This window comes from Heterodontus francisci, chromosome 9, assembly GCF_036365525.1.
Source record: "Heterodontus francisci isolate sHetFra1 chromosome 9, sHetFra1.hap1, whole genome shotgun sequence".
NCBI lineage: Eukaryota > Metazoa > Chordata > Chondrichthyes > Heterodontiformes > Heterodontidae > Heterodontus > Heterodontus francisci.
In genome coordinates, this window is record NC_090379.1 from 18,641,749 (window position 1) to 18,785,927 (window position 144,179).

The 144,179-nt window shown below is 42.8% G+C and overlaps 1 protein-coding gene across 2 annotated transcripts; it reads right to left on the reverse strand.

Moving 5' to 3' along the window:
- Window positions 1-26,000: 26,000 nt before the first annotated feature.
- papola (poly(A) polymerase alpha) lies at window positions 26,001-121,174 on the reverse strand. 2 transcript variants are annotated; one of them, XM_068038612.1, is made up of 23 exons: window positions 120,890-121,173; window positions 108,799-108,969; window positions 97,830-97,896; window positions 96,795-96,876; window positions 86,891-87,000; window positions 86,753-86,806; window positions 86,178-86,289; window positions 85,322-85,411; window positions 82,305-82,443; window positions 79,406-79,478; window positions 78,675-78,795; window positions 78,345-78,429; window positions 62,064-62,117; window positions 52,757-52,876; window positions 52,427-52,536; window positions 51,871-51,992; window positions 50,550-50,671; window positions 49,858-49,967; window positions 48,559-48,764; window positions 45,273-45,377; window positions 32,648-32,725; window positions 32,332-32,388; window positions 26,001-30,879 (listed from the first exon to the last, which is right to left on the reverse strand). In XM_068038612.1, exons 1-23 carry the CDS (start codon window positions 120,895-120,897, stop codon window positions 30,784-30,786), a joined length of 2,292 nt encoding a protein of 763 aa, XP_067894713.1. In that variant the 5' UTR covers window positions 120,898-121,173; the 3' UTR covers window positions 26,001-30,783. The 2 variants fall into 2 exon arrangements, with proteins under 2 accessions (XP_067894713.1, XP_067894714.1); XM_068038613.1 differs by lacking the exon at window positions 45,273-45,377 and having other exon boundaries at window positions 120,890-121,174.
- Window positions 121,175-144,179: the final 23,005 nt, after the last annotated feature.

A 144,179-nucleotide genomic window follows, 5' to 3' on the forward strand; every position in this document is an offset into this window, starting at 1 on the left:
TCTCCAGCTCCCTTTCTCAGATGACTCAATTTTTGTAAAAGATTGAATCAGCACCTCCTTCCTCACTGCACTGAATTCCTACACTTAAATTCCCAAGCTCATACTGTCTGGGTGTGCACTCAGTCATGAGCTGTGGAAGGCAAGACTGATTAAGTGACAAAAGGGATGATGGCGTGGGGCAAAAGTGGGTGGTAATTCAACGAGTAAAGAAACAAAAGGTGGGTCCAGAGGTGGTCTAAATGGTTACAGCAGAACCAACACCAGCTCTTGCTGTCTGAATAGATGAGAATGGTGGTTATGATTGATTCAAAAACTAGAGCCTTCACTGGGGCAAGGTGGAGATGACACTCTCCATCACAGAATATTTTTCTGCATTCTTGGTGTTTTTGCTTACTGAAGGAGTGGTCTGATCTTTCTCTGCAGTCTTTCATTTAGCAACATAGGAACAGGAGTAGGCCATTCAGCCCTTCAAGCCTGCTCCTCCATTCAATGAGATCGTGGCTGATTTGGACTTGTGCACAGCTGACTCCATGGCCAGGTCAGTCTTCAACTTTGTTTCCCAAATACAACTGCCAAGGTTACTTGGAGTTTAGACAGTTCAAGGTCCACTTGCTACTTAGAGAGTCGTACTTGTACCTTAATATGGCACTGAGTCACATGAACCAGAAGGGGCTTTGCTGGTCTCTGTGGCGACCAGCATTTGGCCACTCCAGTTGACTACAGTCCCTCAGAGCAATGGAAGAGAAGTTGTTCTTGCTATTGATCGGTGTTCCATTTCCCCTGCTGAAAAGTGTTGGTAATGCATACCAGGGGAGGAAACGGTTAGAAATCAAAACAGAAAGATGCTGGAAATTTTCAAGTCAGACAGCACCTGTGGAGAGAGAAACAGAGCTAACGTTTCAAGTCAGTGATCTTTCATCAGAACTGTAAAATGTTGGAGATGTAACAGGTTTAAAGCAAGAACAGAGGCAGGGGTAGGGGAAGGGGGAATGGTGGTTGTGGGGGGGGGGGGGGGGGGGGGAGCGGGCGGGGGGTTCAAAAGAACAAGAGAGAAGGTCCATGACAGGGTGAAAGGCAGGAGAGATTAAACAGGAGAAGGGAAACAATGAAGATGAACAAGGTAAAAGAGACAAGCAAAAATACACAGTCAGAGAAGAACTTTATTCACATTACCATTAATTCTGTTTCTCTCTTCACAGATGCTACCTGACATGCTGAGCACCTCTAGTATGTTCTGTTTAAATTTCAGATTTCTAGATCCGCAGTATCTGACCTTTGAGGAAACAGTTATATTAGGCTGTGATGACTCCTATGGTCAAACAGCTAGTCAATATATCCTACCTGGATTTTTTCAGTGATGTAACAGAGGGATGTTGGCATCCATTAACTTTCCTGGAGGCGGAGCACAGTGGAAGAAAACTGCAGGAGAGGAAACCAAACAAGAGAACCTGCACCATGCTAATATCTAACTAACTGGTTATTGAAACTTTTACCCAATTTATTGCTTCCTTTGGTGCCTGGGGAAATTTGTGACCCTGGAGCCACTGAGAGGGAAAGAGATGGTGTTTGGGGGTGGGGGTGTTGGTGGAGGATGGAAAACTGTCAGAGCTGGTCACTGTCCTCTATACACAGCCATGGCGTTGTCTGGGCCCTTCCCTAAACGTATGAAGCAGAACCTCCGCTTTGCAATAGGTGGAGGGCCAACATAGTGAGGCAGGGGAGGACAGCTCCTGTAATGTAAAGGGGCTACCTCCCTCCCACTAGAAAGTGCCTCATCTCCAGAAGGCCAGGTTGAGAATCAGGGATTCACTGCATGCTTAAACAGGTTGGGGGTGGCGGACACAAGTCTCACTGCTCCTAGGCAGTCCTAATTTATTTGGGGGTGGTGGCGGGGGGAGGGGGGGTGGGGAGGGAACAGATGGTGTAAACAGAAAATCTTCATAGCTACATGAAATAATCTTTTGCGTAAAGGTATGGACATGGAGAAACTGTCATTGAATTGTGGCTGTGATGTTCAACTTCGAAACTTCCAAACCCAAACCTCCACCACCTAGAATGTCAAGTGCAACAGGGGCATTACCTCCAAATCACACATTCACCCAACTTGGACAAATATCGCCATCCCTTCACTGTTGCTGGGTCAAAGTCTTGGAACTCCCTCCTTAACAGCACTGGACTGCAGCGGTTCAAGACGGCGGCTGTTCACCACCACCTTCTCAATGGACATCGAGCGATGGGCAATAAATGTTGGCCTTGCAAATGAAGTCCACACCATGAGAATGAATGAAAGAAAGAATGTTTAAGGCAACTGCTCTCAAACAAATCCAGGTCATTGCAGGGATGAATCAAAGGACAGTTGTAACTGATTGGAAATTTCAGGCTGTGGGTCAAAAACTTCAGTTCTTTTTAAAATAAAAAAGGTTGTTTTAGATCATAATAAAGTGCATAACTTGGATATAATATGTAATATAGCCTTGCCAAATATCAATACTGTTACAAGGAGAGATGCTGGGATGCTTCCTTTAGCAGGCTGGGATAGATTTCGTCTGTGCCTGGGGATTTATCCATTTTCAACTATGCTAAACACCTTAATATTTCCTCCTTCACTACGTTTATCCCATCCAATATTTCACACTCCTCATTAGCTACAATGTCTGCTTCATCCCTCTCTTTTATGAAAACAGATGCAAAGTATTCATTAAGAACCATGTCCACATCTGTTGCCTCCACACACAAGTTACCTTTTTGGTCTCTAATTAGCCTCATTTTTCCTTAGTTATCCTCTTGCTCTTTATGTATTTATAAAACATCTTCCAGTTTTCCTTGACTTTAACTTGCCAATACTTTGTCATGCCCTCCCCAAGTTTTGCTAATTTCCTTTTCAATTTCACCCTGCACTTTCTATTACTCCTCCAGGCTTTCAGCAGATTGAGCTCTTGGCATCCAACATAAGCTTTATTTTTGTGCCTTTCCTACTTAGTGTGCTCTTTGACATCCAGGTGGGTCTAGATTTGGGAGTCCCACCTTTTTTTCTTTGAGGGAACTTATTTGTTCTGAACCCTCTATCTCCTCCTTGAATGCCTCCCACTGCTCTGACACTGAGTCAACTTCAAGTCCACTTTTGTCAAATCACTTCTCAGCTTAGTAAAATTGGCCTTTCCTCAATTTGAAACTCTCGCTCTATTTTTGCATAACTACTCAAAATCTAACTGAATTATGATCACTAGCACTAAAAAGCTGTCTCACTGATACCCCTTCCACCTGCTCAGATTCATTCCCTAAAACTATCCAGAACTGCCCTTTCTCTTGTTGAGCCTGCTACGTACTGGATAAAAAATGCTCTCCTGAATACATAAAGAATTCCGCGCCCTCTAGACCTTTTACAATGAATTTATCCCGATTAATATTATTGCAGTTGAAATCTCCTATTTGTGGTCGACTGTCCCTCAATTAAAGGATGTTGCCTACTCAAGGTTGCAAGTATCTGCCTTGGGTCTTCTTGTGACTGAACAGGCCGATTCTCGATCGGCAGATCATTGGGCACATGGGGCAGGATGTCTACGAGGTAGTGGGATCCGGGATACAGGATTTGCTTCCTTTCGTTTCCTTTCCTTCTCTGCTGCCGCTCTGCCTCATCAGTAAGGCGTTGGGACTCAAAGCATGATGCAGCTTGATGGACAAGTTGTTGCCATTTTGAACTATTGGTAGCAAGCTCCACCCAGTCATCAATGTCAATGCTGCTGCGCTTCAAAGAGAATTCCAGAGTGTCTTTGAAAGTGTTTTCTTTGTTCACTGGAATATTGGCCAATTGAGAGTTGAGAAAACAGGACCGGGGCGGATAGGGGGGCAGGGAGAAAGAGACTGTTTTCGGCCATCCGGACATAGTGTCCAGTGCATAGCAATTGATTTCGGAGGAGTTTTGCCTGAATGCTTCAAGAAGGAGGACACTAGTGTTTGTTCAACAGTCCTCCCATTGAATCTGGAGGACACAGCAGAGGCATTGCCGATGGAATTTCTCTAGCGCTATGTATCGTTGATACACAGTCCAGGTATCACTGCAGTACAGGAGTATGGTGACGACAACTGCTGTATACACTAGGACTTTGGTTGACTTGCAGAGGTCTTTGTTTTCAAACACTTGCTGATGTAGTTTGTAGAAGGCTGAGCTGGCGCAGCTGATCCAGTATGGAATCTCATCATCAATGGCGGCCTTTTGAGAGAGGTGGCTGCCAAGATATGAGAAGTGCTCTTCAACATGTAGGGGAGGTGGAATATTTGGCTGACCAGGTGTGGATTGATATGAGTTTTGTTTTGGAAACTTTCAAAGGACAGGCCGAGATTCTTGTATGAGAATTGAAAAGATCAAGAGTGGCTTGCAAATCTGGTGCAGAGTAAAGGCTGGCTTGGGTCTGCAAGTGAAACCCGACCCGAGCCCGACAAAACCACATCCGACCCGAGCCCGACCGGCCAGAGTCCTTTCATTTTTTCCCGCGCCCGTCCCAACCCATCAGTTAAACTACCTTCCGTTTTTCACTTTGTTACTTATCTGCACAAGCTTAAAAAAAACTGTAACTAAACCACCTTTCTAGTCCAAAAAGAACATTAACATTGGAGCCACTTATAGAGCATGTCCAACCCGACTCGAGCCCGAATGCTGGACCCGGAAGTGCGACCCGACCTGAACCAGACACGTCGTCGGGTCTGGGTCGGGTAGCCATGCTCTAGTGCAGAGTGGGCAATAACACTGCAGTCATCCGCAAACTGTAGAGCATGCAAGTCTATAGTGGTCACTTCAGTTTTAGCACAGAGGTGACTGAGGTTAAAGAGTTATTATCCCTAATATTATTGCCCTTTCATTTCTGCACTTCTTAGCAATTTCCCTACATATCTGCTCTTCTATCTCCCTGACTGTTTGGGGGTCTATAGTACACTTCCAGCAGTGTTATTGCCCCTTTCTTGTTCCCCAGTTCAACCCATATGGCTTAATTTTATGTCTCATTCCTCCTCACAGCTGATTGTTTCATTAATCAATATTGCAACTGCCCTTTCTTTATCCCTTTTTCTAACCCACCTGAAAACCATAATAAGGAATGTTGAACTGCCATTCCTGCCCTTTAATCTACGTTTCAGTAATAGCTATGATGTCATACTTCTAAGTGTCCATATCTGTACTCTCAGTTTATCTGCATTATTCAATAGATTCCTTGCATTGAAGTATATATTACTAATCATTGAACAACTCCTCTGTTGTCTATTTTCTTTCCTTTGTTTCCTCTGCCTTCCATACTGGCTAACTTTCTATTTCCAGTTTTGTTCTTCCTTCTGCATCTACACTCAGTTTCCCATCCCACTAGGTTTAAACTCTCTCCAGCAGCATCAGCAAACCTCCCTGCCAATATATTGGTCCCGGCACAGTTGAGGAATAACCAGTGCTGCTTGTACAGCTTCCACCAAAATTGGTCCCAATGGCCCAGGCATCTAAAGCCTTCGGTCCTGCATTATCTCAGCAGCCATGCACTCAGCTGCACTATCCTCTTATTTCTGTACACACAGTACATGACACTTGATTACTACCTCTGAGGTCCTACTTTTTAAATTCCTTAAACTCCCTGAAATCTGGCTGCAGGATCTCATCCCTCTTCCTACTTATTGTCACACTCAGAGGAAGTGCAGCGATGGAAATACAAAAATATACTAAAGAGTGAGAGAGAAAAAAAACAATTTACAAAAACTGGTCCACTTGCCTTCAACAAGATGGAGGACAAAGTCACATGACACATACCTTCCCCTGCACTGAAATACGCATTCATGTCTGCCAGAACTGAAACTCATTAACCCCATCTGCATTGAAATTAAACAGCTCATTACACATGGATGTGAACTATCCACAAAGTGAGCTAAAACAAAGGCACAAGCAGACTCTCTGTCTGCAGCTACAATCACGACAATAAAGTGTGAGCATCCCTCACCTTATCAAAATGGGCTGAAATCAGAAGCTATTTTATAGCCCCAGATGGGCAAAACTAACACGATGCAATTTATATTTAAAGGTAACCTTTTTTTGAGAACAAGGAGTCATTAGTAGATCATTCTGAGATTTCCAGCAACAGAGATTCCAGCACAAGGCTGAGAGGATGCTATCAATTCCAGCTAAGACAGTTGAACCCTGCTGAGGGGAGTTGGCAACCAACTGCAGCAGAGAAATGAGAGTGCCTTTTGAACAACTCCACCTGTGAAAATTGAACTAAAATAACTGCAAAGAACAAAGAACAAAGAAAATTACAGCACAGGAACAGGCCCTTCGGCCCTCCAAGCCAGTCTTGGAACTGAAGACTTCAGCAGACCAGCAAGGGCAAGACAACCAGCGAACAGGCCTGCAACTTTAAAAACTTACCTTCCAAGAGGGTCCCACAGGTTTTTGCCAAAAACAGACTTTTACACCATGAACTCTTACGCCTCTTACCCTTTTACTTCTTTTCATCTTTTCTTGAGTGTGAACGCATGCGTGAGTGGTGTTGTGAACATTTCGGATGATTATTATTCAATAAATATTTAATCTTCTGCTTTAAACTCGAGAAAACCTGTCACTGTTTGTTTACTTGGCTGACAAAACACAGGGACTGAAACAGTAGTTTTTTTTTGTTTAAACTAGCTGCGGTCAGTTGGGAGGTGACCAGTGGAAACCAGCCACACCATTTCCCACCTCTCCATAAGACCATGCTAATTGTTAAATTTGGAACCTGAATTGTTTCTTAGAATCAAAGAAATTTACAGCACGGAAGGAGGCCATTTGGCCCATCGTGCCCGCACCGGTGGACAAGTAGCCATCCAGCCTAATCCCACTTTCTGGCCCTTGGTTTGAAGCCTTGTAGGTTAGGGCACTTCAAGCGCATAACCAAGTACTTTTTAAATGTTATGAGGGTTTCTGCCTCTACCACCCTTTCAGGCAGTGAATTCCAGATCCTCACCACCTGCTGGGTGAAAAGATTTCCCCTCAAATCCCCTCTAAACCTCTTATCCTAAATCTATAGTCCCTGGTTATGAAACCCTCAACCAAAGGGAATAGGGCCTCCCTATCCACTCATATCTTAGGGGCAGCACAGTGGCGCAGTGGTTAGCACTGCAGCCTCACAGCTCCAGCGACCCGGGTTAAATTCTGGGTACTGCCTGTGTGGAGTTTGCAAGTTCTCCCTGTGTCTGCGTGGGTTTCCTCCGGGTGCTCCGGTTTCCCCCCACAGCCAAAAAAATGACTTGCAGGTTGATAGGTAGATTGGCAATTATAAATTGCCCCTAGTATAGGTAGGTGGTAGGGGAATATAGGGACAGGTGAGGATGTGGTAGGAATATGGGATTAGTGTAGGATTAGTATAAATGGGTGGTTAATGGTCGGCACAGACTCGGTGGGCCGAAGGGCCTGTTTCAGTGCTGTATCTCTAAATAAAAATAAAATATCTAGCCCTCTCAATTTTATATACTTAAATTAGGTCTCCCTTCAGCCTCCTCTGTTTCAAAGAAAACAACCTATCCAATCTTTCCTCATAACTATAATTCTCCAGTCCAGGTAACATCCTTATAAATCTCCTCTGTACCCTCTCCAGTGCAATCACATCTTGCCTATATCGTGCAGTACTCCAGCTGTGGTCTAACCAGTGGTTTATACAGCTCCAGCATAACCTCCCTGCTCTTATATTCTATGCCTTGGCTAATAAAGGCAAGTATCCCATCTGCCTTCCTAACCACCTTATCTACCTGTCCAGCCATCTTTAGTGATCTGTGGATGTGCACTCCAGTCCCTCTTCTCCTCTACACTTCAGTATCTTGCCATTTATTGTGTATTCCCTTGCCTTGTTTCCCAAATGCATTACTTCACACATATAATCACAGAATGGTTACAGCACAGAAGGCAGCCATTCTGCCCATCATGTCCATGTTCTCTCGGTTGAACTCCATTTGCCACTATCCACCCATCTGACTAGTCCATTGATATCTTCCTGCAATCTACAACTTTCTTCCTTACCAACCACCGCACAGCCAATCTTTGTATCAGCAAACTTTTTAAATCATATCCCCTACATTCAAGTCCAAACCATTGATTATATACCACAAAAAGAAGGGACCTAGTACTGAGCCCTGCAGAACCCCACTGGAAACAGCCTTCTAATCACCATTACCCTTTGCTTCCTACTTCTGCCAATTTTGGATCCAACTTGCCACTTTGCCTTGCATCTGATGGGCTTTACTTTTGTGACCAGTCTGCCATGTGGGACCTTATCAAAAGCCTTGCGAAAATTCATATAGACATCAAATGCACTATCCTCACTGACCCTCCTGGTTACCCTCTCAAAAAATTCAAATGTTAATCAGACACGACCTTCCCTTAAATCCATGCCTTTCTAAATAAAGATTTATCTTGTGTCTCAGTTTTTTCCAGTAATTTTCCCACTGAGGTTAGGCTGACTGGCCTGTAATTACTCAGTCTATCCCTTTCTCCCTTTTTAAACAATAGTACAATGTTAGCTCCAGTCTTCTGGCAACATGCCTTCTTCTCTCTCTTCCCTCAACAGCCCAGGACACATTTCATCCTGGCCTGGGGATTTATCCACTTTCAAAGATGTTAAAACTCTAATACTTCCTCCCTTACTATGCTGATTTCATCTAACTTCTCCCAGGTAACATCGATGTTTACTTTTGATAGTTTTATGCAAAAAAAATTTCAATGCTGCTAAAAATGGCTTTGTTGGCCTTTGTTATTTCCATTTATATAGAAGAGGAACGGACAAGCCGAACAACCAGCAAGAGCTGAAAAGCCACTCAAGTGTTCTACACTAATCGGAGGATTCCTGCACTGTCTGCCTCTTCCTACCCTGCTCGATGGCCATTCGCTTACTACTTGCCTGAACACAGAGCCTCCCATATTACCTACGCACATACAAACATACAAACAAATGAATTAGGAGGAGTAGGCCACTTGGCCCTTCGGGCCTGCTCCGCCATTCAATAAGTTCATGGCTGAACTGATTACTCCACATTTCCACCTACCCCCCCCCCCCCGAGAACCTTCCACCCCCTTGCTCATCAAGAATCTATCTACCTCTGCCTTAAACATATTCAAAGACTCTGCTTTTACCGCCTTTTGAAAAAGACAATTCCAAAGACTCACGACCCTCAAAAGAAAAAAATTGTCCTAATCTCTGCCTTAAATGGGTGACCCCTTATTTTTTAAACAGTGACTCCTAGTTCCAGATTCTCCCACAAGGGAAACATCCTTTCCACATCCACCCTGTCAAGACCCCTCAGGATCGTGTATGTTTCAATCAAGTCGCTTCTTACTCTTCTAAATTCCATCGGATACAAGCCTAACCTGTCCAATCTTTCCTCATAAGACAGCCCGCCCATTCCAGGTATTTGTCTAGTAAACCTTCTCTGTACTGCCTCCAACGCATTTACATCCTTCCTTAAATGAGACCAGTATTGTACACAGTACTCAGATGTGGTCTAACTAATGCCCTGTATAGGCGAAGCACAGTCTACTTCTGTATTCAATTCCCCTTGTGATAAACGCTAACATTCTATTAGCTTTCCTTTTTTTTCATTCATTCATGGGATGTGGGCATCGCTGGCCAGGCCAGCATTTATTGCCCATCCCTAATTGCCCTCGAGAAGGTGGTGAGCTGCCTTCTTGAACCACTGCAGTCCATGTTGGGTAGGTACACCCACTGTGCTGTTAGGAAGGGAGTTCCAGGATTTTGACCCAGCGACAGTGAAGGAACGGTAATATAGTTCCAAGTCAGGATGGTGTGTGACTTGGACGGGAACTTGCAGGTGGTGGTGTTCCCATGCATTTGCTGCCCTTGTCCTTCCAGGTGGTAGAGGTTGCGGGTTTGGAAGGTGCTAAGGAGCCTTGGTGCGTTGGGGAGGTGCATCTTGTAGATGGTACACACAGCTGCCACTGTGCGTCGGTGGAGGAGGGAGTGAAGATTTGTGGATGGGGTGGCAATCAAGCAACCTTTGTGCTGGATGGTATCGAGCTTCTTGAGTGTTGTTGGAGCTGCACCCATCAGGCAAGTGGAGAGTATTCCATCACACTCCTGACTTGTGTCTTGTAGATGGTGGACAGGCTTTGGGGAGTCAGGAGCCGACTTACTCACCGCAGGACTCCTAGCCTCTGACCTGCTCTTGTAGCCACGGTATTTATATGGCTACTCCAGTTCAGTTTCTGGTCAATGGCAGCCCCGAGGATGTTGATAGTGGGGGATTCAGCGATGGTAATGCCATTGAATGTCAAGGGGAAATGGTTAGATTCTCTCTTGTTGGGGATAGTCATTGCCTGGCACTTGTGTGCCACAAATGTTACTTGCCACTTATCAGCCAAAGCCGGGATATCGTCCAAGTCTTGCTGCATTTCTACACGGACTGCTTCACTATCTGAGGAGTCACGAATGGTGCTGAACATTGTGCAATCATCAGCAAACATCCCCACATCAGACCTTATGATTGAAGGAAGGTCATTGATGAAGCAGCTGAAGATGGTTGGGCCTGAGGAACTCCTGCAGTGATGCCCTGGAGCTCAGAGGATTGACCTCCAACAACCACAACCATCTTACTTTGCGCTAGGTATGACTCCAGCCAGCAGGGGATCCCCCCCGATTCCCATTGACCTCAGTTTTGCTAGGGCTGCTTGATGCCATACTCGGTCAAAGAACAAAGAGAACAAAAGAACAAAGAAAATTACAGCACAGGAACAGGCCCTTCAGCCCTCCAAGCCTACGCCGATCCAAATCCTCTATCTAAACCTGTCGCCTATTTTCTAAGGGTCTGTATCTCTTTACTTCCTGCCCATTCATGTATCTGTCCAGATACATCTTAAAAGACGCCATCGTGCCCGCGTCTACCACCTCCGCTGGTAATGCGTTCCATGCACCCACCACCCTCTGCGTAAAGAACTTTCCACGCATATCCCCCCTAAACTTTTCCCCTTTCACTTTGAACTCGTGTCCCCTTGTAATTGAATCCCCCACTATGGGAAAAAGCTTCTTGCTATCCACCCTGTCTATACCTCTCATGATTTTGTACACCTCAATCAGGTCCCCCCTCAACCTCCGTCTTTCTAATGAAAATAATCCTAATCCACTCAACCTCTCTTCATAGCTAGCGCCCTCCATACCAGGCAACATCCTGGTGAACCTCCTCTGCACCCTCTCCAAAGCATCCACATCCTTTTGGTAATGTGGCGACCAGAACTGCAGGCAGTATTCCAAATGTGGCCGAACCAAAGTCCTATACAACTGTAACATGACCTGCCAACTCTTGTACTCAATACCCCGTCCGATGAAGGAAAGCATGCCGTATGCCTTCTTGACCACTCTATTGACCTACATTGCCACCTTCAGGGAACAATGGACCTGAACACCCAAATCTCTCTGTACATCAGTTTTCCCCAGGACTTTTCCATTTACTGTATAGTTCACTCTTGAATTGGATCTTCCAAAATGCATCACCTCGCATTTGCCCTGATTGAACTCCATCTGCCATTTCTCTGCCCAACTCTCTAATCTATCTATATTCTGCTGTATTCTCTGACAGTCCCCTTCACTATCTGCTACTCCACCAACCTTAGTGTCGTCTGCAAATTTGCTAATCAGACCACCTATACTTTCCTCCAAATCATTAATGTATATCACAAACAACAGTGGTCCCAGCACGGATCCCGATGGAACACCACTGGTCACACGTCTCCATTTTGAGAAACTCCCTTCCACTGCTACTCTCTGTCTCCTGTTGCCCAGCCAGTTCTTTATCCATCTAGCTAGTACACCTTGGACCCCATGCGCCTTCACTTTCTCCATCAGCCTACCATGGGGAACCTTATCAAACGCCTTACTGAAGTCCATGTATATGACATCTACAGCCCTTCCCTCAATCAACTTTGTCACTTCCTCAAAGAATTCTATTAAGTTGGTAAGACATGACCTTCCCTGCACAAAACCATGTTGCCTATCACTGATAAGCCCATTTTCTTCAAGATGGGAATAGATCCTATCCCTCAGTATCTTCTCCAGCAGCTTCCCTACCACTGACGTCAGGCTCACCGGTCTATAATTACCTGGATTTTCCCTGCTACCCTTCTTAAGCAAGGGGACAACATTAGCAATTCTCCAATCCTCCGGGACCTCACCCGTGTTTAACGATGTTGCAAAGATATCTGTTAAGGCCCCAGCTATTTCCTCTCTCGCTTCCCACAGTAACCTGGGATAGATCCCATCCGGACCTGGGGACTTGTCCACCTTAATGCCTTTTAGAATACCCAACACTTCCTCCCTCCTTATGCCGACTTGACCTAGAGTAATCAAACATCTGTCCCTAACCTCAACATCCGTCATGTCCCTCTCCTCGGTGAATACCGATGCAAAGTACTCGTTTAGAATCTCACTCATTTTCTCTGACTCCACGCATAACTTTCCTCCTTTATCCTCGAGTGGGCCAATCCTTTCTCTAGTTACCCTCTTGCTCCTTATATATGAATAAAAGGCTTTGGGATTTTCCTTAACCCTATTTGCTAAAGATATTTCATGACCCCTTTTAGCCCTCTTAATTCCTCGTTTCAGATTGCGCCTACAATCCCGATATTCTTTCAAAGCTTCGTCTTTCTTCAGCCGCCTAGACCTTGTGTGCTTCCTTTTTCCTCTTAGCTAGTCTCACAATTTCACCTGCCATCCATGGTTCCCTAATCTTGCCATTTCTATCCCTCATTTTCACAGGAACATGTCTCTCCTGCACGCTAATCAATCTCTCTTTAAAAGCCTCCCACATATCAAATGTGGATTTACCTTCAAACAGCTGCTCCCAATCTACATTCCCCAGCTCCTGCCGAATTTTGGGATAGTTGGCCTTCCCCCAATTTAGCACCCTTCCTTTAGGACCACTCTCGTCTTTGTCCATGAGTATTCTAAAACTTACGGAATTGTGATCACTATTCCCAAAGTAGTCCCCTACTTAACGTCAACCACCTGGCCCGGCTCATTTCCCAACACCAGGTCCAGTATGGCCCCTTCCCGAGTTGGACTATTTAATACTGCTCTAGAAAACCCTCCTGGATGCTCCTTATAAATTCTGCTCCATCTAGACCTCTAACATTAAGTGAATCCCAGTCAATGTTGGGAAAATTAAAATCTCCTATCACCACCACCCTGTTGCTCCTACAGCTTTCCATAATCTGTTTACATATTTGTACCTCTGTCTCACGCTCGCTGTTGGGAGGTCTGTAGTACAGCCCCAACATTGTTACCGCACCCTTCCTATTTCTGAGTTCTGCCCATATTGCCTCACAGCTCGAGTCCTCCATAGTGCCTTCCTTCAGCACAGCTGTGATATCCTCTTTGACAAGTAATGCAACTCCTCCACCCCTTTTACCTCCCTCTCTATCCCGCCTGAAGCATCGATATCCTGGGATATTTAGTTGCCAATCATGCCCTTCCCTCAACCAAGTCTCAGTAATAGCAATATCATACTCCCAGGTACTAATCCAAGCCCTAAGTTCATCTGCCTTACCTACTACACTTCTGGCATTAAAACAAATACACCTCAGACCACCAGTCCCTTTGCTTTCATCATCTGCTCCCTGCCTACTCTTTCCCTTAGTCACGCTGATTTCATTATCTAGTTCCTTACAGGCTTTAGTTACTACATCCTTACTCTCCACTGACCTCATTTGGTTCCCATCCCCCTGCCACATTAGTTTCAACCCTCCCCAACAACGTTAGCAAAAGCACCCCCAAGGACATTGGTTCCAGTCCGGCCCAGGTGTAGACCGTCCAATTTGTAATAGTCCCACCTCCCCCAGAATCGGTCCCAATGTCCCAAAAATCTGAACCCCTCCCTCCTGCACCATCTCTCAAGCCACGCATTCATCCTGACTATTCTTTCATTTCTACTCTGACTATCACGTGGCACTGATAGCAATCCTGAGATTACTACCTACTTTTTAAACTTGGCTCCTAACTCCCTAAATTCTGCTTGTAGGACCTCATCCCGTTTTTTACCTATATCATTGGTGCCTATGTGCACAACGACAACTGGCTGTTCACCCTCCCCTTTCAGAATGTTCGGCAGCCGATCTGAGACATCCCTGACCCGTGCACCTGGGAGGCAACATACCATTCGGGAGTCTCGTTGTCGACCACAGAACCGCCTATCTACTCCCCTTACAATCGAATCCCCGATGACTATAGCCCTTCCACTCTTTTTCCCGCCCTTCTGAACAGCAGAGCCAGCCACGGTGCCATGAACCTGGCTACTTCTGCCTTCCCCTGGTGAGCCATCTCCCTCAACAGTATCCAAAACGGTATACCTGTTGTGGAGGGAGATGACCGCAGGGGACACCTGCGCTGCCTTCCTGCTCTTTCTCTGCCTTTTGGTCACCCATTCCCTTTCTCCCTCAGCAATCCTAATCTGTGGTGTGACCAATTCTCTAAACGTGCTATCCACGACCTCCTCAGCATCGCGGATGCTCCAAAGTGAGTCCATCCGCAGCTCCAGAGCAGTCATGCGGTCTAACAAGAGCTGCAGCTGGACACACTTCCTGCACGTGAAGGAGTCAGGGACATCAGCCATGTCCCTGAGCTCCCACATTGAGCAAAAGGAGCATGTCACGGGTCTGAGATCTCCTGCCATTTTTAATCTTAAGCTTAAACTTAGTTAAATGAAAAAGGAACGAAAAGTTTTTTACCAATCACACGATAAAAAAAAAAAAGAGAAATAGAAAAAGCCTTACCTTATCTACACACCACCGAGTCCTTTTTCTTGGTTAGAGGAGGAGGGTGGGTGGGAGACACTACAGGTGTAGTGTCTCGGTTTCAGAAACGGCCCAAATATATAGGGTTTTACTTACCCAGCAGCCCCCTGGTCTCCGCCGAAAACCAAAGGAAATTAAATTTACTTTAAACTGACCTTCCCAGCTGCTCACTCGCTCGCACTCTCTGCTCCCGAAAAAGCTGCTGGAATGAAAAATGCTGCCGTGAAGTCAAGGGCAGTCACTCTCACCTCACCTCGAGTTCAGCTCTTTTGTCCATGTTTGAACCAAGGCTGTAATGAGGTCAGGAGCTGACTGGCACTGGCGGAACCCAAACTGAGCGTCACTGAGCAGGTTATTGCTAAGCAAGTGCCGCTTGCTTGGTGGCACTGTTGATGACAATTGCCATCCCTTTGCTGATGATTGCGAGTAGGCTGATGGGGCAGTAATTGGCCGGGTTGGACTTGTCCTGCTTTTTGTGTACAGGACATACTTGGGCAATTTTCCACATTGCAGGGTAGATGCAAGTGTTGTAGCTATACTGGAACAGCGTGGCTAGGGGTGCGGCTAGTTCTGGAGCACAGATCTTCAGTACTATTGCCGGAATATTGTCAGGGCCCATAGCCTTTGCAGTATCCAGTGCCTTCAGTCGTTTCTTAGTATCACGCAGAGTGAATCGAATAGGTTGAAGTCTGGCATCTGTAATGCTGGGAACTTCAGGAGGAGGCCGAGATGGATCATCAACTCGGCACTTCTGGCTGAAGGTTGTTGCAAATGCTTCCGCCTTATCTTTTGCACTGATGTGCTGGGCTCCCCTATCATTGAGGATGGGGATATTTATGGAGCCACCTCCTCCAGTTAGTTGTTTAATTGTCCACCACCAGTCACGGCTGGATGTGGCAGGACTGCAGAGCTTAGATCTGATCCGTTGGTTATGGGATCACTTAGCTCTATTGCATGCTGCTTACGTAGTTTGGCACGCAGATAGTCCTGTGTTGTAGCTTCACCAGGTTGACACCTCATTTTGAGGTATGCCTGGTGTTGCTCCTGGCATGCCCTCCTGCACTCTTCATTGAACCAGGGTTGGTCTCCTGGCTTGATGATAATGGTAGAGTGGGGGATAAGCCAGGACATGAGGTTACAGATTGTGGTCAAGTACAATTCTGCTGCTGCTGATGGCCAACAGCACCTCATGGATGCCCAGTTTTGCATTGCTTGATCTGTTCAAAATCTATCCCATTTAGCACGGTGATAGTGCCACATAACACGATGGACAGTATCCTCAATGTGAAGGCGGGACTTCGTCTCCACAACGACTGTGCGGTGGTCACTCTTACCAATACGGTCATGGACAGAAGCATCTGCAGCAGGCAGATTGGTGAGGACAAGGTCAAGAATGAATTCCCCTCTTTTTGGTTCACTCACCACTTGCCGCAGACCCAGCTCGGTCAGTAGTGGTGCTACCGAGCCACTCTTGGTGATGGACATTGAAGTCCCACACCCAGAGTACATTCTGTGCCCTTGCCACCCTCAGTGCTTCCTCCAAGTGCTGTTCAACATGGAGAAGTACTGACTAATCAGCTGAGGGAGAGCGGTAGGTGGTAATCAGCAGGAGGTTTCCTTGCCCATGTTTGAACTGATGCCATGAGACTTCATGGGGTCTGGAGTCAATGTTGAGGACTCCCAGGGCAACTCCCTCCCGACTGTATACCACTGTGCCGCCACCTCTGCTGGGTCTGTCCTGGCGATGGGACAGGACATACCCAGGGATGGTGATGCAAGTGTCTGATACATTGTCAAGTATAATTCCGTGAGTATGACTATGTCAGGCTGTTGCTGGACTAGTCTGTGGGACAGCTCTCCCAACTTTGACACAAGCCCCCAGATATTAGTAAGGAGGACTTTGCAGGGTTGACAGGGCTGGGTTTGCCGTTGTCGTTTCCGGTGCCTAGATCGATGCCGGGTGGTCCATCCGGTTTCATTCCTTTTTATTGACTTTGTAACGGTTAGATACAACGGAGTGGCTTGCTAGGCCATTTCAGAGGACATGCAAGAGTCAACCACATTGCTGTGGGTTTGGACTCACATGTAGGCCAGACCAGGTAACGACAGCAGATTTCCTCCCCTAAAGGAACCAGATGGGTTTTTACAACAATCGACAATGGTTTCATGGCCATTAAACTAGCTTTTTCATATCAGATTTATTAATTATTACGTGCTGTACTTGCATACCAACCTTTTGCGATTCATGCACTAGGACACCCAGACCCCTCTGCATCTCAGAGCTCTGCAATCTCTCACTATTTAGATAATATGCTTCTTTTTTATTCTTCCTGCCAAAGTGGACAATTTCACACTTTCCCACATTATACTTCGTTTGCCAGGTCTTTGCCCACTCTCTTCACCTATCTATATCCCTTTGTAGCCCCATTCTGTCCTCCTTACAAGTTACTTTCCTACCCATCTTTTTGTCATAAGCAAATTTATCAACCATACCTTCGGTCCCTACATCTAAGTCATTTATATAATTTGTAAAAGTTTGAGGCTACAGCACAGATCCCTGTAGCACGCCACTCATTACATCTTACCAACTAGAAAATGACCCATATATGCCTACTCTGTTTCCTGTTAGCTAGCTAATCTTCTATCCATGCCAATATGTTACCCCCTACACCATGAGCTTTTATTTTCTGCAATAACCTTTGATGTGGCACCTTATCAAATGCCTTCTGGAAATCTAAGTACAATACATCCACCGGTTCCCCTTTATCCACAGCACATGTAACTCCCTCAAAGAACTCCAATAAATTGGTTCAACAGGATTTCCCTTTAACAAAACCATGTTGACTCTGCCTAATTACCTTGAGTTTTTCTAAATGCCCCACTATACTGTCTTTAATAATAGCCTCTAACATTTTCCTTAAGACAGATGTTAAGCTAACTGGCCTGTAATTCCTGCTTTCTGTCTCACTCCCTTTTTGAATAAAGGAGTTACATTCACTATTTTCCAATGTCACAGAACCTTCCCAGAATCTAGGGAACTTTGGAAAATTAAAACTAATGCATCAACTATTTCACTAGCCACTTCTTTTAACACCCTAGGATGAAGTCCATCAGGACCCAGGGACTTGTCAGCCCGCAGCTCCAACAATTTGTTCAGTACCACTTTCCTGGTGATTGTGATTTTCTTGACTTGTAGCTAATACTGGGATGTTATTTGTATCCTCGATAGTGAGGACCGATGCAAAATATCTGTTCAATTCACCTGCCATCTCCTTATTATCCATTATTAATTCCCCAGACTCACTTTCTATAGGACAACGTTCACTTTAACTTTTAAAAATATCTATAGAAACTCTTACTGTCTTTATATTTCTAGCTAGCTTTCTCTTGTACTCTAATTTTACCTTCCTTATCAATCTTTTAGACATTCTTTGCTGTTTTTTTTATATTCTAATCTTCTGACCTGCCTCCCATTTTTGCACAATTGTAGGCTTTTTCTTTAAGTTTGATACTATCTTTAACTGTTTTAGTTAACCACAGATGGCAGGTCCCACCCTTGGAATTTTTCTTTCTCGTTGAAATTCATCTATTGTGTATTCGGAAATGTCCCCTTAAATGTCTGCCACTGCATCTCTATTGACCTATCCCTTAACCTGATTTGCCAGTTCACTTTAGTTAGCTCTGCTTTCATGCCCTCATAATTGCCCTTATTTAAGTTTAATCCTAGTCTTGGACCCACTCTTCTCTCCCTCAAACTGAATGTAAAATTCAATCATATTATGATCGCTGCTACCTAGGGGCTCCTTAACTATGAGGTTATTAATTAATTCTATCTCGTTGCAGAATACCAGATCAAGTATAGCCGCCTCTCTGGTTGGCTCCAGATCATATAGTTCCAAGAAATTATCCCGAAAACATTCTATGTACTCTTCATCTAGGCTACCTCTGCCCATCTGATTTTTCCAGTCTACGTGTAGGTTAAAATCCCCCATAATTATTGCTGTACCTTTCTGACAAGCTGCCATTATTTCTTCCTTGATACCCCATCCTACAATGTGGTCAATGTTAGGTTGGCTGTACACCACTCCCACAAGTGCCTTTATGATTTCTCATCTCTACCCAAACTGCTTCAACATCCTGGTCTCCTGAACTTAGGTCACCCCTCTCTATTGTGATAATACCATCATCAATTAACAGAGCCACCCCTCCACCTTTTCCTAGCTTCCTGCCCTTCCTAAATGCCAAATACCCTTCAATATTCAGTTCCCAATCTATGTCGTACTGCAGCCATGTCTCTGTAATGGCTACCAGATCGTACTTATTTATTTCTATTTGTGCTCGCAGTTCATCTGTTTTGTTTCGAATGCTACGTGCATTCAGATAGAGTCTTTGTTGTTTTATTATTTTTGTAACCTCTAGCCTTATCTGTTGATTTACTCAGATTTGTTCGCTCTGTCCCTTCCCGCCACAGCCTATCATTTCCTATATTAATACCTTTCTCTCTTGCCTTGTCTCTACTCCTTGATTTACCATTTGATCCCTTGACCCCATTATTCAGTTGAAAACCCTCTCTACTTCCCTAGTTATGCAGCTCGTTAGTACACTGGCCCCAGCATGGTTTAGGTGTAGACCATCCCAACGGTACAGCCACCACTTTCCCCAGTACTGGTGCCAGTGCCCCATGAACCGGAACTCACTTCTACCACACCAGCTTTTGAGCCACACATTAATTTCTCTAATCTTATTTGCCCTATGCCAATTCGCACATGGTTCAGGTAATAATCCAGAGATCATTACCTTTGAGGTTCTGCTTCTTAATTTGGTGCCTAGTTCCTCATACTGACTATGCAGAACCTCTTTCCTTGCCCTGCCTATGTCATTAGTACCAACATGGACCACGACGACTGGATCCTCCCCCTCGCACTATAAGTTCTTCGCCAGCCCTGAGCAGATGTCCTGAACCCTGGCACCGGGCAGGCAACACAGCTGTCTGGACTCTCGCTCTTTGCTGCAGACAACAGGGTCAATCTACTGTCCCCTACCACCACCACATGCCTTTTTTCCCCTCCCTCTACTTGAATGGCTTCCTGTACCATGGTTCTATGGTCAGGTTGTTCATCCACCCTGCAGCCCCCACTCTCATCCAAACAAGCTGAAAGAACCTCAAACCTGTTGGACAATCGCAAAGGCAGATGCTCCTGCACGCTGGGTCTCCTTACCTGCCTCAGCTGCAGCCATACTCACCTGTCCGTGACCACTGACCAAATCAGAAAACCCTATCCTAAGGGTAGACCACATCCTGGTACAAAATGTCCAGGTAATTTCCCCTCCCTATGCGCTGCAGTGTCTGCAGCTCGGACTCCAGCTCAATGACTCTGACCTGAAATTCTTCGAGCTGCAAACACTCACTGCAGACGTGTTTTCCCTGGATCACACTGGCATCCAGGAACCTCCCACATGCTGCAGCAGTGACATATCACCTGCTCTGCCATCTTTAATGTGTTTTAGTTAACAAAATTATTTTATTAAATTATATTTTCTTTTTTTAATATATATATTATTAAGCTTACCACTAGTGCCTTTACTATTTTAAATGTTCGGATTAGAATGGACCTTAATCACTTACCAGATACTCACCAAACAGGTAGCTTCTTCCCAAACCAATCATCTACCTGCTTGCCGGTGATGTTTGATGGTATGTTTGATTTAAATTAAATTAAAAGCTTACCTGTGTACTCACCCCGGCGGCTCTCTGTTTCCCTGCTCTCACTGTCGATTGAAACATCACTCTGATGTCAGTTTGATTTTTCCCTGCCGCTCCTGCCTTGCTACTCTCTCTCTCTCACCGTCTCCGACTCTGGGCTTTTGGTGCACTTTTTAAACCTCCACTCCCACCATGCTCCTCTCTCTCTCGCCCTGCAGTTACTCCAACTACTCAAGCTCAGAAACCATGAGCGAGTACAAACATCTGGAAGCACTTCCTGCACACATGGTTACCCAGGACATATAAAGCATCCTGGTGTTCCCAGACGGCACAGGAATTGCAGGAAACAGGTCTTAAGGTCCCCTCGACATAAAATATATAAAAGGGGCCTGGGGTATAAAGGCCACCTTGAAAAAAAAAGAAATAAAAGGAAACAGGTCTTGGCTGTCCGATTATTTTGCTTAAAAAATTCCATTTAGATCTAACTACTGATTTATATAGTTGCCTGGTAGAACAGAATTTGAGTATTGCTGACAAAAGGCAGCACAGTGGCGCACTGGTTAGCACCGCAGTCTCACAGCTCTAACGACCCGGGTTCAATTCTGGGTACTGCCTGTGTGGAGTTTGCAAGTTCTCCCTGTGTCTGCGTGGGTTTCCTCCCACATGCCAAAAGACTTGCAGGTTGATAGGTAAATTGGCCATTATAAATTGCCCCTAGTATAGGTCGGTGGTAGGGAAATATAGGGACAGGTGGGGATGTGGTAGGAATATGGGATTAGTGTAGGATTAGGAAATTGGGTGGTTGATGGTCGGCACAGACTCGGTGTTTCAGTGCTGTACCTCTAAACTGAACTAAAAAAAGACACATGCTGTCATAGCTTTTCATTGTGCACTCGAGGACAGATGCCAGAATACCAAATTTCAAAGGGAGGAACAATTTATATTATTTATATACTTACTGTTGCCCCTTGGTTTAAAACATTTAGCACCTCCTCCTCAACCACTCCCCCACCCCACCCCACCCGTCACCAGCACACTGAATTTCATTACCACTTGGTTCAGCAGGCTCCCCAGCTCTGTGCACACATTGAGGAAAGATCACCGATCTAAAACGTCAACATTTTCTCTCGTCATAGATGCTGTCTGACCTGAGTATTTCCAGCATTTTCTGCTATTATTACTCACTTATAGGTGATTAACTGTTATCTGCCAGTGACACAGTTATAATGTAAGATGTTAAATTGCAGTTTGATAACACACCATCTGCACTATTTATCCCCTTACCAAATTCCCGTTGCCACTTTGTATAGCAAGCCACATCAATTAGCACATAGTCCCAACTCTTCGTGCAACAAATATCCTAATATATATAAAACCTAGACTGACAATAGTAAACACCATTTGACATATTTCAAACACAGAAAATATGAATAGGATTTGATACTTGCGAACTCTGATATTTTATCTTACTAAAATAAAGTTTGTAATAATCCCAATTGAATTAATTGCCTCCACTTTTACTGGCTGCTCAAGCAAAGGAAGCAATGAGGACACGAGGAAAACCTTCATGCAGTGGTTAGGATCTGGAATGGAATGCCTTAAGAGTGTGGTGGAGGCAGGTTCAATCAAGGCATTCAAGAGGAAATTAGAGTTATCTGAAAAGCAAGAATGTACAGGGTTACAGGGAGTAAAGGCCTGCTACCCGCCCGGACCAAACGACATGTCGGGTTCAGGTTGGGTCACTCTGTCGGGTCCGGTTTTCAGGCTCAGGTCGGGTCCGGGTCAAGCCGGGCACACACAGAACTACCTTTTGCTCTGCTGGGAGAAAAATGGAAGCAAGCGTCAACATTTGAAAAGCCTGCCTAAGCTGGGAGTCTGGGACGTCAAGGAGGGAAATGTGCATCTGGACTACACAGACAGAGACTGCGCAGTGAGCGCCTCTATGATGTCATCGTGCTCATGCTGCAGCTTCCTTCCATTCCATCCAAAAGTGGTAAGTACAGTGAGTGCACCATGGTCGGGTCGGGCTCAGGAAAAAAATAGGACTTGGGCCGGGTCCGATGCGGTTCGGTCGGGTTTTTTTTTCCAGACCCGAGCAGGCCTTTAACAGGGAGAAGGCATGTGGGTGGGGAAAGGGAGTGGCACTACGTAAATTACTCCTTCAGAGAACCAGTGCAGACACGACAGGCCGAATGGCCTTCTCCTGTGCTGTAACAATTCTGTGATTTTGTGATGTCCCATACTTCTTCATAACTATTTTTCTCTGATTTTTACATCACATATCCCTACTTTTGACTTATTACTAGTTTAGTCAATCAAATGCAAGCATAACATATTTGCCAGAACACCTTAAATATGGCAGATAAAACTCTACTAAATGCAAAGAAAATTATACTTCTGAATTTTGGGCAGACCTACAGTTTGGACGCTAAACAATTCTAATTGCTTACATATGAAATAAGGGACACTGGAGTGAATTACAATTTTAAAAGTTTTTCACAAATCGCCTGTCCACTCTCATGCTTGGAGAATAGTGCACAACACATGGAACGGTTTACTGGGACCTAGGGATATGAAAATAACTGTTGGGGAAAGAGAGAAGCAAGGAGAGAGAATATTGAGAGCAGTAGCCCAGGGCTAGAATTTTAAATATCAGTCCATCGATTTAAGATTGGCCAATATTTAATCGTCAGCACTATGTTGCAATCGTCCTTACAGTACTTTTTACAGTTCTGGTCATCAAACTACAAAAAGGGTATTACAGCTACTAAAAGGAAAGATTTGCATTTATACAGTGCCTTTCACAACCTCAGGATGTCTCAAAGCACTTTACAGCAAATGAAGCACTTTTTTTTTGAAGTGCAATCATTGTAATGTAGGAAACAGGAAAGAGTAAACAAAATGATTGAGTGGATTGAATTATGAGCAATTATGTAAATTGGGCATCCTCTTACTGTAAAAGAGGTTGAGAGGTGGGATAGGACTGCTGTTCTTTAGGATTCTAAAGGAACTAAATAATGCAGACTGTCACAGTCCATTTCAAGGCATCCATGACAGTGGAACTAGAGGATATAACCTGAACTAGAAGGGGGGGGGTGTAAATTCAAAAATAATCTGTGTAAAGAAAATTTTAGTGAGCGAATGGTCAATCTTTGGAGCAGAGTTAGGGACACAGTGGGAGCAGTAACGTTTGATTCATTCAAATTAAAGATACCATTCAAAAAACACCATTTTGTGATAGTTGTATGATTGAGACATGAAATGTTCTAAAAGTGTAGCATGCTTGAAGGGAACAGACGACTTTGGACCTAAAGCTCCCAAAGCTCTTCATCAGTGGGGTTTTTGCCTGCCTCACATCTGGGTCTAGTGTAGACTAATTGATTAAGATTAATCAACAACTCCATGTTTGTTGAATCATACAATTACCAAAATAGTAGAAGGCAAATTAGATGGATTTTGGTTTTTGTCTCTCAATTCCCAAGTTATCAATGATTTTTTGCTCTTTGACATCTCATGCATTTCATGGACTTGAAAGTACAACTACAGCCCCTGGTGGCAGAAAGTCAAAACAACAGTGATCATCTTTCCCCGAAAGCTCTTCAGGTCACTTAATATTAATATTCACCTGCTTAAAATTTATTGACAGGTTAAATCAAGGAAGGTAGAAAACTTTTAACAGTTTACTGCCTTTCAGAAAAGAGAAACAGACCTGCAGTCAGTCTGGCTAGATTTAAAGCAGGTCCCTAAGATGAAAGAACTTGATCTTGCAGGAATGTAAAGGTGTGCCTGAAGGTGCAGATGAGTACATTAACCAAAAAAATGCTTCAGTGTCCTGACTTCAAAACCAAAATTTCAAAACCTCTCAACTTAAAAAAACTAGTTTTTCTATTACATTTTACAGAAGAGTCCTATTATTTGGGAGTAAAAGGAAGCACTATATAGCTTTTTAAAAAAAAAAATTGTGATTGACCGTGTAAGGAAGATTAGTTTATCTTAACTGAGATATTATTAGCATGAGGTGCTTCGATTTAAAATGTCTAAATAACAAAAAAGACAGATGCCATTATCATGCAGAAACTGACACTTCCTTCCATAGCACTTTCCAAACCAGTGACGCCATCCACCAGGACACCAGCAGCAGACATGAGAACACAACCATCTGCAAGTTCTCCTCCAAGCCTGACACCATATCGACGTTCCTGCACTGTTGCTGGATCAAAATCCTGGAACACCCTCCCTAACAGCACTGTGGGTGCACCAACACCAAATGGACTGCAGCAGTTCAAGAAGGCAGCTCACCTCCACTTTCTCAAGGGCAATTAGGGATAGCAACAAATGCTGGCCCTGCCAGCGATGCCCACATCCCATGAAACGAATAATGAAACAAAATCCAGTTATAAATACCAAACTAGCATAAGACCTGCTTTGCTCCTCATCTGCAGAAATATCTTGTATCATGGAAGAAAGCTAATTTACTCATCCCACTCTTAATGTGAGCACTGCAGCAGAACTCCTTTGTCAATCTGAATGGAAAACCGGTATTTCAGGACTCAACAACAGATGGCCTCAAATCCAAGGCAGCGGGACAGACACTAGACCAGGGACCTTTCTCCTTAGAGCAGTGAAGTTTAAGGGCAGATTTAATTGATGTGTTTAAAATTATGAAGGGTTTGACATTGTGAATAAGGAGAAATTGTTTCCACTAGCAGGAAGGTTGGTAACCAGAGGACACAGATTTAAGATAAACTGGTAAAAGAGCAAGAGGGGAGATGAGGTGAAATGTGCACATGGAGTGATGATCTGTAATGCACTGCCTGAAAGCATGATAGAAGCAAATTCCATAGTAATTTATAAAAGGGAAATGGATATATACTTGAAAAGGAAAAACTTGCTGGACAATGAGGTAACAGCAAGGGCGTGGACTTTCAAAGAGCCAGCACAGGCAGGTATGACCTCCTTCTGGGCTGCGTGATTCTAAGCAGCTTTGTGGTGCCTAGACTGTACCCAGTCTACTCGAGAGAGAAGAGCACAAGGGTTCAAAACTGCATGATGGACCCAATAGAGAATACTCAGGCTGAGGAGGGTATTACGTCAGCTTAACGTTGACCCTACACATACAACTGGGCCCATAGATGATGTCCCTAATTGAGTGAGAGTTGGACAATGAGAAACACATTTTCCAGCCATCACAACACTTGATGTGCACTAACTCAAAGCACTTTGCAACCCAATGAAGTATGTCTGAATTGTAATCACTGTCCTGTCAGAAACGCAGCAGCCAATTTGCACAGAGCAAGGTCCCACAAGCATAAGTTTAACTTGGCACCTTAAACAGTGCTGCACTCCCCCTTACAGTACTGCACTTGTGTCAACCGAGATTTTGTGCTCAAGTCTCTGGAACGGGACTTGAATTCACAATCTTGTGACTCCCAACTGAGCCATCCATGCATACGAGCCAAGGCTGAACCTGAACACAAAGAATCCACACGTCACTCAATTTTGTGCTGCATTTTTATTTTTTTATTTTAAATGAAGAAATACATCTCTATACAAAATAGCTTCTGAAAATTACTAGTGTACAGACACTATGAAAAAAACAGAACTCCATCTGTGAGCCGCAGAGTACAGCTTGCGAAAGCAACAGTTAAACTGTGAGGAAGGGAAAACTATGACGAGTTCACCAACAATGAAAAAAATAAAATAGTTTAGCACTCTTCTTGGCAGAACAACAGGTGCATTCACATGGAAGTTTTTTCAATTCTTGCTTGTCCACAAATAACCCGCCCAACCACAATCTGTGATAGCCTGATTTCACATTTCAGGCAGGTAAACAGAAACATTTTAATTCCTGAAGAGTGAGACAATTGCGACATCTTTCATGTTTTAAAAACTTTGATTCAGTAAAAGCCAGTTAATGATCACCCTGTTAAATGGGAACAGATCAGTCCAGCACCAATTCATTCATATGGAAAAATAAAAAAATGCTGGTTTATAGAAAGAACTGTTTTATAACCACTATTCATGCAGTGTGGCAATGGAACCATCAGTGGATTAGCAGACAAAAACATTCAAAACAGAAGCACAGTCAAAGGTTTCATTAAACATAGTTGGCTTAAACACAGTGAAAACAGAGCACTCATGAAAGCCCCAAGCAGATATTGTATCTAGCACCATTGAGCAGATTTCATATAACCTGCTGCTGCCATACTAAAAAGACCCAGTGTTATGGAGTTCAACAAGCCAATGTCTCACCTGGTCACCTACTGCAAACCTAAAAATGGGTTAAAGCTGTTAGCACATAAAAGAAATGTTCCGGTCAACCAGGATGGCACATATAATTTGTAATATTTTCTTCGTAGGAATGTTTGGAATAAAGGCTAAAGTTGTTTTTTGCGGGGGGGGTGGGGGTGGCGGGGGAGGGGAAATAGAAAGAGTTCCATTCTGTTAGATTATATATATTCCCAAAGAGGGAGCAAACTTCTCAAGAGTTTGCTATTAATTAATGGGAAGGGCAAATCAGCCTTGTATATATAGACAACTTACAAACCAGCAAGTACGAACCCTAGCATTCCTGGACCCTGTGATGCAAATGCACACTTACAGTAGAAGCGCATTTCATAACTCAAATGATATGACAGTGGCAGTAAAAGTGTACTGTACCAGATATATGGCAAAAAGTTACTCCCTGCTATAAGCTGATAATTGTGTTCAAGTTTTCTCCTCCTCAACCCAACTTCTTAAGATATTGGCAATAAAACAAAACAATGAGATCTCATCAATGTCTCCCCCAAGACTAAAAGAAATTGGCTTTATATAAATGCATGGCAAAAAGAAATTCAAATCAGACATCACCATATATACTACAATCTACTATGCAAGCACTTTCATGGTTAGTCAGTATACATCTCATTTCTCCTATGTAAAATTGGGATAACTCTGTCCCCACTACAGACATGCAACTAGTTGGGGTAGCTCCTTGTGTGGGAATGAGCAGGATAGCTATTTCTCTTTCCAATGCTCTGAAGCAAGAATCTGCTGCATTTACTCTCTACAACAGGAAACTCATTTAAGAGAGATATCCCTTTTTCTACAATGGCCAAAACAGACTTTCATGCAGAGAACTCACTTTCTTAACCCATTCACTAACGTTATTAGCCTGTAACTGTTCCTTGCTAAAAATCAATTTCAAAACCACCTGGTCTGCCAGAGTGAACTGCAGTTCCCAGCACAACACTACAAGAAAGCAGAGGGGAAAAGCTTCGAGGAACTCCAGTTCAACGGCAAGTCCACTGGAAGGGGAAATTCTGACTGTTTTTAACCTTAATTAAATAACTCCCATGCCTTAACAAAGGTGTTCAAAAGGAAACAAATCTAAAAAGTTTTTTTTATTACTAGAACCATCATATAAGCAGAATAACTCCTTTAACTTCAGTTTTATAAATTAACCAATAGCCATAACCAATATTTTCATATCCAAACTGGTGAAGGCAAGGCAGGCAAATTACAAGCAAAGCTCCATTTCCTGCAGAGACTGCACTGGTCAATCACCACTGAAGTTCTAATGGCTCTTTACAATTTTCATAGGATGCCTTTCTCCTAAAATGTTAAATACTTTGCATTACCACCATGCATATCAAAACATGGAAAAAACAAAGGTACATGACAGCACACTTCAAAATGAAGGCCTGGAAATTTCTGGGAGATCCTCTTAGTAAATTACTTGATAGATGATTGTTAAACAGACTTTAAACAATTACAGTGCATCCAAAGTTTAAAAAGAGCGCGACTTGAAAATGTCTGGAATTCCTGAAAAAAAAAATTAATAAACTTAATAGAGCACAGATAATTGACCTTGCATGTTTTGCAAGGATACATAGTTTAGCTCTGCCAGAGTGCATCAACCATTTCACAATTAGCAACATTTTCCAGGAAAAAAACAAGTTGTCTACAGGACCCAAGAGAGAAATGCACACGTGTAATTTAACACAGTTATGTATTTCAAATGCAGCTCTCCACTCCTTTCCCGATTCCAACTGGTCATATGAAGGAAATCTAATTATCCACACTTCAAGGTTAATAGGATTTGAAAATGTTTACCTTTTCAGCTAGTGGTAAAGTTTCAGTCACTCAGGCACTCTGTGGTGTTAGGGGGTGGGGGGTGGGGAGGCACATTTAAACTATTTAAATTTTAAAAATTAAAACAGTAAAATACATTTGCACTTTCTAAAGCGCTTCCCCATAGCCAAAAGTTTACATCATAACTCAGACTCGTTTTGATAAACAGATGAAAAATATTTTCAGAAATTGTTCAAGTCGATGAGAGCAAAAAGGATTCAATTCATGGAGGAAATCCTCCACCATCTTGTTAAAAACTCAAGCGCAGGAGTTATATAATGGAGAAGTGTAGGATTCTGACTCCTATCCACCAACAGATGATGTGCCCATATCTGGTTTAGTAAAGATAGACTCTTCGAGTGAAATGGTCATGGACTGAGCCAGTAACTTGTTTACGTTAAATGGCTCAAATTCCAGCACAGCAAAACTTGAATCCCACGTTCTTTCTCGATCTTTTCCTTTAAACAAATGTATATGTGCTTAACTCTCAGAACCTGCTTGTCCAGTACAGCAGGTAGCTCTTCTATAATTTGCTTCTATGAATAAATGCTAGCTGGACTTAACAAAAAATTATGTAAAACTTAAAAATGGCAAAATCATTTTGGACCGGTTTGAATGCATTAAATTTAAGGAAGAATCTGCTTTTTTGAACATTTTGTCATACGTATCTTGTTGTCATAACACGTCTCAAATCATAAAAGCAACAAAAAGATTTTCCTTCATGTAATTTTGAGACACGATTAAAACTGGACATTGATTGGTTATACAGAGATTTCAATTTACTTAACATCGTATACCTTGAGAATATCCATTCCACACACCCATTCTAGAGCAATTTAAAAGTGACATATACTGGAGGAGCAAGAAAATGCAGTTTTTTTTGTACTGAAAAGTAGTTTTAGTTTTTTTTTAAAATACATTGCTAATGGTAGTTCTGGGGAAAGGAAGAGTTATTTGCTTGTACATGGGGATACCTAAATGGAATTGCAAGGGCTGGGAAAGAATTAGTTAGCTCAATGATAACATGGCAAATGGGTCAATGTAGACAACAGTACAAGACAAACATCAGATTCCTAGTTAAATAAGAGGGGAGTTCTAAACCCACGTTGCCATGCTTCATGGATGCATAATGGCCATGCAGTTTGCAAACCCATGAGCCATGCAAAGCACAGAGTCTGCTTTTTCCAAGCAGGAGCAAATAGCCTAGGAGTTTCAATCAATTTCAAATATGGATGAGTTTTACATTGCGATTTCAAATTGACTAGGAACTGATTTAACATTGGTAAACGGTGACTCATCCCAGTGGCAGTAGATATTAAAGCCTTGATTTGAAACCAGCTCCAAAAAGAAATGTCCAGTGTCCTAACATGACATCCACCATCCTAAATTCAGTTCTGAACCAAAATAAGTCCCGAACAATCCCTGACAGTGGCATAAACTAGAATAGTCAAATCAATATCTAATGAGTCAAAAAAGCAGCACACAAACAATGGAAGCAATTGGGGGAAAAAAAACCTCTCAGAAGCTATTGCTCCTTTTCCAGGTCATAAATGCCCCAGAAACAAAGCTCTGATTTTTTTTGTTGCTATATTAGAAAGAAAAACAACTGGATCATATAGATTAGTGCCCTGAAATCAACAATGGCATGGCCAGGTACAAGAGTCCTTCAATATTAAATCTCTCAATACCATCACTAACGTAAATTTATAAATAATGCCCGTATAACTGAACAATTGGTCAACAAAAACTTTAAAAAATCTTTTCACAATTGCAAGGCAGTTTAAGAGCAAAGATGACAGGAAAAAAAAAGGTTCTTGGGGAAACAACGGTTTCAACTAACATAACTGTTGCCAACACATCAGCAGTACTCCGCCAAGATGCACTCGCTGCATGACCAGTCAGTCCGCAGTGCATCGTCATCACTGGTCAAGTTCTACCAGACTCCAGATTCAACAATGATCAAGTCTTATAGGACATGTTTAAAAAAAAATCTACAGCCTTTATCGTCCAACTTCACCATATACCACGATCACCTGCGTCCAAAGAACTTTTTAAAATGTTTCCACGGAGGAGGCTGTAGCCAGCGAACAGATGACAGGTGTTGTGTTTTCATGTGTGTGCATGTGTGTCCTGGTTATTTTTGTGTTCTCTGGCCCCGGGAGTGGTAGCAGTTCTACCGATTCAGCCTCAGCTTTATCGAATTTTTAACTACTGGAACAGGGTTTACAGGAAGGGAAGAGACATCAGAAAGTTCTGTGCTCGTTGGTTCCTGTATAAAAGAAAGATTCATTTATTCATGCAACAGTTTCAATAGAGTGGTGGCAGATAATGATAGTGCTAGTAAGTGCTGCACTTGCAACCAAGTATTCAACAGGTTCAGTATAGCCAGCGTATACAAAAACTTAGGAATGTACAAGCAGCATCCACACCTCCATAATTTCACTGGACAGCCTGTTCCATACGTTCAGCACCCCCCCACGTAAAGCAGTTAAATCTAAACTACTTGCTCACCTGCCCTCTTTTTTTTTTTTACTCTTTCATGGGATGTGGGTGTCACTGGCAAGGCCAGCATTTGTTGCCCATCTCTAATTGTCCTTGACAACTGAGCGCCTTGCTAGGCCATTTCAGAGGGCAGTTAAGAGTCAACCACATTGCTGTGGCTCTGGAGTCACATGTAGGCCAGACCAGGTAAGGACAACAGATTTCCTTCCCTAAAAGACATCAGTGAACTAGACAGGTGTTTAGGACAATCGATGATAGTTTCATGGCACCATTACTGAGACAAGCTTTTAATTCCAGACTTTTATTAATTAATTGAATTTAACTTCCACTAGCTGCCATGGTGGGATTTGAACTTGTGTTCCCGTGGCATTAGCCTGGGCCTCTGCATTTAGTTCAATGACATTACCACACCACCCTCTCCCCTGTGATCTTGAATCAGTGGCTCCTGATATGTGTTTATGATTATGTTTACACATTTTATTAGGATTGTTTATCAAAACACTTCCTTGCATTTTTTTAAAAAGACAAAAAGGGCAGGAAAGTATTGAAAAAAAATTAAGTTCACACTGCGGTGAATTGTTCATGGTGGAGGACACCGAAAAATTCCCAAGTGGCCTCTTGTGCATCGTGCTGCAAGATAAACTTATAGCCAAGGAAGGTTGACTTCAGTATTAGCAGCTTGTTGACACTAGCTGGTATCAATCAGGAGAGGAACAACAAAGCACTGGAACACAGCTCCTCATATGTAAGAATAATCTTCCCGCATCACATTCGCACTCAGAAGAAAAGGTTGGTAATCTGGCAGGTCCTCTATAGCCTCCCATTAGCTTTTCCGTGTTTAAGAACAATGTTAATTATTTTAGAACCCAAGCTTAGTGCCATCTAATCATGAGAAAATAAAAGGAAAAGACGGCCATGGTTCCGGCTAATAATCATTATCGTGGTTAGGTAATACACATGTAGGAACCAGTAGGACCATGCTGAGCTGTGATATTCCTCACAGTTACAAAGCCTGCGGACATCCACTGCATATCTTCTTAAAATGAAGAATGACCATTTAAGAGATACTGGTGGTGGCCAGTGTCTGTGGAACCATAATCCCAACATGAATAAGTGCCTTCAGGAGATTCATTAAAGCAGTGCCAATCTACTTGCAGTAATCACCAGAGCTAGCAGTGTATCTGGTAATTAAACGTCACGACATATCACAAATATTTACCTGCGAGGCGGAAGCCTTAGATGGGATTGGTGTCAGCTTTTCTTCAGACTCAACTTCCTGCACAAAAAGGGAAGCCAAATACAGTTTAGCACCTACCTTAATCATATTACAGAACTATATTAACACCTTGACCGGTGTGCACGAGATTCTTACAAGGCCACAAGTTCTAATTTTTCCTCCCTTCATAATTTCCAAGTTTAGAAAACTATTTAGTAGCAATTCCAAATTGATGTTTAGAGAGCATTTTGAATCTATTTTTTTCCCACACTGGTATTAAAATTCGAGTGTTGATGTTACATTAGAAGCCACATCTTACCTTCACATTTTCATCCAATTTTTTCTCACCGACAGGACTTTTTGAACAGTCACTCTGTTCCTTCACAGAGACTGATCCCTGGCAAGCAAGAACAACATTGAAGTTGCATTGATTGGTTAGTTACTCCAAATTCCAGTTTTTATGAACAGTTAATTGAAAAAAATGCTTTCACCTTTTACCAGTCCCTTTTTTTAAAAAAACAATTACATTTTGAAGCAGCGGAGGGGAGTGAACCAAATGCACAGGTGAAGAAGTAGGCATTTGAAGAGAAAAAGTTAACAAAGTGGTTTAGGGACAAAGTTTAAAAAAAAAGAGTAAAGAACTGGCAAAGATCGAGCAAACAGGAGGCAATGCATTAAGGTAGTATAGTGGTAATGGTGTGGGACTAGTACTCCGGGGCTATGATTTCAAATCCCACTATGGCAGCTGGGGAATTTAAATTCAATTAATTAATAAATCTGGAATAAAAAGCTAGTCTTAGTACTGATGATCATGAAACTACCAAAACTCATCTAGTAGGATAATAACCTTAGAATCATAGAATCACAGAAATTTGTAGCAAGGAAGGCGCCCATTTAGCCATCGTATCCACACCGGCTGACAAGTAGCCATCCAGCCTAATCCCACTTTCCAGCTCTTGGTCCGTAGCCTTGTAAGTTATGTCACTTCAAGTGCATATTCAAGCACTTTTTAAAATGTTGACGGTTTTTGCCTCTACCATCCTTTCAGGCAATGTGTTCCAGATCCCCACCACCCTCAATCTCCTACCTCTTACCCTAAATCTAAGCCCCCGGTTATGGACTCTTCACCCCAGGGGAATGGGGCCTTCCTATATACTCCAACTAGACCTCAATTTCATACACTTCAATTAGGTCTCCCCTCAAACTCAACTTTTTACAATTTATATAAATGGCTTAGATGAAAGGATCGAAGGTATGGTTGCTAAATTTGCTGATGACACAAAGATAGGTAGGAAAGTAACTTGTGAAGAGGACATAAGGAGGGTACAAAGGAATATAAATAGGTTAAGTGAGTGGGCAAATGCCTGGCAAATGGAGTATAATGTGAGAAAGTGTGAAATTGTCCACTTTGGCAGGAAGGAAAAAAAGCATATTATCTAAATGGTGAGAGATTGCAGAGCTCTGAGATGCAGAGGGATCTGGGTGTCCTAGCGCATGAAGTGCAAAAGGTTAGTATGAAGGTACAGCACATAATTAGGAAAACTAATAAAATGTTATTGTTCATCGCGAGGGGAATTGAATACAAAAGGTAGGGAGGTTATACTTCAGCTATACAGGGCATTGGTGCGACCACATTTGGAGTACTGTGTACAGTACTGTTCTCCTTATTTAAGGAAGGAAGTAAATGCATTGGAGGCAGTACAGAGAAGGCTTACTACACTAATACCTGGAATGGGTGGGCTGTCTGAAAAGGAAAGATTGGACAAGCTAGACTTGTATCCGCTGGAATTTAGAAAGGATGTTTCCTCTTGTGGGAGAATCTGGAACTAGGGGTCACTGTTTAAAAATGAGGGGTCGTCCATTTAAGACAGATGAGGAGAAATCTTTTCTCCGAGGGTCGTGAGTCTTTGGAATTCTCTTCCTCAAAAGGCAGTGGAAGCAGGGTCACTGAATATTTTTTAAGGCAGAGGTAGATAAGATACTTGATAAGCAAGTGGGTGGAAGGTTATCGGGGATAGCTGGAAATGTGAAGTAATCAGTTCAACCATGAACTTACTGAATGGTGGAGCAGGCTCGAGGGGCTCCTGCTCCTAATTCAGGGTCAAGGATGTCACTGAGCAGGCTGCAGAGCACTGAGGGGGGAGGGTGAACAGCCAGCAGTCGTAGTCCACATTAGTACCAACAACATAAGTAAAAAGAGGAATTAGGTCCTGCAAGCAGAGTTTAGGGAGCTGGGAATGAAACTTACAAGCAGGACCTCAAAAAGTAGTAATCTCTGGAATACTTCTGGTATCACGCACTAGTGAGGATAGAACAGTTGAATGCGTGGCTGAAGAGATGGTGCAGGACAGGGCTTTAGATTCCTGGGACCAGTTCTGGGGCAGATGGGACTCGTACAGGCCAGACGGGTTGCACCTGAACAGAGCTGGGACCAATGTCTTTGCGGGGCGATTTGCTAGTGCTATTGGGGAGGGTTCAGGAATCAGGAGGAAATATGAGAAAAAACAAGACAGCGCAGAGAATTGGGACAGACAGATAGCACAAGAGTAGAAAATAGTTAAGGTATTAGTTGGGGTCAGAGTACGAGGGAATGTAATAAGTTAGGGTTACTGTGCATGTATGTGAATGCATGGAGTGTGGTAAATAAGGTTGGTGAGCTGCAAGCACAGATAGCAACATGGGAATATGATGTTGTGGCAATAACGGAGACCCGGCTCAACAAAGAGCAGGACTGGGTTCTAAATATTCCTGGATATAAGATGCTCAGGAAAGATAGGTAAAGTAAGGAAGGACAGGCAACAGAAATGATTAAGCAGAACGTCATTGTGCTAGGGAGACATGATGTCCTAGACAGGTCAAGGACAGAAATTATTTGGTTCAAGCTAAGAAAACAAGAGGTACGATTACATTACTGGAGGCACTGTATAGGCCACCAACTAGTGGGAAAGATATAGAGGAACAATGCAAGGAAATTGCAAAGGAGAGGTGCAAGAATTGTACAGTAGATGTAGTGAGCGAGTTCAATTATCCAAATATAGACTGGGATAGTGATAGTGTAAAGAGTAGAGAGGGGCACGAGGTTCTCGAGTGTGTTCAGGAGAATTTTCCACATCAGTACGTTTCCAGTCCAACGAGGAAGGAGACATTGCTGCATCCATTTCTGGGGAATGAGGTGGATCAAGTGTCAGTAGGGGAATATTTAGGGGACAGGGATCATTGTACAAGGTTTAGGTTGGCCATGGAAAAGGACAAGGAGCAATCCAGAGTAAAAATTAATTAATTGGGGGAGGGCCAACTTTAATGGATCTGACCCAGATAAATTGGAATCAAAGACTGGCAAGCAAAACTGCAATAGGACATTGGCACTAGCCTTTAAAAAAGGAGATAGTTCAGTAGAGTTAAGGTACATTCCCACAAGGGGGAAAAAGGTAAGGCAAACAAATCCAGAGCTCCCTGGATGTGGAAAGAGATAAAGAGCAAGATGAAGCTGAAAAAGGGTGCATATGACAGATGTCAAGTGGATAATACAATGGAGAAGCAGGTTGAATATAAAAGGTTCAGAGGGGAAGTGGAAAAACAAAGAAGAACAGCAAAGAGATGATGAGAAGAGACTAACAGAGAACATAAAAGGGAACCCAAAAATCTTCTGTAGGTATATAAATAGTATAAGTGCGGTAGGACAAGGAGTAAGGCTAATTAGGGACCAAAAGGGAGATTTACACAGGCAGGAGGTATGGCTGAGGTACAAAATACTCTGTACCTGCCTTCACCAAGGAAAAAGATGGTGCCCAAGTCATAGTGAAAGAGGTGGTGGTTGAGACACTGGATTAATAAGAGACAAAATTAATAAAAGGAGGTATTAGATAGGCTTGCTGTACTTAACGTTGATAAGTCGCCAGGACTGGATGAGATGCATCCAAGGATACTGACGGAAGGAAGGGTGAAAATTGCAGAGGCACAGACCATAATCTTCCAATCCTCCTTAGATAGAAGGGTGGTGCCAGAGCACTGGAAAACTGCAAATGTTACACCCTTGTTCAAAAAAGGATGTAAGGATAAACCCAGCAACTACAGGCCGGTCAGTTTAACTTCAGTAGTGGGAAAACTTTTAGAAAAAATAATTTGGGACAAAATTAATAGTTACTTGGACAAATGTAGATTAATTAAGAAAATCCAGCAGAGATTTGTTAAGGGCAAATAGTGTTTAACTAACTTAGTTGAGTTTTTTGATTAAGTAACAGAGGGTTGATGAGGATAAAGCAGTTGATCTGGTGTATATAGTCTTCCAAAAGACATTTAAGAAAGTGCCACAGAGCAGGCTTGTCAGCAAAGTTAGAGCCCATGGAATAAAAGGGACCGTAGAAGCATAGATTATGAAATTGGCTGAGTGCTGACAGGAAACAAAGAATACAGATGAACGTTGTTTTTCAGACTGGAAGGTAGGTATATAATGGGGTTCTAAGGGGTCAGTGTTCGGACCCTTACTTTTCTTGATATACATTATTCACCTAGACTTGGGTGGTACAGGGCACAATTGTAAAATTTGCAGATGACAAACCTTGGAAGTACTGTGAACTGTGAGGAGGATAGTGATAAACTTCAAGAGGGCATGGACAGGCTAGTGGAATGGATGGACAATGATAGATGAAATTTAATGCAGAGAAGTGCGACGTGATTCATTTTGGTAGGAAGACTGAGAGGCAATATAAAAGGGGAGGCGGTGGCATAGTGGTATCACTGGACTAGTAACCCAGAGACCCAGGTTCTTGATCTGGCGACATGGGTTTGAATCCCACCACAGCAGAAGGTGGAATTTGAATTTAATTAATAAATATGGAATTAAAAGCTAGTCTAATGATGGCCATGAAACCATTGTCGATTGTTGTAAAAACTCATCTGGTTCACTAATTTCCTTTAGGGAAGGAAATCTGCTGTCCTTACCTGGTCTGGCCCACATATGACTCCAGACTCACAGCAATGTGGTTGACTCTTACATGCCCTCTGAAATGGCCTAGCAAGCCACTCAGTTGTACCTAACCGCGACGAAGTCACTAAAAAGGAATGAAACCGGACGGACCACACGGCATCGAACTAGGCACCGGAAACGACAACGGCAAACCCAGCCCTGTCGACCCTGCAAAGTTCTCCTTGCTAACATCTGGGGGCTTGTGCCAAAGTTGGGAGAGCTGCCCCACAGACTAGTCAAGCAACAACCTGACATAGTCATACGCACAGAATCATACCTTACAGACAGTAGGGAGAGAGTTGCCCTGAGAGTCCTCAACATCAACACCGGACCCCATGAAGTCACATGGCATCAGGTCAAACATGGGCAAACATGCTGATTACCACCCTCCCTCAGCTGATGAGTCAGTACCCCTCCATGTTGAACACCACTTGGAGGAAGCACTGAGGGTGGCAAGGGCACAAAATGTACTCTGGGTGGGGGACTTCAATGTTCATCACCAAGAGTGGCTCGGTAGCACCACTACTGACCGAGCTGGCTGAGTACGAAAGGACATATCTGCTAAACTGGCTCTGTGGCAGGTGGTGGGGAACCAACACGAGGGTAAAACATACTTGCGCTTGTCCTCACCAATCTGCCTGCCGCAGATGCCTCTGTCCATAACTGTATTGACAGGAGAGACCACCGCACAGTCCTTGTGGAGACAAAGTCCCGCCTTCACATTGAGGATACCGTCCATCGTGTTGCGTGGCACTATCACCATGCTAAATGGGATAGATTTCGAACAGATCTAGCAATGCAGAACTGGGCATCCATAAGGCGCTGTGGGCCATCAGCAGCAGCAGAATTGTACTCAACCACAATCTGTAACTTCATGGCATATCCCCCACTCTACCATTACCAGCAAGCCAGGAGACCAACCCTGGTTCAAAGAAGAGTGCAGGAGGGCATGCCAGGAGCAGCACCAGGCATACCTCAAAATGAGGCGTCAACCTGGTGAGGCTACAACCCAGCACTACTTGCATGCCAAACTCCATAAGCAGTATGCAATAGACAGAGCTAAGCGATCCCATAACCAACGGATCAGATCCAAGCTCTGCGGTCCTGCCACATCCAGTCATGAATAATGGTGGACAATTAAACAACTAACTGGAGGAGGTGGCTCCATAAATATCCCCATCCTCAATGATGGGGGAGCCCAGCACATCAGTGCAAAAGATAAGGCTGAAGCATTTGCAACAATCTTCAGCCAGAAGTGCTGAGTTGATGATCCATCTCGGCCTCCTCCTGAAGTCCTCAGCATTACAGATGCCAGACTTCAGCCTATTCGATTCACTCCGCGTGATATCAAGAAACGACTGAAGGCACTGGATACTGCAAAGGCTATGGGCCCTGACAATATTCCAGCAATAGTACTGCAGACCTGTGCTCCAGAATTTGCCACACCCCTTGCCAAGCTGTTCCAGTATAGCTACAACACTTGCATCTACCCGGCAATGTGGAAAATTGCCCAGGTATGCCCTGTACACAAAAAGCAGGACAAGTCCAACTCGGCCAATTACCACCCCATCAGTCTACTCTCAATCATCAGTAAAGTGATGGAAGGTGTCATCAACAGTGCCATCAAGCAGCACTTGCTTAGCAATAACCTGCTCAGTGATGCTCAGTTTGGGTTCCACCAGGGCCAGTCAGCTCCTGACCTCATTATAGCCTTGGTTCAAACATGGACAAAAGAGCTGAACTCGAGAGGTGATAGTGACTGCCCTTGACATCAAGGCAGCATTTGACCGAGTATGGCATTAAGGACTCCTAGCAAAACTGAAGTCAATGGGAATCAGGAGGAAAACTCTCTGCTGGTTGGAGTCATACCTAGCACAAAGGAAAATGGCTGTGATTGTTGGAGATCAATCATCTGAGCTCCAGGACATCACTGCAGGAGTTCTTCAGGGTAGTGTCCTAGGCCCAACTATCTTCAGCTGCTTCATCAATGACCTTCCTTCAATCATAAGGTCAGATGTGGGGATGTTCACTGATGATTGCACAATGTTCAGCACCATTCGCAACTCCTCAAATACTGAAGCAGTCCGTGTAGAAATGCAGTAGGACCTGGACAATATCCAGGCTTGGGCTGATAAGTGGCAAGTAATATCCGCACCACACAAGTGCCAGGCAATGACCATCTCCAACAAGAGAGAATCTAACCATCTCCCCTTGACATTCAATGGCATTACCATCGCTGAATCCCCCACCAACATCCTTGGGGCTATCATTGACCAGAAACTGAACTGACTACAAAAGCAGGTCAGAGGCTAGGAATCCTGAGGCGAGTAACTCACCTCCTGACTCCCCCAAGCCTGTCTACCATCTACAAAGCACAAGTCAGAAGTGTGATGGAATACTCTCCACTTGCCTGGATGGGTGCAGCTCCAACACTCAAGAAGCTCGACACCATCCAGAACAAAGCAGGCCGCTTGATTGGGACACCATCCACAAACATTCACTCCCTCCACCACCAAGGCTCCTTAGACAGCACCTTCCAAACCCTCGACCTCTACCACCTCTAAGGACAAGGGCAGCAGATGCATGGGAACACCACCACCTACAATTTCCCATCCAAGTCACACACCATCCTGACTTGGAACTATATCGCCGTTCCTTCACTGTCGCTGGGTCAAAACCCAGGAACTCCCTTCCTAACAGAACTATGGGTGTACCGACCTCACATGGACTGCAGCAGTTCAAAAAGGCAGCTCACCACCACCTTCTCAAGGGCAATTAGGGATGGGCAATAAATGCTGGCATAGCCAGTGACGCCCACATCCCATGAATGAACAAAAAAAAATACAATTCTAAACAGGATGCAGGAACAGAGGGCCCTGGGGGTATACATGCACAAATCATTGAAGGTGGCAGGACAGGTTGAGAAAGCAGTTAATAAAGCACATGGGATCCTGAGCTTTATAAATAGGGGCACAGAGTATAAAAACAAGGAAGTTATGATTGAAGCTATCTAAAACATTGGTTTGACCTCAACTGGAGTATTGTGTCCAATTCTGGGCACCATGCTTTCAGAAGGTTGTTAAGCCATTAGAGAGGGTGCAGAAAAAATTCACGAGAATGGTTCCAGGAATACTTCAGTTACGTGGATAGATTGGAGAATGCTAGATCAAGACGAAATTTGAGAGACGTTCAAAATGAAGAGGGGTCTGGATAGAAGAGATAGGGAGAAAATGTTCCCACTGGCAGAAGGATCGAGAACCAGAGGACACCAATTTAAAGTGATTGGCAAAAGAAGCAAAGGCGACATGAGGAAAAATTTTTTTTTCTGCAGCGACTGGTTAGGATCTGTAATGTACTGCCTAAGAGTGTGATGGAGGCAGATTCAATCATGGTTTTCTAAAAGGAATTGGATAATTATCTGAAGAGAAAATTTTTATCAGGGCTACAGGGAAAAGGCAGGGGAGTGGAACTAGGTGAATTGCTCTTGCAGAGAGCTACCACAGACATGAGAGGCTGAACAGCCTCCTTCTATGCTGTAATCATTCTTTGACTCTTAACTGCCCTCTGAAATGGCCTAGCACGCCACTCCTGTTGTATCAAACCACTAAAGAAAAGTTAAGAACAAAAAATGGACAGACCACCCAGCAACAGCCCAGGCACTGGAAATGTAAAAGGTTCACCCTGCCCTGCAAAATCCTCCTTACTAATTTCCGGAAACTTGTGCAAAAATTGGGAGAGCTGTTCCACAGACTATTCAAACAGCAGCCTGACAATCATACTCACCAAATCATAATTTAAGGACAATGGTCCAGACTCCTCCATCACCATCTTTGGGTTATGTCCTGTCCCACCATCAGGACAGACCCTGACGGCGGCACAGTGGTATATAGTCAGGAGGGAGTGGCCCTGGGAATCCTCAACATTGACTCTGGACCCCATGAAGTCTCGTGCATTAGGTCAAACATGGGCAAGGAAACCTCCTGTTGATTACCATCTAGCATCCTCCTCAGCTGCTGAATCAGTACTCCTCTATTTTGACCACCACTTGCAAGGGCACAGAATATTCTCTGGATGGGAGACTTCAACATCCTTCAGTAGCACCACTACTAAGTAAGCTGGCCCAGCCCTGAAGGACATATCTGCCAGACTGGGCTTGCAGCAGGTGGTGAAGGAAACAACATGACTTCATCCTTGCCAATTTACCTGTCACAGATGTGTCCATGACAGTATCGGTAGCAGAGACCACAGCACAGCCTTTGTGGAGATGAAGTCACGGCTTCACACTGAGTACACTCTCCATCGTGTTGTGTGGCACTATCATGGTACTAAATGGGATAGATTCAAAACACATCTTGCAGCTCCAAACTGGGCATCCATGAGGCAGTATGGGCCATCAGCAATGGCAGAATTGTATTCGACCACAACCTGTAACCTCCTGGCATATCCCTCACTCTACCATTACCATCAAATCAGGGGATCAACCCTGGTTCAATGAGGAATGTAGAAGAGCATGCCAGAAGCAGCACAAGGCATACTTAAAAATGAGGTGCCAACCTAGCGATACTGCAATACAGGACTATGGCCTGCTAAATAGCGGAAGCAGCAGACTATAGATAAATCCACAAACAGGACTGTCCCGGCAGACCCATTGTGTCAGCCTGCTCCTGCCCCACTGAACTTATTTCTTCCTATCTTGACTATCTTTTCTCTGCCGGTCCAGTCTCTTCCCACCTACATCCGTGACTCTTCTGACGCCCTACGTCACTGACAATTTCCAGTTTCTTGGCCCCAACCGCCTCTTCACTATGGGCATGTAATCTCTCTACACCTCCATCCTCCACCAGGACGGTTTGAGGGCTCTCAGTTTCTTCCTTGAACAGAGGCCCAACCAGTCCCCATCCACCACCACCCTCCTCCGCCTGGTTGAACTTGTTCTCACATTGAACAACTTCTCCTTCAACTCCACTCACTTCCTTCAAGTAAAAGGGTACCTTTTTGGTATCCGCATGGGTCCTAGTTATGCCTGTCTTTTTGTAGGATATGTCAAACATTCCTTGTTCCAGTCCTACTCCGGCCCCCTCCCCCAACTCTTTTTCCGGTACATTGATGACTATCAGTGCGGTTTCCTGCTCCCGCCCCGAAATGGCAAACTTTATCAGCTTTGCTTCTAATTTCCACCCTTCACACCTTTACATGGTCCATCTCCGAAATTTCCCTTCCTCGAATTCTCTATCTCCATCTCTGCGGATAGGCTGTCTACTAATATCCATTATAAGCCCACCGACTCCCAAAGCTACCTCGACTACACTTCTTCACACCCTGCCTCCTGTAAGGATTCCATTCCATTCTCCCAGTTTCTCCATCTCCGCGCATCTGCTCTGATGATGCTACCTTCCATGAGAGCACTTCTGATAGATCTTCCTTTTCCCTAAAGTGAGGACACCCCACCCCCCCCACTGTGGTTGACAGGACCTTCAACTGAGTCCGGCCCATTTCCCACACCTCTACCCTCACCTCTTCCCCCTCCCTCCCAGAACTGTGACAGGGTTCCCCTTGTCCTCACTTTCCACCCCATCAGCCTCCATATCCAAAGGATCATCCTCCGCCATTTCTGCCACCTCCAGCATGATGCCACCACCAAATGCATCTCCCCCTCCCTTCCCGTCAGCATTCCAAAGGGATCGTTCCCTCCGTGACACCCTGGTCCACTCCTCCATTACCCCCACCATCTCGTCCCCTTCCCATGGCACCTTCCCCTGCAATCGCAGGTGGTGTAATACCTGCCCATTTACCTCCTCTCTCCTCACTATCCCAGGCCCCAAACACTCCTTTCAGGTGAAGCAGCGATTTACTTGTACTTCTTTCAAGATAGTATACTGTATTCGCTGCTCACAATGTGGTCTCCTCTACATTGGAGACACCAAACGCAGACTGGGTGACCGCTTTGCAGAACACCTCCGCTCAGTCCACAAGCAGGACCCCGAGCTTCCAGTTTCTTGCCATTTCAACAACCCCCCCCCCCCCCCCCCCACCCGCTCTCATGCTCACATCTGTGTCCTGGGATTGCTGCAGTGTTCCAGTGAACATCATTGCAAGCTCGAGGAACAGCAGCTCATTTACCGATTAGGCACACTACAGCCTGCCAGACTTAACATTGAGTTCAATAATTTCAGAGCATGACAGGCCCCCCATTTTACTTTTATTTTGTTATTTTTTCCTTTTTTATAAAAAAAAAATTTTTTAAATTTTATTTCATCTTAGTTTGTTCAGTTTGCTTACCCACTTTTTTTTCATGTTTGTACTTGCTGCTGTTCAATTTTCAGTCCGTTAACACCCTATCTGTACTAATGCTTTGTCTTTCAACACACCATTAACATATTGTTTGCCTTTGCTCCACTACCTTCTGGTCAGCTATTCTGTGACTATGTTCCATCTACACCTCCTTTGTTATCTCGCGTCCCACCCCGGCTTAACTTGCTTATAACCTTTGACATTTCTAATATTTGCCAGTTCCGAAGAAGGGTAACTGACCTGAAACGTAAATTCTGCTTCTCTCTCCACACCTGCTGAGTATTTCCAGCATTTCTTGTTTTTATATGTTGTAGATAAAGATAAGTGATCCCACAACCAATGGATCAGATCAAAACTCTGCAGTCCTGCAACATCCAGTTGTTAATGGTGGTGGACAAGTAACCTATTAACCGAGGAGCAGGCTCCACAAACATCTCCATTCTCAATGACAGAGGAGCTCAGCACGTCAATCAAAAGACTAGGCTGAATTATTTGCAACCATCTTCAGCCAAAAGTGCTGAATGGATGATTCATCTTGGCCTCCTTCAGAGATCCCCAGCATCACAGATGCCAGACTTCATCCAAGTCAATTCTCTCCATGTGATATCAAAAAAACAGCTGTAGGCATTGGATACATTCCAGCTGCAGTACTAAAGATTTATGCTTCGGAACTAGTCACACCCCGAGCCAAGCTGTTCCAGTACAGCTACAACACTGGCATCTAGCCACCAATGCGGAAAATTGCCCGGGTATCTCATGTCCACAAAAAGCAGGATAAGTTCAAACCAGCCAATGACCACCCCATCAGTCTATTCTCAATCATCAGCAAAGTGATTGCAGTGCTTGGTACCATTCACAACTCCTCAGATACTGAAGCAGTTCATGCCCGCAAACAGCAAGACCTGGACAACATTCAGGCTTAGGCTGATGAGTAACATTCATGCCACAGAGGTGCCGGGCAATGACCATCTCCACTTGGCATTAGACAGCACTACCATTGCTGAACCCGCACAGACATCCTGGGGGTTACTATTGACCCAAAACATAACTGAATCAGCCATATAAGGGACTGGGAATTCTGTGGCAAGTAACTTACCTCTTAATTCCCCAAAGCCTGCCCACCGTCTACAAGACACAAGTCAGGAGTGAGATGGAATACTCTCCACTTGCCTCGACAAGTACAGCTCCAACACCACCCAAGAAGTTCAACATCCAGGACAAAGCAGCCCGCTTGATCAGGACCTTAACCACTTTAAACATTCACTTCCTCCACCACCAGCTGTGTGCACCATATACAAGATGCACGGCAGCAACTTACCAAGGCTTCTTTCACAACACCTTCCAAACCTGTGACCTCGGCCACCTCGAAAGATAAGGGCTGCAGGTGCATGAACACCTCCAAGTCACACACCACCCTGACTTGGAACTATATTGCCGTCCCTTCACCGTCACTGGCTCAAAATCCTGGAACTCCCTCCCCAACAGCATTGTGGGATTACCTATACCACACGAACTATCACAGTTCAAGAAGGCAGCTCATCATCACCTCCTCGAAGGCAATTAGGGATGGGCAATAAATGCTGGCCTTGCCAGAAACACATCCTATGAATAATTCAAAACATACGTCAGAGAAAAGCTTCAATAAGTGCATAATTTTAACGACTTGTACAGAGAATCAGCCACTTACATCCAGTTTCTTTCTCTTTGGTGAACCTTCAGATGCCTGTGTAGATGTTCTCTTCAAGTTTTGTGATGGATTTTGATCTATTGTTACACCATTTGTTGCAGGCTCCTAAACAATTACCAGAAAACATGACAGATGAGCTGCCTGTTGATTGCGAGCACTACCATTTGTAGGACAGGATGAATAACTGCCCCAATAAAAGAAAAACCCAAGTCTATATCTGAACACACAAACACTTATTTACTGATATATTCATGGGCCAGGCATTCACCTTATTGCACAACAATTAACTGTGCATACATCTGTACACTGGGAGGGAACATAAAAACACAAGAAACAGAACAGTCCCTTGAGCCTGCTCCAACACAATCATGGCTGATTTTGTACCTCAACTCCACTTTCCCAAAAAAATTCCGCACTTAAGATTCTGGTAAATCAAAATCGGAGGTCATAGGGTTCAGAAAATAAATACAAAAACCTGGAACTCATCACCTCAATGTACAAAGATTTCTTTTATCTTCGCCCTGGAACTAACTTGCCAGTGGTATTGCCCAAGCAACATTTAAGTAACATGACAGATGCTGCCAGACCTGCTGAGTGGTTCCAGTATTTCTTGTTTTTATTTCAGATTTCCAGCATCCGCAGTATTTTGCTTTTATTTAAGTAAACTGCATCTTGTTAGCCTACAATTTATTTGAAAGTCTTATTTAAATTTACAGGGTTAACACTTTTTGCAATTTTCCCATTGTACAAAGCATCTACAGTTTTTCGCAATTCCATTTTGTATGAAAGTAAAAACTGGATGAAAATAATCACTTAATGGCAGAGCAAATTATTTTAACAAAGAGGATAGTGGGAGTGGAGCTTGAATTCTGTTTCTGTATTCATTCTGTATCAACTTCCTGATATATATTAAGGAAGTAGACTTTTTTCCTGATAAATATTAATGACCTACACCTTGGGGTACAGAGCACAATTTCCAAGTTTGCAGATGATACGAAGCTTGGAAGCACTGTGAACTGTGAGGAGAGTGTAGAACTTCAAATGGACACAGACAAGTTGGCGGAATGGGTGGACAGGTGGCAAATGACGTTCAATGCAGAGAAATGTGAAGTGATTCATTTTGGTAGGAAGAGCATGGAGAGACAATATAAATTTTTTTTTAAAAAGTACAATTCTAAAATGGGTGCAAGAGCAGAGGGACCTGGGTGTATATGTGCATAGGTTATTGAAGGTAGCAGGACAGGTTGAGAATGCAGTTAATAAAGCATACAGTATCCTGGCTTTATTAATCGAGACGTAGAGTACAAGAGCAAAGTTATGCCGAACTTGTATAAGACACTAGGTTGGTCTCAGCTGGAGCATTGCGTCCAGTTCTGGGTGCCGTACTTTAGAAAAGATGTGAGGGCATTCAAAACAGTAAAGAAAAGATCACGAAAATGTTTCTAGGGATAAGGAACTTCAGTTATGAAGATAGATTGGAGAAGTTAGGACTGTGTTAGTCATAGAGTCAGAGAGATACAGCACTGAAACAGGCCCCTCGGCCAGAGTCTCCGCCAACCACCCATCCATACCAATCCTACATTAATCCCATATTCCCTACCACATCCCCACCATTCCCCTACCTACACTAGGATTAATTTACAATGGCAAATTTACCTATCAACGTGCAAGTCTTTGGCTGTGGGAGGAAACCGGAGCACCCGGCGGAAACCCACGCGGTCACAGGGAGAACTTGCAAACTCCGCACAGGAAGTACGCAGAACCGAACCTGGATCGCTGGAGCTGTGAGGCTGCAGTGCTAACCACTGCGCCACTGTGCTGCCCCCTTTTCCTTGAACAGAGGACTGAGAGGTGATTTGATACAGCTATTCAAAATCATGAGGGGTCTGGACAGAGTAGATAGGGAGAAACTGTTCCCACTCATGAAAGGATCAAGAACGAGGGGGCACAGATTTAAAGTAATGGGTAAGAGAAGCAAAAGTGACAGGAGGAAAAACACACACACCAAGTGGTTAAGGTTTAGAATGCACTGCCTGAGAGTGTGATGGAGGTAGGTTCAACTGAAGCATTCAAAAAGGGAATTAGACTGGTATATGAAAGGGAAGAATGTGCAGGGTTATGGGGAAAAGGCAGGGGAATGGCACTGTGAATTGCTGTTTTGGAGAACCGGTGAGCACACGATAGGCCAAATAGCCTCCTTCTGCACTGTAACAATTCCGTTAAGTGCTCAATGAAACTGCTGAGTCAGTTTTTCTTCTGCTTATCTGTCATACAAGACTTACATTTTTAAAAAAAAGTCAAATTAGCTGCTTTTCGTGGTCAAAAAACACTAATTCACAGCACCCTGGACTCATGGCCGAATTTCAGAACCACACAGGATGATAATTGCTCAAGCCATCGCCTGGACAGGTTACCAAAAATGTCAAGTTTGCCAGCTCCAGGATACAGCACATAACTACTTCCCAGTGTTAACAAACTGGCAAATGTTTTTACATGAGGGACACATTTTCAACAAATACATTTCAGATTTTGATCTGTGAAAAATAGTACTGAGTTGGGCTATAGTTTGACAAGTGGAGCAAAATAATAAAGTGTGAGATACAGAGTAAAAGTCCCTACTTAAACTATTTATAATTAGTAAGTAAGAAGAAAAACAGCTTCTCTTCGATCTTATAAGCTCCATACAACACTAGCACTTTCTCTGAGCTAACCAGCAATTCTATTTGGTCACCATCTCTTCAGAGTATCCATTCCAAACTACCAAAAAATCCACATAAGCAGTTTCTGTTTTCCTCATGTTAAGTGTAGGCACTCTTCCCAAGGGGAAGCAGAGATTTTATTCCACCCAACAAAGTTCGCAAGAGCCATGGTACAGCACAGTATGGATAAGAATTTAATTGGCTAAATCCAAGGTTACCAGCACAGAACACCAGTAAATTTCTCACTATTTGCCCAACTTAGGACAATCCCATCCATTAAATTTCAGAATTACCCAGAGGTGCATGGGAAGAATCCACATCCCTCCATGATATCTACCTCCTAGGTCCCATTATTGACAGAGAACCAACTCAGTCTTACTCTCATGAGTAGGCTTCCTTCTCTTTTCTTGCCCATCCCCAGAAAGACAGCAAATTAAACTCCGTTCGCGCTAACTAGCAAAAATGGCAAGAAAATAAGCTAAAACAAAAACAAATTTGTTAAGTTAGAATAATTCAAAAAAGTACTCATTTGAGATCCTTCAAATGTGGGAAATACAGAAAATCAGCACAAAAATAAATGTACAAACCTCTTTCTTTATCAATTCATTTGTAAGGGGTGATGCCGGTCTCTTTCCCCCAGAGACAACAGGACTGGATGCTTTTGTGGCTGCACTTGAAGGTTGGTTGCTGACACATGTAGACAAAACTCGGCTGACTGCTGACTTTGGCTGTGCAGTAGTTGCAGGTATGGGAGAGGCCTGAGGAATGTGTTCACTGGATGACGAAGATGAGCCTAAGAGAGAGAGGAAACAAATCCATGCTAGTTATTTAACTATTCACATAAACTGGGCTCAAAATAGCACATTTTAAGTTGAACCTTGGTCTTCATTTTCTCTCCTCCCACCCTACAGGTACTGAAAACTGAAGCACCCAATCTTTCACGTCTTCCAGGCATGACCCTTCCTATATTTAAGTCGGTTCGCAAGTCAAACTCTGTCATTGTGAACTTATTCTTCGAGAACAAGTTCAACCTCCACATACAATAAGGATAATGCTGCCCTCAGACAAGAGGTGAACACCAATCCCTTTAAGACATCCACAGTATGTGGTCAAGGAACTCTCCTCCCTCTGCATACAAGGCCTTGTCCTGGTCTGAGCTCCAAGTCTTTGCCTACAGCAGTTAGCACTGACATCCCAAATAGCAAGTAGCACACAAACACCACAATAATACAGCAGATGATCTGCAATCCAGACCCAATTAGATGAGAAACATGGGATAGGTTGGGAGGAATGTTCCCTCTAAGCTGTGCAAGTATGCAGCAGCTCAGAGCAATCGGGAAATTGCAGCACAGGGAACAAACAGGCCACACACAAGCAACATTCCATTCCAAGAGATTGCCTATTAAATTAACAGCTCTTTAGGAAACGACTAAATAGACGACAAACAGATGTGTTACCACATAGCTCTTACTCCATAAACCACAATACAGTAGAAAATACAATAGTGTATTTATAATTCTTGATTCCATAAAACACAAGCAATTCTTTTGTTGAGGGGTGGGAATAGATTAAAAAAAAAACATATTTGTGTATCTCAAGAGCACAACACCAAGTCAAGTTTATTTTATGACCAGGTTCAAGGCTACTGTCTGATCTCAAGCACAGGTACTGTACAGATTTAGGAGAAGCAAAAGATTTGGTCAAAAGAACCAAAATGATACAGGCACAGCAGGACTGTGATATGCATCTTGTGAAAAGATTCAACTCCAAAGTGGGGAGAAGTTGATATATCTTTCTTTCCCCCTCACCCCTCTATTCCCCACCCACCCCCCACTAACACATTCCTTCAATCAGCTTCTACACATCTAGAAAGGGTTGCCACTTACCCCCTGAGCTGGGAATGGAATTTCGTTTGGAAGGACTAGTCTCTGATTCCACCTGGGCTTCTGAATTCTGAACACTGATTGCATTCACTGTCGATGCAGCAGTAACAGGACTATATCAAGTGAGAAGAAAAATTACTCAACAGCATACTTATGCACGGCTGATGGCTAAGAAAACATGAGAATAATCCATAAAGGATCATGTACTGTGATTTATTTTTAAACATGACTTTCACTCTCCCTAGATTTCACATAACTTTTATAGAACAATTGTAGGTGAATATGTCATCAGGTATAGGAAAGGAGAACTGTATCCCTTACCTCAAACTTCACCTTCAAAAATACATCTGGGTAATTTAAGGAAAAAAATCAAGCTGAGCGCCAGTTATAGAATGAGGAAAACTGAAATTTATATTATCCAAAATGCTTTTCATAAAAAAAAACTCAATGCCATGTTCCTATATGTTCGTAGCTAGAATCCCACCCCATTCGATCACATGCATGTGACTTTAGCTATGGAGACTAACATTTGATCAACTCTACTGGAGTCCACCCCACCACAAATCCCGATCAATTAGTATGATGTGCAAAATGGTGGAAATATTTGAAATTTCCAAATGATAGATGATTCCAAGAAGACAGTTCTCCAACGAAACTGATTTTTTAAAAAATGGAGGAAGTAACATCTATGTTACCTCTGTGGACTGTTGACATTCTGTAATGGACTAGAAGGCACTAGCAGGCTATGGTCACTGTCCAAAGAGGCCTCCATGCTATTTTCATCTTCACAGTTGGCTTTGTTCCCTTCCAATGAATGCTTAAAAATGAAAAAAAATATTAAAAAAAGTTAGATACCAGATTCAAAATCTGCATTTCTTGGCACATTGTGTGTACCAACTATTTACATACATACAAACATGCAAGCTAGGAGCAGGAGGCGCTATTCGGCCCCTTGAGCCTGCTCCGCTATTCTATAAGATCATGGCTGATCGTATTTGTAAAACACAATAGTCAGAGCGGAAAAAACATTATTAAAAGGAGAATTAAGTTTGGCTGGACTGGCTAGCCAAATAGATGATTAACATTAACTTTACCCCTCAAAAGGTTACAGATTAATTATATATCTCGATGGTGGCGGTGGTTGGGGGAGGCAGCAAAGGAAGTAAACCATTAAACGAATAGACAAGAAACTAAAACACAGCTCAGACCCTCTCACGGTGCTAAGACCAGCCTCAAATAGGTACTACAAGCTTAGCCAAGAAAGTGACTGGTCTTATTCTGAACCATTGGATGTGCTTCATAATAAAAGGGAAGCAGTGGTTTTAATTCACAATGAAAATTGCTGTATTACAAAAGGGACTCAATTCCTCCAGTTTAGTTTTGATGGACATCAAATCCTTTGCTATCTTCAGGTTAGAGTAGGCTTTTCTCTCCCTCACTTTCTCCCTTGCCCCTTTCACCTCCTGTCCCCTCTTCCACCACAGGGAAGAATCAAAGCTGCGGTGGAACCTGACAATTCAGCACTGTAACTTAACACCATTCCATGAATGCAAAGAATTTAACATTCTCTTGTTTGCTACAATTTGAATAAATCAAAAACTTGCACTCAGAATCAGTATTACTAAAAAAAAAAATCAATAAGAGGCATTCGTTGGATAGTGGCCTGACAGGCTGAATGGAAATGAAGGAAAAACTCAAATCATTTCTGTTGGATAACTGCCTAAAGATCAATTATAACGGAATAGCTTCCAAACAAATGGAATCTGTTTGGCTATAGCTATAACTTGCAGTATTTTGACATACTGAAAATTATTTTTGCAGTCCAACAAGCAATTTATTTACAAAAGATGGAATAAATGAGCGCTGATAATACGTAACCTGGACCAAAGATTCACTTTACCTAGTTACTTATTAGCTCTTTGTAACAGCAGATGTACTCATTTAGCAGATGTGCTACCACAGTCACTGGGGAGACAAATGACTCCTTTTACAGATCATCTAAATGTAATAGGTTACCTTTTTCTTTTTTTGTTGAACATAACTGGGTAGAAGCAAATGGAGTTGTTTCCTTTTCACATGCATTGCTGCAATTCTCATATCTGCTTCGAACATTTTGCTGTTCATTGCTTGTCTATAAACTGCAGAGGATAGACAAAATTAGTTGTCTGCTACTGGCTTATTTTGCAATCAATGCTCCTTTCCTCTATTAAGGGCCGATCATCATCTAACATTCCTGAATATGGAGGAGGTGCCAAGAGCAGGAATTTACCCCAAATCTTCAAATAGCAAATAGGAAAATGGAACAACCCATTACTACAGAAAATGTAATTTCAAGTTCAGTTGAAAGTCTTCAGATATTATGGCCAACGCACCCTAATTATTTAATGCAGTGGATGGCTGATTGGTTTAAGTGTGTGGTACCTTTAAGCTTTCTTGTGCAGGTGCATGGCAACTTAAAGAGGCTGACTTGTATACAGCCTGAGAGAACACTTTTGGTTTAAAAGGGAACATTAGAGGAAATTCACTGCATATGAATAGCTGCAGTAATCACAAGACAGCAAATGCATCTTACCAGTATCTGTGAATGACTGAATGTCATATGTCAGGTCAACACTCAGGTTCTCAGTGTTTTCCACTTTCTTGAAGACTATCCCAATGACCCACATTGTGCTGAATTCCTCCCTGAAATAGAAAAGCATGGCATAATTGGAGATCTCCTCACTTGTAGCACTGTATAAAAGTATGTTGCAAAGCAAACTTTCCCTCTTTCAGGTCAAACCACCGTCTAACCTGCAGCAATGCTTGCAGTTATTCTTGCATTTTTATTCTCTTGTTCAGCAGCCATTTAAAATAAAGCAAATTATAATCCTGAAAATGGCCACAAAAACTAACAATTACTTACTTCTCAGGATTGTCCTTGGGAGCTGGGAATGATTGTGGATTAACGTGAGCCAGAGTAATGAACTCATTCTTTTCCAAGCTGCTAATCAGAATTCGGATTTTGGATTCCACCAATCCCACCCTAAACACAAAAAAATTGTTACTGAAAGAAGATGAGGAGTTCCAGCGAACTATATTTGGAGCTGCACTTTGTCAAGACTTGATGAAACTAAAACCAGTTTCTATCTAATTGGTTAAAACATGGGAGAGCACTGGGTTGAGCTGTAAGTAAATTTAAAGTGGCAGAACATAAACTTGCAGTTATATAATGCCTCATGTTACGACCAAGGTGAGAGGAGTACACCATCCTTCTTTAGTCCCACTTCTCCACAGGTCACAACATACATTTAAATGTTAACCCAGTTACCGATACGGCCAGTTATATACTCCATTTTTATTTCAGAATAAAATCCACCAACCAGGTTTCTTTAACAACAAAATTTTCAATTTATTATAAAACAAGACGTACTCAGTAAAGATGCAAAGCATTAACACAAATGAAATATAACAGTTCCCTTCTAACTTAGCCCAACACACACACACACACACACACAGGTTAAAGAAAAAAAAAAAGAGGTTTTCTCTGCAGAGATCACTTTACAAAAGGACAAAATATTTTGTCCAAATACTTGTTAGTGAAGGAAAAGGATAAGATATGGAATGATATCAGTTGTCCCTTTTCTGGTGTCCCAAATACACGTAGATGGCAGTCACTGGGAGCTTTTTGGAGCAGATCTCTTCAGGTGACATCAAGGATTAGTCTGGCAAGCTTTCCAGGAGAAATACGCCATCGGGGGTTTCAGCTATCACACACTAGATTCACAGGGTTTCTCAGAGAGGTGTAGAAAGGATGAGCTGTGTTCTTCTCTCAGCAGGCTACAAACCCAACTGACTCAAAACAATCCCAGAACGAAACCAACTCTTGGCCACCATAAATCTTGACATGCCACTTCTCCAGTCACCAAGGCTCTTGTTGTTTACTTAGCTGAAGACATGTGACTTCCAGTAAGCGTGTTTTAAAAAAAAAGTCCCAAAGTCCTTCCAGTGATCTTTTTTAAAAAAACAATATCCAGCATTTATATAATCTCTTCAGTTCTCCAAAGGAATACATTTCCACAATTTTAAAACACGAGTCCTCACAAAATATTAAAAAGTGGAAGCACTTGCATAACACCTCCATCCCTGGAGGAAGGAAATGCCATTTTTAAATGCATTTAATTACAAAGAGTGGGAAAATATGAAAAAAATTAAAACACATTTACACACTCATTCTCACTCACTCTTTACCTGTAACTAATCGAGTTCTGCTTTGTACCATCTTTGTACTCAAATAACCCAAAGCCAAAGTTAAATTCTCGACAAAGCATCAGCAATTACATTACTTTTCCCCACAATGTGGATAATTTTTAAGTGATAGGACGCCAATAGTAAACTCCATCGAAATAGTCTGGCATTCTGGTTTTTGAACTTTTCCCACCAAGGGGTAGGGGGTTTACGACCCGTATATACCAGTGTCTTGCTGTAGTTGTGGTGGGCATATACTTCAAAATGCTTAAGAGCTAATAGTAAGCCCACGCTTTCTTTTTCCACTGTGGAGTATCTCTTATGGCATTGATTTAGCTTTTTGTGAAAAGATCCCATTGGCCTTTCTATGCCCGATTCGTAGTCTTGTAACAGGACTGCACTGACCCCCAGGTCACGAGCATCAATTGCTACCTTGCAGGGTTTAGTGAAATTTGGGGCAACCAACACTGGTTCATTGATCAAAATGGCTTTCAGCCTTTCAAAAGCAGCTTGGCACTCTCCTGACCACACTACCTTGGCTTTCTCTTTTTGTAGCAAATCAGTCAGTGCAGCAGCTATAGTGCTAAAATTTGGTACAAACTTGCAGTAGAAACCACACATCCCCAAAAACCTCATGATTTCTCGTTCAGTCTTAGGAGCAGGGAACTCCATCAATGCTTGTACTTTTGCTGTTCTTGGCAACACTTGTCCTTGCCCTATTACACGCCCAAGGTAAGTCATCTGTGCTTTTGCAAATTTACTTTTAACAAGGTTTACCACCAAATCAGCTGACTGTCATTTTCTAATTAGAGCTTCTAGTTGTTCCAAGTGGTCCTTCCAAGTGTCACTGTACCAGCATATCAAAGTAAACCACAGTCTGAAACACTGGCTACCACTTGGCTCATTAGTCTATGAAAAGTGGCTATGGCATTTTTTAAGCCCGAATGGCATCACCCGGCATTCGAAAAGACCGTCTGGTGTGAAAGGCAAATATCTCTTAGCTCAGGGTGTTAAAGGAACTTGCCAGCATCCCTTTAACAAATCTATTTTGGTAAGAAGCGTGGCACTGCCGACTCTCAATACAGTCTTCAAGCAAGGAATTGGGTAGAAGTCTGCATTTGTTACTGCAATAACCTTTCTGTAGTCTAGTTGAACAGTCAGGCTTAGGTACTAACACGACTGGGCTGCTTTGATTGGGTTCAATTAGGTGATTGTCCAACATGTACTGCATTTCTGCTTTCACCAGGACTTAAGCAGTAAGGATGCTGCTTTATAGATGAGGATTCTCCTACATCCACATCATGTATGCCTAAGGTTGTACATCCTGTTTATCCCTACAGACTCCTTTAAATGCTGTGAGTAGCCTGGTTAGGTCTTCTCGTCGTTCTGAATCTAAATATGAAAGCAGAGTGTCTAATCTCCCCAACGATTCAGTATTAGTTAACCATATAGTAGGAGGTTCAATTTGAGAATCGTCTAGGCCTCATCTTCACTATACCTTTCATCCTACACTGTCCCTACTACCTGACTTATCTATGCTTGCTTATCCTCCTCTCAGCAATGATAGTTTCAACATACTGATATGACACAGCCGATTCTTTTTCCGGAGATCTGGGCTGTCAAATAATTTACTTTACCATAATAAAAGCAAAATACTGCGGATGCTGGAAATCTGAAATAAAAACAAGAAATGCTGGAACCACTCAGCAGGTCTGGCAGCATCTCTTTCCAGAGAAGCAGAGTTAACATTTCAGGTCAGTGACCCTTCTTCGGAACTAACAAATATTAGAAATGTCAAAGGTTATAAGCAAGTGAGGCAGGGGTGGGGCAAGAGATAACAAAGGAGAAGGTGTAGATTGGACAAGGCCACATAGCTGACCAAAAGGTCATGGAGCAAAGGCAAACAATATGTTAATGGTGTGTTGAAAGACAAAGCAATAGTACAGATAGGGTGTTAACGGACTGAAGATTGAACAGCAAGTAGAAACATGAAAAAAAAACAGTGGATAAGCAAACTGAACAAACTAAAATGAAATGAACAAAAAACAAAAACTGTAAAAAATGTAAAAAAAGAAAAAATAACTAAAAATAAAAGTAAAATGGGGGGCCTGTCATGTTCTGAAATGATTGAACTCAATGTTCAGTCCGCCAGGCTGTAGTGTGCCAAATCGGTAAATAAGATGCTGTTCCTCGAGCTTGCGTTGATGTTCACTGGAACACTGCAGCAATCCCAGGAAAGAGATGTGAGCATGAGAGCAGGGGGGAGTGTTGAAATGGCAAGCGACCAGAAGCTCAGGGTCCGGCTTGCGGACTGAGCGGAGGTGTTCTGCAAAGTGGTCACCCAGTCTGCGTTTGGTCTCCCCGATGTAGAGGAGACCACACTGTGAGCAGCGAATACAGTATACTACATTGAAAGTAGTACAAGTAAATCGCTGCTTCAGCTGAAAGGAGTGTTTGTGGCCTGGGATAGTGAGGAGAGAGGAGGTAAATGGGCAGGTATTACACCTCCTGCGATTGCAGGGGAAGGTGCCATGGGACGGGGACAAGGTGGTGGGGGTAATGGAGGAGTGGACCAGGGTGACGCGGAGGGAACGATCCCTTCGGAATGCTGACAGGGGAAGGGAGAGGAAGACTCATCACTATCCCAGGCCCCAAACACTCCTTTCAGGTGAAGCAGCGATTTACTTGTACTTCTTTCAATGTATTCGCTGCTCACAATGTGGTCTGCTCTACATCGGGGAGACCAAACGCAGACTGGGTGACCGCTTTGCGGAACACCTCCGCTCAGTCCGCAAGCAGGACCCTGAGCTTCTGGTCGCTTGCCATTTCAACACCCCCCACCCCTGCTCTCATGCTCACATCACTATCCAGTGAACATTAACGCAAGCTCAAGGAACAGCATCTCATTTACCGATTAGGCACACTACAGCCTGCCGGACTGAACATTGAGTTCAATCATTTCAGAGCATGACAGGCCCCCCCATTTTTAGTTATTTTTTCTTTTTTACATTTTTTATTTGTTTATTTCATTTCATCTTAGTTTGTTTAGTTTGCTTACCCACTGTTTTTTTCATGTTTGTACTTGCTGCTGTTCAATTTTCAGTCCGTTAACACCCTATCTTTACTAATGCTTTGTCTTTCAACACACCATTAACATATTGTTTGCCTTTGCTCCATGACCTTTTGGTCAGCTATGTGGCCTTGTCCAATCTACACCTTCTCCTTTGTTATCTCTTGTCCCACCCCCGCCTCACTTGCTTATAACCTTTGACATTTCTAATATTTGCTAGGTCCGAAGAAGGGTCACTGATCTGAAACTCTGCTTCTCTTTCCACAGATGCTGCCAGACCTGCTGAGTGGTTCCAGCATTTCTTGTTTTTAATTTACTTTACCAATCCTTTTGACTACTCTATATGGCCCACTGACCCATGCTTTCAGCGGTTCACCCTGTAATACTAAAACCTCAACCCCTGGTTGAAATGTTCAGGTCTTGGCATGCTTGTCTGCCCATTTTTCATGGTTGTTTGGGAAACTTTTAGGTGTTCCTGAGCCACTTTGCAGGCTCCCATGAGCCACTCCAGAACATGGATACATAATCAAGCATGGAAGATTCGTCCATCTGTTCTCAAAACTTTTCTTTGATTAGTTTTAAGAGGACCTCTTCCTCAAGTCCATAAACTAATGCAAAAAGGACTAAAACCAGTAGACTCATTAGATGAATCCCTAGTGGCAAACAAAAAGAAATTTCAGCCCTTTATCCCAATCATGGGGATATTCATGACTGTATGCCCTTATCATTTTGAGGGTCTGATAGAACCATTCTAAAGCCCCTTGTGTCTGTGGGTGGTATGCTGAAGACTTTAATTGTGTTATACCCAAATTACTTGCTCAAAAATTTTAAACAAAATTTGAACCTTGATCCAACTGAATCTCAATCAGTAATCCATATCTAGCGAAGAACTGAGTTAACGTTTCTACCACTACCTAGGAACAGAGTAGCCATATCCCCAATAGCGAGTATATATTGATGTCCCACTTTTGTTTTCGGTAAAGGTCCTACACAGTCTGCAAACACCCTACTAAATGGTTCCCCAAAAACTGGTAGGGAAATTAGAGGTGCCGGTTTTATGGCAGGTTGCGGTTTTCCCACAATCTGGCACATTTTACAAAACTGCATCACGCCCTGGTAAAAAGCTGGCCAGTAAAAATGTTGACTTATATGTGATTGGGTCTTCCAGATCCCCACATGTCCTGCTGTAGGAATTTCATGGGCCATCCTTAATATTTCCCGGCGATATTTGGGCTGTACCACTATGTGGTGAACTACCACCCTTCGACGACTGCAGGTCTGTGAGGAGGTTTCCACTTCCTAATCAGAATCCCACTTTTAATATAGTAGCCTTCCAGAACTCCCTTTGCTTCACCTAGAGCCGATTGTGCCACTTTACTTCACTCTGGATCGGCTTGCTGAGCCTTGATCATAGAAGACTTATTAAACATAACCTTCGGATTATTCAAATCCCCAAAGTAAGTTTCAGATATTCAGCTAACTGTTTGTGTTGCAATTTGACATCCAATAATGGAACTTGTTTAGCCATTGCTCGGGTCACTACACATGAAGGAAAAATTCCTGGAACCATTTCCTGCAACTGCTCTGTCTTGTGACTACTGGAGAAGCTACGACCTTCACTCCAGTCAAATCATTCCCCAAGAGTAAGTCAACTTCGCCTATAGGCAAAGCTATAGACAACTCCAATGGTTACCATTCCAGACATTAGGTCACACTCCAGGAGCACCCGATACAAAGGTACGGGTATATACTCCCCGCCGATACCATTCATTAAAACCTTGGCATTCAGTGCGCTCTCTGGTGGAAAAGTTATGCCTTTCCCTAGCAGGAAGGTTTGGGTGGCTCCTGTATCCCTAAGTATAATTATAGGTTTACCTGCCTCACTTGAGGGATAAGGACTTACTTTTCCTTTTGACAATAATTCCCTATAACTCTCAGGTATCTATTTCACGTCCCCCGCACTCAGCAGTTTTTGTACTCGGCCTTAGAGCCGCAGTCAGAGCTACAGCCTTATCTGTCGTATCCTCAGTCAGGGCCCCTTTCTCTGCATTGGCCTTGTATACTCCAATTAGTCCCATGGGTTTAACCCCACAACTTCCAGCATTCTGCATGAATGGCAATGGTAACATTTAGGCTTTTGGACCTCACTTCCACTCTCAGCATCTTCCTTTCAAGCCTAAGGAGATCCCGGGGCGTTGCCAGCTTCCCGCTCTTGCCCCCAGCTACTTACCTTCCTCCCACCTTCTATGCTTCTCAGGTTTGTGGGGGTGACGGAAAAAGGGTTTGGGCTTGTAAACAAGATCAGTAATCTCAGCTGCCTGTCTGGCTGTCTAAACCTTCTGGTTCTCTACATGGGTACTTGATAACAGAGGGAGTGACATTTTAAATTCTTCCAGAAGAATTATTTCCCAAGGGTCTCCTATGTGGCCTCTACCTTTAGTTCCCACATCCAACGATCAAAGCCAATTTGCTTTACCCTCTCAAATTCTATATAAGTCTGCGCAGGCTGTTTCCGGAGGTTCTGAAATTTCTGCCTGTTCAAGCTGCTTCATCTGTAACTGAATTCTAGCTAATTCAACTGAATTACCTGAATTGCTTTTTCCTTCTTCCAATTTCAAATGCTGTGCTATTACCTCAATTATGTCTGCTTTCTTAGCCCTTGGTTTTTAACACTAACTCCAACTTTTCTGCCAATTCCTTCAGCCCAGCCTCAGTTAAGTTTTTCAAATCACTCAGGGATAAGTCCTCCCTCCCCAGCAAGGTTATAGCAACTGACAAAGCCATTCAGGTAGTGTAAACTTTACTCTAATGCACAAGAAACCTGGTATTTTCCTTTTCCCCATTTCAATTATTATTCCCCACTTACAATTGTACTTCGTTGGCTTTGGGTTATCCAACACAGAGCCCCCAATTATACATTACGACTGAGGCGGGAGGAGTGCACTAAACCTTCTCTAGTTCCACTTCTCCACAGGTCACAACATACATTTAAATGTTTACCCAGTTACTTACTTTATTTTTATTTCAGAATAAAATCCACCAACCAGGTTTCTTTAACAAACAAAATTATCAATATTATAAAACACGATGCATTCAGTAAAGATGCAAAGCATCAACAGATTTAAATATAAAAGTTCCCTTCTAACTTAGCCTAACACACACACACAGGTTAAAGAAAGAGGTTTTCTCTGCAGAGATCACTTTACAAAAAAAAACTTTGTCCGAATACTTGTTAATTCTTGAAGGAAAAGGATAAGATACAGAATGATATCAGTTGTCCCTTTTCTGGCGTCCCAAATACATGAAGGCAGCTGTCACTAGGAGCTTTTTGGAGCAGTTCTCTTCAGGTGACATCGAGGATTAGTCTGGCAGGCTTTCCAGAAGAAATGCGCAGAGGTTTCAGCTATCACACATTGAATTCAAAGGGTTTCTCAGAGAGGCAGAGAAAGGATGAGCTAGTCATTTTCTCAGTAGGCTGCAAACCCAACTGACTCAAAGCCATTCCAAAACAAAACCAACTCTTGACTATTATAAATCTTGACATGTCACTTCTCTGTAAACAACTCTTAGTCACCAAGGCTCGTTTACTTAGCTGAGGACATGTGACTTCCACTAAGTGTATTTTTAAACCAAGTCCCAAAGTTCTTCCAGTGACCTTTTTTTAAAAAAAAAAAGGTCCAGCACCTATATAATCTCTTCAGTCCCCCAAAGGAATCCATTTCCACAATTTTAAAACATGAGTCCTCACAAAATATTTTTAAAATGGAAGCACTTTCAGAACATACATCACCTTTTGAGCAACTGAGCACTTCAGAATGAGTTATTTTGGAACACAGTGACTTCTTTAGACAAATGAGGCAGTCAATTCGTATACAACAAGATCCCACAATGAGGTAGGCAATCAGTTGATCTGCTTTTGATAGCAATGGATGAAGGAGTTATGTTTCACAGGGCATAAGGACATAAGCAATAGGAGCAGTAGGCCATTCAGCCCTTTGAGCCTGCTCCGCCATTCAATGAGATCATGGCTGATCATCATCTTCAACATCATTTTCCTGTACTATCCCTGGATCTCTTGATGTTTTTAAATATGTAGAAAATTGACCGATCGCAGACTTGAACATACTCAATGACTGAACCTCCCCAGCCCTCAAGAATTCCAAAGCTTTACCAGCCGCTGAGTGAAGAAATTCCTCCTCATCTCATGCCCCTGAAGCTTTTCTGCAAATAGTGCCACAGATCTTTATTCAGGTCTGAAAATGTGGATGGGATGCTGGTTTGTTGTCTCCTCCAAAAGCACAGCTCTCCCTCAATACCTTAGCCTAGATTCAGTTCTCAAGGCCCGACTGGAGCTTAAACCCACAACTTTTACTGAGCTACTCTTTGCCTCTAACTAATGCAAGGTGCAAAAGGGTAGCTCAGGCGATAAACCATCATTATCTTTTTTTTTGGTGAAGAACTGTTATCCTTTGACAGCCACTGAAAGTTTTTAGTGCACCTTACTCTGGGCACAGACCCTGTTGGATTTGTTTGGATTTTAAAAATCATGCTCACCAAGGAACACAAGCAAATGCATTCTGCACATTATTTTGTCTATTACTTTCCTAATCTCCTAACCTCCACTGATGTATGGTTCAACGGCTGCTCATAACCATTCTATGTCTCACACAAATGACCACTCCATATGAAAACGAGATTGTGACCAGGCATATGCTGATAGGCTATTCAACAGTAGGAGTCATGCAATATGATACAGGGGCCATTACATAATGTCTCTTGCACCCAAACTTCGTCAAATTACGACATTAGCAATGTTTTTCATATTTACTAGGGACAAGTCTCTCAGCCCCCAGATGATCTAATCCTAACCCAATAACAAATTTTAATGTTTATTACAACAGTCTCCAGAACTTACCATTCTAAGTGCTGTTTTTCCGTTGGGGCACTTGCCAGCAGCACAATGTAATGCCTTTGAAAGGGAGGAGAAAAATTACTTTGTGCAATTAAATGACAAAAATAAGTACTTCAGTCCTGTGAAATGCTCACCAATTTTCAATTCTTCTGAACGTACTTGATATTAATGTTGCCTCTAATTTATATACACCTTTGGTGAATTTCTATTAAATTCAGAGCTGAAACTCACCTCTACTATCTACTTAAGACGTCTCAGTTATACATCAAGTATAATTCTGGTTTATGCTGAGTCATAGTTCAATTAGGAATGTCATAATTTTACAAATTTTATGCATTTGAAAAATGTGGGCCAAAAACAATAAATGCAAATAGGATACTGATAAAATTTATTTTATGATCTGAGAAATCTTAAAGCAACCTCGCTGCACCAGGAAATATCAAAAACGAAAAGCAACCATATTGACAGTGCTCTACCATACGATTTATACCATGGTCCACTTGGATGGCACAGGAGGCTAAGGTTATACGATAACTTTAAATCTCATCAGGGTTTCCAATCATCCCACAAAGCACAGTGCCCCTCTTAACAATTCGTTCCTGCTACTATGATAATGATACAAGGAAAAAAAAAATCAAGACAAGGCCTATCAACCTAATTCTACTTCACTTACCACAACTGGACATGCATTCAGCCATACATGCATCCCCTCAACCTCTTTACTAATCCAACTGTTTACTTAACAGAAACTGGCTCCTAACCAGTAAGGTATATCCAATGGGCTTTTGTCATGTATGCCCATTACTTACAAGTAGCAGTGACAAACAGAATGAGTCACACTGAACAATTTAAAAAAAGTCTATTTTTAAAAACATGATGCGCACACATTTACAATTATTAACACTGATCAATAACCCAAGAAATTCAAGTAACAAAATGCGATGGATTAAAATTAGCAATCTACATGCCTGAGAGTTCTCTTCCTACCCCCACTTGTACATTGTTTAGTCTAGCACCTCTAGGTTTGATAATTCCTAGCTCCTGTAAAAACTTTAAAAAAAAAATCTGAAGGTGACCCATCCAGAATTGACACTTTGAAGACATTTGGTCTAATACAGTGCTGTCCAACAGAAATTGCTAACTAGCCACAGGCACGACCACAGCGACACCATTTTAACCACATGCACTAATTTTAACAGAAAACACCTTCACAATACAGGTAAATATGCTTCAAGTGTGCATTTATTTAAATATCTAGCACCATTCAGCGTGGAACTTTGGAATCCTGCCAATTTGATCAGATGGCTCATCTTACTGCAGCTTCGAAATTTATGTCCAGCAGTTGAGAATACTTCGACTTCAAAGGGATTGCCGAGAATGTTGACTCACATCTGTCCTTGCTCTCTATCCAGAGTACAGATGAATGCAGCTTGTCCTGTGCCACGACATGCCCTGCTGGAATTGCTCATTACTGGTTGGGCTTGCTGTCTGCGGTTGTTCAGATTAGTCAAGCTGACCGCAATGACAACTCCCCGCTCCATTCAGTATTGCTGGTGTTTCCATGGTGCTGAGTCTGCTATTTTCATCAGTGTTACAAACCATTTTACCAGATAAAAAAATAATAACCAAAGGAAGCAAAGCGCACACAAAAATGCAAGAACACTCACGCACACTGTTTTTCAATGTACCATTTACCACACATTCATATGCTATATTAATGAGTATTGTGATCACATGCACAATGGTGACTATTACTTGTTTTTTACTCATCAAAAAATGCAATTAGACACACTAGGAGTCTAAGTATTTACATATGACTAGTGACCAACATATTTGATAAAGGCGCCACATCAAAGGTTATTACAGAAAATAAAAGCTCATGGTGTAGGGGGTAACATATTGGCATGGATAGAAGACTGGCTAGCTAACAGGAAACAGAGTAGACACAATAGGTCATTTTCTGATTGACAAGATGTGACAAGTGGTGTGCCACAGGATTCTGTGCTGGGGCCTCAACTTTTTACAATTTATATAGATGGCTTAGATGAAGGGATCAAAGGTATGGTTGATAAATTTGCTGATGACACAAAGATAGGTAGGAAAGTAACTTGTGAAGAGGACAGAAGGGGGGCTACAAATGGATATAGATAGGTTAAGTGAGTGGGCAAAGACCTGGCAAATGGAATATAATGTGGGAAAGTGTGAAACTGTCCACTTTGGCAGGAATAAAAAAAGCATATTATCTAAATGGACAGAGATTGCAGAGTTCTGAGATGCAGAGGGATCTGGGTGTCCTAGTGCATGAGTAGTAAAAGGTCAGTATGCTGTTACAGCACGTAATTAGAATTAGAACATTACAGCGCAGTACAGGCCCTTCGGCCCTCGATGTTGCGCCGACCAATTAGGAAAGCTAATAGAATGTTACCATTTATCGCAAGGGGAATTGAATACAAAAGTAGGGAGGTTATGCTTCAGCTGTACAGGACATTGGTGAGACCACATCTGGATTAGTGTACAGTACAGGTCTCCTTATTTAAGGAAGGCATTAGAGGCAGTTCAGAGAAGGTTTACTAGGTTAATACCTGGAATGGGTGGCCTGTCTTACGAGGAAAGACTGGACAGGCTAGGCTTGTATCCGCTGGAATTTAGAAGAGTAAGAGATGACTTGATTGAAACATACAAGATCCTGAGGGGTCTTGACAGGGTGGATGCGGAAAGGATGTTTTCCCCCTGTGGGAGAATCTAGAACTAAAGATTACTGTTTAAAAATAAGGGGTCAGCCATTTAAGATAGAGATGAGGAGAAATTTTTTCTGTGTGGGTTCGGAGTCTTTGGAATTCTCTTCCTCAAAAGGCAGTGGAAGCAGAGTCTTTGAATATTTTTAAAGGCAGGTGGGAGTGGTGGTTAAGGAATTTAGAATCAAAATGGTTACAGCACAGAAGGAGTCCATGTCAACTCTCTGCAACAGCAATTCAGCTATTACCAGTCCTCCTCACTTTCCCCACAGCCCTGCAACTTTCTTCTCATTAGGTACTTATCCAATTCTTTTTTGAAATTATACAAGTTATGGTGCATTTCTGTACAGTTGGCATACAATGAAATCCCACGTTAACAATGACCCAACGGTCAAACAAAGACCCTGAAGTAACCAAAACAAGAGCCGAGAGCGAACATCTGGGCATTACCATCATATCTGTGTTCCTTATCACTGGCTCGCTTTGTCCCTAAAAGGAAAACTGTCTATTTAAACCAATTAAGCCTTTTGTTATCACTGCTGTCACTTTTAGTCTATTACAGAAGAATTTTACTGAGTTATTAAATGGTTGAACATAGATAGAAAGCAAGAGAGATGGATCTCTGCCCATTTCAGATGGGGAAACTATATAACCTTAAAGGATGGGAAGCGAAAAAATATATAAATCACAGTAGCAAAATCCCAAATTATGCAATTGCAGACATGGAGTAGGTTATGAGTAAGCAGTATAATAATGAACTTCCAAAAATATTTTTAACAAAACCATCAATGCACTGATCGACATATAAATTTCATACTGAAATTGATCATAGCTTCCCCCTATATTGTAAACAATTAAGACTATATACATAGTCTGATATAGATATAAACAAGTGTAGCCTTCATATGACACAGAACTAAAAGGTTGGAGAACACTCGACAGGTATGGAGATGTAGTTCAGTTCCCACTCTGAAGTCATGCATTCTGTCCTTATTTTTCTTTTTCCATTATAATTATTTGGCACACATCTAGAATGGAAATTGCCCATATAAACAAGTCACGGTCTAAATACACCCATTGCCAATGTAGTGTTCCCACTGGCAAGAGACTAATTAAATTTCCATTATAAATGTGGACAAAGGAATTTATAATGGGAAAAGTTGCACAAATGTGGGATTTTGAGATACATTAATACAGTTTCTCTATTTGATGTGAAAATACCTACCAGAGTACATACGATCACTGAAGTTTAGAACTTTGTGTCAATATTTACAATGCAATTTGCACTCTGCCTCCTTTGCAGTTGCCATTCTTTTCAACCAACTTTTAAATTGTGCTTGGTTAGAACTTGCATTCGGTTTGGAATTTAATTATTTTTCATGCTTGATTCCATGATTGTAGATAAACACAAATAATCTTGTATATTTTGTCAATTAAGAGTGCTATATGCTAGAAGCAATTTTAGGAACTGCTTAAACACTAACAAAATTAACTTAATATCTCACTGCTAATAGAACTGCACATTTATTTTATTTTTTTATTTAGAGATACAGCACTGAAACAGGCCCTTCGGCCCACCGAGTCTGTGCCGACCAACAACCACCCATTTATACTAACCCTACAGTAACCACCTACCTACACTAGGGGCAATTTACAACGGCCAATTTACCTATCACCTGCAAGTCTTTGGCTGTGGGAGGAAACCGGAGCACCCAGCAAAAACCCACGCGGTCACAGGGAGAAATGCAAACTCCGCACAGGCAGTACCCAGAATCGAACCCGGGTCCCTGGAGCTGTGAGGCTGCGGTGCTAACCACTGCACCAGTGTTTGAGAGAGTCATTGAAAAAAAAGGCTTCTAGTGAAGCATCTTCTATTTTGTGGACATGAATGGTAATACCAAATCCAGCAAAGCAGATAAATGGTATACACTTATCCAAAATTATTCATGCTTAAAACTTGCATCACAAAATGATAAACTAAATTTATTGATGCTGAATGCAAAAACTGCTCATTGAGTCCTACAGATCAACTATGAAAACAGAAATCATAAAACTGAGGTATATACCTAAATATACATTTGCCCCATCACGACTGACAGCTCTTAACGCAATCTTAACCACCATCCCCATTTCCAGTGTCGTCTTCTGCTTCAAATATTTATTCAATTTTCCCTTAAAAGATGCTATGGTCTCCACGTCTCAATTCCCTCTGATCTCCTCGATGGCAATTTTAAATTGATGACCCACTCTATCACTGATTCACCAAAGGAACTAGTCTTTCCCGATTCATGCCATCATAATTTTAAAAAGCTCCATTAAAATCCCTCTTGGCCTTCTATATTCCAATGGAAATAGTCCTAGTAACGCATGATTATTGTTTCCCCATCCCTGGCATCAATGATGAATCGTTCCAGTATAGCTTTAATGTCCCTTCTACAATGATGCAGCACCAAAACTGCATACAGTGCTATAATTATGGTCTAACCATTGCTTGGCACTTTAAGTATAACTTTTATTGCACAATTTCAGGGAATTGTGAATCTGTATCCTTACGTATGGCTTGTTCAACAATACCCTTCAGCAGATTTTCATTGTGAATATTCACATTCCTCATTTTGCCTTTCAAAAATATAATATTTCACACTTCTGCACCAGAGTGCCTATTCCGCAAACCTGCAATCCTGGAAATCCAAAATAACAGAAAAATGGTGGAAAAAGTGATGAAAAAAAAAAATCAACACAAATGGATAACTTCTCTGACCACAGATGTTGCCTGACCTGAATGTTTTCAGCAGTTTCGCTTTTTATGATATCTTTTACAGTCTTCCTCAGAGTCAGCTGTGATACAGAAGAGGAACAGAGAAACTAGGATCCCCATTCCCTCCAAACCATTTTGGAACAGTAATGAAAGCACTTCTTCAGGAGGAAAGGAACCCAAGCCTGAAAAGAGGTCTGAAAACTGGTTATTTAACTGTGCTCTCTTTTTGGGGTCACATCAGCAGAATCTGACAATAGCAAAAACCTTTTGTTTTTAAATATGGGAGCAGAGGTAGGTCATTTTGCCCTTTGAGCCTGTTCTGCCATTCAATGAGATCATAGCTGTGACCTAAATTCCATGTATGTAATTAAAACTCATGAAAAGATGTAATGAAATTCCAGAATGCTTCCTCCTGTTCCATCTCTACCAACCTAGATTAGCACCAATGCTGATCTTAAAACAACTGCTTTGGACAAAACCTGTGCAATGGGAATGAAAATTAACAGGCATAAACTTGTGCTGTAGTCACTCATTTGAAACTACTCTAGGCACCAGCGTAATGAATAAGCCTTGTAGTACACAACAACTTCAATTTATATAGCACCCTTAACATAATAAAACGTCCCAAGGCGCTTCACAGGAGCATTATAAAATAAAATATGACACCAAGCCACGCAAGGAGATATGAGATCAGATGACCAAACAGGTAGGTTTTAAGGCGTGTCTTAAAGGAGGAAAAAGGAAGAGAGGTGGAGGGGTGTAGGGAGGGGTGTGGAGCTCAGGGCAGAGGCAACTGAAGTTGCAGCGATTCAAATCAAGGATGCTCAAAAGGCTAGAATTAGAGAAGCACAGATATCTTGGAGGGTTGTGCGGCTGAAGGTTACAGATAAGATGGGGCGAGGCCATGGAGGGATTTGAAAACAAGGATGAGAACTTTAAAATCAAGAGTGTAGGAGTGATGGTGTGAGTTAAGACACGGGCAACAGAGTTTTGGATGACCTCAAATTTTCTGAGGGTAAAATGTGGAAGACCAGCTAGGAGTGCATTGAAATAGTTAAGTATGGAGGTAGCGAAGGCATGAATGAGTCTATGATCTGCTGGAACACTCAAAGAATGATGAGCTGAGACAGGGGCAAAGTCAGGTGATGTTACAGAGGTAAAAATAAGAGGTCAGAAGCTCATCTTGGCATCAAATATGACAAGGTTTCGAACAGACTGGTTTAATCTCAGACTGCTGCCAAGGAGAAGGATGGAGTCGGCAGCTAGGGAACAGAGTTTGAATGGGGACCCAAAAACAATGGCTTCAGTCTTCCCAACATATAATTGGATGAAATTTCTGCAGATCCAGTATTGGATGCCGGATAAGCAGTAATAATTTAGCAACAATGCAGGAGTCAAAAGAGGTGGTGGTGAGGTAGAGCTGGGTGTCATCAGTACACGTGAAAACTAATGCGGTGCTTTCGGACCATGTTGCTGAGGGGCAGCACGTAGATGAGAAATAAGAGGGAGCCAAGGATTGATCCTGGGGGGCACCAGGCGTAACGGTGTGGGAACAGGAAGAGAAGCCATTGATATACTGGCTACAATTAGATAAGAACGGAACCAGGTGACAGCAGTCCCAGCCAGCTGGTCGAGAGGTACGAGGAGGGAAAGTTTATCTTTGTCACATTCATATAACATATCATTTGTGACTTTCATAAGAGTTATTTCAGTACTGTGGAAGAGGTGGAAACCGAATTGGATGAATTCAAACAGCTTGAGGGCTCTAGAAGACTGCAAGCTGTGCAACATGAAATAGCATGTGCACTGATTCCAAAAAAGGATCCATGACAAGCACAAACTGGAGGTTGGTGGAATGAAGTAAACTAACCCAAGTTCTAGAGAACTAAACTAGGGAAGAGTAAAACTCATCAGGAAAACTTCTAAAAACAAAGTTCTGGGGTGGTACAGTGAAGAAATTGTTGAGAACAGTAAGACTATAGTTTTTTTATTCTTTCATGTGATGTGGGTGTCAGTGACAAAGCCAGCATTTGTTGTCATCACTTAACTGCTCTCTGAAATGGGTAATTAGAGTCAACCACATTGCTATGAGTCTGGAGTTACATGTAGGCCAGACCAGGTAAGGTCAGATTTCCTTCTCTAAAAAGGACATTAGCGAACCAGATGAGTTTTTACGACAAGTCGATGATAGTAATGGTGCCATGAAACGGAGACTAACTTTCAATTCCAGATTTTCAGTCATTAATTGAATTTAAATTCCACCAGCTGCCATGGTGGGATTTGAACCCATTAGCCTAGGCCTCTGGATTACTAGTTCAGTGACATAACCACGACAACACTGTCTACCCACAGGTATGAAACATTGAGAGTCAGCCAGATACAGGTGATCTAGGATCTTTCTGGTGGCTTGTCTACTATACAAGATGCAGAAAAGGGAGGAGAAATATCACCTGCTTAAGACGGCTGCACACGGCAACGTTCTTAAGGAGCAGTACTGCCAGGTAGTTTCTGCTCCCCACAGGATGACAGAAATTCTCATCAGTACATGCAGGTTGAATGACAAGAATGAATATATTGCACTCACTATAGTGAGCAGGCACATATTGCATAAACATCTGGAAATATAAACCTTACACAATGAGAAACCATCAATTTACTGCAGTAGATTTTATTTAACGGGAGTAACAATCTACACAGTTCCTCACTTTAAAATAGTTGTGTGTTTTTTAATGTCTCACTAATTTGATTGAGTTTTTTGAGGAAGTGACAAAGATGATTGATGAAGGAAGAGCAGTGGATGTTATCTATATGGACTTCAGTAAAGCCTTTGACAAGGTCCCTCGTGGCAGACTGATACAAAAGGTGAAGTCACATGGGATCAGAGGGGAGCTGGCAAGATGGATACAGAACTGGCTCGGACATAGAAAACAGAGGGTAGCAGCGGAAGGGTGCTTTTCTGAATGGAGGGATGTGACTAGTGGTGTTCCGCAGGGATCAGTGCTGGGACCTTTGCTCTTTGTAGTATATATAAATGATTTGGAGGAAAATGTAGCTGGTCTGATTAGTAAGTTTGCGGACGACACAAAGGTTGGTGGAGTTGCGGATAGTGATGAAGATTGTCAGAGGATACAGCAGGATATAGATCGGTTGGAGACTTGGGCGGAGAAATGGCAGATGGAGTTTAATTCAGACAAATGTGAGGTAATGCACTTTGGAAGGTCTAATGCAGGTGGGAAGTATACAGTAAATGGCAGAACCCTTAGGAGTATTGACAGGCAGAGAGATCTGGGCGTACAGGTCCACAGGTCACTGAAAGTGGCAACGCAGGTGGATAAGGTAGTCAAGAAGGCATACGGCATGCTTGCCTTCATCGGTCGGGGCATAGAGTATAAAAATAGGCGAGTCATGCTGCAGCTGTACAGAACTTTTGTTAGGCCACACTTAGAATATTGCGTGCAATTCTGGTCACCACACTACCAGAAGGACGTGGAGGCTTTGGAGAGGGTACAGAAGAGGTTTACCAGGACGTTGCCTGGTCTGGAGGGCATTAGCTATGAGGAGAGGTTGGATAAACTCGGATTGTTTTCACTGGAACGACGGAGGTGGAGGGGCGACATGATAGAGGTTTACAAAGCTATAAGCGACATGGACAGAGTGGATAGTCAGAAGCTTTTTCCCAGGGTGGAAGAGTCATTTACTAGGGGACATAGGTTTAAGGTGAGAGGGGAAAAGTTTAGAGGGGATGTGCGAGGCAAGTTCTTTACACAGAGGGTGGTGAGTGCCTGGAACTTGTTGCCGGGGAAGGTGGTGGAAGCAGGTACCATAGAGACGTTTAAGAGGCATCTTGACAAATACATGAATAGGATGGGAATAGAGGGATACGGACCCGGAAGTGCAGAAGGTTTTAGTTTAGGCAGGCGTCAAAATCGGCGCAGGCTTGGAGGGCTGAATGGCCTATTCCTGTGCTGTACTGTTCTTTGTTCTTTGAGTGAGAAACAGCTGTATTTGAAACCTCCAAATCACTTCTACAACTACAATCACCTTTATATTACAAATATCTATAAAAGTTGAACTCTTTCAGTGGATTTCTTAATCATGAACAAGTTTGAGAGAGCTTTCAAGAAATTAAACTTCAGGTCCAAGCAATTGTTAGCAGTATAACCAAAAGCAATTAAAAGCATTGTTTCTATTTGACAACCGTTAGGGTAGTGTATTAGCAGCTAAAAGAAATGCCTGTAAATGGGAACAAGTACTGAAAACTAGTCATTTATTTTAATTGATGAACTAAGGTTCATCGCGGCCACGGCCATACTGGAGGACAATAGGATTGGATATATAAATATAAATCCAAGAAAATCAGAAAGCAGTGACTAAGTGACACCAATCGAGTTTTAAAAGCATGAAGACTAGCTGGAAGGTAAGATTGAGATAAAGTCCTTGAAGAAAAAAGTCTACAGTTTTGAGATACTGGAAAGACAAGAGTTAAAGACTGTAACAGGAAGAAACATAGGAAGAATAGGCAATTTAACCCCTTGAGCCTGTTCCACACTTTAGGAAGGATGTGAGGGAGATTTACCAGATCGGTTCCAAGAATGAGGGATTTTAGCTACAAGGTGAGGTTAGCGAAAGTGGGTTGTTCTCCTTGGAGCAAAGGAGGTTGACGGGAGATCTAATAGAGGTGTACAAATTATGACAGGTTTACATAAGGTAGACAAAGAAAAGCTGTTCTGATTAGCTAATGGTACAGGACTAGGGGACACAGATTTAAGGCTTTGGGAAAGGATTCAGGAGGGATGAGAGGAAGAACTTTTGTACACAGCGAATGGTAATGACCTGGAACTCTAAGCCTTTAAGAATGGTGGATGTGGAGATGATCTAAGATTTCAAAAAGAAACTGGATGAGCATCTGAGGGAAATAAACTTGCATGGCTATGGGGATAGAGGGGGGAAATGCAATTAAGTGGATTGCTCTGGAAAGCCATCATGAACTTGAGGCCAAATAGCCTCCTTCTGTGCAATAATGACTATGACCATTCACCCGGTTCATGGCTGATTTGTGACCTAACTTCACATGCAAAAGCATGAAATTTAAAAAAAAAAACAGAAAATGCTGGAAATACTCAGAGCAGGCAGCTTCTGTAGAGATAGAAACAGAATTAATGCTTCAGGTCAATGACCTTTCCCCTGACAAAAGGTCAATGACCTGACAAGTTATTGATTTCTCTCTCTCCATTGATGCTGCCTGACCTGCTTAGTATTTCTAGCATTTTGTGTTTTTATTCTTAATTCATTTGTCCCATATCTTTTCAAACATTTGGACAACAGAAATCACTCATTTAAAATTAACAATTGACCTAAAATCAACTGCTGCCTGCAGAACAGAGATCCAAACTCTACCACCTTTTGTATGTAGAAGTGTTTCCCAACTTCACTCCTGAAAGGCCTGGCTCTATTTTTTAAGGCTGTGCCCTTTTGTCCTCGATTCCAAGTGGAAACAGTTTCTCTCCATCTACCCAATTAGTGGCGCCCCCCTCCCCCCCAACCTTTGATCAAATCACCACTTTTCTTAATTCCAGGGAGAACAACTCTAGCTTGCAACATCTCTCCTCTTAATTTAACCCTTGGACTCCAGATACCATTCTAGTAAATCTACACTGCACTCCCTCCAAGGCCTATATATCCTTCCTAAGGTGTGGTGCCCAGAACTGTACACAGTACTCCAGATGTGGTCTAACCAGGGTTTTGTATAGCTGTAGCCCTACTTCTAACACCTTGTATTCTTGTCCTCTCAAGGCCAACATTCCAGTCTTTGATTTTTTTTTTGTACCTGTTCATGACATTTTAATGATGTACGTAGTGTCAAGTGTCTTTGAACCTCCAATGCTTCTAGTTTTCACCAATTAATTCACCAGCAATTCATTCAATTCCTTATAATCCATGCATTTGTATAGAGAACGCTCATTTGAGCCACCCACCCCAACTGTCCTTCTGTGTTCTAACATTTGTCTCTCACATTTCATATTTGTCTCTCCTGATTTAATTACTTTACATCTTTTAGTTTTCCCTTTTACCTGTAGCGTTTAAGGTACAATTTCTGATTACTCTACTCTCTTCCTTTTTATTTGTTTTAGAATAGTTCTTTCAACAAGCTCTGCCAGCTGAGCCCTTCCCTCATTTACTACTTTAAAGTCTTGTCAACGGCCTTTAACCTTTTCGCTAGGGACATGGTTCCAGCTCAGTGCAGGTGGAGCCTGTCCCAGTATCCCATGAAATAGACCTCCTCTTTCCTACACCTCCGTCAACCATGAGTTCGCCTCCCTAATCAGCTTGTCCCTATGTCAATTTGCAAACGGCTTGGGTAATAATCCAGGAATTAAACTCACGAGGTCCTGCTTTTTAAAAATTTACTTCCTAGTACTCTCTGATCAGGACCACTTGCCTATTCTTTCCTATGAGGTTGATCCCAAAATGGACCACAATGGTTGGATCCTGCCCTTCCAATATCCTATCAAGCTGGTACAAGATCTCCCTTATCCTGGCACCAGTTAGGCAACATACGATATCAGACTCTGCTTACAAAAGACTATCAATCCCCAATTATTGAAGCATCTACAACTACCACATTACGCTTCCTCTCCTCTGCCCCCTCCCCTTTGGTCAGATGCCTACTCCAAGATGCCATGTCAACACTCTGGCTATCCTTCTGACAGATGTCATCCTTACCCACAGAGGTAGCATGTACCTCGTACTTGTTGGAGAAGTTCAATTTCAGCAGATCCTCGTTCTGTGTCTCATTTGGGTTCCCCTTACTCAATACACTACCAATCACATCAACCCCGTTCTGATCCTACACCCCTCCACAAGATACGACCAAGATCTGGACCAAGATGCTCAGATGGTCATTCCCCTTCCATTTGTGTCAGAGTGTTTCCAACTTGCACTCCAGCTCAAAGACTCTGAGCTGGAGAGATTTGAGATGGAGAAACCTATGACAGTTATTCACTTGGATAGTCTCGCTGTCCACAAACTCCCACATACTGCAGTTCAGATACAAAACCTGGTCTGCCATATAAGAGTCCCGATTTCAAAACAGTAGGGAGGACAATGTATTGCAGCTCAGAATAAATGAAGAAGATTAAGAATTGTCCACAGTAATATCAATAGAAGCGAGTGTTTGAGACCGTAAGAGTATATGAATGTGGAGAAAGATATATACAGTGTGAGACATAGATTGGAGAGACAGTGACGAGAAGGATAACCTATCAGACAAGCTTTTTCGTGCATTATGTCCAGAAGACAGATGCTGGAAGAGTTAGTTACACAAACATTTGACACTGGAAGAAATTATCCAAATTACATTCAACTTTATGTCTGGCGTTATAACAGACTGTCAACTGCGATTGTAAGGTACAGATTTTACCATCTTATGATTGGGTGTTACTTGAAACATCAAGAGACTTGGAGAAAAATTGCCCTTTAGCACCAAAGTCTGATTTTCCATAGTCTTTGCTCCTGCCCCAACATGCTCAGTTTAGCAAATGACCATAAATCTGCAAGCAAAGGACACCAAATACCAAGATTTCACTACAATCTGTCTTCACAATGTTCTGAAACAGAATGAACGTTACCTAGGACAATAGCCCACTCAAACCAGTTAATTACGTAAGCATATTTTACCCAATTAAACAAGGTCTTAATTGTGTCTTAATTGGGACATTGGGATTATCACAGTTCAACTACAATGCTGTCTTCACCAAGTCAAATCACTTGCATTTCCACTAGATACCAATTAGGTTTGAGTGCCCTAGCTGATTTTTTTTTTCTTCTGACCTGCAGCACAGGTGCCCCAATTACAATAGCGCTGCCCCAACGAGATTAACTATCTCAATATGGACCATGAGTCAAACCCTCGCCTTTATAACAAAACATAGCATTTAGCCACTGATTTATTACGAGTTGGAAACCAGGCTATGAACGTTACATTCATACTCAGAATAAAACCAGTGTTCCTATTTTACCAGTTCTTTAAATTTCAAATATATTTTATCTATTACTGACATTAACTTTCTTGTGGACAGCTGTGAACAGACAGAAGCAGACATTCTACCATTTTGCTAGGAAAAATGTTTTATTAGGAAAATGGATACAATGTTACGACAAATTTGGCAATATTACATATTATCCCACAATCCATAGTTGGTCCAACTTTAGGGTGTGCCAAATAATTTTGGAAAATGAGCTCTTATATCAGATCCTAAACATCAAGAATCTCACTTAGAAAACAATATTCTTTGGAAAGAAACCCATCTTAATATTGTATATTTCAACCAGCATATAGATAAACCCTCAAGTAGAGCCAACAACAGGTTAATTATGACAGCAATACTAGTATACTGGTAAACAGGATGCAAATAACGTGCTCAAATAAGCAATAACAATATTGTACATGGTTAACTCAAAAGTAAAGGTGTTACAATAGATTAAATCAGCAGTATTATCCAATACTGTTGCTGCAAAAGCCACTATCCATACATCAGCTTAACAGGGTATAACAAAGCTCTAGCACTTGGCTTTGATTTAACAAATCTTCTGCACTAGTAATGGGCCTGACATATATAGGAAAGTTAGAGACCGACGAGGCTCCAAAACCTCAAACTAAAACTAGAGTTTAATCCTCTTAATTTAAAACATCCTTCGCTTAACTGATAATTCAATTTTTTAAGCACTAAAGACCTAATTTGCTGTATCACTTACATTGCTTAAATATAATTATTCAGTAATTAGAATTAAGTTCAAAAGCAATTTCAAATATTCAAGAAAAGAACAGTCTGCATATATTTAAACTGTCACCATTTTAGTCAGCATAAAAGCCAACATGGAATTTGCTACGTCGCATATCCCACCATACCTACCCACCGCTGAAAAGTAAAGTCACAGGATAGAAACCAGGATTATAATATTCTGTCAACCCTGAATTTACAAAACCTCGTTTTCCAACCTGAATTCAGATTGGAATTGGGCAATTAAGATATTAATTTCAAGGAATTGGTAAGTGGAAGATCCACAATTTTGCTATTTCTTTTCAATATGCACTGCTCCAGTCAGCAATTCTACAAATTCACCAGCTTGTCACTAAATTGGTCAAATGCTGTATCCTCTCTCATGGCATAAGTGCCCCCTTTTCTAAAATGTTCTTTCACAGGATGTCGGCATTGTTGGCAAAGCCAGCATTTACTGTCCATCCCCAATTGCCCTTGAGGAGGTGGTAAGCAGTCGCTTTGACAACTGAGTGGCTTGCTTGACATTTCAGAGAGTAGTTAAGAGTCCACCACTTTGCTGTGGATCTGAAGTGACATACAGGCCAGACAAGGTAAGGATGGCAGATTTCCTTCTCAAAAGGACATTAGTCAACCAGATGGATTTTTATGATAATCCAGTAGTTACATGGTCATCATTACTGATGTGCTTTTTATCCCAGAATTATTCAATTAACTGAATTTAAATTCCCCAGCTGCCATGGTGGGATTTGAACTCCAGTCTCCAGATTAGTCCAGGCCTCTGGATTACTCGTCCCATAACAACTATGCTACCAGTCCCAATCTGATATTTATACAAGTATCCAAATTCACAAGTATGAACCAATTGCTTCTGCACCAGGAATCCATAAGATACACAAGCCATAGTCTGCTAAAGGCAGTGCCTCCTTGCTGACATATGGTTTTAAAAAAGGCTGCTGCTTGTCTTCCAATACCTCACTAAAGTGGGCATGCTTCATGTTCAAGCCTTACAGTATGCACATTCAGGCCATTCTGCTACATAGCCATCATAGTGAAGTCCAATCCAGTCCTCACATGTGCACTTCCAGCAGGAATCACTGCATACGACCAGATGCAATTCTGGCTTGGCTTCCCTCCCCTAACTGAGTGATGCTGCAGCCAAATTTATCATCTCTTCTAATGCCAAGGTCAGATAACTCAGTGCAGAATAGGGATCAAATCAGAGGTCTTCCTGGTCTGTACGGATAAGCTACTCACTGGGTTAACTCAGCCATCAGGGGAACTAGGTGTTGATGATAAATTAAGTGACTTTTAGCTATTAGGTCTTAAGATGTCTTGCTGTAATTGATGAATCATTATTTCAAACAAATGATACAAATGATTCCTAGAATAAATCACAGTGCAGAAAAACTCAAAAGGACACAATATATTGAAAGTTAATATTTTTAATGCATTTGCAAATATTTAACATTCATTCATCGGAGGAACTTTTGAATATGCATTACAGTCTCACATATGGTAGCTGGAAGGTGGAACCTGTCTCCCAGTAGCAATTCAGAGAAACCCAGTCTGTCAAAATGTAATCTGTATTTTCTGAGCTACTAAAAACTGGCAATAGGTATCAGAAAAAAAACTGCAAGTACTTTAAGGGAAAGGGGAAGTGAAAAGGCATTTCATAATATATTAATTCACAATATAGATTAAGTGATTTTTAACTGGCAATTAAACAGCCCATCACATTTGCATTAGGTCATACTACAAAGTTGGTTTTCTAGTTAAATAGTCTTGGTTAACTACTGTAGATCACTGACTACCTGGTTGGAATCAAAATGTTTTAATCAGTCTGAAATGTCACCACTTAGGTGCTCAGTGTTGGGACTGAAATGCTTATGCGATTTACTTCTTTTCTTGGGGGCAGAGCAAGAGAAGTTGCCTCAGGGTATGGGAACTCCAAGCAGAATACAAGCTAACCCTCACAATCTTTGCCCTACTCATAAAGTAATTGAATACATACTTGTACTTCTGAAAGAAGTTTGGAGCTTCAAAGAGTTTGGACCACTCCATTTTACCCATTAAAATTTCATCTGTGATCGAAAGACCTGTGAGGAAACAAAGTGGATTCCTTACCTCTACTTACATGTAATACATTAGGAGGATTGAAAGGCATGACTGGAGTCTTAGGAAAAGTTTGATATAATACAGCATGATACTTTCCAAAACAAGTCATAAAATTATTGATGAAAGGTCATCGATCTGAAAGGTTAATTGTGTTTCTCTCTCCACAGATGCTGGCTGATCTGAATATTTCCAGCATTTGCTGTTTTTATTACATAAAGCTACTCACCTTGCTTAAACTCCTCCATCATTACTGCACGTGTAGATGCAGAGACATTGTATGTAGAGTTTTGTTGTGGGTAGGCTGGTGTGATAATTGGCATGAGATGGTATCTGTCACTTGGGTTAACCTACATACGGGGTAATAACCCACAGTTGTTAATTTTGAATTGTTGTATAGTTACAAAGTGTAAGAGTCAAAATATTTATATCGTTAAATGAGAAGTTAGAACCCTGAAGTAACGTTTTCATCTTGGATAGTAAATTTTTAAAATCTCTAGGATAATGGCAAATTCTTGTGTGCTTTTTACATTAAATTACAAAGCAGAGACATAGGCAATTCAGTCCAACAGGTCTATTCTCCATACAAGCCTCCTCCCACCTTGCGCTATCAGATCCTCCCATTTCTCTCTCATGTATGTACTAAGCTTTTCCTTAAATGCATGGATTGCAAAAAATAAATATGTACTCATGGCATAAACTGAAGAGTTCATAGCTGATGATGCAGAGCTAAAGTATACAAGTATAACTGTCATTTGAAAAGCATGGCACATACAAAATATAATTTACCCATCGATCCCCATACCTCAGATTTTCTACATCTTTTGTTTAGCTTCTACAGATTTGGTACATCTTCGCCAGAATTACTTTCTTTCATTAGTGCTAACGGTAAACAAAGTACAATATAGAATGTGAACAAACACTCACGCATTCAAAGCTAGCAACTCACTATAAACCTACCCGCGGATCCCACACCGGTAGATTCAGATTGCAGTCCTCCGGTTGCTTTAACAAGACAGGGTTAGGCCATTCCCTGCCAAGAAAAAAGCAACAGCATTGATATTTCAGAACCCCCTTAAACAAGTCTAGACTCCAAAAGTACACTTTTGATAGTTTTGTCTCAGAGTAGTTAAAGTGCTGTTTCACGTGATTGTATTAATACAGTTTCACCAACAAATCTTCTATTGGTTTAGGCAATTGAGAAGGTTGGCCCAGTTGGTGGTTAAAAGGTCCTTTCTGTTACTTATACAAGGCACAGGTGCCAAGCAGAAACTATCTTGAAACCTAGTTCAGGTAGAAACCTGCTTTATCTTGCTTCTGGATATTTTCTTTGTTCAGCTTCACACCCAGCCATGGCTGCATTATGAACAAATGTAACATTTTAAGCATGCTTTAAGTTACAATATTTGGATATTACTGGTTCACTTGTATAGGCCATTTAACAATTTGGATGACCTTTTTGGACCTCGCAACACAGCTTGTGTTGATAGTAACCAAAACTCCAGTCCAACTAATAAAAACCTTATATTTCTGCCAATTTTCCCAGCTAAGGATCTCAAACAGTTTTAGCTATACAAATTAAAATGTGTGCGCACATGCAGTAATCTCCAGTAGAGCTTTTAGTGAGTCAGTTACTACCCCATTTATCAACATCTGTTTTTAAAAAAAAAATCTATGCACACATTTGAGTTTATTAGCCACCATAAGATTCACAATGAGATACTTTGCTGAAATTGTTAGCAGCGTTTATGCATTAAGTATCCCCATATCCAGCATTTACTAATAAGAGTCTTGAGGTTTAGTTTGAATGACTTATCAGTTAAAGCAAATAAAGCAAAAACACTGGGAGAAGGCCAAGTCAAGACTTTTTTTTTTTTAAAAACAGAGCTAGTAGTTTTCACTTGTCTAAGCTCTTGTAGAGAAGACATCAAGCTACAAATGTGCTTTGCCACTGTGCCCATATGGCATTTAAAATAAAACACACTTGCACTTTCTACTTAAAGACAGACTTGCATTTATACAGTGCCAAACATGACCACAAGAGGTTCCAAAGCACTTTACGGTCAATGAAGATTTTTGAAATGTTGTCACTGCTGGAATGTAGGAAATACAGCAGGCAATTTGCACACAGCAAGCCCCTACAAACAGCAATGTGATAATATCTTTTGCTTGTCATCCTCTTCTCTTCCCTTTTCCCTCCTCCCCAGCCCCACTTTCAGTTAAATCAAGACAAATTTCTGTGGTCTTAATCTGAAAACGGGATATGGAAATAATACTTGCCTAAGGAGAAGTAATCCAAAATTTAAAAACCATCCGAGCAAGAGAAAACTTTCAAAAAGGAAAGTAACTTGTATGTAATTTGTTTTTAAATGCATGCTATTTGCGTAGATAATTAAGACCTCTATTAACCTTACTAACACAAAGTACATTAAGTGAACACTGGAGACGTAAACGCCTGCAAATATCAGATTTTCATCACATCCAAAGTGTTTTTTTTTTGTTTGTGAGATGTGGGTGTCGCTGGCTAGGCCAGCAGTTATTGCCCATCCCTAACTGCCCTTGAATGGAGTGGCTTGCTAGGCCATTTCAGAGGGCATTTAATAATCAATCATATGGCTGTGGGCCTGGAGTCACATGTAAGACCAGGTAAGGACGGCAGATTTCCTTCCCTAAAGGACATTAATGAACCAGATGGGTTTTTACAATCGACAATGGCTTCATGGTCACCATATTCCAGATTTATTAACTGAACTCAAATTTCACTATCTGCCGTGGTGGGATTTGAACCAGTGTCCCCAGAGCATTAGCCTGAGCTCTGGAAGACTAGTCCAGTGACATTACCACTATGCTACCGCCTCCCTTCAAAGTTAATACAAGTTAAGCAAGTTACATCTCCGTAAGTTAGTATGTACATTGCTTGCCAACCAAACTGGTAAATAAACTTCAATATAAACAAGTGAGATATGATACAGTTTGCAACGAGGAACGAAGAGGCCACATATTCCTTGGAAAATAAGTGTCCAAATGGGGTAGAGGAACACACAGATCTGGAGTACCGATATATGAAACACCAGAAGTATCAACGCAGGTTAGGTCATAAAAGAGCAAAGTACTGTAGTTCTTTTCTAGAGGGGCAGAATTAAAAAGAGAGAAAATATACTAAATCTGCATAGAATACAAGTGAGACCACGCTTTGAGTACTGTGAACAGCTCTGGTCTCCATACTATAAAAAGGATTCAGAGACACTGGAGAAAGTGCGAAGAAGATTTAACAGAATGATATCAGAACAAAGGGGTTATATCCATCAGGAAAGATTGAACGGATTAGAATTCTTTTCCCTCGGAAAGAGAAGATTGAGAAGCGACCTATTAGAGGCCTTTACTTTTTTTGCATCTCAACTTAATTTACCAGCCTTTGCTCCATATGCATCCTTACCCTTACCTAACAAATACATAATCCCAAATCTTGAAAATTTTAATTGACCCACCATCCACAGCATTTTTTTTTGGAGGGGCAAGGGGAGGGGAAAGTGGTAGAAGAGATTACATTTTGGGATAAAATGTTATGATTTCACACCTATACTGACTAGCTCTAATTATGCCACCTTGACTGGGCTCCCCCATTAGAATAAATAGTTTCTCCGCGTCAACCCCATCGAATCTTTTTATTTTTAAATACTTTGGTTCGATCACTGCTCAACCTTCTAAACTTAAGGGAATGAAAGAGTTTATGTAACTTGGGAGACAAAAAGCACTGCACACCCATATAACCCCTAGCAGGAGTGAAGTGTAATAAACATTAACAAGTCTACGTTGCCAAATTACATTACAAACAAGATCCATAGAAAGCAATACTCACCATTTTGAAAAGACCAAGAAGAACTTGTGTACTAGGGTGGATGCAACAGCATTGGGGTACAGTTGGCATGTTCTTGCCACCAACATGGCCCATGACACACCACCCAGAAAGCCTAGTATGTTAGAGTAAATGTTGTGGCCTGTTTAAAAACAGATTCCTTTTTAGCATTGAATGATTAACATGTTTTACCCAATACAACATCTAATTTACAATTTAACTTTGCAAATTCTAGGCCATTACTGAAATTTCTTCATCAGTGGCTCTCAAACTATAGGTTATTCCCCATTTGCTGACACAACCTGTCTGGGAGGATGCAGATGGGAGTCTGACTTTCGAACAGACTCTTTCCATACAACAACACGTACAGTGGAAAACGGAAGGGTGGAGTGAGCGTGGGGGTCGAACAGAAGGGATGAGAGGCAGGTGAAAGCAGAGATGAAAACAAGGCAGGTTTTGCAGGGATTTTTAAAACATGTACCAGGGATCCAGCAGGTTGGCTGCAAAAGGAAATGACACGGTTTCTACGGGGGCCAAAGCAAAGTTGAGAACCACCAGAGGAAAAAACAAATCACTCTCTCCGGTTACCAAATACTACTTCACACTTCCACTAAGCTGGTTCAAGCTGGAGAAAAGAAACTAGGTGGGGTAGGATATTTGAGGCACAGCTGTTTGTTTTCCAAAAAGGGTTAAATGAAAAAAATATTGATTACCTGCTGTGGATTCAGTCTTCCCCACTCTGAAAAAAATTTACTTTATATATACTACTTACATGTAAAATAATGACTATATTACAGTACAAGTGGATAAAACACGGTACAAATCTATTCTGTGCCATTAGATGATCTATCCCCACTCGGTTATAAGGCCTAGCTCTATATTCCCGTTTGTTCTTGGACTTCAGTGATAGACAGCATCTTTGTGGTAGTCTCCCACATCTGATTTTTGAAGGCCAGTTTCCCCAGAAAAATCCAGCTGATAATGTGCTAGGAGAGTCATTCCCTTTTGTGTTTCGGAATGCAGGCCAAACATATGGGCGGCACAGTGGCGAGCACCGCAGCCTCACAGCTCCAGTGACCCGGGTTCAATTCTGGGTACTGCCTGTGTGGAGTTTGCAAGTTCTCCCTGTGTCTGCGTGGGTTTTCGCCGGGTGCTCCGATTTCCTCCCACCACCGAAGACTTGCAGGTTGATAGGTAAATTGGCCATTATAAATTGCCCTTAGTATAGGTAGGTGGTAGGGGAATATAGGGACAGGTGGGGATGTGGGATTAGTGTAGGATTGGCAAAGACTCGGTGGGCCGAAGGGCCTGTTTCAGTGCTGTATCTCTAAATAAATAAAATAGGAGACGAGTGCTGAACCTTTAGAACAATGCCAAAGTCAGTACTAAAAATCACCCATCATGAATGGATGAGATTGCCAGTTGGTCAAGCAGCACAGACTGCACAACCCAGAAGTTAAAGAAATTTAGTACGAACTTTGGAGAAGGTTGCATGAATCCCAGAGGTTCCAAAATCTCGATGGCAACACTACTTAAATCAACACCAAGTAGAACACTTACCGCTTGGCTAAATCACTACCCGCTTAAAATGGTTTGGTTTTTTTGCTTGACCTAAAGAATCCAACAGCCTGTCCCCAGCTATGTGACCTGTCCCAGAACATGCCTTGAAAGCTGTTTTTTGCCCAAGTGATCATTCATCATATCAGAACTTACATGCCGAGTGTCAATACAGCATTCAAGTGGAGGGCTTCACAGCCAAAAACAACTCTGTCCTTGCTGTAGATCGACAAACATATATTTTCAGGGATCAGAGGACAGTCAGCAGAGGTAAAAACTGTGGGCAATATTTTCTTTCAGGACTGAAGGGGAGAGCTGCAACAACCCTACCATTGCCCCAGGTAAACAAATTTAATTCAGCACAAACCAGGGAATTAACCTGATCCACAGCTCAGTTCCACATAGGGCAGTGCATCAACAAACTGAGTCACTGGATCACTAACCCTAACAAGTGCATCAGAATGAAGACCAAAAAAGTGCTGGAAATACTCAGCAGGTCTGGCAGCATCTGTGGAGAGAGAAGCAAAGTTAACATTTTAAAGTGCATCAGAATGCTCCTTATTGCTCCATAATCTATTAACTGATCCTGGGAACAGAGCAGCACTTCTGTGCCAAACAGAGTCCCAAGTACTGGTCTAAGGAAGGATGTAAATGCACTGGAGGCAGTACAGAGAAGGTTTACTAGACTAATACCTGGAATGGGCAGGCTGTCTTATGAGGAAAGGTTGAGTAGGCAAAGCTTGTATCTGCTGGAATTCAGAAGAGTAACAGGCAACTTAATTGAAACATACAAGATCCTGAGGAGTCTTAACAGGGTGGATGTGGAAAGGATGTTTTCCCTTGTGGGAGAATCTACAACTAGGAGTCACTGTTTAAAAATAAGGGGTCGCCCATTTAAGACAGAGATGAGGAGAATTTTTTTCTCTGAGGGTCGTGCGTTGTTGGAATTTGCTTCCACCACCTTTTGAGGAAGAGGAGTCTTTGAATATTTTTAAGGCAGAGGTAGACAGATTTTTGATAAGCAAGGGAGTGGAAGGTTATCGGGGGTAGGTGGAAATGTGGAGTAATCAATTCAGCCATGAACTTAATGAATGGCGGAGCAAGCTCGAAGGACTGAGTGGCCTACTCCTGCTCCTAAATCGTATGTCGTGTCTGCTGACAGCAATTTAGCCTTAGTGTGTGTCTGGGCCTGCTCACCTTGCATTAACCACATCAAGGCCTTTCAAGCAGACTTCAGAATGCTCAGAGATTCATGCATACACATGCATTGTGTAAATCAACTAAAGAGAATACTCCTTCAAATCCTCTCCACCATCTAGAAAGCTCAAGGCAGCACTGTGATTGAATATTCATCACTCACCTGGATGGATGTAGCCACACTACTCCTCAAAGCTGGACACTATTCAAGTCAGAACAATACATATTAACAACTCTACTGTAAACAAAATGCGAGAAAAACTTACGTTTTGCCCATAATTTAATTGCTCTCAACGTCAGCCTAAAATTTTCAATGTTTGGTACTAAATGCAATATTTCATCAGTGACTCTGCAACCTGTTAAATAGGAAGAAACACATCACAGTTTAGCACACAGTCCAAAAACTATTTAGCCTATTTGTCTTGAAAGCATGGTTTTTTTAAAAAAACATCCTATTTTTAGAAAATGTTATTGCTCGATCTCCCGCACGGAGTGAATTACATTGTGGATGAATGCACCCAAGTACTTTATGCACTGCAGGACAATCAACTGCAGCTGTTGCACAACTTTCTGAAACCCAAATGCCTTTTGCACCATTCCGTTTCAGCTTTTTGCAGAACAGGTGGAGAGAACGAAAAGCATTAAAAACATCTGACTTGAATTTTACATCCAAAGTCCCTTTTCTTTATAATAAAAGCAAAATACTGCGCTTGCTGGAAATCTGAAACAAAAACAAGAAATGCTGGATTCACTCAGCAGGTCTGGCAGCATCTGTGGAAAGAGAAGCAGAGTTAACGTTTCGGGTCAGTGACCCTTCTTCGGAACTTCCGAAGAAGGGCCACTGACCCGAAACGTTAACTCTGCTTCTCTTTCCACAGATGCTGCCAGACCTGCTGAGTGAATCCAGCATTTCTTGTTTTTGTCCCTTTTCTTTATATTGGGACAGTCCGCACTATAAAATATTGAAGTATAACAGGTTGCAATCACACTTTTGTATTCTACACAGACATAACTTTGCCTTTCTTCTCTTTAACCCATAACCACTCAGAGAAGCAAGGCAAGATTTAATATCTTTCCCTCAAATTTTCACACCTAAGTTATCCACAATTGATAATCACTTACCATTAAGACTTCTAATGCATCTCAAGTCCAAGTTTTTAAGTAGCACATCATCTCGAAGATCCAAATCTTCAGGGATTGTCTGAAGTGCCAATCTTGCAAACAAAATATCAATCTAAAACGTAAGATTTGACATCCTGAACCGATCACATTCGTTATTTTCCAAAAAGATAATATACATTGTGATTCAAATATTAGAATGTTTGTATTTAATTTTCAATGCATGCATCTAACTAAAACTCTTGCATTCATTTAGATTTATATAACCACTTCCCTAGAGCATAATAAATCTAAGTTTCACAAGAATATACTTCGATATAGAACACTTGATTTTAGCAGAATTCTTCAGACTTGCAAGCATTTAACAGCACATGGAGTGAACCTATAGCAATGTTTCAGTAACCGTGATTTCGCATTTACAGACTTGAAATATTAAACATTGTAGAATCACACTGGCCATCAGTGACTTATATTACCATCACAACACAAAAATTACATTTTAAATTAAAGTACCTTGTAAAAGAAATTACAAATCTAACTGGAAAATAATACAAAGCAGTTAATATTTAAGAAAGTACCTCTATACCATCAAAGGATAGTTTAATTACTGGTACAAAAGCTTCTTCAACAGCCTGCAAAATAAACAGGTAACAGTCAATACAGTGTATAACTGCAACGAACACATATGCTAGTAGTACAGCATTTGCTATACCTACCCGTAAATTCCTCACTTCATCTTGCTGCTTCAGCTTTTCACAGAAAGATGTGAAGAAGTCAATTCTTTCAATGTGGCGAGGGGCAACACATAGAGCATCAATATCAGCACCTAAAAGAAAAAAGATTTTTGCTTTACTGTGCATATTTAGCCTGCTTGTTATCCAACATCTATCTCAAGCGAGGATGTTTCCAACTTACTGGTTCCTTTACTTAAGAATTCACTCCCTTTCTCTACTCCTCTCTGGTGTAGACTCTGGCTGCTGTCTGGTGCCAAAAGCATGTGAAGCCTTCCAGAACCTTGCTCAAGTGTAAGCTTGGACAGCAAGTGTCTAACAGGCTAATCAATCCCAGAGGCATCACAGTGGATCCAGTCCTATTGTCAACAAAATTCCAGCAGGGGATAGGGCTAAGTTATTAGGAGCAGAAATAAGGGCCAATTCCCCCCTTCTGCTTGGCAGAGCCAAAGTTAATTATAGCACCAACAACTGAACTTAGCCAACTCAACGCAGGTGGGCAAGAAAAGCACTCAGATTGGTTTCAGCATCCCAGCAGCAAAATAACAATGATAGAGATGCTGCCTACATTTCCCCAGAGGTTGGGGGAGCAGTCTTATGTATCAGGTGTCCAATCTTTTGCACCTTTTCTAGAACAGGACAACACGCATGCTATACAACAAAAGCAGCACCCTATAGAAAGAGCTAAGTGATCCCACAAACAATGGATCAGACCAAAACTCTACAGTCCTGCCACATCTAGTTGGGAAAGGTGGTGGACAACTAAACAACTAACCAGAGGAAGCAGCTGCAAAAAACATCCCCATCCCCAATGATGGAGAGCCCAGCAACTCAGTGCAAAAGACAAGGATGAAGTAGTATTTGCAACAGTCTTCAGCCAGAAGTGCCGAGTGGATGATCCATCTCGGCCTCCTTCTGACATCCCCACCATCATCGACCAGACAATTCAATTCACTCCATTTGATATCAAAGAACAGCTGAAGGCATGGATACAAGAAAGGCTATGGGCTGAACAACATCCAGGATGTAGTACTGAAGACTTATGCTCCAGAATGAGCCAAGCTGTTCCAGTACAGCAGCAACACTGGCAATGTGGAAAATTATCCATTTATGTCCTATCCACAAAAGACAGGACAAATCCAATCTGGCCAATTACTATTCCATCAGTCTACTCTCAATGAGCAAAGTGATGGAAGGTGTCATTGCTAGTGCTATCAAGTGGCAACAACCTGCGCACTGATGTTCGGTTTGGGTGCTGCCAGGGCCACTCAACTCGAGACTTGGACCAAATATGAACTAAACAGCTGAATTCCAGAGGTGAGGCAAGAGTGATTACCCATCACATCAGGGCACCATCTGACAGAGTATGGCATAAAGGAACTTTAGCAAAATTGAAGTCAATGGAGAAACTCTCCACTGGTTGGAGTCCTAGCGAGCACAAAGGAAGACGTTTGTGGTTGTTGCAGGCCTATTATCTCAGTCCCAAGACATCGTTGCACGAGTTCCTCGGATAGTGTCCCAAGCCCAACCATCTTGAGCTGGTCCATCAATGACCTGGGAATGTTCGCTGATGACTGCAGTGTTCAGTGCCATTCGCAACTCCTCAGATACTGAAGCAGCCCATGCAGCAAGATCTGGACATTATTCAGGTTTGGTCTAATAAGTGATAAATAACATTTGCACCACACGAGTGCCAGGCAATGACCATCCCCAAGAGAGATTCCAACCACCTCCCCATGACCTACAACAGCATTACCAGTGCTGAATTCCCTACCATCAGCAGCTTGGGGGAGTGGGGTTTACCATTGACTAGAAACTTAACTGGCCCAGCCATATAAATACTGTTGTGACAAGAGCAGGTAACTCACCTCCTGACTCCCCAAAGCCTACCCACCATCTACAAGGCACAAGTCAGGAGTGTGATGAAATATCCACTTGGCTGGATGAGTGCAGCTCCAAGAACACTCAACAAGCTTGACACCATTCAAGGCAAAGCACCCCACTCACCACTTGAACATTCACTCCCTCCACCACCGGCGCATAGCGGCAGCAGTGCGTACTATCTACAAACACCAAGTGGTCAGATTTAATTATTTTCTAAAAAATATCAGCAATGCCCTCACACACTAAGAATCTAAGCCCCACATAATACAAAGACAACCCCAATGCTCCCCCATCCCCCAACCATACACTAAGAACAAAATCATGTCCACTGTGCCTCTTGTTAGACAAAAGCCGCATTGCGATTCCAGTAGGAGCTCTTCAACCATGGGAAGTGGTTGAGAAGGGCTTTTGCAATGACCTTCCCTGTGGTGTACATCAGGGATACTTCTCTGTAGTTACTGCAGTCGGTCTTGTTGCCTTTTTTGAAGTTGGTCACAATTACGCTATCTCGGAGATCCCCTGGCATGCTCTCCTCCTTCCAGTTAAGGAAGATGGGTCCATGTATTTGCGTCGAGTGCTCTCCGCCATATTTTAGAATTTCAGTTGGTGGCCTTTTTTTTTAAGCTGTCGGATGGCCTTTTCAATCTCATGTCGGGCTGGGATTGTGCTGAGGTCGTGGCCGGTAGCATGCTGTGGAATGTGGTCGAGAGCACTCGCATCAAGGACTAAGTCATGATTGAGAAAATCTTTGAAGTGCTCCTTCCAACGAGCACTGACTGCCTCAGTCCTTGATCAGCGCCACTCCATTCTTTGCTCTCAGTGGGGCAGGTCTTTGGGCCGTAGATGGTCTTGACTGTGCTGAAGAATCCACACATGTTGTGGCTGCCGACCAGTTGCAGTACTTCCTGCACTCTTTCAGCCCACCAGCTGTTCTTTAGGTCACAGGTTTTTCTTTGGACCTCGGTCTTCAATTGTCTATCTACCTGCTTTTTCTCCCCTCAAACTTTGGTGATGCTTCCAGCTGAGGAACGCCTTGTGCTTGCAATCTAGTAGTTCCTGGATCTCCTGGCTGTTCTCGTCAAACCAGTCTTGACGTTTCCTGGTCGGAAAACCAAGAGTATATTTGCAAGTGCTGCTTATGGTAGCTTTGAGGGCAGTCCAGGCGTGGTGGACATTGAGAGATTCCGGTTCGTTGAGCGTCGCCAAGTTGCGTGTATGACGCTACCCGAGTAGATCATTCTTCGCAGAGCCCTCGATACCATCAATGTTGATTTTCCTGCAGCAGTGCTTCTGATGTTATTGCCGTTTTTGGACTGGGTTTATAGAGATAGTAGCTCGGATTAGGCGATGGTCGGGCCAGCAGTCATCAGCTATCATGGCACGGGTGATGCAAACATCCTTGCGGTCCCTCGCTCGGACAATGATGTAGTCAAACAAATGCCAATGCCTGGAGCTAGGGTACAGCCATGAGGTTTTGTATTTGTCTCCCTGAAGAAATAGGGTGCTCAATACGATCAGGCCATGTTCAAGGAATTTCGTCAGAAGGAGGACTCCGTTGGTGTTAGCCCTTCCAACACCTTCCTTGCCAATCACACATTTCCAAAGGTTTGTGTCCTCCCAACTCTGGCATTGAAGTCTCCAAGGAGGATCAGCTTGTTCTCCTTGGGAACACAGGACAGCAAGTGATCAAGGCTGGAGTAGAATTCCCTTTTGGCCTCATCTGTTGCTTCTAGGGTTGGGGCTTACACGCTGATGACTGTGGCGTGCTGTTTCTGGGCTAGGGCGAGCTGGAGGGTCATGAGACATTAGTTTATCCCACACGGGGGCTCACTGAGGTGGCTGGCACGTTCATTTTTTATGGCGAAGCCAACCCAGTGGAATCACAGATCGTCTTCTGGTTTATCTTTCCTGTGCATCCACCACCTTGTCCACAGCAAAACAACTCCAAGAAAAATGTTGGCAGCAATCTTTATGCATGGCCTTCTTTGATCTCAAAGACCTTAGACCCTATCAACCGGGAAAGACTACGGAACATCCTCCTCAAATTTGGCTGCCTGGAGAAATTAGTCACCATCCTTCACCTGCTGCACAACATGCAAGCTGTAATCCTTGCCAACTGATCTGCCACTGACCCAATCTGCATGCAAACTGGGTTCAAGCAAGGCTGCGTCTTCACACCAACGCTCTTTCCCACCTTCCTCACTGCAACACTCCACCTCATCTCCATAAAACGCCCTGCAGAGTAGATCTACTCTACAAGATGAGCGGAAATCATTTAACTACATCGCCTCCAGTCCAGAACCAAGGTCACCCCAAACTCTATCATTGAGCTGCAGTACGCTGACGACGTTTGCGTTTGCGCACACTCAGGGGTCAAGCTTTAAATCCTCATCGATGCATTCACGGAGGCCCATTATAGAATGGGCTTCGAGTCAGACATCCGGAAGACAAAAGGTCCTCTAACAGCCTGCTCCCGCAGTGCAACACTACTCCCCGACTATCAAGATCCACGGCAACTCAATGGACAACATGGTTGGATCGGCAGACATGGACAATAAAACTCAGCATTGCATGCCAACGCAGCCTTCGATCATCTGAGAAAAAGAATGTTTGATGACCAAGACCTCAAACCTGGCACCAAGCTCAGGGTCTACAGGGCCGCACTGTTAGTTACCCTTCTGTTTGCTTCGGAAACATGCTCACTGTACAGCAGACAGCTCAAAGCCCTGGAGAGATATTACCAGCTGGGCCTCAGCAAGATCCTGTAAATTCAGTGGCAGGACAGGCACTCCAATATCAGTGCCCTCTCAGGCCAATACCCCCAGTATCGAGACACTGGTCATGAATAGTCAGTTACATTGGGCGGGCCACATCATCCGCATGCCTGACAATACGCCCAAAACAAGCTTTCTACCCTGAGCTCCGTCACAGCAAAAAGTTACCAGGAGGGCAGAGGAAACACTACAAGGATGTCCTTAAAGCGTCCTTCAAAAAATGCAACATCTCCACTGATTCATGGGAATCTCTTTCCCGAGACCACCCAAAATAGAGACGCATCCGCAAAGGTGCCAGCCAGTTCGAGCAACGTTGACATGCCCAGGCAGCGAACAAGCGCAAACAGAAGGAGCATTCAGAAATTCAAGCATCCCATCGACTTGCCTCAAATACCACCTGCCCCATCTGTGGCAGAGTGTGTGGATCCAGAATTGGACTATTCAGTCACCTAAAGACCCACAATCCTGGAGTGGAAGAAAGTCATCTTCATTCCCGAGGTACTGCCCAAGAAGAAAAATAAAATCTCCACACATGCAAAAAAAGTCCAATCCCTACACAGCAAAAAGCTAAACCCTTCCTTCCACTGCTCCTCAGCAATTCAAAACCTCTACATCTTGTTCATAGAAACATAGAAAATAGAAGACCATTCGTTCCTCCGAGCCTGCTCCGCCATTTATGATCATGGCTGATCATCCAACTCAGTAACCTGTTCCCTCTCGCTTTCGCCCCATATCCTTTGATCCCTTTCGCCTCAAGAGCTATATCTAACTCCTTCTTGAAAACATATAATGTTTTGGCTTCAACTGCTTTCTGCGGTCGCGAATTCCACAGGCTCACCACTCTCTGGGTGAAGAAATTTCTCCTCATCTCAGTCCTGAAAGGTTTACCCCGTATCCTTAGACTATAACCCCTGGTTCTGGACTCCCCCACCATTGGGAACATCCTTCCTGCATCTACCCTGTCAAGTCCTGTTAGAATTTTATAGATTTCTATGAGATCCCCCCTCACTCTTCTGAACTCCAGCGAATATAATCCTAACCGACTCAATCTCTCCTCATACACCAGTCCCGCCATACCAGGAATCAGTCTGGTAAACCTTCGCTGCACTCCCTCTATAGCAAGAGCATCCTTCCTCAGATAAGGAGACCAAAACTGCACACAATATTCCAGGTGTGGCCGCACCAAGGACTCGTATAATTGCAGCAAGACATCCCTGCTCCTGTACTCGAATCCTCTCGCTATGAAGGCCAACATACCATTTGCCCTTTTGACTGCCTGTTCAGCGACTGGTGTACGAGAACACCCAGGTCTCGCTGCATATTTTCCCCTCTCAGTTTGTAGCCAGATAATAACCTGCCTTCCTGTTTTTGCCAACAAAGTGGATAACCTCACATTTATCCACATTATACTGCAGCTGCCATGCATTTGCCCACTCACTCAACTTGTCCAAATCACCCTGAAGCCTCTCTGCATCCTCCTCACAACTCACCCTCCCACCCAGTTGTGTCATCCGCAAATTTAGAGATATTACATTTAATTCCCTCATCTAAATCATTAATGTATATTGTGAATAGCTGGGGTTCGAGCACCGATCCCTGCGATACCCCACTAGTCACTGCCTCCATTCAGAAAAAGACCCATTTATCCCTACTCTGTTTCCTGTCTGCCAACCAATTTTCGATCCACTGCAATACACTACCCCCAATCCCATGCACTTTAATTTTACACACTAATCTCTTATGTGGGACTTTGTCGAAAGCCTTCTGAAAGTCCAAATAAACCACATCCACTGGCTCCCCCTCATCAGCTCTACTAGTTACATCCTCGAAGAATTCTAGTAGATTTGTCAAGCATGATTTCCCTTTCGTAAATCCATGCTGACTCTGTCCGATTCTACCACTGTTCTCTAAGTGCTCTGCTATAAAATCTTTGATAATGGACTCTAGAATTTTCCCCACTACCAACGTCAGGCTGACTGGTCTAGAATTCCCTGCTTTCTCCCTACCTCCCTTTTTAAATAGTGGGGTTACATTAACTACCCTCCAATCTGTTGGAACTGTTCCAGAGTCTATAGAATCTTGGAAGATGACTACCAAAGCATCCACTATTTCTACGGCCACTTCCTCAAGTACTCTGGGATGTAGATTATCAGGCCCTGGGGATTTATCAGCCTTCAATCCCATCAATTTCCCCAACACCATTTTTCTACTAATATTGATTTCCTTCAGTTCCTCCCTCTCACTAAACCCTGTGTTCCCCAACATTTCTGGTATGATATTTGTGTCCTCCTTTGTGAAGACAGAACCAAAGTATGCATTTGGTTGGTTAGCCATTTCTTTATTCCCCATCATAAATTCCCATTTCTGACTGTAAGGGACCTACATTTGTCTTCAATCTTTTTCTCTTCACAGACCTATAGAAACATTTAGGGTCAGTTTTTATGTTCCCTGCAAGCTTACTCTCATACTGTTTTCCCCTTCTTAATCAATCCCTTGGTCCTCCTTTGCTGAATTCTAAACTGCTCCCAATCCTCAGGTCTGTTGTTTTTTCCAGCAAATTTGTATGCCTCTTCCTTATAGGAAGAATATAGGAAGATAGGAATAGTAGGCCATTCAGCCCCTCGAGCCTGTCCCGCCATTCAATGAGATCATGGCTGATCCGCGGCCTAACTCCATATACCTGCCTTTGGCCCATATCCTTTAATATCTTTGCTTAACAAAAATCTATCTCAGATTTAAAATTAACAACTGTTCTAGCTTCAACTACTGTTTGTGGGAGAGAGTTCCAAACCTCTACCACCCTTTGCGTGAAGTGCTTCCTAACATCTTTCCGGAACGGTCTGCACCTAATTTTTAGACTATGCCCCCTAGTTTTTGAATCTCCAACCAGTGGAAATAGTTTATCTTTATCTAGCCTGTCTTTTCCTGTTAATATCTTGAAGACTTCAATCAGATCACCCCTTAACCATCTAAATTCTAGCAAAAACAGGCCTAACTTGTGTAATCTCTCCTCATAACTTAACCCCTGTAAGTCCATGTATCATTCTTGTACACCTACGTTGCACTCCCTCAAAGACCAATATATCCTTCCTAAGGTGTGGTGCCCAGAACTGCTCACATTACTCCAAGTGGGGTCTAACCAGGGTTTTGTACAGCTGCAGCAGAATCTCTGTCTTTATACTCTAATCCTCTAGATATAAAGGCTAGCATTCCATTAGCCTTTTTGATTATTTTCTGCATTTGCTCGTGGCATTTTAAAGACCTATGCACCTGAACCCCCAAGTCTCTTTGGACATCCACTGTACTTAACCTCTTCCCATTTAGAAAGTACCCTGCTCTATCCTTTTTTGGTCCAAAATGGATAATCTCACACTTGCCCACATTGAAATCCATCTGCCACAGTTTTGCCCACTCATCTAGTCTGTCAATATCTCTTTGCAATTTTATGCTTTCATCTAGACTGTCTACAATGTCGCCTAACTTTTTATCAGCAAATTTGGATATATGTTTAGTTTAGTTTCGTTTAGAGATACAGCACTGAAACAGGCCCTTCGGCCCACCGAGTCTGTGCCGACCATCAACCACCCATTTATACTAATCCTACACTAAACCCACATTCCTACCACATCCCCACCCGTCCCTATATATTTCCCTACCACCTACCGATACTAGGGGCAATTTATAATGGCCAATTAACCTATCAACCTGCAAGTCTTTGGCATGTGGGAGGAAACCGGAGCACCCGGAGGAAACCCACGCAGACACAGGGAGAACTTGCAAACTCCGCACAGGCAGTACCTAGAATCGAACCCAGGTCCCTGGAGCTGTGAGGCTGCGGTGCTAACCACTGCGCCGCCCTACTTACTATGCCATCATCCAAGTCATTAATGAATAATGTGAATAACTGAGGCCCCAACACAGATCCCTGCGGGACACCACTAGTTACATCCTGCCAATCAGAGTACTTACCCATTATCCCCACTCTCTGTCGCCTACCACTCAACCAACTTTCTAACCATGTCAATAATTTGCCCACAACTCCATGGGCTTCTACCTTAGTTAACAGACTCATATGTGGGACTTTATCAAATGCCTTCTGGAAGTCCATATAAATATCTAATGCTACCTCTAATTTCCCTTGTAAGCCATGGTTTGGCTACCTTTCCCGTTTTACTCTTGCGCCAGGCAGGAATAAACAATTGTTGCAGTTCATCCATGCGCTCTTTGAATGTTTGCCATTGCCTATCCACCGTCATCCCTTTAAGTAACATTTCCCAATCCATCATGGCCAACTCGTGCTTCTTACCTTCGCAGTTTCCTTTATTAAGATTCAGGACCCTAGTCTCAGAATCAACGACGTCACTTTCCATCTCGATGAAGAATTCCATCATATTATAGTCGCTCATCCCCAAGGGGTCTCGATCTTCCTGGCCTGGACTGCTCCCTGACATCTGTGCCACGTAGAGTCCCTTTTGTCATTCTACTAGATCGCAGACTTTCCCTTTTATTCTTTCTTCCTCTTCTCCTGCCTCTGTACTTGCTTAAAACCTGTTACATATGTAACTTTCTCTAGCTCTTATAAAGGGTCATTATAAAGGATATTTCTCTCTCCACAGATGCTGCCTGACCTGAATATTTCCTGCATCTTTCCAGATCTCCTGTTTTTCCCCATTTTCTTTTCGACAGCATGGTTCGGTCCACTTGCTACTCTTTCTCTGCCCCATGACATGTGAATGCACTTTTTTAGCCCTCAAAACTTACCAATTTTGGAAGCTCCTTTCCAATTAGAGCAAAATTCTGTTCCTTCAGTGGTTTAAATGCAGCTTCACAATCCTGAACACCTGGGGAGTTTGAATGCTCAGCGCATAAGTGGAACTACCAGCCAGGTTGAAGGCTGAATCTGACCTGTCAGTTGGGTTTTAAATACCATTGCTTTAAATAACATTTTCTATTTAATCCAAAACTGGACTGTTCCCTCCACTGCACCATCACAGCAGCATCGCCCCCCCCCCCCCCACCCCCACCCCCACTCCCACTCCCCAACACCCAACATTTGGATTGGCAGTGGCTTCCCTACAAAAAGTCGGGACAAAACAAATTTCCCTCAGTGCATTAGTGCTGCTACAGGTATAGGGATCCACAGCTTAAGAAATTCCATCTCGTGATAGAAGCATGCTTCTGCAGCTGTGTGTGCAACAGAATGACGATACCCAAATATATTTATTACATACCTTTTGTATGCACTCCTAATCTGTACGAACCAAATGTAAAAATCTTCCCACCAACATTCTCTATTACCGATGGTGGAAGGTTCTGAAAAAGAATTCAACCGATTCCGTAAAACAGGTTATCAGCAATTCATATGTTCTTCCATGAAGGAAGAATGAATCCACATATCTATAGTGCCTTAACAGGTGTCTCATGTCTCAGAATACTTCACATACTTTGAAGCCAAGTGCCTGCTGTTACATGATCATAGTTGCTGTTTATGGGAGCTGCTTGAACACTGTCAATTTTAGGTGATGTAAACTGAAGACAGACCATTGGCTGGAATACCAGAAGATCTCATTGCTCCTCCTTGATTAGTGCTTACAGGAATTTTAAGTCCACCCGCACAGGGAAACAGGGTCTCAGTTTGACTCTTCATCTGACAATGCAGCATCCTTTCAGTACTGGAATGTCAGTCAAGATTACATGCTCAAGTCCTGGAGTGGTGTGTGAACTTGAATCAACAACTTTTCTACACAAATACCGAGTTTGCTACCGACGGAGTCAATTTATTAAAATAATGAGTGCACAGAAGTACATTGTCTTCCCAACCAGTCGTAAAGCTAGATTTATTCAGTGTTCCAAATTTGATCCTACACACCAGTGCCATCTCAGTACATTTTGTAGGTTTACAAGAGTTTGTATTTCTTTGCAAAACTATAGATTAATCTGCAGTATTTTGCTTTTTTGTGTAGTTTAATATAGTTTCCTGATCTGCTCAAATATTCAACATAGGACATGCTTCAAATATTCTAGCAGGTATTTACAAAAAAATTATTTAAGTACCCTTTAGTGTGCTTGATCTCCACGCATGACTTCTAATTTCTTGGGAAGGACCACACATCCTTTCCCATTTGATGAAAACAAGCAGTTTCTTCCTGAAACATGGTTATGAGCCTTCATTCACCAACTTATCTAAATACAAATGTACGTTGCAAGTGGCAGCTTATATCATGTAGCACAGAAAAAACTGAATTTCAGTTAAGCACTGTCCTTACCTTAATTTCACTGGTATCCCGGATCCATTCTTTAACTAAGCTATTTAGCTTTCCCAGAATTGCAATTCTGCAAAATAAGGAGGCAGTTTAAAATATCACCGAATGTATCATTACAAAGGAAATTAGAGATTATTTTACAGCTCATTCTTTTCCTTCAGCTAGTGGTTTACAATATTTATAAGTGAACCTACTGCATGGCCAACCCAAATTTGAAAACAGGAAATGATGGAAATGCTGATTAAGGGCTACACAATATGGTAGTCAATTTTTCTCTTTCATGTGCTTGCTATCCTCTTCAGTAGTTTATGTTTTAGTTTAGAGATACAGCACTGAAACAGGCCCTTCGGCCCCGAGTCTGTGCCGACCATCAACCACCCATTTATACTAATCCTACACTAATTCCATATTCCTACCACATCCCCACCTGTCCCTATATTTCCCTACCACCTACCTATACTAGGGGCAATTGCTAATGGCCAATTTACCTATCAACCTGCAAGTCTTTGGCATGTGGGAGGAAACCGGAGCACCCGGAGGAAACCCACGCAGACACAGGGAGAACTTGCAAACTCCACACAAGCAGTACCCAGAATTGAACCCGGGTCGCTGGAGCTGTGAGGCTGCGGTGCTAACCACTGCGAAGTATTTGTAACATGTACTGTTACATCATTCCAGCATTCCTGGTCTCATTAAGCTGAGGGAAAACGAAAAGCCAACTGGGAGTAAAAGCATCACAAAGTCAGTGCTCCAAATTAGTTCAAATTGTAAAGTAATAGGGATAGAGGAACCATGCTAGATGGAGTCAGTAACAGTGCAAATCCCCGACAGATTCACCACTACAACCACCTTGTGACATAAACAAGAATATTTTTCACACAGAACATGCAGATTCTTCCCAAAATATGTCAAATCGAACCTACATTTTCCCATTGCTGCACTATGTACAAATCCAATTTAATTGGACATCTTAGATCATGAAACAGGGAATATATTAGGCTATGAGGAATTTAAAAAATGTTAAGAAAGTCACTTTGTTTCAGATTTCCAGCATCTGCAGTATTTTGCTTTTACTCAAGTCAAACTCATTCCCTTTGGAAAAGTAGATACTTCAAGGTAACCCAACTGGAGTTTGCAAAAACAAATTTGCGATAGGCAAATAGGTGGGGAAACAGATTACAAATAAGTCAACGCAAATTGTGTTCACTTTTTTTTTGAAATTCCCATGAGATATGGGTGACACTAGCAAGGCCAAATCTGCCCATTCCTTTTTGTCCTTGAGAATGTGGTGTTGCACTCCCTTCTTGAAGCACTGCAGTTCATATGGAAAAGCTCCTCCCACTGTGTGGTCCAGCATTATGACCCAGAAACTATAAAGGAACGGCGACATACGTCCAAGTCAGGACAGTGTGTGACTTGGAAGTGATCATGTTCCCGTGCAACTGCTGACCTTGACCTTCTAACTGATCAAGGCTGCAGGTTTGGAAACTGATGTAAAAGACACATTAACTTGCTGCAGGGCTCAGGTGGAAAAAGGTAGTATAAATAATAGTCCGAAAAGCAAACAAAAAAAAGAGTAATAATCAGAAACTGTGTAAAATAATTAAACCATGAGAGAAATAAAAAACATGAGTAAAACACGAGAGCAGAAGGCAGGTTAGTATGTGTGGCCCAAAAAAAATGGTTTGTACAAACGCACTGAGTACAAAAGAAACAAACTAAATAAACTAGTCGCAAATTCAATTTGGTGGCTGTGACATGGCAGCCATTACCGAGAGATGGATGCAGGACGATCAGGACCAGCAACTAAATATGCCAGGTTATAAGGCAGGTTTGTCCAACATACAGCCCACGTGCCAGAGTTTGGCCCGCCAAAGTTTTCCAGGCGAAAGGGGGGGGGGGGGGGGCGGGCAGCGGCAGCGAGAGCGGGGGCGAGAGAGTGTTTAACACAGTAAATTAATAAATTAGTCTTCTCATTTAAAACTTGTTCACAAAAATGCACATTTTTTTTGATTATTGAAATAAGTTTCTAATGCCTTATCCTTCTAAAAATTGCTCACTGGCCCCCTATGTAAAGACAAAATTTGTAATCTAGCACCTCATATGAAAAGGTTGGAAACCCCGTTGCAAGGTCTACAGGAAAGATAGGGAAAATAGAGCAAAAGGAGTGGCCTTAGTGTTTAAGGATGAAATCACTTCAATTATTAGAAAGAATATAATGAGAGGTAAGCAGTCTGCTAAGGTTTTGAGTAGAAATTAAGAAATAGAAAAGCATTTAGGACTTTAGTGGGAGTTGTGTATAGGTCCCCGGGTAGTATTATATAAATGTAGAGATTAGACAAGGATGTAGCAAAGGCAGAGTGGTTTTAATGAGGGACTTTAACTTGCAGAGAGATTGGGACAAGCACTCTAGCACATATCAGAAAGATAACAAATTATTTGAGTGTGTCGGGACAGTTTTTTTCCAACAACAATGCCACCGTAGACTTAGTAATGACTAAGATTTAGTTAACAGCCTAACAATGCCGTAACATTATCTGAAAGGGAAGAAAAACGCTAAACAGCGAAGATTTGCAATTTAGGTAAGGCTGACTTCAATGTGATGAGACAGAGACTGTCCATAGTAAACTGGGCAAATTTGTTGATGGGTAAAATGACATATGATCAATGAGAGATGTTCAAAAAAGAACGAGATACAGAACCAGTTTATTCCCTCAAAGAGCAAGAGCTCTACTTGGCAAAAAACAGCTGTGGATTATTGAGAGACAAGAGACAGCATAAAACCAAAAGCATAGAAAATGCAAAAACTAGCACGGATCCGACTAAATGGGAGAAATACAAAGAGCAGCAAAGGGTGAATTATAGACCAGTTAGCCTTATAATGAGGGACAGAGTGACTGAAAACTTCACAATGATTAGCATGCACTAGCATGGATTTGTAAGTGGTAGGACATGCCTGATGAACCTGACTGACTTTCTTGAAGATGCAACTGAAATAGTGGATAGGGTAACATCTATGGGTGTTATTTTTTTTTATTCAATCATGGGATGTGGGCGTCACTGGCCAGGCCAGCATTTATCACCCATCCCCAATTGCCCTCGAGTAGGTGGCCTTCTTGAACTGCTGCAGTCCATTTGGGGTAGGTATACCCACAGTGCTGTTAGGAAGGGAGTTCCAGGATTTTGACCCAGCGACAGTGAAGGAATGGCAATATAGTTCCAAGTCAGGATGGTGTGAGACTTGGAGGGGAACTTGCAGGTGGTGGTGTTCCCATGCATTTGCTGCCCTTGTCCTTCTACTTGGTAGAGGTCGCAGGTTTGGAAGGTGCTACCTAAGGAGCCTTGGTGCGTTGCTGCAGTGCATCTTGTAGATGGTACACACTGCTGTCACTGTGCGTCAGTGGTGGAGAGAGTGAATGTTTGTAGATGGGGTGCCAATCAAGCGGGCTGCTTTGTCCTGGATGGTGTCGAGCTTCTTGAGTGTTTTGCAGCTGCACCCATCCAGGCAAGTGGAGAGTATTCCATCACACTCCTGACTTGTGCCTTGCAGATGGTAGACAGACTTTGGGGAGTCAGGAGGTGACTTATTCGCCTCAGGATTCCTAGCCTCTGACCTGCTCTCCCAGCCACCGTATTTATATGGGTACTCCAGTTCAGTTTCTGGTCAATGGTAGCCCCTAGGATGTTGATAGTGGGGGATTCAGCGATGGTAAGGCCATTGAATGTCAAGGGGAGATGGTTAGATTCTCTCTTGTTGGAGATGGTCATTGCCTGCCACTTGTGTGGCTCAAATGTTACTTGCCACTTATCAGCCCAAGCCTTGATATTGTCCATGTCTTGCTGCATTTCTACACGGACTGCTTCAGTATCTGAGGAGTCACGAATGGTGCTGAACATTGTGCAATCATCAGTGAACATCCCCACTTCTGACCTTATGATTGAAGGAAGGTCATTGATGAAGCAGCTGAAGATGGTTGGGCCTAGGACACTATCCTGAAGAACCCCTGCAGTGATGTCCTGGAGCTCAGATGATTGACCTCCAACAACCACAACCATCTTCCTTTGTGCTAGTTAGGACTGCAGCAAGCAGAGGGTTTTCCCCCCCGATTCCCATTGCGATTCCCATTGACCTTAGTTTTGCTAGGGCGCCTTGATGCCAGACTCGGTCAAATGCTGCCTTGATGTCAAGGGCAGTCACTCTCACCTCACCTCGAGTTCAGCTCTTTTGTCCATGTTTGAACCAAGGCTATAATGAGGTCAGGAGCTGAGTGGCCCTGACGGAACCCAAACTGAGCGTCACTGAGCAGGTTATTGCTAAGCAAGTGCCGCTTGATGGCACCGTTGATGACACCTTCCATCACTTTACTGATGATTGAGAATAGGCTGATGGGGCTGTAATTGGCCAGGTTGCACTTGTCCTGCTTTTTGTGTACAGGACATACCTGGGCAATTTTCCACATTGCAGGGTAGATGCCAGTGTTGTAGCTGTACTGGAACAGCTTGGCTAGGGGCTCGGCAAGTTCTGGAGCACATGTCTTCAGCACTATTGCCGGAATATTGTCAGGGCCCATAGCTTTTGCAGTATCCAGTGCCTTCAGTTGTTTCTTGATATCACGCGGAGTGAATCAAAATGGCTGAAGTCTGGTATCTGTGATGCTGGGGACTTCAGGAGGAGGCCGAGATGGATCATCAACTCGGCACTTCTGGCTGAAGATTGTTGCAAATGCTACAGCCTTATCTTTCGCACTGATGTGCTGGGCTCCCCCATCATTGAGGATGGGGATATTTGTGGAGCCACCTCCTCCAGTTAGTTGTTTAATTGTCCACCACCATTCACGGCTGGATGTGGCAGGACTGCAGAGCTTAGATCTGATCCGTTGGTTATGGGATCGCTTAGCTCTGTCTATCGCATGCTGCTTACGCTGTTTGGCATGCAAATAGTCCTGTGTTGTAGCTTCACCAGTCTGACACCTCATTTTGAGGTATGCCTGGTGCTGCTCCTGGCATGCCCTCCTGCACTCTTCATTGAACCAGGGGTGGTCTCCTGGCTTGATGGTAACGGTAGAGTGGGGGATATGCCGCACCATGAGGTTACAGGTTGTGGTTGAGTACAATTCTGCTGCTGATGGCCCACAGCGCCTCATGGATGCCCAGTTTTGCATTGCTAGATCTGTTCGAAATCTATCCCATTTAGCACGGTGATAGTGCCACACAACACGATGGACGGTATCCTCAATGTGAAGGCAGGACAGTCTCCACAAGGACTGTGCGGTGGTCAGTCCTACCATTACAGTCATGGACAGAAGCATCTGCAGCAGGCAGATTGGCGAGGACAAGTTCAAGTATGTTTTTCCTTCGTGTTGGTTCCCCCACCACCTGCCGCAGACCCAGTCTAGCAGCTATGTCCTTTAGGACTCGGCCAGCTCGGTCAGTAGTGGTGCTACTGAGCCACTCTTGGTGATGGATATTGAAGTCCCCTACCCAGAGTACATTTTGTGCCCTCGCCACCCTCAGTGCTTCCTCCAAATGCTGTTCAACATGGAGGAATACTGACTAATCAGCTGAGGGAGGGCGGTAGGTGGTAATCAGCAGGAGGTTTCCTTGCCCATGTTTGACCTGATGCCATGAGACTTCATGAGGTCCAGAGTTGATGTTGAGGACTCCCAGGGCAATTCCCTCCCGACTGTATACCACTGTGCCACCACCTCTGCTGGGTCTGTCCTGCCGGTGGGACAGGACATACCCAGGGATGGTGATGGCTGTGTCTGGGACATTGTCTGTCAGGTATGATTCCGTGAGTATGACTATGTCAGGCTGTTGCTTGACTAGTCTGTGGGACAGCTCTCCCAACTTTGGCACAAGCCCCCAGATGTTAGGAAGGAGGACTTTGCAGGGTCGACAGGGCTGGGTTTGCCATTGTCGTTTCCGGTGCCTTGGTCGATGTCAGGTGTTCCGTCCGGTTTCATTCCTTTTTATTGACTTCGTAACGTTTAGGTCCAACTGAGTGGCTTGCTAGGCTATTTCAGAGGGCATGTAAAAGTTAACCACATTGCTGTGGGTCTGGAGTCACGTGTTGGCCAGACCAGGTAAGGACAGCAGATTTCCTTCCCTAAAAGACATTAGTGAACCAGATGGGTTTTTACAACAATCGACAATGGCCATTAGACTAGCTTTTAATTCCAGATTTATTAATTAAATTCAAATTCCACCTTCTGCTATGGTGGGATTCGAACCCATGTCCCCAGAGAAATACTCTGGGTCTCTGGGTTACTAGTCCAGTGATAATACCACTACGTCACCGCCTGCCCCATTTACATGGAGTTCCAGAGGCATTTGATCAAGTCCCTCTTAGAGACTGTCAGCTAAAGCTCATGGAATTCGGAACATAGGATCAAGAGTAGGCCATTCAGCCCATCGAGCCTGCCCCGTCATTCAACACAATCATGGCTGATCATCCACTTCAATGCCTTTTTCCCACGCTGTCCTCATACCCCCATATGTCATTTATATTTAGAAATTTGTCAATGATGGATTTAAACATACACAATGATTGAGCTTCCACAGCCCTCTAGGGTAGAAAATTCCAAAGATTCGTAACCCTCTGAGTAAAGAAATATCTCCTCATCTCAGTCATAAGTGGCTTCCCCCTTATGTTGAAACTGTGTCCCCTGGTTCTAGACTCCCCAACCAGGGGAAATATCTTAGCTGCATCTACCCTGTCTATCCCTTTAAGTATTTTGTAGGTTTCAATGAGATCTCATCTCATTCTTCAAAACTCTAGAGAATACAAGCCCAGTTTCCCCGATCTCTTTTCATAGGACCATCCCACCATCCCGGGAACAAGTCTGGTGAACTTTCATTGCACTCCCTCTATGGCAGTAATATCTTTCCTAAGGTAAGGGGACCAAAACTGCAAACAGTACTCCAAACTCAGTCTAACCAAGGTTCCACACAATTGAAGCAAGACTTCACTACTCCTGTACTCCAATTCTGTTGCAATAAAGGCCAACAGACCATTAGCCTTCCTAATTGCTTGCTGCACCTACATGTTAGCTTTCAGTGACATTGACAAGGACACCCACATCCCTTTGTACATCTACACTTTCTAATCTCTTACCATTTAAGAAATTCTCTACACATCTGTTCCTCCTACCAAAGTGGATAACCTCACATTTTTCCACATTCTATTGAAGGCAGATTACTGACCTGGGTAGGAAATTGGCTGTAGAACGAGAAAGCGAGAGTAGGGACAATAGGGTGGTCCCCTAATTGGCAGGATGTGACTAGTGGTGCCCTGAAAGGATCTGTGTTGGAGCCTTAACTGTTCACTGCATTTACTAACGACTCAGATGATGGGATAAAAAGCCACATAAACAAATTTGCTGAAGGCATAAAGACAGGCACATTGTAAGCCGTGTAGATGGAAGCATAAAATTACCAAGAAATATTAATATATTAAGTGAATGAGCAAAACTTTGGCAAATAGATTTCGAAGTAGGCAAATGTGAGGTCATTCACTTTGGACCCAAAAGGGATAAAACAGAGTACTTTAAAAATGGTGATAAGTAAGGTCCAAAGAGACTCAGGGATCCAGGTACACAAATGTCATGAACAGGTACAGAAAATTAAAAAGGCTAATGGAATGCTAGTCTTTATAACTAGAGGAAAAGACTGCAAGGGGGGAGCAGAGTTCATGCTAAAGATATACAAAGTCCTGGTTAGACCTGGAGTACTGTGAGTAGTTCTGGGAACCACAGCTTAGGAAGCAAATATTGGCCTTGGAGGGAGTGCAGTGTACATTTACTAGAATGATAGCTGGACTCCAAGAGTTAAAACACAAAAAGAGATTATACAAACTAGGATTGTATTCCCTGGAATTTAGATAGTTAAGGGGCGTTTGATCAATTTTTCAAGATATTAAGGGGAACAGATAGAAAGAAACTATTTCCACTGTTGAGTGTTGAGGACTACGGGGCATAGTCTAAAAATTAGAGCCAAACCTTTCAAGTGAAATTAGGAAACACTTCAGCACGCAAAGGGCAAGAGAAATTTGGAATTCTCTTCTGCAAATTCATGTCAGATCAACTGTTAATTTTAAATGAGATTGATGGATTTGTTAACCAAAGGGATATGAAGCAGACAGGCATTTGGAATTAGTCACAGATCAGCCATGAACTCACTGAATGGCGCAATAAGCTCAAGGGGCTAAATGGTCTACTCCTTTCCTATGTATCCTGCAGACAGCACGCACTGCAGCCTCGTTGCGCTGGTACTGGAGGCAGTGTATGTTTAATGAACCTTTTCATTTAGATCTGTAAAAATTTACCAGGGAAAGCCATTGGGGTGACAGTAAGTCAGTCATACAGCGCAGAAACAGGCCCTTCGGCCCATCGTGACTGTGCCGGCCATCAAGCACCTAACTATTCTAATCCCATTTTTCAGCACTTGGCCCATAGCCTTGTATGCTATGGCGTTTCAAGTGCTCATCTAAATACTTAAATGTTGAGGGTTCCTGCCTCTACCACCTCTTCAGGCAGTGCATTCCAGATTCCTACCACCCTCAGTGAAATACATTTTCCCTCAAATCCCCTCTAAACCTCCTTCACCTTAGCTTAAATCTATGCCCCCTGGTTATTGACACCACCGCTAAAGGAAAACGTTTCTTCCTATCTAACCTATCAATGCCCCTCACAATTTTCTATACCTCAATCGCATCTCCCCTCAGCCTTCTCTGCTCCAAGGAAAACACTAGTCTTTTCAGTCTCTCTTCATAGCTGAAATGTGCCAGCCCAGGCAACAATCTGGTGAATCTCCTCTGCACCCTCTCCATTGCAATCACATCCTTCCCATAGTGTGGTAACCAGAACTGTACACAGTACTCCAGCTGCAGCCTAACTAGTGTTTTATACTGCTCCATCATAACCTCCCTGCTCTTATATCCTGTGCCTCGGCTGATAAAGGCAAGTATCCCATATGCTTTCCTAACCACCTTATCTATCTGTGCTGCTGCCTTCAGTGATCTATGGACAAGTACACCAAGGTCCCTCTGACGTTCTATACTTCAGTATATTCCATCGTGTATTCCCTTGCCTTGTTAGTCCTCCCAAACTCCATTTGCCACAGCTCCGCCCATCTTACCAGCCCATCTATATCGTCCTGTAATCTAAGGCTTTCCTCCTCACTATTTATGACACCACCAATTGTCGTGTCATCTGCGAACTTAATGATCCTATATTCATGTCGAACTCATTAATGTACACTACAAACAGCAAGGGTCCCAGCACCGATCCCTGTGGTACACCGCTGGTCACAGGCTTCCACTCGCAAAAACAACCCTCGACCATTACCCTCTGCCTCCTGCCGCTAAGCCAATTTTGGATCCAATTTGCCAAATTGCCCTGGATCTCATGGGCTGTTACCTTCTTAACCAATCTCCCATGCGGGACCTTATCAAAAGCCTTACTGAAGTCCATATAGACTACATCAACTGCTTTACTCTCATCTACACATTTCGTCACCGCCTCAAAAAATTCAATCAAGTTAGTCAGACATGATCTCCCCCTGACAAAGCCATGATGACTCCCTGATTAATCCCTGCCTCTCCAAGTGAAGATTAATCCTGCCCCTCAGAATTTTTTCCAATATTTTCCCAACCATTGATGTTAGACTCACCGGCCTATAATTACCTGGTTTATCCCTGCTACCCTTCTTGAATAACGGTACCACATTCGCTGTCCTCCAATCCTGTGGCCAGAGAGGATTTGAAAATTTGTGTCAGAGGCCCTATCTCCTTCCTTGCCTCACATAACAGCATGGGATACATCTCATCTGGGCCTGGGAATTTATCCACTTTTAAGCCCACTAAAACAGCTAATACTTACTCCCTTTCAATGCTAATATGTTCAAGTATGTCACAATTTACCTCCCTGATCTCTACACCAACATCGTCCTTCTCCATAGTGAACACAGATGAAAAGCAATCATTTAAAACTTTACCTATGTCCTCCAGCTCCACACCCAAATTGCCACTTTGGTCCCTAATGGGCCCTACTCTTTCCCTGGTTATCCTCTTGCCCTTAATATACTTATAAAACGCCTTAGGATTTTCCTTTACCTTGCCCGCCAGTGTTTTTTCATGTCCCCTCTTCGCTCTTCTAATTACTTTAAGTACCACCCCCCCCCCTACACTTTCTATACTTCTCTAGTGCGTCCACTGTTTTCAGCACTCTGAATCTGCCATAAGCCTCCTCTTTTTTTCTTATAAACTGATCCAATCCTCTATATCCCTTGACATCCAGGGTTCCCTGGACTTGTTGGTCCTAGAGAAGTGAATGTGTTTCTCCCAGAAGGGATTGAGAATATAGTTAAAAAAGGTGGAAACACAGGGATGATATCTGAAAGACAGAGGGACACACTGGGCCAAATGGTCTTTTGCTCTTTTTAAATATTTTATGCACATGCATTTCCTGTATACACAAGCTAATAATTAAGATCAGATGTTTTCTGGAATAATGACCCACAATCAATGGCCAGTTAGTACTGGCAATGCAGGAGAGAACTGAGGATGCAAGCAGAGTAAGATCTTACACACTGCCGAGTTGAAACAGTTATGTGGCACATGTGGGCAATTGTTTAAGGAATTACATCCTTGGTGAGTGTTTCTTTTCCACAGAATCCCCCAATCCCAACAGACAATGTATTATTGTGTTTGTATGTGGAGAGTGAAAATATATAATGGTCAAGAGATTTGAGTAGAGCCCTGGGCATCTGTTTCTGGGAGGAGGGAGTCACACCTCTTCCCTGATCTCCGTGCAAACTAAAAGACCAGCCAAAGTAAGTCAGTCAAATGAATAAACAAACCAAAATCTTCACTGAAAAAATCACAATACCTGGAAAAGCAAAGATTATTTAAAACTAGACTAAGCTGAGGCTTAATAGTTTTCCTGCCATGGCTGATTCTTGCAAGATTTACCTGTGCTGCAGCTCCTCCTCCTCTTCAAAGACTCCAAAAGGTTTCAGTGCTTCAATGAGTTTCTGAGTAAGCACATAATCGTTTTCTTTTGGTGAAGCCAAACTAATTGGAGATGTAATACCATAATGTTTTTGTGCTTGGGACTGCAGAGATCCTTGATTTGCAGCAGGGCTGTGGAACAAAACAGTAAAAATGTCAAACTATACAGCAATTGAGACTTACTGTCTGCAACATTTCAGGTTGGAGCAGCAAATTATATTTATTAAAGTTCTGAGCACATCAAAATTACTTAACGTGTTCATTAAGCAAAACATGCTTACTCAAGCATTAAGCATCATCACTTCACAATGAAATTCACCAACTGCAATAAAGACATAAAAAATACAATCACATTTTTTAATTCATTCAAGGGATGTGGGCGCCGCTGGCAACTTCCCATCGCTAATTTCCTTGAGAAGGTGGTGATGGTCAGCCGTCTTCTTGAACTGCTGCAGTCCACATACTCTCAGTGCTGTTATGTAGTGCGCTCCAGGATTTAGACCCAGTGATGTTGAAGGATTAGCAACATATTTCCAAGTCAGGATGGGCTACGACTTAGAGGTGGTGGTACTCCCATGTGCCTGCTGCTCTTGTCCTTCTATATGGTAGAGATCATGGGATTTGGAAGGCGCTGTTGAAGCAGCCTTGGCAGGTTGATGCAATGCATCTTGATGATGCACACTGCTGCCACTGTGCACCAGTGGTGGAGGGAATGCCAATAAGATAGGCTGCTTTGTCCCAAATGGTGTTGAGCTTCCAGAGTGTTGTTGGAGCTGCACTCATCCAGGCAAGTGGAGACGATTCCATCACATTCCTAACTTGCGTCTTGATGGTGGACAGACTTTCAGGAGCAAGGAGACGAATTACGCACTGCAAAATTCCCAGCTTGCAGCCACAGTATGTGTGTGGCTGGTCCAATTATGCTTCTAGTCAATGGCAACCGTCAGTATGTTAATAGTGGGGGATTCGATGATGTTAATGCCTTGTTGGAGATGGTTATTGTCTAGCACTTAAGCACAAATGTTACTTGCCACTCATTAGCCCAGGCCTGAATGTGCAGGTCTTGTTGCACGTGGGCATGGATAGCTTCAGTATCTGAGAAGTTGTGAATGGAAATGACCATTGTGCAAGTATCAGCAAATATTCCCACTTCTGAGCTTACAATGGAGGAAAGGTCATTGATGAAGTAGCATGGTTGGGCCTAGGACACTACCCTGAGGAAATCCTGCTGCAATGTCCTGGAATGTTGGCGGCAGGTGAGAGGGGGCAGGGTGATGGTGGCAGAAAGATAGTGCTTGCAGAGGGGTAGCGGGACTTACGAGAGAAGAGGATCTAGAATGTAGATTCTACTTAGCTTACCTGTATTTTAAAAGATGAACAAATCAAATGTGTTGCTTAAGTTACTCAAAATAAGTGACCCACATAACCAAGATTCAACATTTGTGGAGTAATTCCCTCTTCCAGTCACCAGTGAACATTTACAAGTTTAATCAAGGGTTACAGACATTTCAGTCTGAAAAGCTCAAGTTATTTCACTGCATTTTCAAGTATGTTCACCTATGAAGACACTTCTCAGTCTAGTTTTGCTTCTATCTACGGCTGCCATGATTGGTACATATACAATGGCAAATAAATCATTTACCCCAGAGACTCCTTCAAAAGGGAATCTCAATATCTTAATTTATTAGTATTGTATCCAATATAGAATGGCAGCATATGCTTAAACAATGGAAATTTGCAAGTTAATATAACCAGTATCCTGAGCAGGATACAGGTTGTCAAAAATCAACTTAACAGATTTAATTGAAATGTCTGCAAATCTAGCTGATCTAAAAGGTACAATGCCCATTAGAAGTTTTGTAAGCAAGGCAAACAGCAATGCCCAAAGAAAAACTGCCACACTGGGTGCAGAAGGGCAGTCTCTATTAACATTGCTCACCCAGCAGACACCAAAAAATGACATTTGATGTTGAACACATTTGCCCAAAACATTCGCTAAGTGAGCCAACTTGACACCAGCTGGCAATGTGGAGCAGAACAACAACAGAGTGCTGCAGAAAGTGCAAGCACAATGGAAAACAATGGAGTTGATGCCCTACCACAAAGATCACAACAACCAGCATCCCCATTAGCAAGTTAAAACTGATTATAAAAGTTCTCCTTGCGTTGTACATTACATTTTAAGCCTATATTAAATTTAAAGTATTTTAGCTGCAGCTAAGTGCAAAACACTAATTGTGGTAGGCTACATAAATGCAACTTTCATACCAACATTAAGGAAACATCAAGTTTAGACCTATGCAACACAATCAAGAAACTCAGGAACAGGATAAAACAAAGGATCCTCAGAACAGCAGCACAACTACATGACAGCTCTAGTATCATGTTTGTTTTAGCTTTCTAGTTTATACAAAAACAAAACTGAAAAAAAAAAATATCTCAACGAGTCAGACCAATAGATCAGGCACAATTATGGGCATTATCCTGATTATTCAATCTCCTAGAGGAACAATCAGCATAATTACTCCCTGATGTCCAAAAGGTAACAAAACTGAAGATTATTTTTTTTTTTAAAACCTCTCCATCCTTAAACCCTAGAAAACACAGCTCCCATTCCAGCAGTACAGGAACCTCTGTATCTATCCCTACAACCTCCAATCCTGCTCTCAGCCAGATTTCTAGCCTGTATGAAAAAGTTAATCGACATAGCGTTAACAGTTTTCAATGTTCCACACATTCGCTCCTTATTAAAGCAATGTCAAGTACATGCATCCTGCATGCAGTCTAAGCGATTACCTTTTTACAGCCAGTCACTTGTACTCTTGGTATTTTCATCACCTGGGTCATGTCTCCCAACCTCTCAACTTTTCTCTACTGAATCAAGTTAAAGTTTTTCCTCATAACCTAGAGACACGTCAATCTTTCACTGAGTCCTCCATTTTTGTTTTTAAAGTTGGAGCATGCAATATATTCCAAAAGTAATTTTTAAAAATTCATTCATAGTATGTGAGCATCGCTGGCAAGGCCAGCATTTTTGCCCATCCCCAATTGCCCTTGAGAAGGTGCTCTATACAATAAAGTTCTTTTGACTTAATCAAATACTAAGTAATATCTTGATCACTTGACTAACTTTCATGGCAACTGCTTCATACTGAATAGAAACTTTCAGTGAATGATCGGTCAACAAGTGACAACCAAATCATTTTCCAATTTCACTGATGGACACTAATTTCTTTACTACTTTCAGCTCCAATATCTCTATTTTTCTCCAAAGTGTCCACTTTATTGACAATAACAGAATTACTACTCCAATGGCATTTCCTCTCTCGTTCATCCCAAGCAGAGTACACCATCCTACATTAGGGATAAGGAACAAAAACTCAAAATCTGAGCCAAAATTCAAAAAGCTAGAAATATGCAGTAGGTTCATCACTGTCTGACCTCCTCCCTTAAAACCTCATTACACTACTAATGTGTTCCTGCTTTCTATCAGATCAAGACTTTCACTCTTAACACAGTCCATCCCCACATGTCACTTCCCTTAGAGGCCTGCTACCCAACCCAAACCCGGATGGGACCTGACGAGATGTGTCGGGTTTGGGTCAGGTCAGGCACTCACGGTAAGTGCTCTGCTGGTAAGTATTGAAATTTTATTTATTTATTTATTTATTTAATTTACCTGAGCCGGGAGTCCAGGACGAAACTAAATCTGCACGGTGAATGAGTGACGTCACTATGACGAAATCACACACGCGCTGCAGCTTCTTGCAGGTTCAGTGTCAGGAATGGTCGGAGCAGGTTCAGGTCGGGTCGGGCTCAGGGCAAAATTGGAGTGACTCAGACCGGGTCGGGCTCAAGTCCTCTGTGCTTCAGTCTGGGTCGGGTCAGGTTCTTTTTTCCATGACCTGAGCATGCCTCTAACTTCCCTATCTAGACTTTTCTCTCCACTTCATCTCTGGTAACAAAGTTTCCAAAAGGCACCTACTTTAAGATCACAATCCTACAACTCTCTTGATTACACTTCTTCCCTCTCTACTTCCTTTAAAGACTGCAAACTTTTCACTCAGTTTTTCAGTCTTTGTCATATTTCCCCCGATGAAATAAAATTCCATGGGATCCAGGGAAATGCAGCAAGGTTCTGGGCACCACACCTTAGGAAGGATAGATTGGCCTTGGAGGGAGTGCAACATAGGTTTACAAGAATGATACCTGGACTACAGGGGTTAAGTTACAAGGAGAGATTACACAAATTAGGCCTGTTTTTGCTAGAATTTAGAAGGTTAAGGGGTGATCTGATTGAAGTCTTCAAGATATTAACAGGAAAAGACAGGCTAGATAAAGATAAACTATTTCCACTGGTTGGAGATTCTAAAACTAGGGGGGCAATGTCTAAAAATTAGGAACAGACCGTTCAGGAGAGATGTTAGGAAGCACTTCTTCACGCAAAGGGTTGTAGAGGTTTGGAACTCTCTCCCACAAACAGCAGTTGAAGCTAGAACAGTTGTTAATTTTAAATCTGAGATAGACTTGGATAGATCAGATTTAGATCTGATTTTTGTTAAGCAAAGATATTAAAGGATATGGGCCAAAGGCAGGTATATGGAGTTAGGCCGCGGATCAGCCATGATCTCTTGAATGGCGGAACAGGCCCGAGGGGCTGAATGGCCTACTCCTATTCCTATCTTCCTATGTAAGATGGATACAAAATTGGCTCAGTGGCAGGAAACAAAGGGTAATTGTTGATGGGCATTTTAATGACTGGAGGGCTGTTTCCACTGGCGCTCTGCAGGGCTCAGTACTGGGTCCCCTGCTTTTTGTGGTATATATTAACAATTTGGACATAAATGTAGGGGGCATGATCAAGAAGTTTGCGGATGACACAAAGATTGGCTGTGTGGTAGATAGCAAGGGGGATAGCTCTAGGAAGATATTGATTGTCTGGTCAGATGGGCAGAAAAGTGGCAAATGGAATTAAGCCTGGAGAAGTGTGAGGTGATGCATTTGGGGAGATCAAACAAGGCAAAGAAATACACGATTAATGGGAAAATACTGAGAAGTGTAGAGGAAGTGAGGGACCCTGGAGCAAATATCCACAGATCCCTGAAGGTAGGATAGGTTGATCAGGTGGTTCAGGCGGCATATGAAATCCTTTCCTTTATCAGCCGAAGTGTAGAATATAACAGCAGGGAAGTTTTGCTGGAACTGTATAACTCATTGTTTAGGCCACAACTCGAGTAACTGTGTGCAGTTCTGGTCACCTCATTGCAGAAAGGATGTAATTGCACTAGAGAGGTTACAGAGGAGATTTACAAGGATGTTGCTGGGACTGGAAAATGCAGCTATGAGGAAAGATTGGATAGGCTGGGGCTGTTCTCCTTGAGGGGAGATCGGATTGAAATGTATAAAATTTTGAGGAGCCAGGATAGAGAGGAGGTGAAGGGTCTATTCACCTTAGCAGAGGGGTCAGTGACGAGGGGGCACAGATTTAAAGTGATCGGTAGGAAAATTAGAGGGGAGATGAGGAAAAAAACCTTTTTCCACCCAGTGGCAGGGGTCTGGAACTCACTGCCTGAAAGCGTAGTGAAGGCAGACACCCCTCAACTCATTCAAAAGGAGTCTCGATATGCACCTCTTGTTGTAACCTGCATGGCTACAGACCAAATACTGGAAGATGGGATTTGAACAGATGGATAGTTTTTCAGCTGGCACAGACACAATGGGCCAAGTGGCCTCTTTCTGTGCCTTAAACTTGCTATGATTTTGTGACACCACTTTCAAAACCAGCTTCAGTTTTTTTCTCTGAGCTGCCCCCACCCCACCTCAACCACAATGCCCCAGTTCTCAACAGGTGCTTACAATTCATGGTTAAGAGACACTCACCTTAACCATTACTTAATTTCAGAATTGCAATGTTAGCTTTAAACCTACGAAACAGGAGAACTCGTCAGCAGCCTGAATTAATCTGTACCACAGAACCTCATGTAACTTCTGCACATTATGCCTGCTGCAGCAAAGCACAGCTCAATCACCATTCAGCTGAGCATGGCTAACAAACCAGAGATCCATGTAATTGTAGTCATGCAGAATGCCTTGCATTAACATGGGCAAATGCACCCAAACAATGCTGCTTTTTAAAAACTACCTAGGAGCACTGTATCCTCTCAAGTACAATTAACCCTTCCACTGGGACAAGGCAGAAAGAAGAAACACATGTCACTATTGCAACAGGAGTACATATGGGACTTTACCACATTAAAAAGTCTAGCATTTATCGTGTATAGCATATCCACTCCCATAAAACCATGTGGTTATATCCTCAACACAAATCTGCTGATATTCAAATAAGCACACCAAAAACTATGAACATATGCAATCCCCACAGTTGAGGGTGCAACCTCTTCTACATCCTTCAACGCAAAAGTCTCATGTCAGTCAGGTTTTTGAGCAAAAATTGCTACTTTTTTTCCTTGCAATTTCTTCAGTTCCTGAAGATAATATCTTGCACAAATGCAGAGATTCTGCTCACCATTTCTTACCTTAAAGTGGCCATTGTGGAACTGGAAAACTGACTCTTACCCAATCCCAGTCAACAATATTGTGGCTACTTCAGCACAGATTAGGGTTCAAACCAGAAACCTTTCCGGTACAGCTCTGCTCTTCACTTCTTTAATCAGAATAGGCATTAAGAGGCTATGTAGTGACCCATACTTCAATGTTTTAAAATGAAACATTTAGGTTTCTTCCTCCTTTTCCTGCCGTTGATCTGCTCCCCTCTCAACTGAAGCTGTTGACTCCTTGCGAAGCAATAGGTCCAAAGCAACCAGACAACCTCCAGTGCCTTGCTCACATTTCATGCACAAACCTGCACAATAAACACTAGTATGCGAACTGAATACCTCAACCATCACAACCAAGTTTAATTCCATCCACCAGTTTATCTCTAACTGGGTTAGTGGATAGCCATGAAGAGCAGCCAGCTTACAGTGTTTCTACCCTCACCCTAGGTGAAATAAGTTAATTCAGCCTGGACCACAAGTCAAACCTGAATTTAATGAATAAAATCACCAAACCAAAAGGAGCTACTGATCATATTTTCAACAGCTCCAGGACTCTCCCTCTCTAAGGAAATTAAAGCCTATATACCTTCCCACTGGGGGTTCCAAACTGTGATTACAAAACTCTAAGTACTGCTTTAAGAAGTGAATCAGCAACATTTTACTGAACCCTACTCTTCTTAAAGAACATCCATAACTAATATCAGTGGACACACAAGTTCTCAGTTTCAGATTATTAGAACTTAATGCAAGACCATGATAACAAAGGAAAATAAGTAAAAGGAAAATACTGCAGATGCTGGAAATCTGAAATAAATACACACCAACCCTTGTTGCTCCAGCATTCTTTTTTTTCTTTTGGGCCTCCTTATCTCGAGAGACAATGGATACGCGCCTGGAGGTGGTCAGTGGTTTGTGAAGCAGCGCCTGGAGTGGCTATAAAGGCCAATTCTGGAGTGACAGGCTCTTCCACAGGTGCTGCAGAGAAATTTGTTTGTTGGGGCTGTTGCACAGTTGGCTCTCCCCTTTCGCCTCTGTCTTTTTTCCTGCCAACTACTAAGTCTCTTCGACTCGCCACAATTTAGCCCTGTCTTTATGGCTGCCCGCCAGCTCTGGCGAATGCTGGCAACTGACTCCCACGACTTGTGATCAATGTCACACGATTTCATGTCACGTTTGCAGACGTCTTTATAACGGAGACATGGACGGCCGGTGGGTCTGATACCAGTGGCGAGCTCGCTGTACAATGTGTCTTTGGGGATCCTGCCATCTTCCATGCGGCTCACATGGCCAAGCCATCTCAAGCGCCGCTGACTCAGTAGTGTGTATAAGCTGGGGGTGTTGGCCGCTTCAAGGACTTCTGTGTTAAATAAATAAGTGCTGGAAATACTCAGCACGTCTGGCAGCATCTGTGCAGAGAGAAACACAGCTGACATTTCAAGTTGGATATGACTCTTCAGAAGCCATATCGACTCAAAACATCAACTCCGTTTCTCTCTCCACAGATGCTGCAAGATAAAAAGTACTTCCTTCTTTCTTCCCTATCCTCACTTTTCAAAATTCACTTAAATCTGTAGGAATCCTGATTGAAACCTAAAACCACTGAGCCCATAAGGGTACTGTTTTTCACAGAATCACGTTCACAAGTGACTATTCATAGTCTTAACTGTAGAATAATACAGGAGATAATCAGAGCACAGAATCACACAAATCACATGATGTCACAACAGACTGGAGTGTTTCTGGGTTCCTGTGAAACTGCTGTCCTACCTACACAGTAGTTAATGGGACACGTGTCAATTTCAGTTTTAGAAAATATATAACATGCACATATGAAATATTTTCTGAAAAAAAAAGTAGATTAAAACAAATTAGAAAAGAACACTCCTGCAAATGGGTCATGTTTTGAATCAAAGAAGCAAATAAAAACTTCTATGTATCATAGTTACACCAAGTGTCTTTGGCGTGTAGTAAATTCATGATCAAGTCTTGGATAGAATCTTTAAGTCGCCTTCATTTAAAGAAAGTCCATTCCATTTTCCTACGCCTTATTGCAGATTTGAATTCGTTATTTTGGATTTGTTCTCTGTATATCTAGTGGATCTGCAAAAATCTATTCATTACTCGGCCATTAGCATAGTATTAGACGCTTCTGTGCACAAGATGTTTCGCATTTAAAAACAGTTTTACTAGAAAATACTGATTATGCATGTTCCACTTAGTATGGTCCATTCACTCCCTCGTGTCCAAAGGATAAATGCTTGAACCGATCTGGTGCAGAACTAGCTTAGCCAACCATCATCAGATTTGGCTGGACCACAAGCAGCACTACTGGGCCTTAATATCCTCAACCAAAACTACACACTACTCCAGGATCATCCTGCAATGCAAGGATAACACCAGACTTCCTTTCTCCACTACAAACCATCTCCTTAAACTCAACCTCCCCCTCCACCAAGAAGTGTGAGGAGTGCATGGACATCTTTGTTACAAAGATTGAGTCCAACCATTCAGAAGTTCGCAACTTTGGTATTCTATTTAATCCCAAACTGAGCTTTGAACCCCATACCCCCATCACAAATCTCCATCCTCCATAAACTTCAGCTCATCTAAAACTCTGCTGTCCGTATCCTAACCCACAATTTCTGCTCATCCACCACCCTTGCTCTCCCTCCAAATTAAAAATTCTCAACTTCATGTTTAAATCCCTTCATGCTCTCACCCCTTCCTATCTCTGTAACATCCGACAGCCATACAAACCCTCCAAGAGTTCTGGGATCCTCGAACTCTGGCTTCCTGTATATTCCCCACTCTTTTCACTCTAGTATTGACTTCTTTTTACTGCATCCTGCATTTTTAAATAGTCAGATTCAACAGGGAAGATACTCAAGATTGTGCCCTTTATAATGTCTAAAAAGAATCAAACAGGACAGGAAGCTATTTGGCCCATTGGACCCCTGTGCTGGCTCTTTGGCAGAGCTTTCTAACCAGTCACACTCCCAGGCTTGCTCTGCATAGCCCTGTATTTTTTTTCTCCCAAGTAATTACCCAATTTCCCTTCTAAAATTACTATCGAATCTGCTTCCAACACCCTTTCAGGCAGCACATTCCAGACAACACAACTCACTGCTTTTAAAAAAAGCTTCCTTGTGTCACCTCTGGTTCTTTAGCAATTAACTTAAATTTGTGTCTTCAGGGTACTCTCCCTTCTGTCACTGGAAAGAGTTTCTCCTTATTTACTCTATCAAAACGACTCATGATTTTGAACACTTCTATCAAATGCTTTCCTAACCTTCCCTGCTCTAAGCAGAACCAGCCCAGCCTCTCCACATAACTGGAAGTCCCTCATCCCTGGTATCATTCCAGTAAATCATTTTGGGCGGCACAGTGGTTAGCACCGCAGCCTCACAGCTCCAGTGACCCGGGTTCAATTCTGGGTACTGCCTGTGCGGAGTTTGCAAGTTCTCCCTGTGACCGCGTGGGTTTTCGCCGGGTGCTCCGATTTCCTCCCACAGCCAAAGACTTGCAGGTTGATAGGTAAATTGGCCATTATAAATTGCCCCTAGTATAGGTAGGTGATAGGGGAATATAGGGAAGGTGGGGATGTGGTAGGAATATGGGATTAGTATAAATGGGTGGTTGATGGTCGGCACAGACTCGGTGGGCCGAAGGGCCTGTTTCAGTGCTGTATCTCTAAATAAAATAAAAAAATAAATCTCTTCTACATCCTCAAGGCTTTGACATCCTTCCTAAAGTTTGGTGCCCAAAATTGAAAACATTGCTCTAACTAGCGTCTTATAAAGATTTAGCATAACTTCCTTGCCTTTGTACTTTACGCTTCTATCATTAAAGGCAAGGCTGTTAAATGCAAGTTTAACAGCCTCGTCAACTTGTGTTGCCATCTTCAGTGATTTGTGTACATTCATCCTCAGGTCTCTATTGCTGCACCCCCTTTAAAATTAACTCTATTGGATCTCCTCATTCTTCCTACCAAAACAAAATCACTTCACTGCATTAAATTTTATCTACCACATATCTGCCCATTTCACTAGTCTGTCTATGTCCTCCTAATGTCTGTCACTATCCTCCTCATTGTTTACTACATTTCCAAGTTTTGTGCCATTTGAAAACTTTGAAATGATACCCTATGTATCAAAGTCCAGGTTACAAAGGGACAGCTGCCCTAATATCAACACCTGGGGAATATCTGTGTATTTCCTTCTGTTCACCAGTGCTCTCTGCCCTTTAGCCAATTTCATATCCACACTTTAATGCCAATGGCTTTAATTTTGCTAATGCAGCCATTATGTGGTATCCACTACCTTCTTCCCTCTATTCCACCTTATTCTGTTCTAAGGTTCTTGCACCAAAAATGTTAACCCATCTTTTTCCTCTACAGAAACAGAATGACTTGCTGTGCATTCCTGGTATTTCTTTTCATTTCTATTTCCAGCATTTGCAGCTTTTTTAAAAAAATGTATATTTGTGCCTAATTGGCAATTATTCAAGATTTTCAAACTACATTACACCATGTAGATGTGATGAATAGCCACTGCAGGTTCACGCTCAGCAAATGATATCTGGAAAGTCCAACTGCCTTCTCTCACATACAGCCATTTACTCTTTCTAAACTATTTTCCAGTGTTAGTCTGTTTAAGAATACAAAATAGCTCCTTGGATTTGCAGGTGGGGTGGGAGAGGAGAAAAGAGTTCTCCTGCCAAAAGTCAAGTGTCCACATGTCCCACAAACAAAAGAAGTGTTTCTGAATGGATGTCTGCCAAGCAAAACCAAAGGGGCATGTAACTCTGCCCACTGTACCAGTTTCAATTAAAGTTGCTTACCAAGGTCATCCTTTTAAAATGCCAGAAGGTGGAGATCCATTTTGATTACAACATCATCTATTATACAATTTACTACAACGAGAAGTTTTTTTTAGTTTCCATATTAGAAAGAATACATTCTCAAGGATTTGGGAGGAAAATAGCATTTCAACGCAGAATTTTGACAATTAAGTGTTTTAAACTGTAATTAAATTGGTGACTTAAAGCAGGCTTGTTTTAAACACAAAAATCGCGGCTTAATTAAAAAAAAAATCTTCACAAGCCCGATTACAAATACTACGACCCAGCCATTCAAAACACCGCCTATAACAGGCAAGAGAAACGACAAAACCCTTTTAAATATTGAAACCACATTAATAGATTGAAAACGATGTTTAAAAAATAAAATTCTATAACCTCCATCCCCCAACAGGCCTAAAGAGAAACGATAAATACAATTAAAACAAAATGACCATTTATTATTGTAAGACGAGGCGCAGACCGCTACAACTCTACAATAAATTTAAATTAAACCCGAGCTCCACAAGAAGGTCTGAGTAGATTGAGAGGCCTGAAGGCGGCGGCAGGCAGGCGGCCTTTCACCAGGGTTATTCCAACCGCCCGGCCTCTTGATTTCCTCTCTCGCCGCTAACCCTGGCTCTCCTCATGGTACTTACTATGGCATGGCTCGGCTCGGCCCCGTTCCACTTCCACTCCCCCTTCCCTAACGGTCGCCGAGGTTTACTCTCATCTTGCGCCCGAGGTTTATTTTTAATCGTTTTCCTGGGTCTTTTTTAAATTCCCTTTACGTTTCTTTCCTCTATTGAAATTTCCTCCGTCTTTTCCTTCTCTCCCCCCACCCCTCCTCCTTCTTATAACAAAGCGCCCAGTCCCAACATGGCGACAGACGGACAAAAACAACAAACCCGCCGCAGCCAGCGCCAGCCGGCTCGACGTGCCCGACGCAGCGTCACCTTACATCACCTCTCCACCCCAGCACGCACGCCAAGATAAAACACGTGCGCATCCGTGCGTCGCGCTCGCTCCCGGCCACGCGGGGGGAAGGAGGCGTGCGCGTTTCTCACTCATGCGCATGCGTGCTGGAGCACCCGCAGCAAAGTGGAAGGAACGGGTATTGAAAGGGTCTAGCGCCTGCGCTGTGTTGCTAAACTAATCACACCCAGAGAAATATACAAAATACAAATGTATTGGTTTGACAAGTTTTCCCCCCTCTTACTTTGATTGTAATTTCAAAATTATTGCTTGTGCCTCTTTAAATAGGGCAACATATTAAGTCTCAATCATCATCTCAATTCATGGTGTTCTCTCTCCTCTGAGTTCACTGCTCTCTTATCCTCCCTCAGTCTTTCCCTCCATGTAAGCTCCCCAACCCATATTCACAGCCACCCGCTTGAGCTTGCCATCTCACGTGGCCTTGCTAGCCCCTTCATATCAATCTCAGCTAAGGCCATCTTTGATCACTTCTTTGCACTGCTCTCCACCCACATCCTGCTTCCCCCTCCAAACCCTACATCCTTCTGTCTCTGCCCCCGGAAAAACTCCCCCGCCCCCCAGTTCACTTCGAACTGCCCTCTCAAATAATCAATTGTCTAGCCCTTGATTCTCCGTTCACCACGCCATTTCTCCAGGTACCAATCTGCTCAATCACACCTTCACATCCACCTTCGATGCCCTTGTTCCTATTAAAATCATTACTCTCTACGCTCAACTCCGCTCCCTTAAGTCCAAGGGATAGGACTAGGAAAGAGGTTCTGCATAGGGAGTATGAGTAGCTAGGGGCTAAACTAAGTAGCAGAACATGAAAGGTAATAATCGTGAGCAAACATTCACTCCCTCCACCACCGACGCTCAGTGGCAGCAGTGTGTACCATCTACAAGATGCACTGCAGCAATGCACCAAGGCTCCTCAGACAGCACCTTCCAAACCTGCGACCTCTACCAACTGGGAGGACAAGGGCAGCAGATGCATGGGAACACCTCCACCTGCAAATTCCCCTCCAAGCCACACACCATCCTGACTTGGAACAGTTCCTTCACTGTTGCTAGGTCAAAATCCTTGAATTTCTTTCCCAACAGTGTACCTACCCCAAATGGACTGCAGCGGTTCAAAAAGGCAGCTCACCACCACCTTCTCAAGGGCGATTAGGGATGGACAATAAATGCTGGCCTGGCCAGCAAAGCCCACATCCCATGAATGAAAAAAAAATTGGTGTAGGGTAAATAAGATTAGAGAATTAAATGCGTAGTTCAAAGGTTAGTGTGGGAGAAATGGGTTTCAATTCATGGGGCACTGGCAACAGTACTGGGGAAAGTGGGAGCTGTACCGTTGGGACGGCACAGAAGGAGGTCATTCAGCCCTTCGTGTCCGTGCCGGCCGAACAAACTAGCCGCCATATAATCCCACCTTCCAGCACCTGGTCCATAGCCTTGCAGCTTACAGCACTTCAGGTGCATGTCCAGGTACCTTTTAAAATAATTGAGGGTTTCTGCCTCCACCACTAGTCCTGGCAGTGAATTCCAGACATCCACCACCCTCTGGGTGAAAAAGTTATTCCTCATGTCCCCTCTGATCCTTCTGCCAATCACCTTAAATCTGTGCCCCCTGGGAATTGACCTCTCCGCTAGGGGAAACAGATCCTTCCTGTTTTCCTGCATTCGATAAGGTGCCACATAAAAGATTAATAGGCAAGATAAGGGCTCATGGTTAGGGGTGATATATTAGCATGGCCCGTCATAATTTTGTACACCTCAATTAAGTCACCCCTCAGCCGCCTCTGTACTAGGGAAATCAACTCTAGACTATCCAATCTTTCCCCATAGCTGCAACTTTCAAGCCCTGGCAACATCCTTGTAAATCTGCTCTGTACTCTCTCCACAGCAATTATGTCCTTCCCATAATGTGATGACCAGAACTGTACGCAATACTCTAGCTGTGGCCTAACCAGCATTTTATACAGTTCCAATATTACATCCTTGCTTTCGTATTCTATACCTCAGCCAATAAAGGAAAGCATTCCAAATGCCTTCTTCACCACTTTATCTACCTGTCCTGCCACCTTCATGGACCTGTGGACATGTACTGCAAGGTCTCCCTCTTCTTCTGCCCCTCTCAATATCCTCCTATTTATTGTGTACCATGCTGGGACCAGTGTTCTGGTGAGTCGTACAACTAGGGTGGTAGAGAAGGCTTTAAACTAAATGGTGGGGCAAGGGCCGAACTGAGGGAAGATGTGATAATTTAAAGAGAGAGGAGAAGGAACGAGTGTAAGATAGCAATAAGAGTAATGATAATCAGAGTGTAGCAGGAAGGACAGAGTGTACAAACTTAAGAGTGCACCAGCAGATAGGGCTAGAGGTAGTCAACTAACAGTGGGGGGGGGGGGGGGGGGGGGTAGGTCTCGGGAGAGGGAAGATTTAGAAATCCAGAAAGAAAGGCCAGCAGAATGGGACAGAGAGTTTAACAAAAATTGTACATCAGAGAATCAGGTCATTGAAGGTAATAGAAGTAAAAAAAATGTACTTAAAGGTTCTTTATCTGAATGTGTAAAGCATCTGCAATAAGATAGATGAACTAGTGACACATATAGAGGTAAATGTCTTAGATCTAATCGCCATTAGAGAAACATGGTTACATGGTGATCTAGGTTGGGAAATAAATATTCAAGGGTACACAATATTTGGAAAGACAGAGGAAATGGCAAAGGAGGGTTAGCCCTGATAGTAAAGGATGGCATAAGGACAATAGTGAGAAAGGATCTGGCCTCAGAAGATCTTGAATAGAATCAGTATGGGTGGATATTAGTAATAGCAGGAATCAGAAAACATTGGTGGGACTAGTTGATAGACCCCTAACAGTAGTTATAAAGTTGGACAGAGCATTAAACAAGAAATTATTGCAGCTTGTAACAAAGGCAATGTGATAATTGTGGGGACTTTAATCTTCATTTAGAATGGGACAATGAAATTGGCAAGAGTGGTCTAGAAGATAAGTTTGTAGAATGCTTTTGGGGCAGTTTCTTGGAGCAATACGTTGTGGAACCAACTAGGGATAAAGTTATCTTCGATCTAGTGTTGTGTAATGAAGCAGTGTTAATTAGTAATGTCATGGTAGAAGATCCACTAGGAAATAGTGATCATAATACCATTGAATTCCATGTTAAGTTTGAAAGTGACGCATTCCAATCACAAACAAGAATCTTAAACTTAATCAAAGCCAGTATGTTGGTATGAGGGGAGAACTGGCTAAGGTACATTGGGTAAATAGACTAAAAGGTATAGCAGTAAATGAACTGTGAGAAACCTTCAAAGAAACAATTCATAATGCTCAACAAAAATACATTCCATTGAAAAACAAAAACTCAGCAAGAAAGACCCATCCATGGCTCACTCAAGAAGTTAAGGATAGTATTAGATTAAAAGAAGAGGCTTACAATGTTGCGAAAAAGAGGGGCAAGTCTGAGGATTGGGAGTATTTTAGAAACCAGCAAAGGGTCACCAAAAAGTTGATAAAAAAGGAAAAGATAGAATGAGAATAAACTAGCCAGTAATATAAAAACAGATTATAAGAGCTTTTATAGTGATATCAAAAGAAAGAGAGTAACTAAAGTACATGTTGGTCCTTTAGAAGCAGAGACAGGAGAAATTATCATGGGGAATGAGGAAATGGCAGAGGCCTTGAACAAATATTTTCTATCTACCTTCATACTAGAAATAGACAGTAGCCTAGGGGCTAAAAAGAGTGAGGAAAATAAGGAAATTAATATCAGCAGAAAAAAATTATTGGAGAAATTTAAGGGACTAAAATCTGACAAAGCTGCGGGACCTGATGGCCTACACCCTAGGGTTCTAAAAGAGATAGCTGCAGAGACAGTGGATACACTAGCTATGATTTTCCAAAATTCCTTAGGGTTGGGAACTGTCCCATCAGATTGGAAGTTGGCAAATGTTACACTAGTTTTCAAGAAAGAAGGAAAGAGAGAAAACAGGGAACTCCAGGTCAGTTAGCCTAACATCATTGTTGGTAAAATGCCGGAATCGATTATTAAGTGAGTTTTAATGCATATAGAAAAGTGTGGTTAGAACAAGTCAGCATGCTTTTACTAAAGGGAGATCCTGTTTGACAAATTTATTCTAGTTTTTTGAGGATGTAACTAGTAGGGTAGATAAAGGGGAACCAGTAGATGTAGTATACTTGGATTTCTAAAAGGCATTCGATAAGGTGCCACATAAAATATTAATAGGCAAGATAAGAGCTCATGGAGTTGGCGGTGATATATTAGCATGGATAGAGGATTGGCTAATGGACAGGAAGCAAAGAGTGGGCATACATGCAGCATTTTCAAGTTAGCAGGCAGTGAATAGTGGAATGCCACAAGGATCAGTGCTGGAGCCTCAGCTATTTACAATCTATATTAATGACTTAGATGAAGAGACAGTGAGTAATGTATCTAAGCTTGCTGATGATACAAAGGTAGGTGGAAAGGTAAGCTGTGGGGAGGCCAGAGAGAGGCTGCAAAGAGTTATAGACAGGTTAACTGAGTGGTCAACAAGATGGCAGATGGAGTATAATGTAGGGAAGTGTGAAGTTTTGTACTTTGGTCATAAGAGTAGAAAAACAGAATATTTTTTAAAAGATGTGAAACTTGTAAGTGTCAATGTTCAAAGAGACTTGGGTGTGCTTGTACAAGGAATGTAGAAAGTTAGCATGCAGGTACAGCAAGCAATTAGGAAGGCAAATGGCATATTGGCCATTATTGCAAGGGGATTGGAGTACGGAAATAAAGAAATCTTGCTACAATTGTACAGGGTTTGAGTGAGACCACATCTGGAGTACTGTGTGCAGTTTTGGTTTCCACATTTAAGGAAGGATAGACTTGCATTGGAGGTGGTTCAGCAAAGGTTCACTAAATTGGTCCCTGGGATGAGGGTGTTGTCCTATGATGAGAGGCTGAGTAAATTGAGCCTATATTCTCTGGAGTTTAGAAGACTGAGAAGCGATCTCACTGAAACATACAAGATTCTGAAGGGGCTGGATAGGGTAGACACTGAGAGATTGTTTCCGCTGGTCAAGTAATCTAAAACAGGGGCACAGTCTCAGGATAAGGGGCCAATCAATCAGGACTGAGATGAGGAGAAATTACTTCACTCAAAGGTTTGTGAAACTTTGGAATTCTCGACCCAGAGGGTTGTGGATCCTCCATTATTGACTACATTTAAGGCTGGGATAGACAGATTTTTGGTCTCTCAGGAAATCAAGTGATATGGCGAGTAGGCAGGAAAGTGGAGTTGAAGCCTAAGATCAGGCATAATCGTATTGAATGGAAGAGCAGGCTTGATGGACCATGTTGTCTACTCCTACTCCTATTTCTTGTGTTCTTGTGAATGCAGACTTGAACAGATATAGCAGACAACTGGTTTAGCCATTCACCACCAAATCCAGCTGGACCATGAAAAGCACAATCGGATCCTCTAGTTGTCTGAGAAAACTAATCACTATTCCAGGATCATCCTGGAATACAAAGGTAACCCCGGCTTCTTTTCTATACTGCGAGTTGTCTTCTTAAACCTCTCTCCCCTGTCTCCTCCACCCTCACCTCCAATGACAAATGTGAGGAGCTCATGAATTTCTTTGTCACCAAGACCCTCCCTTCCCCTACCCCTACTTCCTCTAAGGGCGCCATACCCCGCCCCCCCCCCCCCCCCCCCCCCCCACCACCACCACCCCAAACCCTAGGTCTGAACTTCTTTCCTTCTCTCCTATCGTTAGTAAGAAAAACAGAAGTGCAGAGTATTTCTTAAATGGTGAGAGTTTGGGAAGTGTTGATAGCCACAGAGGGCTGGGGGTCCTTGATTATAAGTCAGTCAAAGCTAACATGCAGGTACAGCAAGCAATTTGAAAGGCAAATGATATGTTGGCCTTTATTGCAAGGGGTTTTGAGCACAGGAGTAAAGAAGTCTTGCTGCAATTGTATAGACCCTTGGTGAGACCGCTCCTGGGGTATTGTGTACAGTTTTGGTCTCCTTACCTAAAGAAGGATATACTTGCCATTGAGAGAGTGCAACAGAGGTGCACCAGACTGATTCCTGGGATGACGTGACTTCCTATGAGGAGAGATTGATGGGATTGGGCCTGTATTCTCTAGAGTTTAGAAGAACGAGAGGTGATCTCATTGAAGCATACAAAAAGTTTACTGGACTTAACAGGGTTGATGCAGAAGGGTCTAGAACCAGGGGACGCACTCTCAGAATAAGAGGTAGGCCATTTGGGACTGAGATGAGAAGGAATTTCTTCATTCAGAGGGTGGTGAATCTTTGGAATTCTCTATTCCAGAGGGCTGTGGAGGCTCAGTCATTGAGTATGGTCAAGACAGAGATCAATAGATTTCTAGGTATTAAAGATATCAAGGGATATGGGCGGTACAGTGGTGCAGTGGTTAGCACCACAGCCTCACAGCTCCAGCGACCTGGGCTCAGTTCTGGGTACTGCCTGTGCAGAGTTTGCAAGTTCTCCCTGTGACCCCGTGGGTTTCAGCTGGGTGCTCCGGTTTCCTCCCACAGCCAAAGACTTGCAGGTTGATAGGTAAATTGGCCATTGTAAATTGCCCCTAGTGTAGGTAGGTGGTAGTGATGTGGTAGGGAATATGGGATTAACGTAGGATTAGTATAAATGGGTGGTTGTTGGTCAGCACAGACTCGGTGGGCCGAAGGGCCTGTTTCAGTGCTGTATCTCTAAATAATAAATAAATATGGGGATAGTGTGGGAAAATGGAGTTGAGGTAGAACATCAGCCATGATCTGGTTGAATGGCAGATCAGGCTCGAGGGGCCAGATGGTCTACTCCTGCTCTTACCTCCCCTCATGCCCTCTCTGAGCTCAGCTTGTCCATGAGACCCACCTCCTGCTCCCTCAACCCTATTCCCACTAAACTACTGACCACCCAATTTCCCTTCCTGGTTCCCATGTTAGCTGACATTGTTAATGGTTCTCTCTCCTGAGGTTCTCTTCCTCTTTCCTTCAAATCTACTGTCATCACTCCTCTCCTCAAAATAAACAACCCTTGACCTTGCCACCCTTGCAAAATATCGCCTCAACTCCAACCTCCCTTTCCTCTCCAAAGTCCCTGAATGTGTTGTTTCCTCCCAAACTTGTGCCTTCTTTCCCGATATTCCATGTTTGAAACCCTCCAATCACATTTCTGCTCCAACCAAAACTGCTTTTATCAAAGTCACAGATGACATCCTATGTGACCGTGACAAAGGCAAACTATCCCTCCTGGTCCTTCTCAATCTGTCAGCAGCCTTTGACACAGTTGAACACACCATCCTCCTCCAATACCTCTCCACCGTCATCCAGTTGGGTCGAACTGCAGTCTCCTGGTCCATTATCTATCTAATCGTAGCCAGGGGACCACCATCAATGGCTTCTCTTCTTGCTTCCCCACCATTACCTCCTGTGTCCCCCAAAAATCCATCCTATTTCTCATCTACGTGCTGCCCCTTAGCGACATGATCCAAAAACACGTCAGTTTCTACCTCACCACCAATCACCTCTCTCAAACCCTCCACTGTCTAAATTATCAGACTGCTTAACCGACATCCAGTACTGGATGAGCAGGAATCCGTTTCAATTAAATATTGGGAGGACTGTCTTTGGTCCCTGCCACAAACTCCGCTCCCTTGACATTGACTCCACCCCTGTCACTGGCAACTGTCTGAGGCTGAGCCAGACTGTTCGCAACCTTAGTATCGTATTTGACCCTGAGATGAGCTTTTACTATATATCCACACCATCACTAAGACTGCCGATTACCACCTCTGTAACAGAGCCCATCTTCACCCCTGCCTCAGCTGTTCTGCAGTTGAAACCCTCATCCATGCTTTTGCTAACTCCAGACTATTCTAATGCACTGCTGCTGGCCTCCCACATTCTACCCTCAGTAAACTTGAGCTCATTCAAAATTCTGCTGCCCGTGTCTTTACTCACACTGAATGTTGTTCACGCATCACCCTTGTGCTCACTGACCTAGGCTGGCTCCCAGTTAAACAATGTTTTGATTTTAAAACTCTCATCCTTGTTTTCAAATCCTGCTCTAGCTTTTTAATCTCCTCCAGTCCGACAACTTCCCAAGATATGTGTGCTCATTTAATTTCTGCCTCATGAGCATCCCCGATTTTAATTGCTCCACCGCTGGTGGCCGTGCCTTCAGCTGGCTGGGCCCTAAGTTCTGGAATTCCTCCCTAACTTTCTCCACCTCTCTCCCTCACTTTCCTCCTTTAAACCTACCTCTTTGACCATGTTTTTGGTCATCTGCCCTGATACTTCCTTATGTGGCTTGGTGTCATATTTTTCTTACAATGCCTCTGTGAAGTACCTTGGAATGTTTTATTATATTAAAGGCACTATAGAAATACTTCTTCTTGTTGTTAAGTGATTCCCAAAATGACCTAATCATCCCAACTGATAGCCACAAAGAGTAGAGAGCTGTGCACAAGGTGCACAAATTTGAGAAAGATGAGCAACAAATGGCTTACAAATTAAATCTGATAGTTTCATTTTATAAATGTACAAGTTGAAAACAATCCTGATGAAAGGCCACATACCAAGACCTCTGCTTCAAGATGGCTGGCTCAGTTAAATTAGATGTAAAGATATTTATTAAAACTTTACAACTATATTCATAACTAAGTTTGTTTTTCAGTGAAAATGGAAATCACCTCACCTATGTGAAAATCGTGGTGACAATGGGAATGGAGTGCAAAGTCATAATGTCTTCTGCAGATATACCCAATATAGCCCTCAAATATAGAAGTGGCCGTTCCCTCTGTCGCTGGGTCAAAATCCTGGAACTCCCTTCCTTACAGCACTGTGTATACCTACCCCACATGGACTGCAGTGGTTCAAGAAGGCAGCTCACCACCACCTTCACAAGGGCAATTAGGGATGGGCAATAAATGTTGGCGTAGTCAGTGATGCCCACATCCCACGAACGAATAAAAAATACAAAAACACATTGTTTGTAGTGGTCTCTTTTGAAAGGGGTAGTGAGCTCTGTTGGTGCAAAATTTATTTCATTGGGGAGGTCTGGAGGTGCATCTACACCTCACTGCCAAGAAAGAAAATGATGTAAAAAAATATTTCTGGTACATTTTCAAACATTTTGAAGTGTACTACAATTCATTATTAGAGCCAAAAATATATTATTGTTTAGGTGACTCAAAGGTAAGGGTTTAATGTTTGTTGATTGTGAGCAGAAGGGAAGGACTATACAGTTCTGAGATCCTGGAGATAATTAGTATGTGCTGATGCTGCCGAGCCATTTCAGGTTGAAATTTATTATGGCCCATCTTCAAGCCTACAACTGATGGCGTGCACACTGCATCCTGTGAGAACTGGGCCTTCCAGTTGACTCTTGAATGCCCTCTGAAATGGCATAGCGAGCCACTCAGTTCAAGGGCAATTAGGGATGGGCAACAAATGCTGGCCTAGCCAGCAATGTCCGCATCCCATGAAAGATCAAAATAAAATCCTTTGTGCTTCTATGTTGTGGTGTCTCAGGCCAAGAAGCCAAAAATTTAGTTTTTCCTAAGGTCTTGAACAGACTGTTAATGCCGTCATCCAATAGATCCAGGTAGGCAACATAAATGATGTTAAATGCCCTATCCAACTCTGCAAACTGGTCTATGATTGGTTGAGGTTGTCCTTTGTTACTCTGTCTGCCAACATTGATGTTTCTGCCTCCCAGCATCTGAACCGAAGACCTTCAGACTCACCCGAAATTGGGCCTCAGACACTGGGCACTGTTGTAATAGTTGAAGAGATCAGCTGGCAACATGTGCGCCTTCAGGGGCAGCTCACTGGTTAGTGGTGCTCCAATTTGTGATGTCAGCCTTATCAGCAGCAGCCCTCAGGTAAATCCTTGAAGGGAGAGGATAAAAAGATTGAGGGGAGGAGGTGGGGACGATTGAGGCTGTGAGCAGTGCACAGGAGTGCTGTGGAGGCATGAAGAGCATTCCTCTTTACCGCAGGAAGCCAAGTAAAAAATCTGAGCATAATTAAAGCAAAATACTACAGATGCTGCAAATTGGAAATAACGAAAAGTGCTGGAAGTACTCAGCAGGTCTGGCAGCATCTGTGGAGAGAGAAACAGAGTTAATGTTTCAAGTCTGTGACCTTTCATTAGAACTGGCAAAGGCTAGAAATGTAATAGGCTTTGAGCAAGTAAAACCGGGGGGGAGGGGAGGAGGGGAAGAAACATAGAAAATAGGAGCAGGAGTAGGCCATTCGGCCCTGCGAGACTGCTCCGTCATTCATTATGATCATGGCTGATCATCCAACTCGATAGCCTGTTCCCGCTTTCGCCCCATACCCTTTGATCCCTTTAGACCCAAGAGCTACATCTAACTCCTACTTGAAAACATACAATGTTTTGGCTTCAACTGCTTTCTGTGGGAGAGAATTCCACAGGCTCACCACTCTCTGGGTGAAGTAATTTCTCCTCACCTCAGTCCTGAAAGGTTTACCCCGTATCATTAGACTATGACCCCTGGTTCTGTACTCCCTCACCATCGGGAACATCCTTCCTGTATCTACCCTGTCAAGTCCTGTTAGAATTTTATAGGTTTCTATGAGATCCCCCCCTCACTCTTCTGAACTCCAGCAAATATAATCCTAACCAACCCAATCTCTCCCCATACGTCAGTCCCACCATCCCAGGAATCAGTCTGGTAAACCTTCGCTGCAAGAACATCCTTCCTCAGATAAGGAGACCAAAATGGCACCCAATATTACAGGTATGGCCTCACCAAGGCCAAGAAGAACAAAAGGGAAGGTCTGTCATGGGGCAGAGGGCAAGAGAGATTAAATGACAAAGATGTCATGGAATAAAAGGCAAAGCGAGTAGTAATAGCCATAGTAAAAGACAGTGTTAATGACAGAATAGTGAACAGCTTTGCCGAAAACAAAAATCTGAGCAGAAAGGCCCAGCGCCTTAAACAAACATTGGGCCCCTCATTAGCATATTAAAGGGGCCTAACAAAAACAACAACCTGCACTTATAGAAGTAGTGTTAGCAAACAAAATTTGACACTGAGCCACAAAAGGAGTTATTTAACAGTTGACCAAAAGTTTGGTCAAAAAGGTAATTTTTAAGGAGCATCTTAAAGGAGGAAAGTGGTAGAGAGAGGGAGAGGTTTAGGGAGGGAATTCCAGAGCTTAGGGCCCAGGCAACTGAAGGCATGGCCACCAATGGTGCAATGATTAAAATTGGGAATGCACAAGAGGCCGGAAGGGGAGGAGCACAGATATCTTGGAGGGTTGTGTGGATGGAGAAGATTAGAGATTGGGAGGGGTGAGGGCACGGAGGGTTTTAAAAACAAGGAAGAGAATTTTAAAATAGAGGCGTTAGTTAATTGGGAGGCAATGTAAGTCAGCAAGCAATGTGGGATGATGGGTGAGTGGGACTTGGTGTGAGTGACGATACTGGCAGCAGAAGTTTGGAGACCTCAAGTTTACGGAGAGCAGAATGTGGGAGACTAATCAGGAGTGTGTTGGAATAGTCAGGTCCCAGAGGTAACAAAGGCATGAATGAGGGTTTCAGCAGCAGATGATCTGACGTAGGGGGCGGAGTGAGGCAATGTTATAGAAGTGGAAGTAGGCGGTCTTAATGGTGGCGCAGCTATGTGGTTGGAAGCTGTGAATAGTTTAGAATATGTGAACGGGCAAGAATCTGGCAGCAGAGTTTTGGATGGTCAAGCTCATGTAGGGTGGAAATGGGAGGCTGGCCTGGAAAGCATTGGAGTAGTCAGGTCTAGCAGTAATAAAGGCATGGATTAGGTTTTCAGCAGCAGTTGAGCTGAGGTAGGGTTGCGATCGTGCAACGTTACGGAGCACAAGATCATCTCGGTGCGTCCTGGGTCACTGTATGATCACCATGGGAAAGAAACCAGAGTGTCTCCTAACAGGAGGTGAGAGGTGACACAGTTTTACCCGAAAGAAAGACAGAGAGAGAGAGAAAAAGCACATGTCCTGTTGAAAAAAATCAACATCTATATTATACAGCAGAGAGACCTGGCAGTGACCCACCACCTTCAACAGAACCTTCAATCAAGAGAAAAATCTAACACCATTTCAGCACTGCATCCATCTAGAACTTGAGTCTCAAGAGAATTCAACAGGTTTATTGTGACCTTTCCCCCCACTAAAAAAAACACCTTCCTCATTCCCTTCTCTATCTGTTTAGTGTGTGTGTGTGTGTGTGTGTGTGTGTGTGTGTGTGTGTGTGTGTGTGTGTGTGTGTGTGTGTGTGTGTGTGTGTGTGTGTGTGTGTGTGTGTGTGTGTGTGTGTGTGTGAGTGAGCGAATGCGAGAGGATGCGATTGTGACAATTTCAGGTTAGGCGTATTGATCAATAAACAATTGACTTTCTGTTTTCAAAACCTACAAGGAAACCTGTTGCTGTCTGGTCATTTGAAAAATAAAACAATGAGGGGCTAAACTCTAATACAAATACACTTGCTGCAGTCAGGTGGGGAATTGAACAGTAAGAACCACCCACATCGCACCATGTGGCCATAACAAGACCCATAGAAGAAACTCCGGACCTTGAGGAGACATCATCCTCAAATTGAGGGATAGCCAATGTGACAATCCAATAGTGTAACCAACTGGGTGACAATGTGGTCTGCTGTGCAGGTAAATGCAACTCACAAGGAGATTCCATGTGCTTTATTATAACTATAATGGGATAATGGGAATGCTCTGCAGGTTAGCATCACTGTCATAGAGCTGTACTACAGGTTAGTACAATTGTCACAGCTTCACTGCAGATTAGTGCAACTCACAGTGGGTTGTTTAACAAGCAGGTCTGGTAGCTTAGTGGTTATGTTACTGTCTGACCATGTATTTCTTACTGGGTAGATCCATACTGACCTCACTTTCAGCTCTGTTGTGATTTTCAAAAGTGTGGTTCACAAGAACATAAGAAATAGGAGCAGGAGTAGGCCATTCAGCCCCTCAAGCCTGCCCCACCATTCAATAAGATCATGGCTGATCTGCCCCAGACCTCAACTTCTCTTTCGTGCCAGCTCCTCATAGCCCTCAACTCCCCGATATTTCAAAAATCTATCTACCTCCTCTTTAAATACTTGAAGTGATCTAGCCTCCACAACTCTCTGGGGTACAGAATTCCAGACATTCACTACCCTCTGGAGAAGAAATTCCTTTGCATCTCAGTTTTAAATGAGTGTCCCCTTATTCTGTAACTATGTCCCCTAGTTCGAGATTCCCCCACTAGTGCAAACATCTTCTCAACATCTACCCTGTCAAGCCATCTCAGAATCTTGCACGTTTCAATAAGATCACCCCTCATTCTTCTAAACTCTAATGAATAAAGGCCGAACCTGTTTAGCCGTTCTTGATAAGTCAACCCCTTCATCCCAGGAATCAGCCTAGTGAATCTCTTTTGAACTGCCTCTGATGCCAGTATATCCTTTCTTAAATGCAGATGACACTAAGGTCGGTGGAGTTGTGGATAGTGCCGAAGGATGTTGTAGAGTACAGAGGGACATAGATAGGCTGCAGAGCTGGGCTGAGAGATGGCAAATGGAGTTTAATGCGGAAAAGTGTGAGGTGATTCACTTTGGAAGGAGTAACAGGAATGCAGAGTACTGGGCTAATGGGAAGATTCTTGGTAGTGTAGATGAACAGAGAGATCTTGGTGTCCAGGTGCATAAATCCCTGAAAGTTGCTACCCAGGTTAATAGGGCTGTTAAGAAGGCATATGGTGTGTTAGCTTTTATTAGTAGGGGGATCGAGTTTCGGAGCCACGAGGTCATGCTGCAGCTGTACAAAACTCTGGTGAGACCGCACCTGGAGTATTGCGTGCAGTTCTGGTCACCGCATTATAGGAAGGATGTGGAAGCTATGGAAAGGGTGCAGAGGAGATTTATTAGGATGTTGCCTGGTATGGAGGGAAGGTCTTACGAGGAAAGACTGAGGGACTTGAGGTTGTTTTCGTTGGAGAGAAGGAGGAGGAGAGGTGACTTAATAGAGACATATAAGATAATCAGAGGGTTAGATAGGGTGGATAGTAGCGTCTTTTTCCTCGGATGGTGATGGCAAACACGAGGGGACATAGCTTCAAGTTGAGGGGTGATAGATATAGGACAGATGTGAGAGGTAGTTTCTTTACTCAGAGAGTAGTAAGGGCGTGGAACGCCCTGCCTGCAGCAGTCGTAGATTCGCCAACTTTAAGGGCATTTAAGTGGTCATTGGATAGACATATGGATGAAAATGGAATAGTGTAGGTCAGATGGTTTCACAGGTCGGCGCAACATCGAGGGCCGAAGGGCCTGTACTGCGCTGTAATGTTCTAATTCTAAAAAATTCTAAATACAGGGACCAAAACTGTACACAGTACTCCAGGTGTGGCCTCACCAAAACCCAGTACAGGTGTAACAAGGCTTCCCTATTTTTAAACTCCAACCTTCTAGCATTAAAGGCCAAAATTCCATTTGCATTCCTAATTACTTGCTGCACCTTCATGCTAATTTTTTGTGTTTCATTCACAAGAACACCCAGATCCCTCTGTGCTACACTTTTTTGAAGTCTCTCTCCATTTAAATAATAGTCTGCCTTTTGATTCTTCCTACCAAAGTGTATGACCTCACACTTTCCTACATTAAACTCCATGTGCCAAGTTTTTGGCCACTCACCCAACCTATCTATATCCCCTTGCAGATTCCTTATGTCCTTATCATGACATGCCCTCCCACTTATTTTTGTATCGTCAGCAAATTTGGATATATTACACTCTGCCCCCTCCTCCAAGTCATTAAGATAGATAGTAAATAATTGAGGCCCTAGGACTGATCCTTGTGGCACCCCACTAATTATGTCTTTCCAAGCTGAAAAAGACCTATGAATCCCGACTCTCTGTCTTCTGTGAGTTAACCATCCTCAATCCGTGCTAATACATTACCCTCAATATCGTGAGCTCCTATCTTGTACAATAATCTTTTATGTGGCACCTTATCAAATGCCTTCTGGAAATCTAAATACACTACATCTACCGGTTCCTCTTTATCAAACTCTGCTTGTTATATCCTCAAAGAACTCTAGCAAATTTGTCAAACATGATTTCCCATTCACAAAACCATGTTGACTCTGTTTGATTGTGTTAAGCTTTTCTAAATGTCCTGCTATTTCTTCCTTAATAATGGACTCTAGCATTTTCCCAAAGACCAATGTTAGGCTGATTGGCCTATAATTTCCTGATTTTTGTCTCCCTCCCTTCTTGAACAGGGTCGTCACATTAGAAGTTTTCCAATCTGCTGAGAGCCTCCTGGAATCCAGTGAGTTCTGGAATATTTTGACCAATGCCTCCAATATGAAGACCGATGCAAAATATTGGTTTAAATTATCTGCCATTTCCCTGTTCCCTGTTATCGATTCTCCAGTCGCATCCTCCAAGAGTCCCACACTCATTTTAGTTACTCTCCTTTTTATATACCTACAGAAGCTCTTGCTGTTTGTTTTTATATTCCTTGCCAATTTACTTTCATAATCAATTTTCTCCCTTTTTATTAGCTTTTTAGTCATCCGCTGCTGATTCCTAAAAAATTCCCAATCCTCTGGCCTACCACTAGTTTTCGCCGCTTTGTATGCCTTAGTTTTTGATTGGATACTCTCCTTGACTGCCTTTGTTATCCATGGTTGGTTCATCCTTCTCATCGAGTCCTTCTTTTTGACCAGCATAAATTTTTGCTGAGTGTTATGAAATATCTACTTAAATGTCTGCCACTGCTCATCCACTGACCTTCCCATTAGTCTATTTTCCCAGTCCATTTTAGACAACTCTTTCTTCATACCTCTGTAATAGCCCTTGTTTAAGTTGAGGACACTGGTTTGAGACCTGAGTTGCTCACCCTCAAACTGAATTTGAAATTCTACCATGTTGTGATTATTACCCCCTCGAGGATCCTTAACTACGATATCTCTTATTAATCCTACCTCATTACACATTACTAGATCTAAAATAGACTGTTTCCTGGTAGGTTCCAAGTAACAATCCCTGATGCACTCTACAAATTCATCTTCCATGTTACCTCTGCCAATCTGATTTGTCCACTCAATATGCAGATTAAAATCACCCATGACAATTGTAGCGCCCTTCTTACATGCCTCCGTTATTTCCCAATTTATACTTTCTCCTACAGTGACAACTCTTCGGAGGCCTATAGATGGCTCCCACCGGTGACTTCTTCCCCTTGCTATTCCTTATTTCCACCCAAACTGATTCCACATCACGATCTATTGCACCTATATCACTACTCACCACCACACTGATACCTTCCTTTATTAATAAAGTTACCCCACCTCCTTTTCCTTTTTGCCTATTTTTCCGGAACGTCGAATACCCTTGAATATTGAGTTCCCAGTCTTGGTAACCCTGCAACCACATCTCTTTAATATTTCTATTTGTGCCGTCAGCTCATCTATCTTGTTACAAATGCTGCCGCATTCAGATAAAGAGCCTAAGCTTTAACTTTTTGTCATTATTACTCATTCTGGTTCTAATTTCAGCTGCACTCTTCTGCTTATATTTTCTGCCCCTTCCTGTCACACTTTGATTGCCTCTTCACTACCCTGCACCTCTGCTCGCTCGTTTCTTTTTGATTTTTTAAAACTTCCCTTCAATTGAACCCTACCCCAACTAATTAGTTCAAAGTCCTATCTACAACCCTAGTTATACGATTTGCCAGGACACTGGTCCCAGCATGGTTCAAATAAAGTCACAGAGTCATAGAGTTATACAGCACAGAAACAGGCCCTTCGGCCCATCGTGTCTGTGCTGGCCATCAAGCACCTAAACATTTTTATCCCATTTTCCAGCACTTGTTGCCTGTAGCCTTGTATGCTATGGCATTTCAAGTGCTCATCTAAATACTTCTTAAATGTTGTGAGGGTTACTGCCTCTACCACCTCTTCAGGCAGTGTGTTCCAGATTCCAACCACCCTCTGGGTGAAAAAGTTTTTCCTCAAATCCCCGGCCCCTTACCTTAAATCTATGCCCCCTGGTTATTGACCACTCTGCTAAGGAAAAAAATTTCTTTGTATACCTCAATCAGGTCCCCCCTCAGCCTTCTCTGCTCTAAGCAAAACAATCCTAGTCTTTCCAGTCTCTCTTCATAGCTGAAATTCTCCAGCCCAGGCAACATCCTGATGCATCTTCTCTGCACCCTCTCTAGTGCAATCACATCCTTCCTATAGTGTAGTGACCAGAACTCTACACAGTACTCCAGCTGTGGCCTAACCAGCGTTTTTTACAGCTCCATCATAACCTCCCTGCTCTTATCTTCTATGCCTCGGCTGATAAGGGCAAGTATCCCATATGCCTTCCTAACCACCTTATCTACCTGTGCTGCTGCCTTCAGTGATCTATTGACAAGTACACCAAGGTCCCTCTGACCCTCTGTACTTCCTAGGGTCCTTGCCTTGTTAGTCCTCCCAAAATGTATCACCTCACACTTCTCAGGATTAAATTCCATTTGCCACAGCTTTGCCCATCTGAACAGCCCATCTATATCATCCTTGTCCTGACCCGAATTTTCCCTGGATTTAAGACTACCCCTTTGTCTTAGTTCTATCTCTTTTAACCTAAATTCCCTCTCTTCTCTTTCACTTTCTCTCCAAAATGCTCTCTCTTTCTCCCTTTCCTCCAATTCAAGTTTCCTTATTGCTATTACTTTTTCTTTTTCCTGCTGAAGCTCCAGTTTTTGCATTTCGAACTGAGTCCTAGCCAATTTCACTGCATCATTCTTAGACCGACTACCTTCATGTCTTTTGTATTCACTTTCTTGTTCCTCGTATTGCCCTTCATCTGTATTACCAACATCATCTTCTTCTACCAATTCCAGATATTTGGCTATTATGTCAATCATCTCTGCTTTTTTGGCACCTGATTTCAATTCCAACCCCAATTTTGCTGCCAATTTTTAAAATTTGTTCTTAATTTAAATTATCAAGTCACTCAGGGAAAGATTCTGCTTTCCCAAAAACTCTGCTACAACCACTAATGCCATAACAATGGTATAGACTGTATCTTATTATACAAGAGACCTGGTTCTTTTAATTTCTTTGTAATTGGTGTCAGATTTAGATCCAAACAATCAAGTTTCCAATTGATAAGTTCCCAGACGAGAGCAATTAATCTGATGCCAAACGCAAGACCCCAATTTAAATATGTTATCCCAGAGACGAGTAATTACTATGATTCCAAATGCGAGCCCTCCAGATTAGTCTGATTCTGCTCCCAGACGCGAGCCAATTAAATATGATACAACTGCAAGCGAGCCTCCAATTAAGATATGATTCAAATCCAAAGATGAGAAACCCAATTAATATGTGATTCAAATCTCGAAAAAGCCCCCAATTAATATGTTATTCAAATCTCAGGACGAGCCTCAATAAATATGTTACAACCAACCGCTCCTGTCAAAGCCCACAATCAAAATATATGATTCTGAGATTTTTTTAAATTCATTCATGGGGTGTAGGCGTCACTGGCCAGGCCAGCATTTATTGCCCATCCCTAATTGCCCTTGAGAAGGTGGTGGTGAGCTGCCTTCTTGAACCGCTGCAGTCCAAGTGAGGTTGGTATACCCACAGTGCTGTTAGGAAGGGAGTTCCGGGATTTTGACCCAGCGACAGTGAAGGAATGGCGATATAGTTCCATGTCAGGATGGTGTGTGACTTGGAGGGGAACTTGCAGGTGGTGGTGTTCCCATGCATTTGCTGCCCTTGTCCTTCTAGTTGGTAAAGGTCGCGGGTTTGGAAGGTGCTGTCTAAGGAGCCTTGGTGCATTGCTGCAGTTCATCTTATAGATGGTACACACTGCTGCCACTGTGCGTCGGTGGTGGAGGGAGTGAATGTTTGTAGATGGGGTACCAACCAAGCGGGCTGCTTTATCCTGGATGGTGTCTAGCTTGTTGAGTGTTGTTGGAGCTGCATCCATCCAGGCAAGTGGAGAGTATGCCATCACACTCCTGACTTGTGCCTTGTAGATGGTGGACAGGCTTTGGGGAGTCAGGAGGTGTGTTACTCACCTCAGGATTCCTAGCCTCTGACCTGCTCTTGTAGCCATGGTATTTATATGGCTACTCCAGTTCCGTTTCTGGTCAATGGTAGCCCCAAGGATGTTGATAATGGGGGATTCAGCAATGGTAATGCTGTTGAACGCCAAGGGGAGATAGTTTAATTCTCTCTTGTTGGAGGTGGTCATTGCCTGGCACTTGTGTGGCGTGAATGTTACTTGCCACTTATCAGCCCAAGCCTGGATATTGTCCAGGTCTTGCTGCATTTCTACACAGAGTGCTTCAGTATCTGAGGAGTTGTGAATGGTGCTGAACATTGTGCAATCATCAGCGAACATCCCCACTTCTGACCTTATGATTGAAGGAAGGTCATTGATGAAGCAGCTGAAGATGGTTGGGCCTAGGACACTACCCTGAGAAACTCCTGCAGTGAGGTCCTGGAGCTCAGCTGATTGACCTCCAACAACCACAACCATCTTCCTTTGTGCTAGGTATGACTCCAGCCAGCGGAGGGTTTTCCCCCTGATTCCCGTTGTCCTCAGTTTTGCTAGGGCTCCTTGATGCCATACTCGGTCAAATGTGGTGGGAGAAATGCGCTGACAATTCAATCCCATCGCTCCACAGATCGCCTAGCATATAATTTAAAACTTCCTAAATTAAAGAAAGACCCAGCCAAATGGTACCATCTATTAACCCCCCTAATGAGGCTAACCAAACCAGGTGTCTTTAAATCAACAAATTAACTCTGTAATTAGAAGAACTAAATTCTTAAACACTATGAAGATATAAACATATAAAATAGAAAAAATTAGAGTCGTTACATATTTACAGTCCAATGTTGTTTGAAGTCCTCACAGAATGTTGCTTGAAGTCCTCACAGCTGTTCGAAGTGGAAACAGGTTCTTCCACATAGAACATCCATAGTCTAACTTCAGCAGTAGGTGATGCTTCGTTCCTCGGCAATGAATTTCAACAATTAACAACATGTGAACACTTTCGATAGAACCAATCTGACTTTAGAGGTTTTGAGTGGTAAAAGATTGCCACAGTCTAACTTCCCTTCCTTCAGTTTAAATTATCAGAGATCTCCATTTTGGCTTGACTTTTTTTAGAATTTTGAGAGATAATAATTAAACAGACTAAATTCCTATTCCTTCAGTTTAAATGGCTGAGAGCTCTTTTTCCAGGTGCTGACACCACAGCTGTGTCATCTGTCTGTCTGTTCTGTTAGAACAAACTGTCTTCAACTAAAAGTCAGTTCAAAATTGAATTGTAACAAATGTATTGCTTGCTACTCACTCCCAGTTGCTGTATCTATGGTAACGAGCATGCACCCTTTGAATCGCAGTCTCCAAACGGCAACCGAAAATGCACCTTTCTATAACTCCTGAGGCTTGCCGGTTCTTAAAGCAATACTAATCCTCTGCAAACCTTAAAGGCAAACTGCATATTCCCGGAAAAAAAACTACAGGACCATGACAGTCCCGTAATCTAAGACTATCCTCCTCACTATTTACGACACCATCAATTTTCGTGTCATCTGCAAACTTACTTATCATGCCTCCTATATTCAAGTCTAAGTCATTAATGTACACTAGAAACAGCAAGGGTCCCAGCACTGATCCCTGCGGTACACCACTGGTCACAGGCTTCCAATCACAAAAACAACCCTCGACCATCACCCTCTGCCTCCTGCCACTATGCCAATTTTGAATACAGTTTGCCAAATTACCCTGGATTCCATGGGCTCTTACTTTCTTAACCAATCTCCCACCTTATCAAAAGCCTTACTGAAGTCCATGTAGACTATATCAACTGCTTTACCTTCATCTACACATCCAGTCACCTCCATGAAAAATTCAATCAAGTTTGTTAGACATGATCCCCCCTGACAAAGCCATGCTGACTATTCTTGATTAATCCCTGCCTCTCCAAGTGGAGATTAATCTTGTCCCTCAGAATTTTTTCCAGTAGTTTCCTTACCACTGATGTGTTACTCACTGGCCTGTAATTACCTGGTTTATCCCTGCCACCCTTCTTGAATAGTGATACCACATTCGCTGTCCTCCAGTCCTCTGCCATCTCTCCTGTGGCCAATGGAACACTCTTTCCTTCCCCAGTACTGGTGCCAGTGCCCCATGAATCAGAACCCATTTCTCTCATACCAATCTTTGAGCCACACATTTAACTCTTCAATCTTATTTGCCCTTCGCCAATTTGCATGTGGCTCAGGTAGTAATCTGGAGATTATTACCTTTGAGGTTCTGCTTTTTAATTAATCCCCGAACTGCTCATAGTCCCTCAGCAGAACCTCTTTCCAAATCCAACCTATGTTGTTGGTACCTACGTGGACCATGACAACTGGATCCGTCCCCTCCCACTCCAACTTCCTCTCCAGCCCAGAAGAGATGTCCTTAACCTTGGCACCAGGTAGGCAAACAGCCTACCTATCTTTGCTGCAGAGAACTGTATCTATTCCCCTAACTATGCTATCCCCTAATACAACTACATTTCTCTCTTCTCCCCCCACTTGAATGGCACTCTGAACCACTGTGCTGTGGTCAGTTCGCTCATCCTCCCCACAGCCTGTGCCCTCGTCCACACCAGAAGCAAGAACCTCATAGCTATTGGATAAGGGCACAGGCTGAGGCTCCTCCAAAGCTAAATCTGGATCCCCATACCTGCCTCTCTCGCAGCCACACCCTCCTGTCCCTGACCACGGTCCAAATTTGATGCAATTAATCAAAGGGGTGTGACTGACTCCTGAAACACAGCGTCCAGGTAACGCTCCCCCTCCCTGATGTGTCGCAGTGTCCGCATCTCGGACTCCAGCTCATCAACTCTGAGCCGAAGTTCCTCGAGCAGCCAATACTTGCTGCAGATGTGGTCACCGTAGATCACACCAGCGTCCACCAGCTCCCACATACTGCAGCTGCAACACATTGTCTGCTCAGTCATCTCTATTCTATTTAATTAATTAATTTGGATGTTAAATGTTTGGATGTTTGATGCTATGTTTGATTTAAATTAAATTTAAAGTACCTGTTTCACCAATCAATTGTAATTAATATCTCTAGTCCTGCTCTGTGTTTATGCTCTTATTATAACACTTACTGATACACTACCACGATTGAAAACATTTTAATTACCCAGCTCCTAATTTGAACCAATACCCTCCCTGCTGCTCCCTCTCTCTATATATATATGGTAAATTATAAAATCCGCCTCAGTTTTTAGTTTTTTTTACTAATGAATTGATCAAGTCTTATTTTATATTTGATTAACTTAGATTAAATTAAAAGCTTACCGGTACAGTCACCCCGGCCTGCATTCTGCTTCCCCGCTCCCTGTTGATTGTGGCATCATTTTTCAATTTTTGATTTGCCTCCGAACCTCCCGCTCCTCTCCCGCTGCTTCTCTCCGAATCTCCGAGGTTCTGGCGCACATTTGGAATGCTCTCCTTTCCCGCTGCTTCTCGCCCTTTCAGGTATGCTACCTCCCCTTTTCCTTTTACTTCAGAGATAGGTGTTTCCCTAATCTGTCCATGTCCTCTGGGACACTATTGCTCACTTCCACTGCGCTCACCTGTGGCACTTCAACCACGTGAGGCATCTCCCTCACTCATGGCTTTCCTGTTAGGGAACTTTTCTCATCCCTATTTAAATCTTTAAAAAAGGTTTCAACTAACCATATCTCGATTGCTTTTCTTTCAGTTTCGGCTTTTATCGTAGCTTCTTTAAATCATTTTGGCTCTATCTGGCCCTTTTAAATTTTTCTGGCTCTTTCGCCCCTGGTGGGATTTTTGGAACTTCACCAGCCCCCTGCAGTTGTGCAGAGTTTTGTTTTCTCCCCTCAAT

What these genes read in the sequence shown, in the direction of transcription:
- papola (XM_068038612.1), bottom strand. An exon ending in TTCTTGGTCTTTTCAAAATG is followed by an intron (nt 79,479 to 82,304) that starts GTGAGTATTGCT and finishes TTTTCTTGGCAG; the next exon opens with GGAATGGCCTAACCCTGTCT. An exon ending in ATGAATTGATAAAGAAAGAG is followed by an intron (nt 45,378 to 48,558) that starts GTTTGTACATTT and finishes GTAATTGTTTAG; the next exon opens with GAGCCTGCAACAAATGGTGT.